General features: G+C 47.1%; 6 protein-coding genes across 15 annotated transcripts in view; 2 read left to right on the plus strand and 4 right to left on the minus strand.

Moving 5' to 3' along the window:
• Positions 1–27651: 27651 nt before the first annotated feature.
• Positions 27652–35612, minus strand: MRPS34 (mitochondrial ribosomal protein S34). The gene is made up of 4 exons (XM_084818658.1): positions 35537–35612; positions 30655–30978; positions 29847–29889; positions 27652–28358 (listed from the first exon to the last, which is right to left on the minus strand). Exons 2-4 carry the CDS (start codon positions 30970–30972, stop codon positions 28063–28065), a joined length of 657 nt encoding a protein of 218 aa, XP_084674784.1. The 5' UTR covers positions 30973–30978; positions 35537–35612; the 3' UTR covers positions 27652–28062.
• A 715-nt stretch (positions 35613–36327) lies between these two features.
• Positions 36328–46946, plus strand: EME2 (essential meiotic structure-specific endonuclease subunit 2). 2 transcript variants are annotated; one of them, XM_084818644.1, is made up of 8 exons: positions 36328–37762; positions 38523–38659; positions 39269–39361; positions 42329–42453; positions 42828–42948; positions 44122–44237; positions 45261–45447; positions 46632–46946. In XM_084818644.1, exons 1-8 carry the CDS (start codon positions 37285–37287, stop codon positions 46800–46802), a joined length of 1428 nt encoding a protein of 475 aa, XP_084674770.1. In that variant the 5' UTR covers positions 36328–37284; the 3' UTR covers positions 46803–46946. The 2 variants fall into 2 exon arrangements, with proteins under 2 accessions (XP_084674770.1, XP_084674771.1); XM_084818645.1 differs by having other exon boundaries at positions 46640–46946.
• A 2010-nt stretch (positions 46947–48956) lies between these two features.
• Positions 48957–77315, minus strand: SPSB3 (splA/ryanodine receptor domain and SOCS box containing 3). Of its 8 annotated transcripts, none has more exons than XM_084818650.1 (8): positions 70771–71003; positions 69810–69896; positions 65118–65266; positions 62591–62768; positions 56423–56610; positions 53874–53976; positions 51789–51914; positions 48957–50769 (listed from the first exon to the last, which is right to left on the minus strand). In XM_084818650.1, exons 3-8 carry the CDS (start codon positions 65244–65246, stop codon positions 50435–50437), a joined length of 1059 nt encoding a protein of 352 aa, XP_084674776.1. In that variant the 5' UTR covers positions 65247–65266; positions 69810–69896; positions 70771–71003; the 3' UTR covers positions 48957–50434. The 8 variants fall into 8 exon arrangements, with proteins under 8 accessions (XP_084674776.1, XP_084674778.1, XP_084674780.1 ...); XM_084818652.1 differs by lacking the exon at positions 70771–71003 and adding an exon at positions 70713–70740; XM_084818654.1 differs by lacking the exons at positions 69810–69896; positions 70771–71003 and adding an exon at positions 77183–77315.
• NUBP2 (NUBP iron-sulfur cluster assembly factor 2, cytosolic) lies at positions 71758–104041 on the plus strand. 2 transcript variants are annotated; one of them, XM_084818657.1, is made up of 7 exons: positions 71758–71784; positions 83433–83551; positions 93554–93752; positions 97749–97903; positions 99662–99772; positions 100336–100405; positions 103295–104041. In XM_084818657.1, the coding sequence occupies exons 1-7, from the start codon at positions 71766–71768 to the stop codon at positions 103438–103440; spliced, it is 819 nt and encodes a 272-aa protein (XP_084674783.1). In that variant the 5' UTR covers positions 71758–71765; the 3' UTR covers positions 103441–104041. The 2 variants fall into 2 exon arrangements, with proteins under 2 accessions (XP_084674783.1, XP_084674781.1); XM_084818655.1 differs by lacking the exon at positions 103295–104041 and having other exon boundaries at positions 100336–100895.
• A 2835-nt stretch (positions 104042–106876) lies between these two features.
• IGFALS (insulin like growth factor binding protein acid labile subunit) lies at positions 106877–116352 on the minus strand. The gene is made up of 2 exons (XM_084818659.1): positions 116217–116352; positions 106877–109265 (listed from the first exon to the last, which is right to left on the minus strand). Exons 1-2 carry the CDS (start codon positions 116296–116298, stop codon positions 107464–107466), a joined length of 1884 nt encoding a protein of 627 aa, XP_084674785.1. The 5' UTR covers positions 116299–116352; the 3' UTR covers positions 106877–107463.
• Positions 116353–137196: 20844 nt separating this feature from the next.
• LOC146336660 (uncharacterized) overlaps positions 137197–141952 on the minus strand; it is a 24075-nt gene continuing 19319 nt past the window's right edge. The window contains exons 5-7 of the mRNA XM_084817875.1: positions 138756–138911; positions 138377–138487; positions 137197–137270 (exon numbers count right to left, since the gene is read on the minus strand). Of these exons, the coding sequence (XP_084674001.1) occupies positions 137197–137270; positions 138377–138487; positions 138756–138911 (341 nt within the window). The remainder of the gene's footprint in view (positions 137271–138376; positions 138488–138755; positions 138912–141952) is intronic.

Below are 141952 nucleotides of genomic sequence, written 5' to 3' on the forward strand. Positions count from 1 at the left end.
GTATATCTTAGGTTGTGAAATGCATCCAAAATCTGTATGTTTTGGAATAAAATGTATCCAAAAAATGCATATTTCGTGAAAAACTACATTCAACAAAAAACAACAGGCTTATGCATGACACCTATGTTAAAAGAACTGCACTGGTTGCCTATTAGCTACCAAGCCATGTTCAAGGTTATGTTGTTGACATACGAAGCCCTAAACAACTTGGGACCAGAGTACCTAACAGACCACCTTCTTCTATATATACCCAGCTGAACTTTAAGTTCTTCAGAGGAGGCCTTACTGGTCATTCCATGACCAACAGAATGTCACCACAAAATATTTTGAAGGTGGGCCTTCTCGGTGGTGGCACCCACCCTCTGGAACAGTTTGGGACGCAGAAAATGTTGGGAATATTGCAACCTCATCTTCAAGTTACTGGAAGGGGGCAGTGTGGCAGTTAGTTAATTCGTGAGAATTTTCACCACAGCTAGCCTTAGGCTCTCTATAGCCTACAATGTGGTTTCCTGTGATTTCTTCCTTTTGCTCCTCCTCTTCCTCTCTCTCTCTCTCTCTTTCTAACTTCCACCATTCCTGGGAGAACATGTGTTTGCTTTCTTGTTCCTGCCGGTGTAATAGAACAAAAATGGACTGAACAGACTCTTTTGAAACGCTACAGTGTACCTGCATTTTATATGCAAGAATATTTGTGAGTAAAACTGTTTTCGTTCCTTCACTGCAGAAGTCTCCTTTATTGTGCAAGTAGAGCCCGGGTGCATGTGGGACTGGTAAACACTCATTCTGTTTTGCCTTTTTTGTTTTTCTGTGCTAATTGCCTTTCTAACAGGAGGCATCATTACTAAATAAACCCATCAGAAAACCTAGTATGTTTTAAATGCCTCCTGAAAATGCACATGTTCACCCAGGCATTCTCTGGCTTTTAATTAATTCCATTTAATCATATGCTGCTCCACCTTACTCTTCCCGGTATGTTATTACTTTTATTGTGCAGAACCTCTTGCAGCCCAAGGACCAAATTTCATTTTGGGGAACCTCTCAGTGGCCGCATGCCAGTGGCAGGTGGGACTGAAGACAAAAGGGGTGGGGCCAGGGAAAGGGGTGGGGCCTTTTAGGGAACCCCAGAGGGCTGGCTTTTGTCCCCTAGCATGCTGAATTTAGTCTCCAGGCCTGAGGTTCCCTGTGTTACACACTACCCTGTCAAACAAAGGAAAAATCCAATTGTGAGACTCCTTCTAATGGAAGTTACCTTCAATGATTAACGTGTTAAATAACTTATTGTATAAATAATCTCAGAAATGTTCCTTTGGTTGTAATACGGTACAACATGCACTCTAATTAGAAAAGTCAATCATACTGCACAATATTAATTCCATATTCATAGCTTTCCAATTAATATGAAAACGTTTTTAATTGTCCTGTTATTGAGTTTTCTTACAAAATTACTTTCTTGTTGGGGAAAATTAAATTTGATAATAAGCTGAGGGGCAAAGTTGACAGGATGCTAATGAGGCTTGGTAGAACAAGTGTTTTATGTGGAACGGTAAAGGAGTGGTGTGTTTAACGCTGACATAAACTCCAAAATATAGTCCCTTTCCTTCCCTTTTGCTTTAGCTGGAATATGCCTACAGTTGCGGTCCTGTTCACACTTCTCTGAGAGTCGTCGTCGTCGTGTCGTGTCCAGACCAAACTCCGCTCTGTCAAAATGTAGCCACCGCCACACCGCCGAGCTGAGGTTCGATCAGGTGGTAGAAGGATTAGCCGGCGCAATGCGCCGTTACCAGGGTACGCCCGATTGTACAACAGTCTTCGAGGAGGCTCCTTCCGTGTACCCCTTTTCTGAGAGTAAGCCTCATTGAACTCAGTGAGACTTAATTCTGAGTAAATATGCCGAGAATCAGACTGTTTCAAAAAAAATTCTCCCACCTTTCAGGACACACTGCCCTCACAAGGCGGCTTGCAATATTCCAAAAACATATACAAATTATAACTAAGCACACACAAAGCGGCAGCAGCTAATGATTTTAGGGTGCAATCCTGTGCATGTTTAGGCAGAAAAAAGTCCTATTCACAGCATTCCCCACCCACCATGGCTGGCTGGAGAATGTTGGAAGTTGTGGGACTTTTCTCTGACTAAACATGCACAGGGTTACACCCTTAAACTCCACATGCAGACTGGAATAAATGCGTTCATGGCTATTTTCTTTATAAAAAAAAAAAGCAGTGATGAGTCCATACATGTCTCCGTAAGAAGAGAGTTCCAAAGGTGTGAGGCAACCACTGAGAAAGCTCTGTCCCTGACACCCAACAGCCTAATAACTTTTGCTGGTGGGGCAGAGATTAGGACCTCTGATGCTGATCACTTAGGCAGGTGTAAATGGTCCTTCAGATAACGTGATCCCAAACTATTCAGATGGATTCATAGCAAGGATGGGAAACCTATGGCCTTCCAAATTTTATCAGACTCCAACTCTCATCTGGTAGTAGCTGATGGGAGTTGTAGTCCAACAACATGTAGAGCAGGGGTCCCAAGCTGGTGCCATGGGCACCCAAAACATATTTTTTTTTTAAAAATCCTTTTTTAATATACGTGCATGGATTTGTATGAAATGCATACAACTTTCTAGCAATCATGCATAGGCTTCAACAAAAGTGGATCCAATATCCAAATAGGTATCCATTTGAAGGTGGTGCCCATATGCCACCTGTTCAAATATTGAAAGCATCATAAGGTCCTCAATCCATTGCATTTTGGAGGTGAGTGTTTATCCTTCCCATGTTGTAATATCAGTTTTTTAGGGCGCAATCCTATGGGGATAGGCTGTCACCTCTGAACTTGGAGGTGACCGCCTATCCAATGCAAGGCAGGAGAAGCACAGAGGGGATAATTCCCTCTACACTTCTCCTTCCCTGCATTAGCAGCTAGACAGCCGATTTCGGCTGTCTAGCCGCGGGAGGGCGGAGCGGGGGAAGAGGCTGCCGGACGACACATAGGATGTGTCGGATCGGCATTTCCGCCCTCCCCGCCCCGGAAGGCCCCCAAACCCCCATTTTGGCTGCTCCGCGCTCCTCTTGTGAGCGCAGAGCATGAGGCTGATCCACGCTGCAAGGCAGTGTGGAAGAGAAGGTCAGTTCTACAGGATCCGACCTTGCAGCACGGGCTTTGCGGTTTGTTCCCGGAAAACCAGATATCCTATAGCCATCTAGCCACTGACTAGCGGCTATAGGCTTGCTCCCTTTGCTGTCAAAATGGCTCAGAGAATCCATTTACACTTGTTGTTGTTCAGTCGTGTCCGACTCTTCGTGACCCCATGGACCATAGCACGCCAGGCCTTCCTGTCCTGCGCACTCTCCCGGAGTGTGCTCAGGTTCATATTCATTGCATCGGTGATGCTATCTAGCCATCTCATCCTCTGCCGTCCCCTTCTCCTTTTGCCTTCAGTCTTTCCCAGCATCAGGGTCTTTTCCAGAGAGTTTTCTCTTCGCATTAGGTGGCCAAAATATTTCAGCTTCAGCTTCAGTATCTGTCCTTCCAATGAGCACTCAGGGTTGATTTCCTTTAGGATGGACTGATTTGACCTCCTTGCAGTCCAGGGGACTCATAAGAGTCTTCTCCAGCACCACAGTTCGAAAGCATCAATTCTTCGGCGCTCAGCCTTCCTTATAGTCCAGCTCTCACAGCCATACTTTGCTACTGGGAAAACCATAGCTTTGATTAGACGGACCTTTGTTGGCAAGGTGATGTCTCTGCTTCTTACTATGCTGTCTAGGTTTGCCATAGCTTTCCTCCCAAGGAGCAAGCGTCTTTTAATTTCATGGCTACAGTCACCGTCCATCCTAAAGGAAATCAACCCTGACTGCTCTTTGGAAGGACAGATAATGAAGCTGAAGCTCCAATATTTTGGCCACCTAATGCGAAGAGAAAACTCCCTGGAAAAGACCCTGATGCTGGGAAAGACTGAAGGCAAAAGGAGAAGGGGACGGCAGAGGATGAGATGGCTAGATAGCATCACCGATGCAATGAATATGGACTTGAGCACGCTCCGGGAGAGAGCGCAGGACAGGAAGGCCTGGCGTGCTATGGTCCATGGGGTCATGAAGAGTCGGACACGACTGAACGACTGAACAACAACAACAGTCACCGTCTGCGGTGATCTTGGAGCCCAAGAAAGTAAAATCTGTCACTGCTTCCAATTCTTCCCCTTCTATATGCCAGGAAGTGAAAGGGCCAGATGCCATGATCTTAGTTTTTTTAATGTTGAGTTTCAAACCAGCTTTTGCACTCTCCTCTTTCACCCTCAACAAGAGGCTCTTTAGATCCTCTTCACTTTCTGCCATTAGGGTGGTATCGTCTGCATATCGGAGGTTGTTGATAATTCTCCCAGCAATCTTAATTCCGACCTCTGATTCATCCAACCCAGCATTTCTCATGATGTACTCTGCATATAAGTTAAATAAGCAGGGTGACAATATGCAGCCTTGTCATACTCCTTTCCCAATTTTGAACCAATTGGTTGTTCCATGTCCGGTTCTTACTGTTGCTTCTTGACCCTCGTACAGGTTTCTCAGGAGACAGGTAAGGTGGTCTGGTACTCCCATCACTTTAAGAATTTGCCACAGTTTGTTGTGATCCACACAATCAAAGGCTTTAGCGTAGTCAATGAAGCAGAAATAGACGTTTTTCTGGAATTCTCTTGCTTTCTCCATGATCCAGCGAATGGTGGCGATTTGATCTCTAGTTCCTCTGCCTCTTCGAAACCCAGCTTGTACTTCCGGTAGTTCTCGGTTCGCATACTGCTGAAGCCTAGCTTGTAGGATTTTGAGCATCACCTTGCTGGCATGTGAAATGAGCGCAATTGTGCGGTAGTTTGAACACTCTTTGGCGTTGCCCTTCTTTGGAATTGGAATGTAAACTGACCTTTTCCAGTCTTGCGGCCATTGCTGAGTGTTCCAAATTTGTTGGCATATTGAATGCAGCACTTTAGCAGCAGCATCTTTTAGGATTTTAAATAGCTCAGCTGGAATACTGTCATCTCCACTAGCTTTGTTGTTACTAATGCTTCCTAAGCCCCACTTGACTTCACTCTCGAGGATGTCCGGCTCAAGTTCAGTGATCGCACTATCATGGCTATCAAGGACATTACTATCATGGCTATCAAGGACATTACTATCATGGCTACCAAGGACATTAAGATCTTTCCTGTATAGTTCTTCTGTGTATTCTTTCCACCTCTTCTTAATCTCATCTGCTTCTGTTAGGTCCCTGCCTTCTTTGTCCTTTATCATGCCCGTCTTTGCACAAAACGTTCCCTTCAGATCTCCAATTTCCTTGAAGAGATCTCTAGTCTTTCCCATTCTGTTGTTTTCCTCGATTTCCTTGCATTGTTCATTTAAGAAGGCCTTCTTGTCTCTCCTTGCTATTCTCTGGAACTCTGCATTCAGTTGGATATATCTTCCCCTTTCTCCCTTGCTTTTTGCTTCCCTTCTTTCCTCAGCTACTTGTAAAGCCTCATCAGACAGCCACTTTGCTTTCTTGCATTTCTTTTTCTTTGGGATGGATTGAGTTGCTGCCTCCTGAACAATGTTACGGACCTCTGTCCATAGTTCCTCAGGCACTCTGTCTATCAGGTCTAATCCCTGAAATCTATTCCTCACCTCCACTGTATATTCATCAGGGATATGATTTAGGTCATACCTGAATGGTTTAGTGGTTTTCCCTACGTTCTTCAATTTCAGCTGAAATTTTGCAAGAAGCAGCTCATGATCTGAGCCACAGTCAGCTCCAGGTCTTGTTTTTACTGACTGTATGGAGCTTCTCCATCTTTGGCTGCAAAGGACATAATCAATCTGATTTCGATATTGACCATCTGGTGATGTCCATGTGTAGAGTTGTCTCTTGTGCTGTTGGAAAAGAGTGTTTGCTATGATCAGCGTGTTCTCTTGGCAAAACTCTATTAGCTTTTGTCCTGCTTCATTTTGTACACCAAGGCCATGCCTGCCTGTTATCCCGGTGATTTCTTGACTTCCTACTTTAGCATTCCAGTCCCCTATGATGAAGAGGACATCTTTTTTTGGTGTTAGTTCTAGAAGGTGTTGGAGGTCTTCATAGAACTGATCAACCTCAGCTTCTTCGGCATCAGTGGTTGGGGCATAGACTTGAATTACTGTGATGTTGAATGGTTTGCCTTGGATTCGTACTGAGATCATTCTATCATTTTTAAGATTGTACCCCAGTACTGCTTTTCCCACCCTTTTGTTGACTATGAGTGCTACTCCATTTCTTCTAAGGGATTCTTGCCCACAGTAGTAGATATGATGGTCACCTGAATTAAATTCGCCCATTCCTGTCCATTTTAGTTCGCTGATTCCCAAGATGTCGATGTTCAATCTTGACATCTCATGTTTGACCACCTCCAGCTTACCTTGATTCATTGATCTAACATTCCAGGTTCCTAAACAATATTGTTCTTTACAGCATCGGATTTTCTTTTCACCACCAGACACATCCACAGCTGAGTGTCCTTTCGGCTTTGGCCCAGCCGCTTCACTCTTTCTGGCGCTACTTGGAAATACCCTCTGCTCTTCCCCAGTAGTATATTGGACACCTTCTGACCTGAGGGGCTCATCTTCCGGCATCATCTCTTTTAGCCTTGTGATACGTTCCATGGGGTTTTCTTGGCAAGAATACTGGAGTGGGTTGCCATTTCCTTCTCCAGTGGACCACATTTTGTCAGAACTCTCTGCCATGACCTGTCTGTCTTGGGTGGCCCTGCACGGCATAGCTTATGGCTTCACTGAGTTACGCAAGCCCCTTTGCCACAACATTTGTTAATTTCCATGAAGCAAGTAAATAAAGTAAATCATTTAAAAGAGTGTGTACATCACTAAAGATTAAAGACTGTTCCAGCACAAGACTTATCTGTGTAATACCCTCCCCCCACCCACAAAGAAGCAACTACTGGACATTGCTAAATCATAGGTTTAAAAGAAGCATTAGCTGTATTGCACCGCCAGCAATTAGCTGGATTGGACAATCCCTTATTAAAGAGATGTTTTGGTGTCCAGTAGAAATGAAACAAAAGCTTTTGCTAAGTAAGATGCAGCCTAAGATCCATAGATACAACAGGTGGATGTCAAAGTGGCGATCCACTGATTAGGCATTTTGTGGGGATGCCCACAGCAGTTTCTCACATTCCCAAATGTGCCCATGGATCCCAAAAGGTTTGGGACCCGTGATGTAGGTTCTAATTTATAGAACAGGGAGGGGAGGGGGATGTAGGATTCTCATATTAAATGCTACTTATCTCACTAACCTTTACCCATATTTTATTTCTCCTTCCCTGCCAACGATATTTTTGCAGCACGTTAAAACCACAGCTGTGCACAAACGGCCTCCTGAAATGCCACACCATATTTTTGGGAGAGAAATTGAGTGTGGGGGGAGCAATTTCAGTGACTTTCTCCAGGGAGAGGAGAAATTCTCGATAGCTTCTCACAGGTAGGGCTCACCATTGGGAAGGGTTGTAGCACAGCTTCTTTTTTCATAAGGGGTTTTGGTTTATTTGTGCTGCCACTGCAAGTGGCAACATCTGCAACTGTGTTGGCAGCCTGGCCCCCATTTCACAACCACCACAATGCAGGTGTGAAGTGGGGGCACCGTTCTGTACCGCTCCAGGGCAGAGGTGGTGCTAATGCTGAGCCAAAATCTGCTCTCCAATTTCCTGAAAGTTTTATTCCCCCATGAAAAAGATGTGTCTGCCTCATTCTTAGGATGATTTATAATTTAATGTTGTGGTGTTTTGGAACTTACCTAATAACTGCAAGGCAGATGGGGTTGCTGTATGTGTATTTTATCTTTCGATTACGTATCGCTCCATTGCTATGCAGCTTCCCAGGCTGCCTGTGCTTCCCGATCTGAAAAAACCTTAGGGGAGGAATTACCTCTTATGTCTACCTCTGGGCTTTAATTGAGGTGTAGGAAGCCGAGGAGACTACAGGCTGCCAGAAAGATGATTGCACAATGAAAGACAAGACATTCATGCACACTCCTCAGTCACCTCCTAAGTAAGTTAAGCACGAGAAAGCCAAACCCAACTCATGAGAATTTCTCCAAAATTTTCTTCACCATTGAATTTCTTTTCGAAGGCAATTCCTTTTCTGTCAGGTTGAATGAGAATGGTTGAAAGCAATGTGGGAGAAATTTTCGGCACGGCACTGGTTAAAACTGCCCATTTGATAGCCTGGCTTCCATTTAGGTCACATTCCGGATGTCCAATTTGGCTTTCAGTGCAACGATGCACCTTTCTGGCCTGACCTTTAATCACAGCCAATCTTTACCGTTGGCACAGAGGAGAAGTCATCACACTTTGTTAACTCCCTTGTAATGATTTGTCACTTGAATAGATAGCAATCCCCTAAGCTCCAAGAGGTCATTATTTCGACGGTAGTGGGAAGAGAGTAATTGGAAAGATGTAACCTTTGCTGTAATGATGGGAGATAATTATGACAGTATTGATTGTGGGCAAAAGCCGAGGTTGTTTGGTCTCCTCCTTAGCAAATACGTTGAGGAAACAATATATGCCGTCAGTCGGAGGGTAAGAAAAATTAGCCAATTAGATCATGAAAATATATTAAGAATTCAACAAGAACAAATAATGCAATGCTGAGCAAAGGATGCCCCCCATAATTAAAAGCAACCTCAAGGTTTCTTGAAGCTAAGCATAAAAGTTCAAATCTGCATAAAATCTACATATGCTAATTTAAATCTATATATGCAAATTTAGAAATAATTACTAGGATTCCTTTAAATTTCACAGGAGGCAAAGTCAGCCAATTAATTTCTCAACCAAATTGTCTAAATTGAATGCTTCAGTAAAGTTACACCCTGACCCAGATCTTCCCAAACCAATGGAAAAAAGTTGCTTGCTAAACTTAATTGCCACCCAAGGGAGGCTTTGGGGGAGGGTGTTGCAGCATGCGGGAAAGGGAGAATTAACCCTTCCCCCCACAACTGCAATCCCCCTTGAAAATTGCCCCTGCATGGCAATTAACCCGAGGAAAAAAACTTCTGCTGGCACCAGTGGACATTCAGGGCCCTGGGAAATAAATCTGGAACCCAGACCACATGGTCCCATACCTAACAAAGCCCCTTGCTTGTAGCAATCTAGTCACAAAAGAACTTCTGGGAAGAGGCTCAGGTGTCTCAATAGCCCAAGTTGTAGGATCCAGCGGAATCCAGACAGAATATTAATCCAGGGAGAAACTGGGAGGGACACGTCTGTAAATAAAATAGTGACGTCCAAGCCGCACAAGAGAATAAACAAAAGAAAAGAAAATGTATTTGTAAAAAGAAAGAGAGGGAAATCTAGCCAGCACCAATCCTGAGCAAGGCTCCACACAGGACAACTAGGCTCAAGGGAAAGGTACAAGGAGCAGCTACAATAATGTAGAAGGGCCATTTTAAATGCAACAAAATCCATTCCCCTCTCAGAAAGACGATGAAAGTTGGGAGCGGAAAATGTGCTGAGAAAAGACAAGCATCTGTGAGCCAATGCTGGACCTAGGCACAAAGGAAGGAAGGAAGGAAGGAAGGAAGGAAGGAAGGAAGGAAGGAAGATTGAGTTCAAGAACAAAAAGGTAGAGTGCCCCTTTATTAATCCTGCCCATCCTGGCAAGGCATAGCCAACAATTAGGAATTCAGGGAGGCACCAGGTTGGGATTAGCCTGAATTAAATTGTCTTCTTCTTGCAATATAGAGCTTTTTCAGAAGTGGCACTAATGTTTTTGAATGCCTTCTCTGATGACACCCAACTGGCCCACTCAATTGTGATTTATAAGGGGTCATTTAATTTATTTATTATTTGTTTAAAATATTTCTTGGCTGCCTTTCAGGGCAGGAGCCCTCCCAAGGAGGCATACAACAATAACGCACATAATAAAAACTGATGCGGCAATCAAAACAGTACAAACACAATAAAAACAGCACCAGTGGCAAACATTCTAAAAAAACTTAAAACTTACGGAACAGGCCATAGCTGAATGTTAGAGCACATGCTGACCATGCAAAAGGTCCTGGACTATCTGGAGACGCCAGGGACTGACCCTGAGTCCCTCTGCCTGCAAAGCATGTGCCAGGGCCAGCATCAAGGGTAGGCATGGTCGGGGCACCTGCTGAGGGCCCACACCCAAGCAGGGGCCCAGCGACAAGAGTCCACTGGACTTGCTCCTCCTCTTCACCATTTACAGCCTGCTTCTTGACCTGTGTCTTGCTCTGGCGTAGACAACAGTGGCGGTGTGAAGGAGAAGCAGGAGATGCCTCTGGCTACTTGCTCATTGGCTCTCTGCCTGTCAAGCAAGAAAGTGGTGGCAATGATGAGAAAGAGGATGAGGAGTAAGAGCAGCTGGGGACAATGGTGGTGAGAAGATCGAGTCACTGAAGGGGGAGATTCTTTGAGAGTATTGTGCCCATGGGCCCTCCAAAACCTGGAGGGATTGTTCAACTTGGAGAAAAGGATAGTAAGGGGAGACATGATAGAGGTGTACAAAATTAGGCATGGTGTGGAGAATGTGGATAGGGAGACATTTTTCTCCCTCTTTCACATTCCTAGAGCCCAGGGAAAAGAAAGACTTCTTCACACAGCACATAGCTAAACTATGCAACTCACTTCCACAAGATGTAGTGATGGTCACCAGTTTGGATAGCTTTAAGAAAGGGTTAGAGAAATTCCTGGAGGAAAAGACTATCGACAGCTACTAGTCCCAAAAGTTTGTTTATATGAGTTTAGGACTCAGTTGAGACTAGGCTTAGTACCTCCCACTGCAGGAGCTTAATTGGCAAAGCAACGCTAGGAAAAGGTGTTTTTTTTTTATCACCAGTTACTGCTATTGTGAGGGGTCATTGCGCTTGTCTTGTATATGCTAAGAGCTTTGGATAGGAATGTGACATCTTGCAACTCGTGGCCTTTTTGTTCCACTGTTTCCCTCTATATACGTGTTTGTGTACATGCACGCGCATGAGCGCACGGACCCCCCAACCAAGGGTAACACTGCGCGCATCTGACAAAGTTGGCTTTTGTTTATGAAAGCCGAGGCAACAATGAATCTCTTAGTTGTCAAGGGACCACAAGACATGTTGCCATGGTTACCAGGAAGCTAGCTTGTGTGGTTCCAGAGCTTGGAGAGGCCTCGTGTTCTCATCTCACTTCATCCCTGCCACCGACTTCAGTCGGAGTGCTGCAGATGTTGTCCCTGTGTAAATCTTTGCTGCTTTTCCTGCAGAATATACCTGCCATGACATGGCCTATCCCAAACTAATTCCAGACACTTTAAGAAGGATGCAGGCAAGCTGGAGAGGGTTCAGAGGAGGGCAACGAAGATGATCAGGGGACTAGAAACAAAGCCCTTCGAGGAGAGACTGAAAGAACTGGGCATGTTTAGCCTTGAGATGACTGAGGGGAGATAGGATAGCGCTATTCAAGTACTTGAAAGGCTGTCACAGAGAGGAAGGCCAGGATCTCTTCTCGATCATCCCAGATGGCAAGACACGGAATAACAGGCTCAAGAGACAGGAAGCCAGGTTCCGGCTGAACATCAGGAAAAACTTCCTGACTGTTAGAGCAATACGACAATGGAACCAATTGCCTAGGGAGGTGGTGGGCTCTCCCACACTGGAGGCATTCCAGATGAGGCTGGACAGCCATCTGTCAGGGATGCATTGCCTTCGATTCCTGCACTGAGCAGGGGGTTGGACTCGATGGTCTTTTTGTGAACCGCCCAGAGAGCTTCGGCTATTGGGCAGTACAGAAATTAAATAAATAAATATTTGACCATTTTAGTGACACTGTGTATTCACGAATTGTCAAATCATTGATCGTTATCTGACCTGTTACTGTAATTAAATTACTGGAACAGTTGTTTATGAGTTATTCAGTTGTTACGCCAATGAACCAAATTCTTATCCTAATTGAATTATTGTATATTCATATTATTTATGTATAAGTTATATTTGCACGTTATACTTTTTCACATTAAAAAAGAATCCAAAATCTCCCTTTGTATGACAACATGGGAGTAGGGTCCTGAAATGGAGTTCCCAGCAGTCTTTTTCTTTTTTTCAAAAAAGTGGTAAAACAGAGTAAACATACACAATAATGGCAGCCCTTTGGCACCAAAAGAGCTTACGACTTAAATCAGGGTTGCTGAACCTCTTTCAGCCGTATTCGGTTTTAGAGAAGCTCTCGGGGGCTGCATTCCAGCAGTGGGCTAGACCAAAGGCAAAAGAGAGCAGGGCCCGAAAAATAGCAGAAATACCCAAAATAGCAGCATATTTTATCTCAAAGCTCTACCTGTCAGTAATTAAGCTTTAGGAGAGGTATTTCAAACTTTTCAAATGGTGACAAAAAACTGCGCAAAAGCTGGGAAACCACAAAACCACTGGGAAACCAGACTATCAGCAGTTGATAGAAAGAGGTGGGGCCTACAGAAGTGGGTGTGGCCTTTGGGGAACCCTAGAGGGCTCGACTGCGACCCCAAGCAGGCCAGATTTGGCCCCACGGGCCGGAGATTCCACACCGCTGTTCTAAATCATTCTGGAAACCATTCGCAGCCAAGGGATTCTCCAAGCTTTAGCATTGGTTTCTCACGTAGGAACCCACCAGGTGCCAGATCTGAATTACCCCTTGCATGAACTCACACACTCGAGTGCCTTAAGTGATCCGCTTTATCTCAGCCTCCAAAATCTGGTTCTTTTGTGCATTCCAGTGAGCAAAGTGGCTGGACCCGAAAGGACCAGAGATGGCTTTAAAGTAAAATCAGTTTTATTTTAGCATGGTCAGAGGCTGTTGCTGCTTTTAAAATGTCCCCACCACCACCACCGCTCACAGATACATACGCACACTTGCTTGCTTTGAACAGTTTTTGCCACTGTTTTGGTATGTTAGCAGCTGCCTGAAGTCCTCCAACATGGACCATCTTCTTACTCCACAATGCATCTGAGGAAGGATGCTCCATGCAGGGGGAAGATGGGGAAAACTGGAGGGCAAGTTTGGGCAGGCCGGAGGTTCAACACCCCTGCAATACAGGAAGCAGCTGCAGCCTTCTCCCTCCAACTGTCTCACTTAAAAACAGTGAGCGGCCAGAAGGACATTATGTCCTCCCATAATTCCTCAGTTTATACAGGGCTACATCATGATGAAGCATCATTCCAGAAACATTGTTGAGGGGCAGGGAACAGAGGAATATTGGAAGCTGCCTTATCCTGAGTCAGACCCTTGATCCATCTAGCCTGGTATTGTCAACACTGACTGGCAGTGGCTCTCCAGGGTTTCAGGCAGGATTTTTTTGTAGCCCTACCTGGAGACGCTGGGGATTGAACCTGAGACCTTCTGCATGCAAAGCAGGTGCTCTACAACTGAGCTATGGCCCTATCAAGATGACGGCCACTACTGAACTTCATCTTCCCTCACTTAAAGAAAAAAGTTGTTCAGTCGTGTCCGACTCTTCGTGACCCCATGGACCATAGCACGCCAGGCCTTCCTGTCCTCTGCTCTCTCCCGGAGTGTGCTCAAGTTCATATTCATCACATCGGTGATGCTATCTAGCCATCTCATCCTCTACTGTCCCCTTCTCCTTTTGCCTTCAATCTTTCCCAGCTTCAGGGTCTTTTCCAGGGAGTTTTCTGCTCGCATTCGGTGGCCAAAATATTGGAGCTTCAGCTTCAGTATCTGTCCTTCCAATGAGCACTCAGGGTTGATTTCCTTTAGGATGGACTGATTTGACCTCCTTGCAGTCCAGGGGACTCGTAAGAGTCTTCTCCAGCACCACAGTTCGAAAGCATCAATTCTTTGGCGCTCAGCCTTCCTTATAGTCCAGCTCTCACAGCCATACTTTGCTACTGGGAAAACCATAGCTTTGATTAGACAGACCTTTGTCGGCAAGGTGATGTCTCTGCTTCTTACGATGCTGTCTAGGTTTGCCATAGCTTTCCTCCCAAGGAGCAAGCGTCTTTTAATTTCATGGCTACAGTCACCACCTGTGGTGATCTTGGAGCCCAAGAAAATAAAAACTGTCACTGCCTCCATTTCTTCCCCTTCTATATGCCAGGAAGTGATGGGGCCAGATGCCATGATCTTAATTTTCTTAATGTTGAGTTTCAGACCAGCTTTTGCACTCTCCTCTTTCACCCTCAACAAGAAGCCCTTTAGATTCTCTTCACTTTCTGCCATTAGGGTGGTATCGTCTGCACATCTGAGGTTGTTGATAATTCTCCCAGCAATCTTAATTCCGACCTGTGATTCATCCAACCCGACGTTTCTCATGATGTACTCTGCATATAAGTTAAATAAGCAGGGCGACAATATGCAGCCTTGTCATACTCCTTTCCCAATTTTGAACCAATTGGTTGTTCCATGTCTGGTTCTTACTGTTGCTTCTTGACCCTCGTACAGGTTTCTCAGGAGACAGGTAAGGTGGTCTGGTACTCCCATCTCTTTCAGAATTTGCCACAGTTTGTTGTGATCCACACAATCAAAGGCTTTAGCGTAGTCAATGAAGCAGAAATAGACGTTTTTCTGGCATTCTCTTGCTTTCTCCATGATCCAGCGAATGGTGGCGATTTGATCTGTAGTTTCTCTGCCTCTTCGAAACCCAGCTTGTACTTCCGGTAGTTCTCGGTTCACATACTGCTGAAGCCTAGCTTGTAGGATTTTGAGCATCACCTTGCTGGCATGTGAAATGAGCGCAATTGTACGGTAGTTTGAACACTCTTTGGCATTGCCTTTATATACTGGAATACTGTCATCTCCGCTAGCTTTGTTGTTAGTAATGCTTCCTAAGGCCCACTTGACTTCACTCTCTAGGATGTCCGGCTCAAGTCTATTGACCGCACTATCACGGCTATCAGGGACATTAGGATCTTTCCTGTATAGTTCTTCTGTGTATTCTTTCCACCTCTTCTTAATCTCATTTGCTTCTGTTAGGTCCCTGCCTTCTTTGTCTTTTATCATGCCAGTCTTTGCACAAAACGTTCCCTTCAGATCTCCAATTTTCTTGAAAAGATCTCTAGTCTTTCCCATTCTATTGTTTTCCTTGATTTCTTTGCATTGTTCATTTAAGAAGGCCTTCTTGTCTCTCCTTGCTGTTCTCTGGAACTCTGCATTCAGTTGGGTATATCTTCCCCTTTCTCCCTTGCTTTTCAGTTCCCTTCTTTCCTCAGCTACTTGTAAAGCCTCATCAGACAGCCACTTTGCTTTCTTGCATTTCTTTTTCTTTGGGATGGATTGAGTTGCTGCCTCCTGAACAATGTTACGGACCTCCATCCATAGTTCCTCAGGTGCTCTATCAGGTCTAATCCCTTAAATCTATTCCTCACCTCCACTGTATATTCATCAGGGGTATGATTTAGGTCATACCTGAATGGTTTAGTGGTTTTCCCTACGTTCTTCAATTTCAGCTGAAATTTTGCAATAAGAAGCTCATGATCTGAGCCACAGTCAGCTCCAGGTCTTGTTTTTACTGACTGTATGGAGCTTCTCCATCTTTGGCTGCAAAGGACATAATCAATCTGATTTCGATATTGACCATCTGGTGATGTCCATGTGTAGAGTCGCCTCTTGTGCTGTTGGAAAGCATTTTTGCTATGATCAGCATGTTCTCTTGGCAAACCTCTATTAGCCTTTGTCCTGCTTCATTTTGGACACCAAGGCCATGCTTGCCTGTTATCCCGGTGATTTCTTGACTTCCTACTTTAACATTCCAATCCCCTATGATGAAAAGGACATCTTTTTTTGGTGTTAGTTCTAGAAGGTGTTGTAGGTCTTCATAGAAACGATCAATCTCAGCTTCTTCGGCCTCAGTGATTGGGGCATAGACTTGAATTACTGTGATGTTGAATGGTTTGCCTTGGATTTGTACTGAGATCATTCTATCGTTTTTGAGATTGTACCCCAGTACTGCTTTTCCCACCCTTTTATTGACTATGAGTGCTACTCCATTTCTTCTAAGGGATTCTTGCCCACAGTAGTAGATATAATGGTCACCTGAATTAAATTCGCCCATGCTTGTCCATTTTAGTTCGCTGATTCCCAAGATGTCGATGTTCAATCTTGCCATCTCATGTTTGACCACCTCCAGCTTACCTTGATTCATTGACCTGACATTCCAGGTTCCTAAACAATATTGTTCTTTACAGCATCAGATTTTTTCACCACCAGACACATCCACAGCTGAGTGTCCTTTCGGCTTTGGCCCAGCTGCTTCACTCTTTCTGGCACTTCTTGGAAATACCCTCTGCTCTTCCCCAGTAGTATATTGGACACCTTCTGACCTGAGGGGCTCATCTTCTGGCATCATCTCTTTTAGCCTTGTGATACGTTCAATGGGGTTTTCGTGGCAAGAATACTGGAGTGGGTTGCCATTTCCTTCTCCAGTGGACCACATTTTGTCAGAACTCTGTGCCATGACCTGTCCGCCTTGGGTGGCCCTGCACGGCATAGCTTATGGCTTCACTGAGTTACGCAAGCCCCTTTGCCACAACAAAGCAGTGATCCATGAAGGGGAAAAAATACCTAGTCAATATTCATGTGAGAAATTGGGTATGAACAGCTAAGCGTGCAATTTTGTCTGAAACCCTGGGGAATGCTGGGAGTTGTAGAGCTTTTTCTGTCTAAACATGCATAGGATTGCACCCTAAATCCATCAAAACAACTTCATTCTCCACTTGGGTTCCCCTCTGTTGGGAATCACTGCAGAGATACAACCGCTGTGGGGAAAAACGTTAACAAAGAAAGATCACACACAGGAATCCTAATCCTTATCCTTGTGGTTTTGTGCACAGACTGGGGCGCCCTCTGCAGGATTTCAGCAGCTGGCGGTGATTCCAAGGAGGAATTTGGACAGTAAAAGTTAACTATAAAATCTGAAATTACATAGGAAGCAGGAAACCTTCAAAAGAGGCCCTAAAGTAGCCTTCCCCAAACTGGCACCCTCCAGATGTGTGGGACTGCAACTCCCATAGCTGCACTAAATGCTATTAGACAGCACCAGGGTGACCTGCAGTGCAGGGTGCTTCTGTCCAGGTTTCCAGCCAGCCATGCCCTACTACAGAATACTCCATTGCATTCCCGCTCACCCATTATCTATCTCCCAACCCCCAAATGCCCTGTCAGCATTCTGTGAATACTGAGCACACTCAGTCCTCAGCGTTGTTGGGTTTTCCTTCTTATTTTTTATTTTATTATTACATTTCTAACCCACCTTTTTTTTCCTCTTGCAAGGAACCCAAGGCGACTTACATGATCCCTCCTCCTCTCCATTTGACGCTCACAACAACCCTGTGAGGTAGGTTAGGCTGAGAGTCAGTGAGTGGCCCAAAGTCACCCAGTGAGCTTCATGGCCAAGTGGGGACTAGAACCCAGATCTCCCGAGTCCCAGTCCAACACTCTCACCACAACACCAAACTGGCTCTCTTAGAGATTTCCCCCCGCCCCCCAAGGTTATTATTCTTTCAGTGCCCCTGAAGAAGGTCTTCACCAAAATGCATTGGGCATTGTACCATTTTATAAAATTGCATATATTGGTTTGTTTGTTTCATTTTTATGCCGCCCGGTCGCCGAAGTGCTGTGGGTGGTTCACAAAATTAAAACCACAAAAATACGACAGAAAATACAATATAAAATATAATAGATTAAAACTATAAAATAAAAAAATGGTTTTCAGCACCATTTTGAGGCTTGGCCTCTTTTTTGCCTTCTGGGATTTACTGTATTGGCGTAACAGCCACGTTCTAACAGTGTTCTATGGGGCAACGCCAAAAAAGAGTTTTTTGGAGTTTTGCACGAGTGCTACATAGCATTATAGGGAGCTGCCTTATCACTGAAGTCAAACCGCTGGTCCAACTAGCCCAGTATTATCGACACTGGCTAGCAGTGACTTTCAACAGTTTCAGTGATCTATTTAAAATAGATTGTTGTTGGATCAATATAATTATACATACGAAAACAATATAAATACAATTGTACATATACTGGAAGATAACAGAAGCATCTGTGTCACAGATACATACAGAAGCATCTGTATCACAGTTATTATTTATCTGAAGAAGCAACTCATATGCAAAACAGGCTTATACCGGATTCCTGTAGACTTTTTGGATGGACTGTGAGATCCTTTGAACAAATTATAATATTTATATCTATCTGTGATACAGATGCTTCTGTTATCTTCCAATATATGTACAATTGTATTCATATTGTTTTCATATGTATAATTATATTGTTCCAACAACAATCTATTTTAAGTAGATCACTAACACCCACTACATTCATTGTGTGTTCATATTGTTATAACATTAAACTATTATTACCTGACCTATTCACAGTTGTGTGCTTGTTTGCTCATTTCTTATCAGTTTTTACAACTATGGCCCTTTGTGTACTCTGTATATTTTTCAAGGGTTTCAGACAGGATTCTTTCCTCGTTCTTCCTGAGATGCCGGGGATCGAACTTGGGACCTTTCTGCATGCAGAGCAGCGGTTCTGCCACTGAGCTACGGTCCCTCCCAGGGACCAATTCCTCCCTTCCTCTCTACTCAGCAGCTAAGGGCTCGAGGCAGCCGCCTCCGAACTCGGAGGCAGCTGCCTATCCAGTGCAGAGCACGAGAAGAATGGAGGGGATCGTTCCCTCTGCTCTTCTCCTGCCCTACATTTGCGGCTAGACAGCCACTTTCAGCTGTCTAGCCACAGGAAGGTGGAGCGGGAAAGGAGGCTGCTGGATGACACATTGGATGTGTTGTACCAGCATTTCCGCCCTCCCTGCCCCGGAACGCCCCGTTTTGACCACTCCAACCTCCTCTTCCAAGGGCGGAGCATGGCGCTGCAAGGCAGCGCAGAAGGTGGGGAAGGTCGGTTCCCAGAAAACCACATATCCTATGGCCATCTAGCCACTGACTAGCGGCCAAAGGATTACTCCCTCCAAGAGGCGTTAACGACTCTAATATTCCGGCGGACCTTCCCTTTTGAGAACTCTTGCTCTTTTTGCTGACTTTTGTATACTGTTTTTAAGCTGTCTTGTTTCAAGCTGTGTTGTTTCATTGTTGGATTTTTTTTTTAAAGTGCTTCATTCAAAGTTGTTTTTAGTTATATGTTGTTTGCAAATATTATCATAGAATCATAGAATAGTAGGGTTGGAAGTCCAACCCCCTGCTCGATGCAGGAATCCAGGTCAGAGCATCCCTGACAGATGGCTGTCCAGCCTCGTCTTGAATGCCTCCAGTGTGGGAGAGCCCACCACCTCCCTCGGGAATGGATTCCATTGTCATATTGCTCTAACAGTCAGGAAGTTTTTCCTGATGTTCAGCCGGAATCTGGCTCCTTGTAACACATTATTTAAAACTGTTTAAAAAAACCATCAACACCATGCTGCCTAAAACAGCCCTGAGGGAAACAAAGGTGCACCCAGCTAAGGAGAAGGAAGCACCTTCAGGTACCGATCTGCCAAGCCTCGGCTCCAACATTGGGAGAGTTTTCCTGCCCTGCCTGGAGATGGCAGGGATTGAACCTGGGACCTCTGGCATGCAAAGTGGGTGCTCTGCCAGTGGGCCCCTTGCACATGACGGTGACACTGCAGGGCAGCAAAAGCACACGAGCGTGGCAGCTCCAGACAGTGCAAGGCCGTGGGTGTGGCAGCGTTTCCCAAAGCAGCGCATGAATCAGACGCGAACAGAGAGGGCATGAACAGGACTGGCATAATCCCTTTCATGTCAACGCAGCCAAGGCACCCCACCGCCATGGGCTCGTGCTTCCTCGCAGTCGCAAAAAGACAAGCCACGCGCATAAAGGCGACATTACGTCAATCCGCTCCACTGTTGCGCATCTCTCGGATTTCCCCTCTTGCTGGTGGGGCTACGGAGCTGTCCAGCAGGGCAAGGAGCAGGTCTGTGGGAAGGTTGCGAACAGCAGGGGAGTCACAGTCAAAGTAGGAGCTGGACAGAGGGAGCTGTTGCACCAGGAAGAGCAAAGCAGCAAGGGAGGAGTTTTCCTACCTGCCCTGGCTTGCTCCTCTGCCCTTTCCTGGAGCATAACAAGGTCCCAGGTCCAAGTAGTTGCTTTGCAACGCTGACAGTGTTTGGTGTTGCGCATTCACATATGAACGTCCCCGTTCAATAGATTTCAGACATTCAGTGACGCTGCTTGTTCAAAAGCCATAGTAAATCTCAGGTGACAGTCCACAAAACACTGAGTCTAGCAGGCCCAGCTTTAAAAACAGCCCGATTCTATGAGTACCACCATGGCAGGCCAGACTGCAGGATGGGGTGAGTCCATATGGGTTGGGCTGGGTTGGGGTTTCAGGGGTGCTGCCTGAAAGTGCCATTTTGAGTGTCCTTTCTCCTGCTTGATACTGGAGTGGGGTGCTATCTGGGAGTCAGTTCGGCTGATTTCCATAGGACTTGCTTTTGAGTGGGCGTGCATAGGATTGTGCCGTGCTTTTCCTGAGTGGCAAATGTCCTTGAGCTGTGGTTGCTGCTGCCTGACGGAGATTTCAGCTTTGGGCCACCCCCACTTTGCATGTGCCCCTACCCATGCTGGAATGCAGTCCCTGAGACCTTTCCCAGATTGGAACTCAGCCCTTGGGCTGAAAAAGCTTCCCCACTCCCAAGGAAGCCATTTCAGCTTGGCATATTAATGTCACAGACTGGAACAATTTGATGTTCTGATTATTTTTGTCTCCGTTGCTCATCTCTCTCTCTCTCTCTGGATGGATGGATGGATGGATGGATGGACGGACGGACAGATGGACAGACAGGTAGGTATAATCTGCCAACTGAGGATAACCCTTCATGCCTCTGACATAGAGGGCTTTTAGACCATGAAAGCTTATGCCACAATATATTAGAAAGCAATCCTATGGCCCACAGGCAGCGTCCAGGGAGCCATGGGATAGATTGGATGCCTGGATCCGACGTTGGAGAAAGTGCTGTGTCCTGAGACCCAGGAATCCAAGCTCCCAACCCCCTCCCCCTTGCAGCTGGAGTGGAGAGAACCGTGCTGGCTGCCTCTCTCAGCTCACAGAAGCGACCTCAGAGAGGACAGAAAAGGGGAGGTTCTCTAGGCGGGGAGGGGACTGAGGAGTCTGGCTTACAAAAGATCCTTTGGCCTCCCCAGCCTCCTTCCCTCCCACTCCGCAGAGCCCCGCTGAACTGGCAAAAAAGCCCGTCCAGCAAAAATGCAGAGCAGGAGGAGCATGGAGGCGAACTTTGCTTCTCTTGCTCTGCACAGGATGCCCCATCAGCCTCCGAATTCAGAGGCTGACAGGCATCCCGATAGGATTGCGCCCATCGCCTTGAAGGTGCCACCAGGCCTTAAAGTAGGGATGTTGAACCTTGTGCAACCCCAGGCCAGAATTCCATTTCACAGAAGCACTCGTGGGTGGCGTGGGTGGGTGGAGCCAAAGGCAAAAGGGGCAGGGCCAAAAAAACCAACATAGCTTAAAGTTCCTGCTGCCAGTAACTAAGCCTGAGGAGAGACACTTCAACTTTTTAGAATGGGGGGCGGGGGAAGCCATGCTAAAGCTAGGAAACCACAAAACTATCAGTGGTCAGGGGGAAAGGATTGGGACCCAGGTTGCCAGACGGGGCCCACAGGGCTTAACAGACCATAATCTGTTGTTTCGGTTGCAACAGATATGGGTAGCCTTCTGGAATTTGTCTCCAAGAAACTCACGCTCAAAAGCTGCATCGCTGCAGTGACATAATGAGCTCTACCCAGACTCAAGAATACAGATGACACTGTCATTAACTTGACAAACAGCCTCTCACCCGGCTCTTCCTGCAAGAAGTGCTGCACTCGGATCGCTGCATTGTCCCCAGACAAGGATGCGGGAAGGAAAACAAGAGGAGTGTCTACTCTGGTTTTAAATGAAGATGAAGTAAGCTCTGCAAAGCTTGTTTGACTAAAGTAATGCTCTTCCCCCCAAGGGAATCTCTCAGCTGCTGTTCACAATTCAGTAACAAAAAGTTAATTGCGCACACATATCTATATATCTAGATATAGATATAGATAAAATCATTATCAGTTCTTTGGAATGACTGTCATCATTACACAGATGAGGAAGTTAATTGACTTTAGATCTTTTTCCCCCCTCATAAGATTAACGGCCTGTGAAAATTATATATATAATTTTCACAATTTACACACACACATAAGAACATAAGAAGAGCTTTATATTGCATCCAGCATCAGAGGCACCATTACCAGTCATCACCTGTCAGTGGGGAACAAAAGCAGGAGAAACTTCTGTGCTTCCCACGGGCATCTGGTGGGCATGTGCAGAACATAAGAACATAAAAACATAAGAAGAGCCATGCTGGATCAGACCAAGGGTCCATCTAGTCCAGCATCCTGTTCACACAGTGGCCAACTAGCTGTTGACCAGGAACCCACAAGCAGGACATGAGTGAAACAGCACCCTCCCACCCATGTTCCCCAGCAACTGGTGTACATAGGCTCACTGCCTCTGGTACTGGAGGTAGCACATGGCCATCAAGACTAGTAACCACTGATAGCCTTTCCTCCAGGAAAGGAGGAAGTCCACCCCCCTTTTAATGCCATCCAAATTGGTGGCCATCACTACATCCTGTCGTAGTGAGTGCCATAGTTTAACTATGCGCTGTGTGAAGAAATACTTCCTTTTATCTGTCCTGAATCTCCCACCAATCAGCTTCATAGGATGACCCCGGGTTCTAGTATTTTGAGGGAGGGAGAAAAATGTCTCCCTGTCCACATTCTCCACACCAGGCATAATTTTGTAGACCTCTATTATGTCTCCCCTCACCCTCCTTTTTTCCAAGCTAAACAATCCCAGCTGTTGCAACCTTCTCTCATAGGGGAGAGAAGGTTAGAACTAGTCTTCGTGTTTTTAAGACAAACGTTCATACATCTGATGTTATTAAAGTTTTCATTGGGTTCCACTGATAATAGCAAGCAATTTCCTGATAAGTCTACATTCATTTGACGACTAGGCTGGTAATCTTATTGTTAGAATATTATAATTCATTGGGCTATGGTTCAGTGATTTTGGTGCAGCACAGAGACTCCAGTCCACACATGATGCATGTTATATGATTTTGAGTGTGGCTGTTGTGGACTATCAACATCCTGTTCCATGAGCGGAAGAGGAAAAGAGCAAATAGTGTGTCCATACTCCTTTTTGCACTTCCCTTCCTGTGGCCTTAGGTTGAAATCACTAGGTTGAAATCTTGATTTCTTGAGCTGCCTCCACCAACCCAGCCTTAAAACTCTCTGGCTCTCAAATAGCTACTTTTAGTAGTGTAGGTTTTGGCTCTTTGAGGTGGGGTGGGTAACCCAAAAGAGAGACCACCACATTTCAAATAACATTTAAAGTTTGCTGAAGAAAAATATCAATAGGGAAAAAAATCTGAGCATTAAAATTTGAATTGATACATACACACAACACTCACACAAAAACCAGATGAGCAATAGGGTAATAAAATAACCAGGGATAAACATATCCAGCTAAACTAACTAGACTATGTCCCTATTTTATCCATGTCCCATAGCCAAGCAATGTCTTACTGTCATTGATCCAGCTTTCTCAATCGGTTCTTGAGTTCCAACAACAATAACTTTTTCTTTCCTCTAGGACCATGATCTGTTTTCCATCCATTTCACCCCCTCCCTCCAGCTCTTTTCTCTGCTCTTCCTCTCTAAAAATGTTTTTGTCTCCATCCAATAAGGAGGGTAGTTTTTTGTTCATTTCTGCAAATTAAGTTTCCATTTCCTGAGTTGAAACTTTTCTCTTGCTTCTGACCTTCTGTTGAACTTTATAATCTCCCAGCTACCTGAGCAAACCTCCTAACCTCTACATTCCAACTAAACATTTGACCTCTAACTTATTAACTTTTGGCTAAAACAAACTAGCAGCCACACAAAAAGATTTAACCCCGTAATATCCTAAAATCACAACACTGGTGCATGGTATCGGGACTATATTACACCTGTCTTGAAAGGCCTGCACTATTTGCCACTTGCTTTCTGGGCACAATTCAAGATGTTGGTTGTAACCTTTAACATCCTCAATGGGTTATGGACCTGGCTATCGAAGGGACCGCTTCTCTCATTATGAACATGCCCAGTTAATACAATCTACAGGATAGACACTCTTGATGACACCATTCTCAGCAGAGGCCCATTTGTTGAGCACAAGGGAAAGTGTTTTCTCCTGTGTTGTTCCCCAACTGTGAAATACACACACTCAAGTACTCCAACTGGCCCTTCACTCTCTTGGCTTTTAGAAAGGGGGCGAAGATGCATCTTTTTAATTTGACCTTTTAAATTATGTCGTTGTTTTGACGTTTTACTGTTTTTAGGTTTTATCATTTAAATTGTTTGTTACCTTGATAGCTTTTTAGCAAATAAGGAGGTATACAAATCTTAATAAATTAAAAAATAAATAAAACCAAACTAAATGCAAACATGGAAGGCAGTTCTTTTCCATCACAGGGGCCACATGCAGGGATGACTTCAAGATTTGGTATGGTTGGGGTTTTTTAAATGCCCTACAAATGCCTTCTGCACTAGCAGAGGAGAAATGAACCATAAACATTAAAATCCCCATAAAGCAGATTGGGCAGGGGAAAGGTAATTGCTGAAGGATATTATGTTCATACTCCAGAGACTGACACAGAATGGCTTATGACACTCCTGAAACATAGTTCAGTGTTATCTCCATACTGCAGGTCAAGGCTGAAAGATAGTGGCTTCCAACAGCCCCTGCAATGAATGTGTGGATGTTATTGTGTCCCTATTGCAAGCTGGTGGGGAAAGTGCTTTATGACAGCTCTGTAAGGTGGTCCAGTGTTACCCCGCCTCATACTGCAGGAAGGGGGAAGAGTCATCATAGGCAAAATGACCAGAACAACTCTCTTCCTCTTAGGAAATAATCGTAAACGCTCTTACTAGGAAGCAAGTCCCACTGAACTCAGCAAAACTGACTTCTGAGTAAACATGCACCGGTTCGAGCTGCATGGAATACCAATATTATTACTTTGATTTTATTTCTTTTATGTATTATTGCATTTATATGCCACCTTTTTTCCTCTTGCAAGGAACCCAAGGTGGTTTCCATGGTTGTCTTCCTCTCCATTTTGTCCACATAACAACCCTGTGAGGCTGGCTAGGCCGAGTCAGTGACTGGCCCAAAGTAACCCAGTGAACTTCATGGCTTCATGGCTGAGTAGGGACTAGAACCTGGGTCTCCTGAGTCTCAGTCCAACCACCACACCAGATCCAACACCTTTGCTAAGACACATACTGAGTTTGGAAATCCCACATTTCAGCTTGTAGACATTACAGCACATGGATCTCTGGCCCAGTTCAAGGACCGATGTTGCCTCGCCTGTAATTTAGCACTTTCTCTTCTCCCATAGTTAGAACTCATCTGCAGTACCCGCTCCAGTTCTGCGCACCCCATTTTAAGACGTAGGTATTGTAGGTATTGTAGGTAATGTATGGCTGTGAGAGCTGGACTATAAGGAAGGCTGAGCGCCGAAGAATTGATGCTTTCGAAGTGTGGTGCTGGAGAAGACTCTTACGAGTCCCCTGGACTGCAAGGAGGTCAAATCAGTCCATCCTAAAGGAAATCAACCCTGAGTGCTCATTGGAAGGACAGATAATGAAGCTGAAGCTCCAATATTTTGGCCACCTAATGCGAAGAGAAAACTCCCTGGAAAAGACCCTGATGCTGGGAAAGACTGAAGGCAAAAGGAGAAGGGGACGGCAGAGGATGAGATGGCTAGATAGCATCACGGATGCAATGAATATGAACTTGAGCACGCTCCGGGAGAGAGCGCAGGACAGGAAGGCCTGGCATGCTATGGTCCATGGGGTCACGAAGAGTCGGACACGACTGAACGACTGAACAACAACAACAACAACAAAATTGTACACAAGGGTGGGGAATTGATTTCAAGTGAAGGACCAGATGACCCCACTCCCACTCAGGCCTCTGCAGGCTGAATGTTGTCAGGGGGCATGGTTGGGGGGATGATCCAACAACATACACCACGGGTAGGCAACTTCAGGAAGTCCAGGGACCATTTTCGCCCCCGTACCCTGCCTCACAGACTGCACTCCCCCAACCCGCAGTGCTGAAAAAATCAAAATAACTCAAATAAAATGTTAAAATAGTGCCCCGAGGAGCTACGGAACACCAGAAGTTCAAAATTAGCTTGTCTTCAAGCCGATTTTGATCCTTTTGGCGTTCCATGCACAGCACTAAAAGGGTCAAAGGGGCTTCAAAATTACTGTTCCGTATGCCGTTTTGTTTCATTTTTAAAAAATATGTTTCCCATTTGAAGGGGGCAACAAGGGTTGCACCTTGCCCACCCCTGGTGTAGACAATCTGGAATGGGGTCCAGAGGAGGGCAACAAAGATGCTCAAAGGTATAGAAAACAAGTCCCATGAGGAAAGGTTGAAGGAACTGGAGAAAAGGAGGCAGAGGGGGAACGTGATAGCACCCTTCAAACCTCTGCTGGGCTGTCACACAACCGAGGACAAAGACTTGATCTCTGCAGCCCGAGAATCCAGGATTTGATTGAATGGGAGTTAAGTTACAGAAGGGTAGATTTCTGCTGAACATTAGGAGAAATTTTGTGACAGTAAGAGCAGCTTGACAATGGGACCAATTACCGAGAGGGGTGGTGGGTGGGCTCTCTCTTGCTGGAGGTCTTCAAGCCGAAGTTGGGCAGCCATCTCTTGGGGCTGCCCTAACTCTGGATTTCCTACACTGAGCAGAGGCGCTGGGCTACTTGGGCCACAAGCCCCCTCTAACCAGTGAAGGCTGGTGGCTCTGATGTCAGTGGGGCAGTGCATCCGGCCCGGGTTTCAGTCAGAACTCTAAAGGAGCTATCCAAGTTGTAGAGCACTTTTCGAGTCCTGACTACTTTTGACTGAAACCCAGAGCGGATTCACTGCCCCATTGACATCAGAATCACCAGCCTCCACTGTCTCCAGCTCTATGATGCAGCGCTCAATGCTAGAGGGTTCCCAGTAAAAGGTCCCAGGTTCCCTATCCAAAATCTCCAGTTATAGCACCTCAAAAGGCAGAGCTAGGAAAGCCTCTGAAGCTGGCTTCTGCCCTGAAAGGTGGCCAAGACATATTTTAAATAAAAATTAAACCCTGGTGAGGCCCCGCCAGCAGGGAGAGACAATAGTGGACAAAATGGAACATGGTCTGTCTTGTCAGAAGGTGGCTTCACCTGTTTGGCTCCAGGAGATCCATGTACAAATCCCCACAATGTGTGGGCTTGTGAAGATCAGATCCTGACTTAACAGCTTGGTTACTAAGCCAGTATTAAACTGACATTGCTCCTATGGACAGAGTAATATTGGCTATTGGGCTTCAAAATCCTCTCCTCTCAAGGCAAAAGAACAACCCACAATGAAATGGGAGGACTCTGGTTTAAACAAACCAGGATCTCTGCTATGAAGGTGGCAGACCGGGGGGGCGGGGGGGGAGGAAGCAGCACATACGCCCAACGTTCATTCCCCAGCTTCCTAAGCCACAGTTCATGAAGCCAGGAACATTACATCCAAACCAGTCCAGAGCATCACAGACACAACGAACCAGTAAAAACACATCCTCTGAACACCAGAATTTCTCAATCAAGGTTCCCAAAAAGAAGTTCAGGAACTGTTGCCAAGAAAAGAGCTGGAAGTAATTTTATTAGCACATTTGAAAGATGCAGCTAAAACAAATCCCCACCACTACCACATCTAAAAAACAAACCCATAATTAATTTTTACATGTGTTAGCTGCTGCAAAACTGCTGACCGTTAAATATGCTGGAAACAAAATTATGTCCCTTGAAATGTAGTTATTCCTGGTGAGGGATTAAGCCACTGAAGGGCTTAAAATATCAAAGAAAGTTTCTGCACTCTGAGATTTATCATAATACATTCTGTTACAGAGCTATCCAGTATTTTTAATCTTTAAGTGTAATTTTCCTGAAAATGGAAAATATAAAGGACTAAGAACACAAAAACAGGGTCCTACGGGCTTCGCACTGGTGTTCCTTCAGCTCGCTTCTCAGCACTTTCAAAGTATTCCTTTGGGAAGAAAGACCTTCGCTCCAGATCAATCATAGGTTCTTCTGTGCTCAGTTTACCTTCTTTCTGCCTCTGCGCAAGAATCATGGCCCGCAGCAATGGTGGATAGAGGACATACCGAACGGTTTCCACCTCCACAGGCGTAAATTTCTTAAAGGCCTCTTCCTCGTGCCTTGGTACCATGCGCCAGTCATGGTACATGGCCTTGTCGATTTCTTTCACTTCATTTTCTGTCTTGCCTAAGAAAAAATTGACAAGGCGAAGAGAGCTATGAACAAATTCCATGCTATGTGGGCACGTGTTTGTTCTGAACAGCATAAGGGGCAGAGCTGGGGATGTCACGACTGAACTGCTGTCTACCAAATACCTCTCCAGCCATCAGGTCATACAATAATACCTATGGCTTTCAGTGCAGTCTTCAGCACATCTGCTAAGACACACGTCCTACAAGGTTCTGTGGGGCTCACTCCCAGGTATGCCTGCACAGGATTGCACCGGGGTATGCTGCAATTCTACAGGAGCATTGGGAGAAATGCAGAATGTGGTATTAGCAACAACTCAAAAAAAAAGTTTCTAGCCCTCAGGGGTGTAAATATGTGCCTGAAATTGCACAGGAAACACTTGTTCATCTCAGAAACCAATGGGGGTTATCGAACACCATTTCGAATCACCATACATTTCTTGTGACAGCTGAAATGGACAAGTGAATGGACTCTGGGGAAGAAACAGGATATGTTCACCAGTTATATGGCCCAAGAAATTGATGCCGTTTATTATACTTTAGAATGTGCACTGTGATCTTCTCTCTTAGAAAAAGCCTCCTCTGTTCAAATTCCACTCTTCCTCCCCCTACCCCTGCCCCTCACTTCTGGAGCAAAATAAAATATTTTTTAAAAGCAGGGAGGGAAGAAAGCACAGTATGTTTGGTCAGACAAAAGAACAAAAAAAATGCAGGTGATGGCAGAGGAAAAACAGAGACCCCAGCACTGGGGTGGGGAACATGTGGCGTGGAAGGGGGCAGTGTAGAGCAGGGGTGGGTAACATGTGGCCCTCCAGATGTTGGTGGACTGCAAATGCCATCAGCCCCAGCCAGTGATGAGGAATTATAGGAATTGTAGTCCAGTATCTGGAGGGGCATATATTACCCACCCTGCTCTACAATGCCCCCTTACAGATTCAGTGGCCTACAGTCAACGTGTGTTGAGTATAAGGGTAGCTAGGTATACTGACGTTTCTGGCATAGTAGCAGTTTCGGAAGGGGAGGCAACATTTTTGGTCCGTGGGCGCTTTTGGCAATTTGGGACACTGTCCTGGGCACCACCACAAAATGGCTGCCATGGGAGGTGTGGCAAAAGACAAGTCACCTGCCCTGCATCTCTGGCTCAGAGATGCAGTCTGAGCCCAACACACTCAACAACTTCTTTGAACCCACAGTTTTCAGCGCTAAGCGAAAGCTATCCCACAGCAATCCAAGGCGCCGGTAAGAAAAAGTGTTCATTTTTTTGAAAAAGTGGGAGGGGTAGGTCAACTTAGCGGGTGCCAAGGTGTCCGTGGGCGCAGTGGTGCCCACAGGCACCCACTGCTTCCCCCTTGAGCCACGCACTAGTCTTGTCAAAACTGCAGCGAATTTAAGGGTGCAGCCCCACCACCACCACGCCAAGTATTAGGATTCACTGCAAAAGCCTTGGTCAGGAACTCCTCCCTCTTCAAAGCAAGCCTTCCCTCACCTCTGAACGTCAAGTATCCCCAGGCTTTTCCATGATCCATATTCTGAAACAGAGCACATATGCACGTGTACAGTCAGTTCGATGAAGAGAAAGAAAATATATCGTTCCCTGACTCACAGCAAGGCCAAAGTTACCTTCCTCGCAGGGGAGCTGCTTCTGATCTTGCATTCTCAGATCCAGTGCAGGGAAAGTGTGAGGAGGAGGAGAAGGAGCAGAGGAGGGGGCCTAGCTCAGCAGTGGAGTGCCGACTCTGCATGTAGAAGGTCCCAGTTCAGTTTCCAGCATCTCCAGTGGGGCTGGGAAAGGTTACTGTCTGAAACTCTAGAGAGTTGGGCAGTAAGAGCTCAAACAGGCTGGTATTTTTGGCCCCTTTTGCTTTCAGCCCACGGAATGCGGCCCCCGAGAAGTTCTCCACAATGGAATTTGGCCCTTGGACTGAAAGAGGTTCTGCACCCCTGCTCTACATGATGAAATTTTTATTATGCTCCCCTCTTTCTTCATCAGAGGTAGGGCATGCGTCAAGGCTAAGTCTCCTAAGCAGCTGAGGAATGGTAGTGGGCAGAAGAGCAGACCCTCACTGGATTTATCCATTCTTATATCTGTCCTGAATCTCCCACCCATTAGCTTCATGAGGTGACCCCACTGGGTTCTAGTATTATGAGAGAAGGAGAAAAAAGTTCTCCCTATCCACATTCTCCACACCTCTGGTCTGGGGAGCTGGGAAGCCACATTCAAACCAATTTGAACCATTACGCCAGGAAGCTCAATCCTGACTTCTCTCCACCACTTGCCAATGAGAGATGCTCACCTCAGCTGTGTAATCCACCTTCGCTTTGGTGATGACCCAATAACACGGCTCGTCATACTGCCACACCCAGGATTTGCGCGTGACCATGCGCCCCAGGCCAAAGTGCTGCAGCCGGCAGAGCAGACTGAAGAGCCGGTTCTCGTTTCTCACATCTTCCCAGGCCAACACAGGCAGACGCTTGCCTGTGAAGGGCCTGATCATCGTCTCATAGTCCACGGCGAAGCGCTGGGAGTCTCGAGGCTGGTTCTTCAGGGCCCGATACTCACGGATCTTCTTGGCCATAGCCGCAATCGGGCGGTGAAGTTTCTTGCGACCCATGGCTGCCTGGAGAACAGCGGCACAGCAGTTTAGCAGTTACAGTGTTGGGACTAGGATTAGGGAGACCCAGGTTCAAACCTCCACTCAGCCATGAAGCTCACTGGAGGATCCTGCCAGTCGCCCAGCCTACCCTCCCGCATAGGGGTGTTCTGGGGAGAAAATGAGCAGGGTGAGAACTCCACCCTGAGCTCTTTGAAGGAAGGGTGGAATACAAATCTCAAACAAACCAACAGCAAAAGCAAAACCAGTGTCAGAGAAATACTGTTGCCTCCAACTCCTTTCTCAGTGGACCTTCCCCCTCCACTCCAGTCTGTCCCTCTTTTCCTTCCTCTTGCGTCCCAAGCTCTAGGGTTATCAGATGTGAAGACTCTTTTATTTCAACACAGGGAATTCTAGCTGGTGCCACTTATCTCCCCCTGTATCATTACACTATGAGAAGCAGCACCTACCCCAAATTCTTTCTTCTACACAACTATTATAGGTAAAAAAAAAAAAACCTGGCAGGTATAGAACCTTGTGACTTTAGGACTGAAACCCCACTATACCATAGCGAGAGAGCCAGTACAGTGTAGTGGCTAGACTAGAGTGACTATGGCCCCAATCCCCACTCAGCCATATTGTACAGCTGGAGAACATGCAGGAAAGGGCAACCAAAATGATCAGGGGCTGGAGCAACTCCCCTACAAAGGGTTACAATATTTGGGGCTTTTTAGTTTAGGGGGAAAAAATGGGCAAGTAAAGGTGGAGGACATGACTGAGGCTCCGGGGTCATTCAATGAAGCTGATTGGCAGGAGATTAAGAACATATGAAGACCATGATGGATCAGAGCAAGGGTCCATCTAGTTCAGCATTCTGCTCACACAGTGGCCACCAGCTGCCCTTGGGAAACCTACAAGAAGAACATGAGCGCAACAGCACCTTCCTGCCCACATTCCCCAGCAACCAGTGTACATAAGCATACTGCCTCTGATACTGGTAGCCATCAATAGCCTTCTCCTCCAGGAATTCGTCCAATCCCCTTTTAAAGCCATCTAAATTGGCGGCCATCACTACAACATGCGGTAGCAAATTCCATGCGCTGCGTGAAGAAGTACTTCTTTTTATCTGTCCTGAATCTCCCCATTAAGCTGACTGGTGGACGACCCCAGATTCTAGTATTACGAGAGAGGGAGAAAAATGTCTCCCTATCCACATTCTCCCAAGCATGGTCTGGGAGAACAAAATGAAGCGGGACATAGGCTGATAGAATTTTGCCAAGACAACTCATTGTGCATAACAAACACTCTCTTCCAACAACCTAAGAGACAACTTTATACATGGACTTCACCAGACGGTCGACACCAAAATCAGATTGACTACATCCTTTGTAGCCAAAGGTGGTGGACATCTATGCAGTCGGTAAAAACAAGACCTGGAGCTGATGGTAGTTCAGATGACGAACTTTATTATTGCACAATTTATAATCAAACTAAAGAGAATAGGGAAGACCCACAGATCAGTTAGATATGAGCTCACGAATATTCCTCATGAATATGCAGTGGAGGTGAAAAATAGATTTAAGGGACTAGATTTAGTAGATAGGGTCCCGGAAGAACTATGGACAGAAGTTCGCAACATTGTTTGGCAACAAAAAACGTCCCAATGAAAAAGAAAACCAAGAAGGCAAGATGGCTGTCTGCTGAGACACTGGAAGCAGCCCAAGAAAGAAGGAAAGCAAAAGGCAACAGTGATAGGGGGAGATATGCCCAATTAAATGCAAAATTCCAGAGGTTAGCCCAAAGAGATAAGGAATTATTTTTAAACAAGCAATGCGCGGAAGCGGAAGAAGATAATAGAATAGGAAGGACAAGAGACCTCTTCCAGAAAATTAGAAACATTGGAGGTAAATTCCAGGCAAAAATGGGTATGATCAAAAACAAAGATGGCAAGGACCTCACAGAAGCAGAAGAGATCAAGAAAAGGTGGCAAAAATATAAGGAAGATCTGTATAGGAAGGATAATAATATCGGGAATAGATTTGACAGTGTGGTCAGTGAGCTAGAGCCAGACATCCTGAAGAGTGAGGTTGAATGGGCCTTAAGAAGTATTGCTAATAACAAGGCAGCAGGAGATGACGGTATCCCAGCTGAACTGTTTAAAATCTTGCAAGATGAATAAAAATCTTGCTGTCAAGATTTATGAATAAAAATCTTGCTGTCAAGGTGATGCATGCCATATGCCAGCAAATTTGGAAAACACAAGAATGACCACCAGATTGGAAAAAATCAACTTATATCCCCATACCAAAAAAGGGAAGCACCAAAGAATGTTCAAACTGTCGAACAGTGGCACTTATTTCACATGCCAGTAAGGTAATGCTCAAGATCTTGCAAGGTAGACTCCAGCAATTCATGGAACGAGAATTGCCAGATGTACAAGCTGGGTTTAGAAAAGGCAGAGGAACTAGAGACCAAATTGCCAATATCCGCTGGATAATGGAGAAAGCCAGGGAGTTGCAGAAAAACATCTATTTCTGTTTTATTGATTATTCTAAAGCCTTTGACTGTGTGGATCATAACAAACTGTGGCAAGTTCTTGGTGGCATGGGGATACTAAGTCATCTTGTCTGCCTCCTGAGGAATCTGTATAACGACCAAGTAGCAATGGTAAGAACAGACCACGGAACAACAGACTGGTTTAAGATTGGGAAAGGAGTACGGCAGGGTTGTATACTCTCACCCTACCTATTCAACCCGCATGCAGAACACATCATGCGACGTGCTGGGCTTGATGAAGCCAAGGCTGGAGTTAAAATCGCTGGAAGAAACATTAACAATCTCCGATATGCAGATGATACCACTTGGACGGCTGAAAGCGAGGAGGAGCTGAGGAACCTCATGACGAAGGTGAAAGAAGAAAGTGCAAAAGCTGGGTTGCAGTTAAACCTAAAAAAAAAACAAGATTATGGCAACCAGCTTGATTGATAACTGGCATATAGAGGGAGAAAACGTGGAGGCAGTGACAGACTTTGTCTTTCTAGGAGCAAAGATGACTGCAGACACTGACTGTAGCCAAGAAATCAGAGGACGTTTACTTCTTGGGAGGACAGCAATGACAAATCTTGATAAAATAGTGAAGAGCAGAGACATCACACTGATAAGAAAGGTCTGCATAGTTCAAGCAATGGTATTCCCAGTGGTAACCTATGGCTGCGAGAGCTGGACCATAAGGAAGGCTGAGCGAAGGAAGATAGATGCTTTTGAACTGTGGTGCTGGAGGAAAATTCTGAGAGTGCCTTGGACTGCAAGAAGATCAAACCAGTCCGTATTCCAGGAAATAAAGCTAGACTGCTCACTTGAGGGATTGATATTAAAGGCAAAACTGAAGTACTTTGGCCACATAATGAGAAGACAGGATACCCTGGAGAAGATGCTGATGCTAGGGAAAGTGGAAGGCAAAAGGAAGAGGGGCCGACCAAGGGCAAGATGGATGGATGATATTCTGGAGGTGACGGACTCGAGCTTCGGGGAGCTGATGGTGGCGACAGCCGACAGGAAGCTCTGGCGTGGGCTGGTCCATGAAGTCACAAAGAGTCGGAAGCGACTGACAGAATAAACAATCCACATTCTCCACACCATGCATGATGTTGTAATTTCAGGACAGACAAAGAGAAGTACTGTTTTATATAATGCAGAATTAACTTATACAATTTGCTGCCACAAGATGATGAGTACCAGCTTGGATGACTGTAAAATGGGGCTAGAGATCTTCATGGAGGATAAAGCTATCAATCACCATATACTACCCTCCAGGATCAGAGTCAGCATGGCTCTGAGTACCAAATGACAGAACATAACAGCAGGAGAAGGCTACTGCTCTGACATGCTGCTTTTGATCTTCTTCCCAGCGGACTCAGGTGGCCACTGTGGGTTCATTCATTTTCATGCATTCATTTCATTTCTATACCACCCAACAGCCAAAGCTCTCTGGGCAGTTCACAAAAATTGCAAGCCAAAAAATACAGCCTAATAAAAACATACTATAAAATCTTTAACATACAAAAATTTAAAAACAATTTTTAAAAGGTTAAAAACCGGTTTCAATAAAATACTGGGACCCTGATACAAAAAACAACTGACATTAAAAGCCCCCATCATATGCCATCAAGCATCTGGCAGTAAAGGACAGTCTTAACCTGGCGACAAAAAGAGGGCAATGTTGGCGCAGGTAGACCTCGCTGAGGGACGTGGCCACATCCAGAAGGATGCCAGACTAGGTAAGCCTTCGGTCTGATCCAGCCAGTCTCTTCTTCCGTCCTTACAGCCAGTTATGATCTCTTAGCCTAGCCTACCTCGCAGGGTTGTTGTAAGGAGGCAAATGGGGAGGGGGCTGCCACCAGCAGCTTTCCCTTCTTCCCTTTATCCTTCCACTCTCTTCCCCTTCTCTGCTTCGCCCCCCAAAAGATAAATCCATGCCCCCAAGGTTACCAAAACGTGCTATTTTCTTATGAGGCAGCCGTGAGCAGATGTTAACACGCTGCGAAGCCCACCCACGCAACCCTCCGTGTTGCCCCTCCCTCCTTACCCCTCGGCCATCCACGCCAAGCACTCCAGTCGCTCGTTCCTGCCGCTATACCAAGGGCGCTCCGACGCACTAAGTCGGCCGATAAGCAACACTTCCGCTCCCTCCTTAGCCAACATCTCTTGCTCCAACTCTATTGTCTATGTAGTAGACATAGTAGTCTATGTCCTACTCCATAGACATAAACAGGCCTTTCAGACGCTCTAGCAAGCAGCGTCCGTCCCAATAAGTTGTCCGGTGGGCAACACTTCCGCCCTGTTCTTGAGGGACCCTGCGGACGCGCTAAAAAGCGCGGCCCGTCCCAACAAATCCTCCGGTGGGCAACACTCCCGCTCCCTTCTTGGGGACCCCCGCAGACGCGCGAGCAAGCGCGGCCCGTCCCAAGAAATCCTCCGGTGGGCAACACTCCCGCTCCCTTCTTGGGGACCCCTGAAGATGCCCCAGCAAGCGTGGTCCGTCCCAACAAATCCTCCGGTGGGCAACACTCCCGCTCTCTTCTTGGGGACCCCCGCAGACGCGCGAGCAAGCGTGGTCCGTCCCAACAAATCCTCCGGCGGGCAACACTTCCGCTCCCTTCTTGGTGACCGCCGCAGACACCCTAGCAAGCGCGGCCCGTCCCAGTAAATAGTCCAGGGAGCAGAGCGTCTGCGCTTTCTTTACCCATATAGAGATTTGTATATTATTTTTAACGACCGTCCTGACGGCAGCCCCTGCAGTGTACTGCATTGCACTTCCTTCTTTCCCGCCCCCTGGAACATCCCTCTTCCCAGGTTGCTGTTTCTGCTCTGCCGGGTGGTTCCGGTTTTGCTCGGGTTGGCGAAGGGAAGGAAAAGCATCGAACGGAAAGCTCGAAGCGGCAGCCTGAGTTTCCGCAGGGGCCGTTTAGAAGAGTGGACCACAGAGACGCTTCTTCATTAGATCCCTGGAGAAGATGCTCCCCAACAACCCCGAATTTGCGGCTGAAATATCAGCAGGAATGTCTTCTCTTTTCTAGGCTTGGAGCTGCTGTAGTTGCCATGTATCAGGAGCGTTATAAACCTGTGGGGATCCTCCTCCCACGTTCTGAGGGCTTGACGGTCTCCCAGGACTGTTTTCCATCACTGCTCAGTTGACCCAGATAAAAATATATTGTTGGCTCATGCTGGTTTGCTAAGGCAGTGTGGACTGAGGAAAAAGAAAAAAGCTTGATTCAGCTATATCGTAAAACAAGATGGTCTCTCAAATGTGAAGGAAATTAAGTGGCGGAGGCTTTTACAGACAAGGTTCAGCTACTATACAGTGTCTGTACCCACAGAACAGCTATTGTGAGGCAGTGGGCTATGTGTTCTGCCATTTTGGAGTTGGAGAAATTGCATTTACCCATGAAAGAAGACCAGGATGGCTCTTGTCTTTTGGTCAGGACACTCAGCTTCTAGACAAGTTCATTTGTTCTCCTAGTTAACTGTGGCACAGAAAACCATTAAAAACTCCTAGAAATCTGTGGTTTTCATGTTGTTGCGATGCCTGTCTTTATAAGAAGCTTACGTATTAGGCAACTTGAATAGTCATTGATTTGGTAATGACACTACCATTCTAGTTATATTTAAACTTCCGCTTGCTTCTTATGACAAGAACATAGGTTCTGAACCTGTCAAATCAACATGGAAATTTCTCATGTAAGTTTCTCTGCCTGGCATTCCATGAAGACTTCTGGATTCCCAAACAAACTTTCTAAATAGGCAATGTAGACTTGAAAGAGAGTAAACTTAATCATGGAGGGAAGTAAAAAGGATGGTGCTCTTGATGGAACTGACGGGCTTGTCAGAAGAGCCATTACTTGGGAAATCTCTGATTCTGAAGGAGACAGCGACACCGAATCACAGGACTCAACTGCTGTTGCTAGTTACTTAGCTGCTGATGTTAAGGACCATGCAGAAAAAGAAAAGCTGCATTTATGCATGAGGCTGGGTAAGGCAGAAGAGGTGCCTTCACTTTCATCACTGCCACAAGAAGCATCTTGTTCTCCGAGTTCAGAGAAAAGGAAGAAAAAGCATTCTCTAGAAGAAACGGTGATGACACAAACAAAAGCCAAAGCCAGGATGCTTGAAAGAGAACTCAAGAAAGAGGAGAGAATGAAGCGGAAAGAGCAAGATGCACTAGAAAAAGAGAAGCGAAAGGAAGCTGCAGCTGCCTTGAAATCCCTTCGGCCAGATCAGTGCATGAAGCACATGACAGTGTGTGTGGATCCAGGTAGGATGTTTCTGTTGCAGTGTTGGTCCCATGTTTTATTCCAGGAGTGTTGAACCTTAGGCCTGCCTGGGGCCCCAATCTTGGTGGTTTTCCAGCTTTTACACATTTTTCCTCCATTCTAAAAAGGTTGAAATGCCTCTCCTAAGAGTAGTAAGAGTTTAAACTAAAATATGTTGCTATTTTTGGTATTTAAGCCGCACCTACCACCAGAATGCAGCCCCTAGGAGTGCCTCCAAAATTAAATTTAGCCCTATTTAGCTTAAAGAGGTTCAACACCCCTGTTTTATTCATTGCAAGTTTTTTTGGTTGAACGTCCTTTCCAGCACAATGGCTTTTTGATTTGGTTTTCAAATTAAGTTTAAAATGATATAAAGTAGCCAATAATAAGCAACCCGAAAACAAAATTTTAAAAGCAGCAGCTAAAAGCAGATCAGTGTCAAGAGCCAGTGTTGCACGGTGGGTAGAGTGATGGACTTAGGAAGGGCCGCAGAACGTGAGCGCTGCTGGGACCGTTCAGAAGAGCCACAACAACATCCAGTCTGGGAATAGGACGCCACAGGCCTGCAGCTTCTCGCTGTGGTCTGTTGTAGCTGCTAACACTGTTCACAGCAGTATTGCTAGCTGTTGCAGAGCAACTGGGCTGTGCAATCCCCTGACTTTGGGGGTATAGGAGGAGGGGGTTTGACTGGGTATGGTGCTGTGCAGCACAGTAAGATGTGGATCAGGCTAATACACCATTTGTATTCTCCTTCCTCATCAGGTCTCCTAGAGGATCTTGGTTCAGATGCTTTGCTGGAAGCTTTGGGTTCTTTGGAGTGTAACTATTACATTGAACCCCAGACAGTTCCACGCAGCATAACCTGGAAGAGAAATATCTCTGGTAGTATGTCTGGAACAGTGAGTATCTTGAATCTAAACTCTACTGTTAGCCAGGCAATAAGTTGTGGGTGGAGTGGAAGACATCTTCTACCGAAATCACTCACTTATTCTGCTCATCTGCTGTTGAGGAGTCCTTGTAGGCAGGCAGGAAAACAAGCACAAAGGTAGAGATGTGAAAGCCCAGGGAAAAAATGAGGGGAAAGCAAAAAAAAAAAAAAAAAGTTCAAACAAAACTGTTTTTTCCCAGGAAATATTTGAACATTTTGAGGAATACCATTTTTTCCTAAAAATTTCCTCCACCCCCACCCCCATTTTTTCTGTGTTTTTTCCAATCCTTCACATCTCTACACGAAGGTGATAAAAGAGAAACTAGAGCTGATAATCAGTGTGCATGGTCTCTTGCTGTTGATTCCCAGCAATGAATATTTGTACTGGCTCTCAATCTCTTTTTATCATAGCTATTGATAGACCTCTCCTCCATGAGTTTGGCTGACCTTTTAAGGCCATCTAAGTCAGTGGTCATCACAACCTCCTGTGGTAGCGAATTCCATAAGCTAATTCCATGTTCTATATGCTGAAGTACTTTCTTCTGTCTGTCCTGGCAAAAGGTTGACTTTCTTTCTGCAGGATGGCCTCCAGGAAAGGGCAGAATTGGAAAGAGAAGTCTTGCTGCTTCTGGAGCCTTGGGATTTCCTGCAGCGCCTCTTCTCCTTAATGCAGGTGCGGTAAATAGCTTGCTGTATTCTGGGACCACATTCAGCAAAACCCTAAAGACCATATCGGGGAATAGTTGAAAAGCGGGGGGCGGGGTGGAGTGGAAGAAGTAGTCTGCTGTAGATATGCCTTGAGAGAATTTAAGGGCAGCTTCTAAAATATGGCAAACTGAATTGTCCTCTGAATCCAGATGTTGCATTTGAACAATTTAGGGCATAATCCTATGCATATTTAGGCCTACAGCTTCCAGAATGCTGGGAGTTTTAGGACTTTTTTCTGTCCCAACATGCATGGGGTTGCGCCCTTACTGTGCAATCCTATGCATGTCTACTCAAAAGTAAATCCCACTGTTTTCAGTTTGCAGCCTTTGCTGTGTTTATTTCTACACTCACTGTCCTGAAGATAAGACAAAATAAACCTTGGAGGGACCATAATAAATTGAACACAAGTGGAACTTCCAACAAAATATTGCAGGATAACTTCCTCTCTTAGCAGGAGCCCTTCTGTTCAGAGTTCCTGCCAGCCAGCCATACTTTCTTCCAAGATGCTCCATCATCTTGCTTAGTGGCCCCATGTTGGCTCCATTGCTATTGGCACTCACCACCTGAGTTTGCTATTAGCAGGAGTTATTCTCAGTTCATTGTGCTTCATCTGGTATCACGGAGAAAGGAAGCACCAGGGTTTGGATAGGCTTCAGAGGCTTTTTGTCTTATTTACACACACCTAGGGAGGTGAAACCCTGGTGCGGAAGACCTAAGTAAGTGAGAGGAAACCCTAGAGAGCTAGATTGACAGCAGGCAGTGTCCAAGAGGAGATGAGTACTGGAAGCATTAAGGCAAAAGGTGAGCAAGGAAGAATGGGGAGCCAAGACTGGGCATATAGAGCAGGGGTCCCCAACACGGCACCTGTGGGCATCATGGCACCCCCTTGGCCTCTGTGGTCCCCATGAAGTTCTGCCCTCCCTGTCCCCTTCACAAAAATTGAAGAAAAGCCTTGGAAAATATTAGAGGAATCGTCTGTCTCTCTCTTTCTAGCCTTTAGCCTTGCTCTTTCTCTCCCCTCTACCTCTTTGCATTGCTGTTCCCCCCTCCCTCCCAGCCTCTAGCCTCACTATTCTCCTCTCCTCTTTAGCTTACTGTTCCCCCCACCCAGCTTCTAGCCTTGCTCTTTCTTTCCCCTCTACCCCATTGCCTTGTTATTTCCCCCTTCCTCCTAGCCTCCCTTATTTCTCTCCTTCGCCCCACCTTTAGGTCACTTTTGACTAGCCAGGCCCTCATGGCATTGCATGACTAGCCACATCCTCCATGGGAGCCATTTTGTGGTGGTGCCCACAGCAGTTTCGCAAGTTCCTAAATGTGTCCACAGGTCCAAAAAGGTTGGGGACCCTGCTATAGAACCTGTGATAGAAAAGAGGGTGATAAAAAAGCAGAGATCATAACTCCGCCCTGTGAAAACCATATTTTTTTTCACGTAGCCAAATTCTGCATCACATATGCTCAGTCCAGGGATTTAAAGCCACCCCCAGCCGCCAATGGCTGTATGTATTTATGATGTTTACACAATTACAAAGGCCAAGATGGTCATTTATGTTTGTGTTCTTAAATGTTCTACAGCACTTACACTTTTTAGAGTGGGATGGAATCCAAAGGGGCATACACAGATCAAACATTTTCAACCGTGTAAGAACAGTCATGAAAATTCAGTACAGAATACAGCAGCAGCAAATGTCATCAAATGGTGGACTCAAATGGTGGACTCAACTTGGAGAAAGTAGTATCTCGAGCCTCCCAAGGGAGGGAGCTCCAAAGTACTGGGGCTGCAGCAGGTGACCCTGCTTCTCCAGAAGGCCAAATTGGGCCTCTGCAAGAGTTGGGCTTCGGAGCTGGGCTTCACTTGCCAGTCTTAACTGTTGGGAGGGCTCATGTGGGAGTAGACATACAAGAGGACATCTGTAGCTAGGAGAGTGTACAATCCAAAATTCAACATAGGAATTTCTCCTACCATTTTGGTAGAGCTTGGGAAAGGAAGTAGAGGCAGGGACAAACAGGGAAAGAGCATGTGATTTCAGTTACGCGCCCTTAGGCTTGGTTACAGGCTTACAGTGGGGCCCTTCAGACAACACAGGAACCTACACTCAATGGTTGAGTGTGGATTGCTGTTGAACCATGGGTTATTTGAACCGTGGGTTAGTGTGTTGTCTGAATGTCTCCAAGGAAGCTTGTCAACCATGCAGTGTGGCTTATTAACCACCCTGAAGAACCCAACAACAAGCCATGGGTTCTCAAGGTGGCTTGTTTGAGAAAATAAGCCACACTGCATGGTTAACAAGCCACCCTGCAGGTGTTCAGACAACGCGCTAGCCCACGGTTCGACAAAAAAATCCATGGTTCAACAACCCACACTCAACCACTGAGTGTAGGTTAGTGTGTTGTCTGAACAGCCACAGTGTAATCCATGCCTACCCAGAAGTAAGTCCCATTGAGTTCAGTGGGGCTTGCTCCCATGTAAGTGGGTATAGGGCTGCAGCCTTACTGGCAGTGCGGCATGGGACCGTAAGTGTAGCATACTCGTAATATATACAGGTATGCCAACTCGAGCCCATCGATAGGCAAGTAGCAGGGTTTTGTACTAGCTGGAGTTTCCAAACTGTTTTCAAACGCAGCCTCACAGGCATCCAGCCTAGAAATCACCATAACGTGAATGACATACTTGTGCCATTGGGTTCCTTCAGCAAGACCGCCGGGAAATGGAAATGGCTCTACTGGTACTATAATGCTGTCCAAGCAGCCTGCATGTACTCTGCTTCCTCCACCCGTCTCATTCAGGAGAATAACATAAATTGCCTTGCGTTTTCTTGGGGGCTCTGCTAGCTGAACTTCTCTGTAGTTGGACCCAAGGCTGTTGTTAAGTTCTTGCAAAAAGGCTGCTTGTGAACTCTTTTCCCCTCTTGACCCTGGTTTACTCTTATTTCAGAGTATGGAACCCGGTGGCCAGTGGAGTATACCGGATCTCACCCAACTGTTGCCCTTTAACAGTCTGGAAGGTCCTTCTGCGCAATCCTACAGTGTGGTTGTCATTGGACTAGACACCTACCAATGGTACATATGTTGGGTGAGAGGTGACCTCTCTTCCAAGTAGTGAAGGGCAGAGCGCAGGTTTTGTATGCAGAAGTTCCTGATTTCAATTCTCAGCGTCTCCTAGTTTGCTTATGACAGCACTGGATTCCCTCCTCTATGGTAAAGCACACGTGCAGATAGATGTAAAGACAGAGCTGAGATGTTATGAAGAAAGCCTGGTATACCTTTATTCAGTGGACTTCACTGGGAAAGTGGAGATGAGGCAAAAGATCAGCCGTTTCTTACAGACAGACATATCCACGAGGTCACCAAATCGTGCAAGGCACTTTTGGATCGTCTTTTAAATCACAAGCACTTGAAAGCTAGTAATCGGTTCTTCTCCTCCGAATGCTTAGGTATAACCAGCATCACAGCCACAGGCAAGAAACGCTGAATCCTGAACAGGAAGAAAGGATGGAGGGTCTGAGATTGCAGCCTGGCCCAGAGTTGTCCATGACCCAGCATCAAATAGAGGAGGTGAGCACAATGGCTGGGAGTGTGTCAACCATGAGGGGAGCCCATTCTATTAAATTCTTGCAGACAAATTCAGTCTCAATGGCTACTAGACATGATGGCTACTACTTCCAGGATCAGAGGCAGCATGACCCTGAATATCAATTGCTGGGAAGCAGGAAGAAGTCCTATTTGTGGGCTGATTTCTTGCTTGTGGGCTTCCCATGGGCAGCTAGTTGGCCATTGTGGGCTCTTATGTTCTCATAGTTTGGTCAGGAAAAGAGGCCGCACACACACACACTCATTCATACACACCAGATGGATTATTGGAGGATAGTTCTATCCATACTATCAGCTTTGATAGCTAAATAGACCCTCCATGTTCAGAGGCAGTAGACCTGTGATTACCATTTACTAAGGATGATTAGAAGAATGCCATTGCCTTTATGCCCTGGTTGAGAGCAACAAAAGGCATCTGGCTGGCCACCGTTGACACAGAATGCTGGACTCAATGGACCTTAATTCAGGTTTAAGAGGCATCCTACATGGGTTCCCCCCGCTCCCCAAAGATTGTTAGGCTGGAGGAGATTTATCATGCAGCACAGCAGGACAGTAGGCTTTTTTCTTTTTTTGTAATGAGTGGAACAGCTCTGGGCAGTAGTCTCGCAGTGTATGCCTCTCTGTTTTCCCTACAACCCCCCCCCCCCCCGGACATTGCATCCATCCAAGACACTGTGGGGGAAATTACATGGCAGTCACCACAAAAACGTGGTCTCTCCCACTGGTAGGGTGACCAGATGACAAGCGACAGCTGCTGAAATCCCCTCTTCTGCACAGCTACTAAGGTGGAGGAGCCCCGTCCTACACAGCTATTAAAGGTCCCTGTCCTCTTTTGCATCTGGCCACACTACCATTCTTCCCCCATCCCCTGCCCCTCACAGTGCCCTGGGCTGATGTAGTGTTCGGTGCACTATAGGAAAAAATGAAATGGTAGCTACCAGTCAGATTGCGGCCATCAGATCTCAGTCCTCCTGGGGGAGGGGTGGGCGCCACACAAGCCAAGCACAGGCAGCCGTCCATGTTTTTGTCCTGCTAGAGCCCCCGCCCCCATGATGCTGATGACCGGCCACCTTGATACTCTTGCTTTGTGTGTCTGTTGTTCTCCCCATTTAGTCTCCCTGCCTCTTCCTCCTGCAGGCTCTGGTGGCGCTGCAGCTCTGGGGGGACACAGGGGTCTTGTTCCTGGAGACATGGCAGGAGTTTGCCCAGCACGTTTCCGCCATGACCAAAGCAATCGCACAGCGGCCGTATAAGTGAGTGTGTCTTTTGCCATTCTGCCTTTGAAAACAATCTTTGCAGCCTTGCTACGCTGAGTGAACCTGCTTCCAGTCGTACTGTCGCTCGATTTTAAAGCCACCTGAACCTACAGTTAGTAAGACTCTTGCCATTTGTGTTTTCCGCTTGCTTTCTTGGCATCTTGTTGGCCCATTGTCAGTTATATTTTGTGGGATACACATAGGCTGCTGTTGGCTTGGTTAGGTCAGGTTTACCCTTACGGATGTGTGTTATGTCACAGTTTGGCTATATTGTCGGCATAACCTCCTCAAGGGCACAGTCCTATTCATATTTAGACAGAAAAAAAGTCCTACAACTCCCATTGTTCCCTAGCCACCATTGCTGACTAGAGAATACTGGGAGTTGTAGGACTTTTTTCTGTCTAAACATGCATAGGACTGCTCCCAAAGGCCCCTAGTGGTACTTGCAGCAGAAAATGAACTTTGAATCTGGCCTCAATTCTTTGTGTCATTTGTTTATGCATAGGCACTTAAAAGAATTGGGGCTCAGGCTTGTAAGACACAAATCAGCATATGCTAATTTGTATCTCTATATGCAGATTAAAAAACTTACAGGATTTATTGAAATTTCTCAGGAGGCAAAGCCAGCCAGTTAATTGTTCATCTAAGTGCTCTGAAATAAAATGAAATTCTTCAGTTCATTTGCACTTGGGCCTAGATCATCACAAACTAATGAGGGTAGGGGGTTTCTAAGCTTAATTCCCATGCAGGAGAAGGGGTGTGTGTGTGTTGGGGGGGTGCTGCAGCAAGTGGGGAGGGGAGGGGAGAGTTAACCCTTCCCAACTGCAATCCCCCTTGAAAATTACCCCCTGCATAGCAATTAAGTTGAGAAATAAACACCTTCCATTGGCTGCAATGGGCACTAAGGGCTCTGTTGAATAGATCCAGATCTGTCTGGGCCCCTGGAAATAGATTCAGAGCCAGGGCCCAGACCTAGCGATGCCCCACCATTACCCATGGTGTTCCTCTCTGCAAACACAGGAAACTGGAAAACCAGACCTTCTCCTTCTGCACTGGAGGTGGATGGGCCAGTGGCGTGCGCGTGCACAAGGATGGGACAGGGCTCAGAGAAGCCTGGTTGAGGCAAATCCAGCAGTTCAACCGCGTCAGCCCTGCCATGGCAGCAGCTATCACCCAAGCGTATCCTTCGCCCAGCCTGTTGTTGCAGGTCAGCTCACATCTCTGATTGCTTTGCGGTTGGCTACGTTGCCCTCGCAGAGAGACTTGGGAAGGGCTGGATGAAGGCAGAGTTCTCAGCAAAGTAAAGGGCAAGATCAGGCACGCTTCGCAAAGGTCTGTCGCACAGAAGAGGGCAAAGAGTTTCCCTCCGCTTCCCCAGGGAGCAGGACTAGATCTAAGGGACTTGTGTTACAGGAGGGTAGACTTTAGTTAAATGTTGGCGGGCGGGGGGACAAGCATGATTGAGAACTGCCACAAAACGTTGGGGTTCAGGATGCCTACCAGCCAGCCTCTTCCAGGGTACTCCATTTCATTCCCCCTCTCCCATTTTTCTGGTTTCATTAAAAAAAGAACCCAGAGATCTGCTGCCAGTCAATGTAGACAACATTGAATTAGAGGGACCAGTGGTCCTACTCAGTATAAGGCAGCTTCTTATGTTCATATAGATCAGGGGAACTTTCCGGATGTCATTGGACTCCCAACTTCCATAGGTCCCAGCCAACCTGGCCAATGGTCAGAGAAGATGGAAGTTCTAGTCCAACATCAGGAGGGCCACAGATTCCCCCCAGCAGCTCTGTCTTCCTAGAAATTGCTTGTTTTTTTAAAATGCTAAATAACAAACAAATGGAAATGGCAGTGCTGATGCTGCTACCACTCCACTGATGTCAAGGCACAGCTCATTTGTAGGCCCCGCTCTACCAGTTGATGGCCAATGCGCTCAATCAGCCTTCCCCAACCTGTTGCCCTCCAGATGTTTTGGACTACAACTCCCAGAATTCATGACCATTAGCGGGGCTGATGGGAATGGATGTTTAAAACATCTGGAGGGCGACAGGTTGGGGGAGGTGGCACTGAACCATAGCATCCAGCCCCATATCGTAAGAGCCCGGTGGCTGTGCACTTAAGATGCAATACTCTAAAGTGGGTTGACGGCCAACACCACACAAGGAAATAGGATTCATTTGGTCAAAGCCAGGAACACTGAACTACTCCCGGTAGGGAACTGAGCCAACCACATAACCATCTCTATGCATGTGGAAGCAACAGCTTCCCAGTTATTAATACCTTTGTAATCCTGTGCATGTTAGGGCATGAGCCATATACAGCTCTGCCTTCTGTGACAGGGCAAATTGCTGGGATGGCCACAGCGATTTAGTATCTCTGCTTTTTAAGGCCTACAGGGAGTGCAGCACAGACAAAGAAAGACAACTCCTCCTAAGTGACATTCGGGTCAGGGCTGAGGAAAACGAGAGAGAGCGGCGGATTGGCCCAGACTTGTCCCGTCGGGTCTATGTCTTCATGGTATCTACCAATCCAGAGCTGGTTCTCGACTTAAGTGCCTAGGTGAGAAGCGGTGGGAGTCCAGGCATGCTCTTCAGCCCCACCCACTGCGCCTCAACTCCTTGTTCTAATTCTGTAGTGCTGGAGCTTCACGGTCAACTGCAGAATGGATCTTCTACAAACCAATAAACGTAGTCAGCACAAATACTGCCAAGTTTCTTGAATTCTTTCTTTCCCCTCTTGAAATTCTCCTTCGAGTGGAGGACGTTACTTTGCTGTGGCCTTATCGTAATGCCTCTGTACAAAGCAGTGGTGTGACCCTTCTTGGAATACTATGCATAGTTCTGGTCACCCCATCTCAAGGAGGAGTGTTGTGGAGCTGGAAAAAGCGGAGGAAAAGAGCGAGCAAAATTATCAAGGGGATGAAGCATCTCCCCTGTGAGGAAAGGTTGCAACGCTTGGGGCTTTTTAGATTAGAAACAACCAAAAGGATGATAGAGGGGGTGTAAAGTAAGTTTATAAAATTACGCATGGCACAGAGAAAGTGGAGCCACTTGAGGCAGTGAATTCCATTAGTCACACTGTGTGAAGGGCTACTTGTGTCTTAGTTTGTCCTGAATCTCTTGCCAGTCCGCTGAGTTTCCTAGAGCTACTTGGCTTTCTTCTCCCCACCTTCAATCTGCCCAGCACTCCTGTCTTCAGGTACAGGAGGTGGAAGACAGCTTGTCAAATTTAATCATCCTGAAAAAACCATTTTGAACCATGGCTGCCAGTGAACTGGTGATTTCACAGTTTGTCCACTCGGACATCACATCACAGTATAACATCCCTTACTATGGTTTGGTGTTGGATCATGGCTTCAGTAAGTCACAAAACCAAGTGTAGGGAAAAGCTCCCTCTCAGTGCTGCTCCATGGTCAGCTTGCCCACATTTGAGAGCCAATGTGGTGGCTTAGTGGTTAAGATGCTGAACTGCAGAGCGGAAGGTCGGCAGGACAGTTCGAAACCAGAGTGCCGCGTGACGGAGTGAGCTCCTGCCAACCTAGCAGTTCGAAAGCAAGAAATTGCAAGTAGATAAATAGGTACCACTTCAGCAGGAAAGGTTACAGCGTTCCGTGCACCTTGGTGATCAGTCACGCCGGCCACATGACCACGGAAGCATCTTTGGACAGCGCTGGCTCTTCACCTTAGAAATGGAGATGAGCACCACACCCTAGAGTTGGACACAACTGGTTGGGGACACCTTTTTGTGGTGTAGTGGCGAGAGTGTTGGACTGGGAGTCGGGAGAGCCAGGTTCTAGTCCCCACTCGGCCATGGAAGCTCACTGGGTGACTTTGGGCCAGTCACAGACTCTCAGCCCAACCTACCTCACAGGGTTGTTGTGAGGATAAAATGGAGAAGGACTATGTATGCTGCCTTATGTTCCTTAAGTAGGAAAAAAGGCAGGATATAAATATAATGAATAAACGTAATAAATTTGCTGACCACCTGGTCCTGCTTCCCAAGAGACAGATGCTTATCAGGCAGCAGGCCAAAACAGAAAAGCCAACCATGGAGCACAGCACCTAGAACCTCTAAAGATACTCTAGACACCATTACCCATGTCACAGGTGCATCTGCATGCCTCCCAGTTCCTCCAGAGAGAAACAGATGCGAGCTGAATGACGGGCTTCATTTCCTAGATGCACACAGAGAAGGGGAGTCTCCCCCCACCCCTTCAGCACACAGCAGGGAAGCAAAACAAGCTGCCCATGGAGGAAAAGAGTAATGTCCTCTTCCATGGGCAGCTAACTTTGCTGCCCACTGAATAGGGGTCACCTTTTCTCAGCACAGAAACAAAGAGAGCTGCAAGTGAGAATGTGGTACGCTCTTTGGCTCTGCCTGCTTTGGTACTACTCATGGCCAGTATGAAGATCCTGGTCACTTTTCCCTAGCAGAAGGTGGACCTTAAAGTAGGATTCCCCTTTCCTTGACTGTAGTAATAATTACAAATGTGGGTTCAGCAAACTGAACTAGCTGCTTCTTCCTCTGAGTGAAGTCCCGGTTTCCTTAATTGGTTAAGCAGACAATTGGGTTAGCTTTTAAAATTGGCACCAATGAATCCCTTAACTGCAGAAATTCACTGTGAAAAAGAAACTGGTGCAGACAGTCTCATAGCTGGTTCTAATCTCTTAATTCCTGTTAACCGATCAGCTCCATCCCACTTGCACCAGTTCCCAGTGTTCCTTGTAGTTTATTCGGGCCAAAGATATCATCCAGAGCGAGCAGGATTCTCTGCAGTGCTACACATCACACTGAGGCCAAGCTCAGATGTTTACACCATGATTTGGCATTACACAAACCAGCCTCAGGCTCATGTGCCGCCTACTCCCCATGTTACCTCCTCTCCCCTACCCCCCGTTTTGTTTGACCATAATTAAACCACAATTTCCAATTCTGCTTTGAAGGTTAACTTAGAAGTCCTTTGCAGGTTAGCATCAGGGTAGCTGAAGGGTCACCTGATGCCACGCGTGCCTGTCTGTACACTAACACCTTCAGCAGAAGCTGTTCTCTGCATCCCTATACCAGCTGAGATGTTCTTGCTGCACTGATGAGAACATCTCAGCATCAGGCAAAGACCTTTTTAATTTCCCCAAGCTTTTTAATCTGAACTGTTTCATCTCCATGAGGTTCTCAAACAGCTCTTTAGATTTTTGATTCTGCTGCTTTTATGCAGTGGTGTTTTTATTGTATCTTTCATGTTGTGTTGTAAGTCACTTGGGAATTTATTTAAAGGGTGGGATATGGATTTCTATAATAAGCAAATCAATGGTTCATATGTAATGGCAAACTATGGTTTGAAAGAGGAAATGCAGGAGGGCACCTAAGGACAAGAAGGGAGTATGCAAGTCTGAGGTTCATTCACATAATGCCAAACAGTGGCTGGGGTTATGTCTGACTCAAGTCATCAAGAACTAGGAAGCCTTCAAAACCACAAACAAATTGCAGGCTCCAACTGGGATCACAATAAGGCTCATGTATTCACCCTGCCATAATCAATGCAAGTTTGTATTTTAATTATCTTTTCATATAGCTCAATACAGGAGAAGCAGCAGTTAGACATGCAAAGCAATGAAAGAAGTTGCAAGGTTCACATGAGATCAGTTACAGTCTTAGCAAGTAACACTCCTTTCCCCAGAGGTGTCGGTGCCAAAGCATTGGGGGGGGGGGAACAGAAGAGCCCTTTTGTCTCTCAACACTGCTGTCCCTGTGCCTCAAAATATCAGAGGCACCATCGCAAACTGCAAACCAACACAGCACATGGGGTGGCTTCTCCATTTTCTTCTTATAAATTGGAACCGTTCATTTGCTTGCTGAAGGAAATGCTCATTGTCCTGTTTGCCTGATGAAAGTCTGGTTTCAAACAGCACGTTCCGACAAAGTTGGCAAACCGCTGTCGACAAGCAGGGGGCAAACTGCGAAAGTCAGGCTGCTGGAGTTACTTGCCTCCTGAAGGTAGCTCTGGTCTAAAGCAGGAAATGTTTGTAAGTTCCAAGACTTCAACGGAGTCTTGCACTTAAAAAAAATGGTTGTCATTCAAAAGAAATGCCGTCCTTGAGACAGACACCCGGCTTGAACCACCCTTATGAAGACGCTGGGGAAAAACCTCATCCTTCAAGACACTGTCATTTCTTCTTTCTTTTTATAAAGAAAAATTATGTCCTCCTGCATCTCTTCCGTTGGCAGGCCTCAGCGTCTGAGCTATCTGAATCGCTTCCTGAGGTAGAAGATGACGGCTGGAGTGAGCCGCAGTTCATGCTCAGCACCCAGCCTAGTTTGTTGTGCAGAATCTGCTTGAGTCCTGGGGGAAGCGGCAGCACCTCCAGCGTGTCTATGTAATCGGGAAGCAGCTGGCGGAGGCGGGAGCAGCAGAGGTACTGCAGGGAGGTGTGGGTGGCACAGGAGCGGATCACTTTCATGCTGCTCTTGGCGGCCGTTGAACACACCATGGGGTAGAATCTCTTGTTCTGCAGTTTGGTGGCAGCAACACCTGGATGAAAATACCAACAAGAAGGCTGGAGGTTAATGCATGATTATGGGGGGAACCCCTCCCACCACCACCACCTCCTCCTCCTCCTACACACCATCCAACCACTAGCCTGGGTGGAAATAGGAACAAGGAAACCGCAGGTTAACACATGGCTATAAAGATGGGGAGGAACTCTTCCCACCACCACCACCACCACACACACCCTCCAACCACTAGCTATCACTAGCTATGAGTGCAGCAGGAATGGGCAACTTGTAGCCGTCCAGCTGTTGGACTACAACTTCCATCTGCCTTCACCAGTCTAGCCAAGGGTGATTTACAGTCCAACAACTTCTGGAGAGCCACAGGTCACCCACCCCTGCGCTATCCCTTGGCATTTCTATGGTGAGAATTTCCACTTCAGACCTCAAGTGCCAATAAGGAGCAGTGTGAGACTCTACTCTTTCTCTTGCATGATGAGGAAAAGCTGCCCAGGCAGAGACCAGTTATGCTCTTCCAAGGTGTTCTACAATATATACCAAACAATATATGAGTGTGAAGGACAAATTCAACACCTGAGTAGCTGACGTCATTCAGCAGCAAGCCCTGGAGCATCCTCTTTCAGTGTTCACAAAAATGCACTCTTCTTCTGGCTTATGCTGCATTTTACTCTTTCAGGACAGCCTTCAACAGTCCGACAAATGCTTGGGCCACATGCAGCAGCAAAGGCCTTCCGTATCCTCTCTGTGTTCACATGAACAGTTTGTGGACGGGGGTGGCAGCAAAAGGACAACACATTTATTGACAACCTTTCGAGAGGCTTTCCCTTAAGGTTTACCTGTGTCTGTGTTTAATTAGCTTACAGTTGAAGATCGGTGGGAAGTTTGTATGAGTGAAGAAGACGAATACAACAGAGAATGCTCCCTCCCCTTAGTTGCATCCTCTTTCTTCCATATTCCCTTTCCTCTCAAAGCTGTGGATTAGAACCTTCAGCTGTGCCATGTCTGGCTAGTAGAGCCACCCCAGCCTCTTGCTCTTACCTATGCATTTCCTGTTTTTGTAGAAGGTCAGAGTCCCATGCCATGTGTCCAGGTGCATGCCAATAATGGAGCCTTGGCCAAACCTCGTCGAGAAGTTGATTCTGTCTCCCTTGTGATGGAGGAGCCCTTGAGAGCAATTGGCAGCCACAATTACAACACACACTGGAGACTCATCCCACCCTCTTGTGCCTTCCTGCTTATCTTTAGAATCAGAGCTAATTCTGATTCTAAAGGATCACCTTGGAGGACATCATTCTAATCCAATGCTCAATGCAGGATGCAGCTACAGCATCCAGGGCAGACAGCCGTCCAGGCTCTGCTTCGATGCCTCCAGTGAAGGAGAGCCCATCACTTCCCAAGGCAGTCTGTTCCACTGTCAAACAATTTGTACCATTAGGAAGTTTCTCCTAATGCTTAGCTGAAATCTGATTCCCTACAATTTCCATCCATTGGTTCTAGTCCTGTTCCATATTCTGCATGATACCCCTTCAGATATTTTAAGATTGCTATCATGTCTCCTAATTTTCTCTTCTCCAGGCTAAACACACCCAAGTTCTTTCAACTGTTTCATAAGGCTTGGTTTCCAGACGCCTCATATCCACCTTGACTCTTTAAGACACATTGTCGAGGCAGCATCCTCCCAGTTCTTTTGTCAATTACACATTCCTACCCCCTCCCCCGCTACTTGCGGAAGAGGTGAGTGAGTGCCCACATCCCTCTTGACCCACTAGTTCAGGTACAAGCCCAAACACCAGTAACAAAAAGCTGTCTTCTTAAAAAAAAGAAAGCTGAGCACAAGAACAGAATTGGTCCAGCTCTCAGGTTTCCTGCTCCCTCCAAACAACCCTGCCTTTTCTCCCTTGCTGCCCCTTACGCTTGGAACTGCCTTCCAAAACACCTGTGTAATGTCACCTCTTAGGTCTTCCAAATCCAGCCTCAGCATCTTTTCCAAGAAGCCTCTGGCACCATCTCTTAAGATGTTCCCCAGTTCACCCTTGCCTCCATTTCCTTTCCCCTCCTCTGTTGACACCCTAGATTACAAGCTTCTCAGAGCAGGGATCTGCCCTTTACAAAGTACACATGTAAAACAAGCACACAAATAGTCTCACAGGCCAAATAGGCAGACTCCCTATTTCTGGAATATACAGGCAGGAAGAGGGGGAGAGGGCATGCTTCTCACTCCCCAGACTTGAAATGTCAACAAAACATCAGTTTTTGTAAGATTATTCTCTACTCAATTTTTGACAAAGTAATTTTGTTTTTAATAGTTATTAATTCTACACATGCAGCAATCCATTACACGTGGGTAGTAATGTGACACTTGCAAGTTTAGACATTCCACGTGCTTGTACAAGTTCTCTTACACCTATGAAGTAAAGATGCACAGATTAAAAGGCAGCACAAACTTTGAATATCCTGAAGTTAACCTGCCATTTGGATCTCTGCCCTGTACTCAAAAGAGACGTGACATATATACCAGGTGTGAGCCACAAAGAAAACATGCACACACTCAGTCACATTTAAGTGCACCCCCCACAAGTGTTGGCCCACTCCCATATTAATGTTAGCACATTAGCAGCACACTCATTGAAACCATTGATTGCTGGCACAGGTTAGAGGCTTTTCTCACGGCCAACACCCTTGATAAATCAGGCCTGAATTACAGCAATTACCTCCCAAAGGCTCTGCTTGTACCAAAAAAAATTCCCCACGATAGTAATTTCTCTTTGTTTGCAGTTACAACAATAGAATCAGCATTGCCCATTTGGACAAGTTGTGCCTGTCTTCTGTGCCCACAGAACTTGCCCAAACTCCTTTAGTTCATCATGGGCTCACTCACCTCCTCAGAAAGGGAGAGCACACACATCCACTCAACACTGAGGACATGTGATGGCTCAATCATACTTCAAGTCAACTATCGCAAGTGGGCTGTGACTTCCACATGTTACTTTTCAAGGAACACAGCTCCTTCAGCTGCAAGTCACTGAGCAAGGAGCATTCATGTCCAAGTCACGAATCACCTCCAATCATAAGCAAGACTTTACATTCTTCCTTCATACTGGGGCTTTTCTCTGCTGCCATTACCTGTATACGAGAGGCCCCAGCTGTCTTCGTCTCTGCCCAACAGGCTACAAAACGTGTGGCGGTACTTGTCCAGATTCACATCTGACGTCCCAATTCCCACCATCTACATGGACAGCAAAAGGGGGGGGGGGATACACACACAGAAAGAAGATGACCACATATAATCATGGAGCCAAGTATGCAGTCACCTGAGCATTTACTAATGCAAGCCTTTGGTTTATCTTAACCATCCACTGAATACTGTTCCAGCGCTACAGAGCATGTTACCTGAAAATCAAAACTTTGGGCAAAGCCACAGGTTGAACAGTGACTTTAAGACCTTTTCTTTCACACCCCCACCTACTTTCTAAAGCAAGATGCATTCCTAGTGATGGACGTGAATAAAATGTGGATATGAAGCTAAGAAGCTAAATCTTCTTTCTTCCCAGCAATATACATTTTTATTATAGCTTAATAAAATTTGATGGCTTGGGTTTTCAGACTAGTTAATGCATCTAGAAAGTTCACACAAATACGTATTACATAATAGTATTTTTCTTACTGTAAAAAAATGCCCACCTTTTTCTGCACTCGTTATGGCCTATGTTCTGAGTTCTGCAACACTGCAGTCATGCTGACTGACATCACACCTAGTATCAGGATGTCAGTCTCACTTGTTGTGTTGAACTATGTGATTTTACTTCGTGAAGGGGTGCCATGTCATGTGCGTCACAGCATGCCATCCAATTTGCTATGCGGCACCTTACTGGCTGTGTAAACCCACACGACATCAGCAAGAGAGATCGCTACCAAAGATGGTAACAGATGCCAGGGGGATGGTAACCAGAGAGGGACACACAAAAGCTATCCCGAATCAATGTTTCAAGTAATTTGACAAATATACCACTCCCCTGAAAATATGATACAATCCTGAAACATGCTGCTGGTTTTCATACATAGCCTGCAGCAAGAGTCAAGTTGTTCCTTGGACAATCTTGAGCTGGAGGAGCTTACTCTGACAGGTATGGATGAACAAATAAGCTTAGGGTTGGCTCATACATAGAATCATAGAATAGTAGGGTTGGACGGGGCCTATAAGATCATCGAGTCCAACCCCCTGCTCAATGCAGGGATCCAAGTCAAAGCATCCCTGACAGGTGGCTGTCCAGCTTCATCTTGAAGGCCTCCAGTGTGGGAGAGCCCACCACCTCCCTAGGTAATTGGTTCCATTGTCGTATTGCTCTAGCAGTCAGGGAGTTTTTCCTGATGTTCAGCTGGAATCTGGCTTCCTGTAACATGAGCCCATTATTCCGTGTCCTGCACTCCGGGATGATGGAGAAGAGATCCTGGCCTTCCTCTCTGAGATAACCTTCCAGGTACTTGAAGAGCATGATCCTATCTCCCCTCAATCTTCCCTTCTCAAGGTTAAACATGCCCAGTTCTTTCAGCCTCTCCTCATAGGGCTTTGTCTCCAGTCCCCTGATCATCTTTGTTGCCCTCCTCTGAACCCTCTCCAGCTTGTCTGCATCCTTCTTAAAGTGTGGTGCCCAGATCTGGACACAGTACTCCAGATGAGGCCTAACCAGTGCTAAGGGAAACTAATACTTCACATGGTTTGGAAGCTATATTTCTCTTAATACAGCCCAAAATAGCATTCGCCTTTTTTGCAGCCACATTGCATTGTTGGCTCATATTCAGGAATCTGCCTTTATACCAGGGCAGACTATTTGTCCATCTAACTCAGTGCTGTCTACTCTGACTGGCAGTGGCCCTCCAGGGTCCCAGGCTGGCAGAAGTCTTTCCCGTCACCTGCTCCCTGATCCTTTTTAAACAGGAGATGCCAGAAACTGAACCCCAGACCTTCTGCATGCAAAGCAGGTGCCCTACCACTGAGCTAGGATCCTTCCTCAGCAGCCTCCATGCAATGGTCTTGGGACGGCATGAGGCACTCCAGGCTCAGGCAGGCAGCACTCACAGAGGGGCACCGTTTGGGAATAGCAGCATTTCTATGCAGGGGCTGTAGGCATTTCTACACATGTGCAACAGCCACCTGAGGATTACTGTGATTCTGCAGATCATGGCTGCCCATGTCTGCAATCCCCACAAACAGGTGCCAGTTCTCACAAACAGCATCCTGTTTATGAGTGCCGGCTAAGTGCAAAACCCAGCTAGAGCTGCCACATGCTTACGCCCAGGTGATGGAATTCCATGCCCCAGGAGAGCCACTAGGCTCCTACACTGCTAGTGTTTCGATGCCACCTGGAGACCTTTGCAGTCCAGCAGGCCTAAGGCCTAAGTGATGCTTGACCTGCCTATGTCCTCTACTTTTTGTTTTCCTTGGCTTTGGGATCATTTTATTGCTGTGCCATTTATTACTATGTATGGCTACTGTTATTTATTGTTTTTTATGCCAAGTTGAGAGCCATTTTGAACAAGGGAAGCAGGGAAAATGTACTTAAAACGAAAATAACTAGGAGCGTAAAGCCACTGAACTGTACAGCTGTTACCTAATCCTACCGTTCTGTGTTGTTAAAGTGCCTATAGCACCTATGCATCTTCATTCAACATACCATGTCAGTGCCATAGACGGGTGAGGTCATCTTGATTTCCCAGAAGTGTTGCCCCTCTGCTATCTCCTTGTTCCCCCGGATGGCAGCAGTGCCACAGCTGTAGTCCATGTGGAAATTCACCTTGCGGTTGTCACAGGTCAACAGTGTTGCGGTCGATTTGTTTAGGTCATCCCATACCCACTCGAAATCTGGGGAGAAGAGATCAAACATTTTCAAAGCATGACGATACTGGGAGCACTTCAGACACGCTGCTCAAGTTGCACCTATCAAGAAGCTCTCAACTTCATGCTCAAATGAAGAGCATTTGTCAACCTATGTACTACTGTACTACTTTAGCCTGCAACTGGAGACTCACAAGACCGAATTCTCCTCCATACCAAAAGCATGTTTATTTAGGCCATTTAATATCCCTCTTCTGCACTGAAGAGTGAGATATTACATATTCAGTAGCTAATTTTCAAAACTCTCTTCTTGTAGAAAACTAGCATGTCAAGGGAAAAGGGATCTAGGAAGCCTAGCCTTCTCTCCAACATGGTAATTTTCTATTTGCACAGATTTCTGCCCACTTTTCCCCACCCCACACTTGCAAAAATTTACAAGTACTTTAAGTTTATTAGGAATTTAAAATGAAACTGCCAATATCATACCCTTTATACAAACCTATGGTGTGAACAAGCATAGAATACTGTGTACTTTTGTGGTCACCACACCTCAAAATATATTGTAGAACTGGAAACGATGCAGAAAAAAGGGCAACCAAAATTATCAAGGCACTGGAGCAATTCCCCTACGAGGAAAAGTTACAACATTTGGGGCTTTTGCTTAGAAAAAAATGGGGAGCAAGGAAGGACAGGATAGAGGTGTATAGAATTACACATGGTTTGGAGTAAGTGAGCAGGGAGAAGTTTTTCTTCCTTTCTCATAATACTGGAACTCAGGGTCATCCAATGAAGGTGAATGGTGGGAGATTCAGGACAGACAAAAGGAAGGAGTTCTTCACAAAGTGCATAGTTAAAAAGATGAAATTTGCTTCCAGAAGATGTAGTAACACCCACCAACCTGGATGACTTTAAAAGGAGGTTAGATAAATTCATGGAGAATAGAGTGTCAATGGCTACTAATCATGAGCCAACAATGTGATGTGGCTGCAAAAAAGGCAAATGCTCTTTTGGGCTGCATTAATAGAAGCATAGCTTCCAAATGCCAGGAAGTACTAGTTCCCCTCTACTCAGCACTGGTTAGGCCTCATCTGGAGTACTGTGTCCAGTTCTGGGCACCACACTTTAAAAAAGGATGCAGACAAACTGGAGAGGGTTCAGAGGAGGACAACGAAGATGAACAGGGGACTGGAAACAAAGCCCTATGAAGAGATAGGATAGCGCTCTTCAAGTACTTGAAAGGCTGTCACAGATAGGAAGGCCAGGATCTCTTCTTGATCATCCCAGAGTGAAGGACACGGAATAATGGGCTCAAGTTACAGGAAGCCGGAAGCCGGCTGAACATCAGGAAAAACTCCCTGACTGCTAGAGCAATACGACAATGGAACCAATTCCCTAGGGAGGTGGTGGGCTCTCCCACACTGGAGGCATTCAAGACGAGTCTGGACAGCTATCTGTCAGGGATGCTCTGACTTGGATTCCTGCATTGAGCAGGGGGTTGGACTCGATGGCCTTGTAGGCCCCTTCCAACCCTACTATTCTATGATTCTATGTTTCTATGATGGCTATATATTACCACCAGTATTAGAGGTAGTATGCCTCTCAATACCAATTTCTGGGGAACACGAGCAGCAAGGTGCTATTGCATTATGTCCTACTTTGGAGCTTTCCAAAAGGATGCTGGACTGGAGAGGCCTTTGGTGTGAAGTTCTCCAACAGTACTATTCTAAGCATATCTACTGGAAAGGAAGTCCCATGGAGTTGAATGGAACTTACTCCCACGTCACTGTTACACAACTGCAGCCTAAGAGACTTTTGGAGAAACATTGGCCTTGGAGGATCCACTTCCTCTACCCACCTTCCTTCCAGAAATAAAATGACTTCACCACCAATCATGTAACTTTATCCACTTGCATCAGATCTACGAGCGCCATCCAGTTCTTATGCACTGGCAACATGGCACCACAATTAAGCCCAGTTTGCAGTTCTTCTCCAACCCTGACACATTGCTGGCTGCTTCCTCCTCCAAGCAGCAAATCCAAATGTGGGAAAAGGAGGATCAAATCTCTCTTCTGTTGTGATGCTCACCAAGTCATCTTGGGCTTAAAGTACTCTCAGCTTAATGTATCTCATAGCTAATGTGCAAATAAAAATAGCATAGCCGCATAAATGACAGCATGGGCTGGAGGGGGAGAAGAGCAGACAAAAACCAGAATAAAGACCTCTTTCTGCCCCATATCACCCCTACCAGCACATTCCTCCTTTTTGCACCCCAAATTATATACCTTTGGTACACTTGTAATAACATTTAGGGGAAAACTACTATCATGTATTTGATTAACTCTGAGAAGAGATGTACCAGCAAACTGCATGACCACACTCCCAAAATGTAGAGGTTGTGAAAAATACCCTCAGTCGTTTGGGATGGTAAGCTCCTATGTTTGAATCAACTGACAAGACCATAAAGGGGAGAGCTATTCTTTAACTTTAGCTTTTTATTTAAAAAAACAGAACATCTCTTATAAAATGTACTCAATATTAAAACAGAAATAAATCACAGAGCAAACCCCATGTTCCTTCCTCCCCAGTAAGTCTCACTCAGGGCCAAGCAGCCCATACAAAGAAGCAGGCATGATTCAATAAATGGCTCTCCCAGTCCTTTTCCAAGTCCCTGTTTTCAACTCTTTGATTCTGTCCCAGAGTTTATCATGGCCTTAGCCTCTCCTGGCAACAAGCGTTATCTCTGCACTCTGAGCCAGAAGATTCATGTTATGACTGCCAGTGTCTTTAAGGAGCAGTTAAGAAAAACACAACCTTGGCTATGCATATCTGAAAAACAGAGCAGGAGAAAGGGCAAATGGAAAAACACAATTCGTGGTTCCTCATGAGGGGTTCTCAGAAGATGGTGCTGGGGGACTTCTGCTCCACCCCATGGCCACAAGGTTCCATCTTATCCCACATTCTTTTAAACATCTACATGAAACCGCTGGGGAAAGTTATCCAGAGGTTTGGGCTGAAGTGTCATCAGTACGTGGATAATACACAGCTCTACCTCTCGTTTCCGTCTACACATCCCAGGGAGGCTGTAGAACTCTTGAACAGTCTGCAGGCTGTTTTGGGATGGATAACAGTGAACAAGCTGAAACTTAATCCAGACAAGATGGAGGTACTGTGGGTTGGGAAACCAACCACTCTGGATGGAGGTTTACAACTAGTCTTAGATGGGGTTTAATTCCCCCTAAAAGCGCATAGTCCCGAAGTCCTCCTGGACACTGCATTAACTGGGAAGCCCAGGTGGCTGCAGTGTCCAAGAGTGCATTTTATCAGGTTGAGCTGCTATGCCAGTTGCAACCCTATCTGGAGAAAATGGACCTGGCCTCAGTTATCCATGCACTAGTGACACCCAGACTATACTACTGTAATGCATTATATGTGGGGCTGCCTTTGAAGACCATCCAGAAACTTCAGCTGGTGCAGAATACAGCCACCCAAGTGTTAGTGGGGGTAAGACAATCAGATCATATAATGCCTAAACTGCACCAGCTGCAATCATTACCAGTGTGTTTCCAAGCCCAATTTAAAGTGCTGGTTTTGACCTTTAGAGCCTAAAATGGTTTGGGACCAAATTACTTGAAGGACCACCTTCACACTTATCAGCCTGCACACTCATTAAAATCAGCAAGAGAGGCCCTTCTCACTTGCCCACCTGTGAGGGCAATTCAGTGGGTGAGTATATGAGAGAGGGCCTTTCCTGCAGAGGCCCCACACCTCTGGAATAAGTTGCCATCAGGGGTCCGCCAGGTCCCATCATTGCAGGCTTTTAAGAAGGCCTTGAGGACATGCTTGTTTACTCTGGCCTTCCCCTGATTAAGTTTTGTCAGGCTGAGCAATAGCTGCAATTATGTTTTATGCTGGTGTTTGTTGTTTTCTGGAATTTTTGCCACTTTTATTATTGCAACGGTTTTTTATTATGAATTTTACTATATGCATTTTATTGTTGAATGCCACCTTGGGAGGGTTCCTGCCCTAAAATGGGGCCTATAAATATTTTAAGCAAATTAAATAAATCTGTATCACTTCCAGATAGACCAACTTCTGCTGGTAGGGCACAAAAATCAATTATCCTAAATGAAATCAGAGCAGAAATCAGAATGGCCATGAGACTACCAACCATGGCTCAGTGGATAAGCACATGCCTTGGGTGCAGGAGTTCCCAGGCTCAAACTCTAGTATCTCCAGTTAAAAGGATCAGGTAGCATGTAATGAGAAGAAACCTCTGCCCCGGGTAGCCGCTGCTAGTCAGAGTTGTTAAGAAGCATACTTTAATTTACATGGATGTGCATATCACATACATGTAAGCCAAATGCATACACAAGGGAACTTTGGGCATTGAACTCTGAACACTTAGGAAGACATGACATGCCCCAAACCTGAGAGAGTCAGAGGCCAAGTGGATGGAGAGGCATAAAGAGCAAACGCCAAGAGTTTTTGGAGTTCAGAATGGGGTGGATTATTAGGAAAAAGAGAATAACTGGAGTATGGACGACTTAGAAGGAAAATAGAAGACAATGCAAAGATTTGTTCTCAGACTTGTTCGCTGGAAAAGAAGGGGAGACAGAGAGGAGGAAGAGGTGGAGCTGTTGCTCTTCTGGGCAGAAAGTGTGAGGGGTCCTTTCTGGGTAGAAGGAATCTGCTTTCCCTCTGTGCAATCCATCGATTTGGGTTGCTCTTTTTATCTCTCCTCCCACGATTTAATAATCAAACTAAAACTCTTCCGAGATTGCTCACAGGATGCTAGAAAATGGTTTTTTAGGTGTCAGACATTAAGGGAAGAAAGAAGACAATGGCTTCCTTTTCCCTTTGTGATTTGGGGTGGGGGGAGTTGAGTATTTTTGCATAATTATCTCTGACTATCACAGGTCCAGGTGAGCAAGATAGCCAAGGGGATTTCAGTGATTGTTTTAAAGGTGACAGAAGAGCCATGTAGGTATGTCTGCTTACACAATATTGGGTTTTCAAGGCCTCATAGTTTTAAGAGGTGTTGAATCCTTAAGTTTTCCTTCCATTTGGCTTAAACAAGGTTAGAAATCAGCATAAAATATTTCATGGTGGGGGCTTGTCCTGAGGAAGAACTGAAATTTGCAGATGTTAACACTGAGGAATCAGGCAATCAGAGCACAATGGCTGACCAGAAAGTTCTTTACAAAAAGTCTGCAGCTTCACTTGGAACAGGAAAGGCCTCAACACCTAGTGGAACCTGCTTTTCTGCTCTTCTCCAAGACCAAAAAACCCTGGCCCCCTTCCAGATATATGCTCCTTCTTCCCAAAACAGCAGAATTTGGGGGTGCTTCGTAACAGAGTAGACAATCCTGGGCTAGACAGACAAAACAAGACAATCTGACCTGGAATAAAGCTCTGGAATAAAGGTCATGTATATTCTACCTTTCCAAACTTTTCAAATTTGTCAGGGTTTTTTTTTAATGTACATTTTTAGGTGGCATTTTAAACGCACTCCCATTTCTATGCCATCTGAACTCCTAAAATTATTGAGAGCAGCAGCATTCAAGCTCATCAGTAACTCCGACTAGCCAAGAACAATCCTGCTCTCTCCACCTTGGCTGGCCTCACCTAATGACCTCACTGACAACTCTTGTACCAGAGCCAAGATCAGAATCAATTAGGGACTAGATCAAAACTGGGAAGTTCCATTTCACTTGTCAGATAAGCTGGATTTGACTCCAGCTCTCCAGAGGTGAGATCCGCTAATGACACATTCAACCCTCAGCCTTTTAATTACAAGGTATTTCTCTCACACCGTTGACATTCTTTCAAGATAAAATGCCAAACCAGAGTGGACTGTCTGTGGGAAAAGTGGGACCTTCCCCACAATTAGTCCAGTCTCTTCCCCCTACACATCTACATCACCTTCCAAAGAGATATCAAGACATCCATAGCTCATCTAATTAAAAATCAAACACACATAAGAGCAGGAATTCGGGTGCTTCCTTACATTCATCTTCCTCTCCACACTGACAGTCTTTAATCCGGTGGACAGCATGGAGACTAGACCAGTACGGAGTTTCATTCTGGTTTTCACAGTTGCAGTAGGACTCTCCTGTCACCGGGATTGCTGTGGGTATGGAAGGCAACAGAGAAGGAAATTCTGGCTCTGAGTCGGAGTCGCTGTGCTGCCAGAGGTAAGGGAGGGGGGAAACTGTTAGTGCCCGCTCTTTCTAATGCTCTTTCCAGTTTTTCCATTCCTAGGGATTTCTCTACCCAATAGAGGTGTTATTTCGAAGTCTACATGATTCACACATGTCTGAATTGTATCAATCACATCCTGCCAGATCCAAGGGATTACTGGGTTCAGCGAACCCCAGAATTAGCCATGAAGGGTGGCATCAGCAGCAGAAAAGTTGTGGCTTTGTGTAACCTGCACTGTACAGAGAAGCTACATTTATTGTATTTAAAAAATTTCTTGGATGCCTTTCAGGGCAGATGCCCTTCCAAGGAAGCTCACAGCAATAAAATACATAAAAACACTTAAAATATTAAAAGCAATAAAAACATAAACACAATAAAACAGCAATAAAAGCCGACAATAAAACCAAAATGTGCATGACCTTGGCTGATAAGGATGATGAGAGAGGTGCTGCTTGGCAGCCTAGCAGGCAAAGCAGCCATAACAAAGCTGGGAGACATGCAGACAAGATAGCTATCTATATCAGTAGTGCAGGCTTTTCCCCCCATCTTTTTCTCTCCTCACTCCCCACAAAGTGCTTTCACACTTTGCGTCTCTGGGGAACTGATAAAGGAGAAAGAACCAATTGACAGTGGCAGCCCCTGATAGCTATAAGCTGCTTTGAAACTTAAGATGAGTCAGAATAATTTAGCTCTTAAGTAGAAGGAGGGAGTATAGGAAGATGCTGCAACATAATACAGAGTAGCACCGGTATCTCTACTGACGCTTTAGCTGTTTTATTTTCCTTACCCATTGTCCTTGCATTGAGTTGTATGCCTTAACAAGCTGCTTAATTTGTTTCAGTTACAACACTGAGTTGATGGATCCCTCTAACTCAACATTTCTCAAACAGTGGGCCAGGACCTGCCAGCATCCCAGCCCACTTTCAGGTGGGTCTCAGTGCTTCAAGCTGCCTAGTGCCTCTTTGCTTGACCACCTTGTGTCATGGGCTGGCAGCACCAGAAACACTGCATAGGCATGTGTGTCAGCAGTTAGTAAACAGCAAGGCTAATATTTTTAATAATGAGACCTTTTAAAACTTGGGAATAGAATGAGATAAGAGATGGAAGCTGTTGTAGGAGGACGGAAGTGAATGTAAGAGCAGTAGGCGGGAGGGATGAAAGAAACTGGCAGTTGGAGATAGGGTACAAGTTAAATGTGAAAGAGGAAGGTGAGATGAAATGACAGGAGATCAGTAGAAGAGTACTTTGAGAGGCATGTGGTGGCACAGGTTGGAGGAAAGCAATATAAAATAAAATGTCTTCTCTACTTAGAGCCTCTAGATCAGCAAATTCTGCCTGATTCAGGGAGGCTGAGTAACGATACCTCCAGAGCCAATGTCTATACTTCACTGGAAGAAAACTGAATGATGAAACTCCCTGCTAAAAGGAAATAGCTGTAGCAAAGAATTTCACAATGTTCAAAGCAAGATTAAGTTCAAAGCAGGATTTTACACAATGTAAAAGTGTATCAATTATTGCTACCTGATAATGCTGAACTCCACCTCCATCCTGCTTGTGTGTTTCCCATGGGTAGCTAGTTGGCCACTGGGTGAACAGAATGCTAGATCAGATGCAAGGACGATGGGTAATGCACCCTTCTTCTGATCCAGCGTGGCTCTTATGTTCATCCAACCCTGTAATACCATTTTGTGATTGGTGGGCCTCAGTCATTTTCATCCCTCTCAAGGGGGTCTCAGGATAGAAAGTTTGAGAACTCCTGCTCTAACTGATTCAGTCTACCCACTGGGGTACAATTTCAAACCTTGATTTTCATCTAGCAGCTACTCTCCTGGGTCTCAGGCCAAGATCTTTCTCTGCTATCCAAGAACCTTTCAACTGGAGATGCCATGGATTTAAGTTGTGACCCTGTGTATATAAAGCATGCGCACTACAATGGGTGTACACACACACACACACACACACAACTGAATGTCTACACTAATGGATGGGAGTGAACAGACTTCATTCACCCAGTATAAAACATATATTCATTTGGTTTAAACTTGCAAGTTTAATTCACACCTGCAAGTTTAATTCAGTTCTTAGGTTAAAAAACAGTTCCCAAGTTAGTTCTCTCACTCCCTACACCCAGATGAGGAAATATAGAACAGAATAACCCACTAGGTCAATATGCTCAACACTCGTGAGAGTTTAGCTCACTGGGTAAGCCTTTAGCCCTCCTGGTCAACAGTCCCAGAAGATTATATGCCTGCAGTTTATTTCCTCAACAAGACAAACAGTCTCAAGTATCCAGATGATGGTTTTGCAGAGGATATAGCTGTGTGCTGTCCTACCTGCCCATCAGAGTCATATGACCAGCCACGGGGTCCCGAGGCCAACGCTACATCCCGCGAGTCTGCATCACGGCGTACCCCACTCAGGACATAGTGCCAGGCTCTGCTGTTGCGCATACGCCGTGCCATGGTGTCTTTGGTGAGGTAATCTGGAAGGCAAAGCAAAGTGTGACTCAGAGCAGCGACAAGTGTGTCCTCTTAAAGATTTATCAGTCAGCCTTCCCTTCCCACTACACCATTAACGGTACAACAGGAATAAGAATCTTTCCTTCAGGCAAACATGTATTATTTATCACATGTAACATTGTAAAGGCCCTACCTGTAGGCTTATTATCTAATGTGACAAAAGGAACAGGGAGAGAGGGAAGACAGGCTACATGTATAGGCTATATGCAGTGTAGAGGAAAGATAAATGACCAAATCCCCGCTCATCCATAAAGCTTACTGGGTGATCCTGGGCCAGTCACTGTCTTGCAGATTGAATTTCATCACAGGATTATTATGAGCACAAGGGCAGGAGCACCACCTCGAGCTCCTTGGAGGAAGATGGGGAAAATGTAGCAACAATCAGTAACACTGGACCAAGAAGAATAAAATTAGAAAGAAATAGAAACAAGAGCTATCTGGTGTACCGATAGTTGCAGGGTTTGCCCAAGGTAACATGTGATGTCTTACAACCAATTCTCCATTGGAATTAATAAGACAGACCATCTTAGAGCAAACTGCCAGAGAGAGAACCTATAAAGAGAGCACAGAAGGCAGAAGACAACGCTATTGGACAACCGCTCCTCAATCAGCCAAAATGACCCACTTACCCACCACAGTAGCCATGTTTTTTTCCCCTTTGTTGAGTTCAACCTTTGGAAAAGCTACTTCAGTCTCTTACTCTCTCCCCTTCCCTCAAATCCATTTGACTTAGGCTTTTAATTTGTTTTAATTGTAAGGTTCCACAACGGAACTATTACGCAGCATAGGAGTTAGAGAAGGGCTGGGAACTTGTGGCCCTCCAGATGCTTTGGCCTACAAGTTCCCCACCCTACCCCCGTGTTAGATTGTTTTACTACAACCAGGGAGACCCAAGCTCAAATCCCCACTCAAGCATGAACCCTAACTGGGTGGCCCTGGCCAAGGCAGTCGGTCTGACCTACCCTAAAGGGTTGTTGAGAAGATAAAGGGAAAGGAATGCCCAGGTCTGCCTCTCAGAGTTCCTTGATTAAGTTGTTCCATAAAACAAAACTTTTTAGAAGTATTGTGAGCCAGTTTGGGAGCAGGGTGGGGGCTCTAATCAAGAAGCAGGATACGATTTTTAAAAACAGGAAAATGTTTCAACAGGGAGCTTCAGGAACAGACGTTAACAGGAACTTGGCCTTATGTTTTGTTACTTAAACACCCAGCATTTTTAGAGGAGACATGTCGATCATGCTGAAGCCAGTTCCCAATCATTCTGCAAAGAGAACTTACCAGCCCCAAGCTCGCCACTACTAGATTTTGCTGGCAGGCAATTCTTTCTTACTATGGTTGAAGAGATGAAGCCTACCTGCCCAGGTTACAGCAATTTATGAAAATCAGGCACCCCAAAGGGAAATGGGTAAGTAAGAGAAACCATTGACTCAGAACTGTAATTGAAATGAAGTCTGCAATCCGATACTCACTTACCTAGGAGTAAACCCCATTGAACACAATGAGCCTTACTTCTGAGTAAACATGTACTAGACTGCACTGTAAATGGTTTATTGTACTCAATACCCAAATACAGGGCAGTGCATGAAGATTTGTATAAAGCAATAAGCTACAAATAATAAAGCTACTAAGGCTGGCTGGGGAATACTGAGAATTGTAGGACTTTTTTTTTATCTAAACATGCATAGCATTGCACCGTAAGACATGTTACCTAGGAATAAGTCCCATTGAAAACAATGGTACTTTAGAATAGACATGCAAAGGATCATACTGTGAAGGACAGATAAAGCTTAGCCTTACTTCACCTTTATAGCACCCTCCTAGCCCAACTACTTAAGAGCTATATTACCCTAGTTTCATAGCAGTTTTTGATAAGATTTCTGAACCCTTGTTCTTTCTCGTTTTGCTTTCAGGCCATACGAGCAATGATGTGTGGGGCAGGTAAAAGACTAACAAGGCCGTTTCCATCCCTTACCTATTTTAACATATTCAGTAGGTCTCTTCTAACTCAAATGGTTTGCAATGACTTGGCAGGATGAGGTCATGAATGGTGCCCAAGCTGACAGCATTCTGTTTGGCTGCTTGCCAGCAGCCATTTTGAATATTCAAGCAGCAATCACTACTTGTTGTGTGGTACAAACCCTAGAATAGGCCACAGGTTCAGCAAAAGTTAGTTAACCCTTACACAACTCCCCCGGGGCAGGTTCAGAGGACACAGGCCATGGCTTGAAATTTCAGGATGGCAGCCTTGGGCACCGCAGCTCACCTTGGCTTAGAAGTCATGACAACCCACACCAATCGTAGTATCTAGCAGGCCCAGCTTCAGAGTTGCCCAACATGGGCATCACATAAAGAACACCAGGATAATGTGATTAAGGCTATTCAGCTTGATGATCAAATAAACCACTCTAGGCAGCCCAGCTACTGAGCTGCCCTGAGAAGAGAGATTACTGCAAGTGGACTTTGGGGGGGGGGGAGTTAAGAGTATGCTGTAACTAAGTCAGCATGGGATAAGGCAAACCACGAACAGAAAACAGACTAAACACAGTAATACATGGTTGGCAATCACTAGTGCACTGAAGCAGAGTCTCTATGGCAGAGACAAAATATGCTTTAACTAGTTCAAGGAAAGAGGATTGTTTCCCTTCATTGCAGAATGAGCCCTATAACACCACAAGGAAAGCGCTCCAGTGCACAGTCTCTGGGGAAAGGGAATGGCGCATCACCAGCATGAGTAAGATGCTCTGCTTCAAGAGCAAGGATGGTTTCATATATTCTATACAGATTTACAATCTACACCATCTGGAAAATACCAGGGATGAAAAGGGGAAGTCAGGACATCTGTAGCCAGAGTGACTCTGGTACGTCACAGAGGGCTGGTTTGAAGAGTCCCAGATAGCTAAAGGAAATGCTCTACCTCTCAGTAAGAGCACCTACAAGGCACAGTACCTTGTAATGTAACCACAGAACTAAGACGGAATTAATAATAGATTATCCATGGCCATTTTCTGCTCAGGGCATGGAGAAAAAAATCCCCTATAACTTTACCACCACTTACCTGAGGTCAAAGAAGCAAAGCCTTTAGTGATCAGGTGGAAAGAAGGGATGTAATGATAACCTGCCACCACTTGAAGATGCCAACTGCATCTTCAAGTCACTGCAGTAGTGACTTTACATCACCTACCTTCTGACAAACACACTCATGTCGAATTTAGCAGTGTTTGCATCATGTACTCTCACCAGCAATTAAATTCAGAGCTTCTCTATATATTGGCACATAAAGGAGGAAGGTCACACCAAAGCCTCCCAGGAAGCCGGTGTGGTGTAGTGGCAAGAGTGTTGGACTAGGAACTGGGAGATCCGGGTTCTAGTCCCCACTCGGCCAGGGAAGCTCACTGGGTGACTTTGGGCCAGTCACAGACTCTCAGCCCAACCCACCTCACAGGGTTGTTGTTGTGAGGATAAAATGGAGAGGAGGATGATAATGTAAGCCGCCTTGGGATCCTTGCAAGAGGAAAAAAGGCGGGGTATAAATGCAATCAATCAATCAAGCCCACGAGCCATGACTAAGTAGAGATTTAGAACAACCTCTCAAATCTCAACCCAATACTATACACAAGTGTGCCACACTGCCTCAATACAGAATGCTGAAATTACAGAGTTGGGAGGGGACAACCCACACACACAGCCCAATACACCCCTGAGCTGTGGGGTCCATTAGAAAAAGAGCTGGTATTCTATTTAAAAAAGCCTGCTTCAAAGATCACCGTTTGCCATGGATTCATTGTGCAACTTTGGACAACTAGGCTTTCTTACAACAGGTTTACATTTATACAACAAACATATTCATCTTAAGTACTCTAGTTTTCGGAACAGGAAACAATAAAGTGCAAAAAGATGCACATCCCTCAGCACCCATGTTCATGCTTCAAGGAGTCCCAACTGAACTGTAATTCCCAGACCCACACAAAACATTTAAGGAATGTATGAACTTGACATATTTGCTGCAGGAAATACAGATACAATCACTGTCAACACAACTGCTACCGTGGGGTACCGTGTTACTCTGTCTCCATCTGTGAAGCAGGGTAGCAGCGTAAACCTGAGTGTGAGGCTGTACAGCAGTACCTTGTAGATTAAAAATAAAGTGGAATAATAGTAATACCTTTACCAACAGAAATGTGATCACAGAGTAAGAATCAAACCTGTGTCCATTCCCAAAGCTGCCCATTTACACCACTTCCCAGTCCCTTTCCCTTCCACATTCTCCAAATTTGTGGGGAGAGGGGACAGAGACAAATCATCACATCCACAAACCCCAGACAGCTTTCTTTCCCCATGTACCCAAGAAAACTCCTTTTTCTCCTATCAACAGCTTTTTTCCACTCCACTCATACTTTCATTTCCACCTCAAAGCCCCCCACCCCTTAAACATATACACTTAACTGGCAGATGTTCTCCCTCAGTGTACATGTAGTATGGAAACTCTCCCCACAACACAAACACACTCACCTATCTAACTATATAAGGCCAGGGCAAGGCTGACTTCATCTTGTGCAGTCAACTTTTTATTGAAAGCCACGTGGTCCACTGACGGGTCTTGAAAAGTATGAACAACAACACATTGGGTTCTTTTCAGTTCAGTCCCAACTAAATTGCCTTTTTATTTATTTCATTTAGAATAGTTCTATGCACCTTTCCCAAAGCAGTTTACAGAAACCAGTAAAGACAGATTAAGGAACAATACAAAATCAAACACACTGCTCTTTGTCAGGATTGTGTTTGTGTGTCCTAGATTGCTGCTTTTTAAAGCTGTAATTTTGAAGGGTTTGGCTCTGGGGGTCTTTTTCTTCATACGAAACTACTCTGTAAGGTATGAATAATAAAATGACTTCTTTACACGAAATAGAGACAGCAATCCAGGAAAAACAGACTAGCCAGGAAGGACTGGCCAGCCAGAAAAGGGGCACCTTGTAGCTGTTCCTAAAAGCTAGTAAGGTTGGGTGGGGTTGGGAGGGAAACGATCATCGCACAGGATTGGGTTTTAAGTGAGCTTAAGTACTCTTTCCAGTACTTAAGGATACAATCCTACGCATATTTAGACCAAAAAAAAAAAAAGCCCTACAATTCCTAACTAGTTACGCTGTAGGGCTTTTTTTCTGTCTAAACATGCATTGGATTGCGCCCTAAAATATGGAGGGCGGGAAGTAAGGAGGCCCTTGCTAAAACCCACAAGCCTCACCCCTGGATCTTTAGCAAAACCATACCTCCCATAAAAGCTAACGGGGGAGACATAAGGGGAGGCCCACCTATGGCCTCCCCCCAAATTTAGCCAAATCATTCCCCTCATAAGGGGGGCACAGCATAAAGTACCCCCCCCCCGCCCCGCTGTAAGGCGAGCACGACATTCGCTACCTCTCGTACTCTCGGTCAAACCCGCGTCACAAGAGAATCAGGCCAATGCCCAGCTTACCCAGAAGCCTTCGCGAGAACTCCCAGCAGGCACCAGAAACAGGCCAACGGTCCACTCGCGGGTCAGCGGGAGCTGCTCCCCACCCGGGCTGTAGGCCGCAGGCCGGATTTACCTCACACACAGGCACGACGCTCCCCCGGCCGTTCCCCTCACCTCCGCAGCCGCCGTCACCCACGGCCCGTCCGGCCACGGAGACGCTGTTCCCGGCGCTGCCGGACGAACCGCCCCGCCTCCTTCCGCGCCGGCACGCGCCGCCCTCCTTCCCTCCCTTCCCACAGGCGAGATATAAACAACCCAGGCCGCGCGCACCCGCCTCGGCCGCGCCCATTGGCAGCTCCGCTCCCTTCCCCCCTCCCCCGTCTGTCCTCTTACCTGCGTCACTCCTACCCCTTGCTCCGCCCCCACAGCGCGGGAGAGACGGGGCCGCCATCTCCCTCTCCTCTGATTGGGCGCTTCCGCTCACGGGACTCCCGCTCCCTTTCCCCCTCCTCGGCTCAAACTCAGCGGCGCAGTCAAGCTGACGTCGTGACGCCACCGACGCCTTAAGCCTCATTGGCTGACGGGGTGAGCCTGGTCCCGTGAAGGAGGAGGGGCGTCGCGCGCGGTCACGCGGGCTGAAGCTCCTCCTTCGCCGTGAAATACATAATTAAATCAGCCTTACCCACGAAGGCGTTATCTGATTGGCTGGGAAGGGAAGGCGGGGAAAGAAGGTCGCTACCTCATAGGGCGGAAGGCGGGCAAAGCGCCCCCAGTTGCCTTCTTATTGGTCAAGTTTGTTTGGCCGCTCGCTTGAGGACGGGCCGAGAGGCGGGCAAAGCGGCGCCCCGTCTCCATTTCTCTCTGTTCTCATTCGTTGGGATTTTTGTCGCTAGCCCGCGGCTGGGTCGGGAGGCGGGCAAAGTGGTCCGCCATGTGCCTGCTTATTGGTGAAGGGTTTTGTCACTCACCGGAGGGAGGTGCAAGGGAAGGCGGAAGTGCGGGCGGATTGAAGCGACATGGAGAAGGCAGCGGAGGGTGAGTGGCAGAGAGAGGCGCAGATATAATGACGGACGGGGCTTTACCTGGGCAGGCGCCTTTATTGCGGGTGGGGCTTCTGTGCCTCGCCTCGGCGAGCGCCAGGAAGAAGGTCAACAGGGGAAGTTTTTCCAGGAAGAAATTCAACAGGGGAAGTTTTTCCAGGAAGAAATTCAACAGGGGAAGTTTTTCCAGGAAGAAATTCAACAGGGGAAGTTTTTCCAGGAAGAAATTCAACAGGGGAAGTTTTTCCAGGAAGAAATTCAACAGGGGAAGTTTCCCCATGAACGTATTTTCACGGTTGGAAAATGCCCACCTGTTGAATTTGGCCCTGATGCGGCAACTTTCCCTCCTATGCGTCCCCTGTTTTCTGTCCAGGGCTGCGTTTCCTCCGGGCTTGTTTTAGTGGGGTGGGGGGAGAGACACCTGCCACTGGTGGGTGGGGCCGAAGCCAGTGGTGGGCGGGCCTCGCTGTAGCCAAAGTGGCTTTCTTTCTTCTCTTTCTTTCCATGTCTGTATTCGTTTTTTCTGTGCCCCCTTCTTCCCCACCTGGCTGCCAGCCAGTGGAGGGATAAGTTGCGTTTGCCAAGCCACTCGGCTTGCAAAGGGCTTTTAATCAAATTCTTTATTCATTGCATTTATATTCTGCTGGGGGGGGGGGTTCTTCTGCAAGAAACCCAAGGTGGCTCACGTGATCCTCCTCCTCTCCATTTTATCCTCACAACAACCCTGTGAGGTAGCTTAGGCTGAGAGTCAGGGACTGGCCCAAAATCACCTGGTGAGCTTCATGGCTGAGTGGGGACTAGAACCCAGATCTTCCAAGCCCCAGTTCAACACTTTAACCACTACACCATGCTGACTCTCTTGAAATTAGGTTGAGGGTGGAATCTGTAGTTCTCTTTCCAACCCCGTCTTATCCTCGCAAACATCTTGTGAGGTAGGCTAGCCTGAGAGAGATGGTGATTTTGTCTTCATGGCTGAGTGGGGATTTGAACCCAGTTCTCCCTGGTCCTAGTCTACCAGTGTAGCCACAGCACCACACTGGCTGTCTGAGAGTAGCTTTTAAAGGCACAAGAGGCCTGTCAAGGGGAAAATGTGGCAACCCTAGAAGCTGATAAGTGAGAACTTGACATGTTCTGCCCACTTTGTGCCTTTCATGGATCTTTTAAAGTTCATTTTCCACCCAGGTAGGTTTTCTGTGGTTTCAAAATCTTAATAAGAAGCAGATAAGAATGTAAAACGCGTCATGTTGGATCAGACCAAAGATCCATTCAGTCCAGCATTCTGGTCACAAAGTGACCAAAAGCTGCCTGTAGGAAACCCACAAGTAGGATATAAGGGCAATAGCACCCTCACAGTCCTATTCCCGAGTAACTAGTATACAGGGGCATACTGCCTCTGACTCTTGAACTGTTACACATTCCACCTCCTGTTGATTTCATCTACAAGATTAGAATCGGTCTCAGCTTATTTCGCCACTTCTCACCTGCTCCCAGACCTTTTGCAGCCCTATTATTTATTTATCTATCTATCTATCTGCAATATTTATATACTGCTTCTCACTTGAAATCCCAAATTGGTTTTCAGAAGAATCAAAATCAAACAAACAAACAAGACTGCATACATTCACAATAGTATCATGAGGCTGGTACAAAGCTTATGGCAGGGGGAAAAACAAAGCAAACAGATGCATTTTCAATAAAGAAGATTATTCCTCAGGGTGGACACCACGGCAAAGAAAGCCCTGTTGGGTGCAATCCAGTGGGGATAGTTAGCCGCCTCCTAACTCAGAGGTGACTGACTATCCAATGCAGGGTGGGTGAAGCACAGAGAGGATCTTCTCCTCTGCGTTCTGGCTGCCCTGTATTAGTGGCTAGCCGGCTGATTTTGGCTGTCTTGCCGGAGTGGCAGGGGGAGGCCAGACAGTGCCTAAGAAGCATCGTAAAAATGCTTCCGCCATCCCCTCCCTGCCCCCAGGAATGCCCCTTTTTCCCCCGCTCTGTGCTGCTCTTACAAGCGCAGAGCTGGGGACGAACTGCTCCTCTTATGAGAGGGTGGGGAGGCGGTTTTCTGGAAACCAACCTTGGAGCACAGACTCCTAGGTCAGTTCCCGAAAACTGAATAATCCTATGGCTGTCTAACAGCCATAGGATTGCACCCTTAGCATAATTATACCAATACCAACTTTCCTCCAGCACTGTGCTTCCATCTCCTTTATCATGTGGTTTATTCAACCGAGATACCTTAGCATAATTATACCAGTACCAACTTTCCTCCAGCACTGTGCTTCCATCTCCTTTATCATGTGGTTTATTCAACCGAGATGTGGTTTATTCAACCGAGTTGGCCTGTATTTCACCTCTGTATGGGTGTGAGGATGAACTTGAGCACACTCCGGGAGAGAGCGGAGGACAGGAAGGACTGGCGTGCTATGGTCCATGGGGTCACGAAGTGTCGGACACGACTTAGCGACTGAACAACAAATGTGTGTGAGGATCTGCTTGTAACCCACCCCCTGACTCTCAATTTGCCTTGGTCTCCATTGCCTACAGGTGATTAGCAACCAATGCATTCAGCCATGTGGCACATCAGGTCACTTGTGTTTTTAAAGTACCTGGGTGTTTGCTAGTTAAACATGGAGCTGCAGCAGCATAACTCGCTTGTGCTTTGTGAGAAGGGGAATCTCTGTCTGCATGGAACAATGCAGATTATCTCCAGCAGAGGGATGTGGGCTGGGAAATCTTCTGAAATGGAACATGTTCCCCTGCTATATTATTCCATACCAAATCTTTCATTTTTAGACACGCATTGTTTCATAAAACTGAATTAGGGTGCAATCCTATCCAGATGCCCGTCAGCCTCCAAACTCAGAGGGTAACGAGCATCCTATGAGGAGTAGGAGGAGCGCGGAGGCAATCTTTGCCTCCGCGCTTCTGCCACTCTGCATTTTTGCTAGACGGGCATTTTTGCCCATCTAGCTGGGGTTCTGCAGAGGGTGAGGGAAGGAGGATGGGGGTAGCTCATATCCCCACTTCTCCCCTCCCCATCCACAGAACCACCTCCTTTCCCTCCTCCCCGAGGCTGCTTTTGCAACCTCAGAAAGGAAGCTGACGCAGTTCTCTCTGTGCCGGCTGTCGGGAGGGGGGCATGGACTACTTGGTCTGAGATCAGAGCACAGTCTCTGACCTCGGATCCAGGAATCCAAACTATTTATCCCCCCCCCCCAACTCTGTCTAGGGGGCACAGGATTGCTCTTCCCATAACATAATGAACAAATACCAGTGCAAATCCATTTGGCCCACTGGAATGAATACAATATCAGTCAAACCTAAAATCAAAATTGTAATAAACACTTCAGTCAACTACCCGTAAGCAGCATATATACTTCTGTGACCCGTTGTTCAGGCATGCTAGAATTAATACGTTAATCGTGTTCAGCCTGAGTGGGGGTGCTATTGATTTGTCATTTTTTAAAATCAAGTTAATTTCCAAATAAAGCTTCAGGGTTTTTTTTAATACTGGCTGGTTGGGGGATGCTGGGAGTTGTAGTCCTAGCACATCTGGAGGGTACTAGGTTGGGGCAGGCTGATGTAGGAGAGAGGATTCCATATCATATGGTTACGCTACTGCACTGTGCCAAGTAATTTCAGTGCAGTCCTATGCATATTTACTCAGAAGTAAGTTCCTCTGTGTTCAGTGGTATGTACTGCCAGGAAGGTATGGCACAGGACTGCACCCTTAGAGACTGAGGGATGGACCAGGAAGTTCCAAACTTCCTGGCCATTAACTCTCTAAGTGGCCTAAGGCAAACTTTTGTTTCTCAGCCTTTGAATCTGCAGTAGGAGTTTAATAATACTGAGCTTCTTTAAAGGGATTATTGCAATATATATTATACAAAGGCAAATTCGTATTATGACTAAAATATAAAGTTGAGAGCTGAAATGTAAAAATATGTAATCCTTGCTGTAGGGAGCAAAGATTAATTCATTTTTACATTTCAGGTCTCCTAACGTTATGCCTTAATGTATGTATGTACATATTATGTGTATATTTATTAGTATTATCTCAGTAATTCATATAAACAGCCCTGTAAGGATAGCTTTAATGGTCAAAGATTCTCTTTCATGAACAGTTGATTAGCATAAGACCATAATTAAGGCTCGCAAATGTTTACATAAAATCGATGGTTTAAAAGCTTTATATACAACCTGTTTTTACTCCTTTACCCACCCCTGCTGCTACAGCCACTACCATCCTTAGCCCAAATTAATGGGTTTCAGCTGAATTAAGTATTCACACCTTGAGTACATCATTGTCAGGCAAAAACAGTGTGGTGCAGTGGTTAGAGTGTTGAGGTTTCAACCGGGGAGACTCAGGTTCGAATCTCCACTCAGCCACAGAGCTTACTCCACTCGCTCACAGGCCTGCTTTGAGAGAAAAGGGAAGGGATAACATATACTACACTCATCATCTGAGGCCCTCTTCCGAGGGAGGTCCAGAGGATGGCAACAAGGGAGAAGGCCTTTTCAGTGGTGGCCCCCCAATTTTGAACACTGTCCCCAATGAGGCCTGCCTGGCGCCAACATTGCCATCTTTTCGTTGCTTCTACAAGCAGGCATTTGACAGCATATGATAAGGATATTAATGGGTTCTGGCATTTACTGTTGATTTTTTTTTAATGTTATATTTTTGTACGTCGGTTTTTTATTAAATATGTTTAGGCTTTATAAATTGCCCAAAGGGCTTTCGGCTGTTGGGTGGTATGGAAATGCAAGAAAAGAAATAACATGTATGCCACCCTAAGCTCCTTGAAGGAAAGTTGGAATAAAAACATGTTGTGGATGGAGGCCCTCTTCATTTGATGGTGGTAGTCCTTTTACTACCACAGATGTTCTAACGGTGCAATCCTATGCATGTTTAGACAGAAGAAAGTCCCACAACTCCCAGCATTCCCCAGCCAGCTGGGGAATGCTGGGAGTTGTAGGACTTTCTTCTGTCTAAACATGCATAGGATTGCGCCCTAAGTGCCCTTACTTTATTCGGTCACTAGCATAGTGCCGTTCTATTTCTCCCATCTTTTCCCCCTTGTCTTTGCACTAGGGGTGAGCAATGTTGGGCCTTTTGGATTTTGTTGGCCTCCAACTTCCATCATCCCTCACTATTGGCTATCCTGGTTAAGAGAGCTGCCGTCTGTTGACAACATCCAGCAGTTGCCCCAAGTTGCCTACCCCTGCTTTACACCAGTAAGAAAGCCAATGGCCGTCCAGGACGTTCTCTCTGTGGACGGTGAGCTTCAAAAAGAGAACAGGCCTATAATTACGCTGAAGCCTCTCTCCAGAAATCTTTGGTTCGAACACTTTTAGCAGTAGAAAGGAGAAGAGGTCACCCCCAGTGTTACCTTTCGTGGACTTCCTGATGACTTCTGCCAAGGTCATGGGCTGGTCCATCTCCAATAGGACTTGCTGGCTTCTCCCACTCATCTTGTTTTGTTCTCCAGTAGCGTTCCAAAAGGCCTGTTCCCCCAAATCCATCATTCAATATCCTTTAGGTGTTCAAAATTCTCTGCTGAGCAGATGGTATATCCTCTGCTTCTAATACAGCTGAGGAACCTATTAAGATGTTCCCTCAACCTGGCTGTGTAAAGCTGCAGGAAATTCCTGGGTGACTCAAGTTGCCAATAGTTATTCACCTTTTCCTTCTGAGTTTATGATCACTTAATAGTTGTGTTTACATTTTACAAAGCAAGACATCCTGCATGTCTTTATTGCAAGAGCCAATGACTGAGGCACCATGGAATTCTAATCACTATGTTGCCTTCAAATTTGGCTTCCACCAGGTATAGCAGAAATGCCACGGTTGCTAGTGCAAGTGGAGCTGTTCATTGTAAGAACTGCTAATATGAATGGCAGGCGTGTTGGGCGCTTGTATAAATTTGCAATTCATGGCATGTTGGCTTCAAATGTTGTAGGAACCCGTACACTTAGTGAAGGCAGAAATAATTAGATGACTTTTAACTTTCACACCAAAACCTTTCTATGCAATACATTCTGCTGAAATGAATACATTTTATTCAAAGCAAATAATGGGTTAGATCCAGACTATGGGCATCTCTACACCAGCCTAAAATCCTGCATTTAAAATGGGGTTTTCTGCTTCCGTTTTAAATGCAGGATCACAATGACTCCCCTGTCTCCCTTTTTCACCCACTTTTTCCTCTCGCCTTTCCCTCTCCTTCTCCCTGTCAGGGTTGGATCAGAGCCCAGAGAGCCCCAAAGCAGTTCTCATTCTGAGGAAGGAATAGAAACTGTGGGAGAGGAACCCGTGCGCTGTTCTGAGGCGCAGCCGGAGGGAGATCCCCTCCCTGCTCCCATTCCTGAGAGTGACAGTGACCCTGGCAGGGAGAGGGAGGGACAACTGGAGCTTTGGGACATGAGGTGCCGGTGCAGGGACAAGCGGGAGATAGCGGGCACCGAGAGGAGGCGCTCAGCCTGCTTGGCGCGACAGCAGCAGCTGTGCCCCGATGCCCCACGGGAAAGGGGTGGACTCTCTCCTCCTAGACCTTAAGTTCAGAGGCTTCCCGCCCTTTTCCTCCAAACGGAGACCAACTGATTCCCTAAGGCTAGAACCCCCTAGTAGTCAGCTCTCTTAAGTTTCCCTCTTAGGCTCATGCAATTAGCATCTGTAAGTGTCATTAGGCTGAATGGAAATAAAGCCTTGGAAAAGAGCCCTATTGTCTACGTGTTGATTCTGGCTACCCGAGGATTTCAGAAGGCGGCAAGGGCATTCCTGACACTCCCCGTATCTGAATCTTCCATTGTCTTTCATTGATCTCGCTCCTCTTCTTGCTGCTTTTCATCTTTTCACAGAGGGAACTCAAGCAAAACACGACAGTAATTTGATAGCTCATTACCTGCAATCTATTTAAAAACGGAACAAAGGGCATTTAGTGCAGAAGACTCTTTGGTGGTTCATGGTGTCATGTAAAGAACCCATAAACTTCCATGAAGGAGCGATCTCAATCACAGGATAAAAGCTCTGTGTGAAGAAAGCCTAAGTTAGGTGAATTTGGGTCCCACTGAAATCAATGGGACATGTTAAGCAGGCCTTAAATCCCATTGATTAATGGGAAGAAAGTTCAACTAACTTAGTCTGGATATTACCCAGTATGTTTAGGATTGGGGTGCTTATCATCTTGCTCTTTATTTACTTACCTTTTGGTTGGTTCTTTTTAGAAATTGTTCCATGATTATCATTTAAAAAAGGAGCTCAGAGCTTACATTTCTAAGCAGATTCTAGAAATACGAAAAACTCTAAAACAGGGATAGGCAACCAGCAACCTTCAGCCTAATTTCAAAAGCCCTATGCAAGCAATCAGTTCAGAGAATGCCGTCTTCTTATCTGCGAGGTATGCAACCCTTCTCATATTTCAACATCTTTGTATATGTGGGGCCCCATAAATGCAGAATATTATACATGATGTATGTTTTTGTGATTTCCATCCTGGTCCCAGGAACAGATTTCTTGTACTTACGTTGGAATGAATGTCGAATAGCTCAGAGGTAGAACACATGCTTTGCATGCAAATGGTCCCAGCTTTGAACCCTGGCAACTCCAGGTAGGGCAGGAAAGACTCCTCCCCAAACCCTAGAGAGCTGTTGCCAGCCAGTGGGAACAAAACAGGGCTAGATGGACCAAGGATCTGACTCAGTGACTGAGTTTGCATGATCACCGCAGCCCACCGTGGCTTAATTAAGCCATGGTGGGTTGCAGTGCATGCTGGCAGCCATTTTGAATATTCAACCCCCAGCCGGGGGAAAGAGTTCCATGGTTTGCTGTTGTCCAAACCTGGGCGACAGGGTTCAGATGACATGACAAACCGTGGCAACCCCACCCCCTGGAGTTGAATATTCAAAAGGGGCGGTGGGCTGCAGTAATCATGTGAACCAGCCCATCGTAAAGAAGCTTCATATGTTCCTAAACTTGCTAAAGCAAATGTGCAAATTAACTGCGGATATGGATCGATATGTAACAAATCAAGTCGCTTTATTTGCCGTTGCTGCCAAAAACATTAGAGCAAAGGTTTTAAAAGCTTCTGTTGCAAGACGTTCAGATGATGAATTGATTTGATCAGTCTGGTTCCCCCCCTCCCCTTAATAAAATTGTAAGAACCTTTGATTATGTTTGTTCAAATGAGAAGCGGTATAGTAAAGGGCTGGATGCACCTGATCTCGGAAGCTAAGCAGGGTCAGCCCTGGTTAGTACTTGGATGGGAGACCGCCTGGGAATCAGGCTTCCTGCACTGAGCAGGGGGTTGGACTCGATGGCCTTGTAGGCCCCTTCCAGCTCTATGAATCTAAGATTCTATATAAATATTGCTAATAAATACATAAGCGCTGACGGATAGACTGATTTATCCCTTCCCCAGCAGCCCTCTAGGCAAGGAGGCGTAGGGAGAGAGACAGGGATGATGGAGAGGCGGTGGGGGGCATCCACTTTTGGCTCTAGCACAGCCCACTGCCAGCATGTGGCCCCTGGCAAATTACCTCCGAGGTAGTGTGTCCCTCAACAGAAAAATGGTTGCCCACTCCAGTTCTAACATTTTAAAAATAAAATCCAGTTCTGTTTTTTGTGGTGTGCAGGTAATAAGGTCCTACCCCAGCCTTCCCAACCTGGTGTCTTCCAGATGTGTTGGACTGTAGCTCCCATCATGCTCAACCAGCATGGCCAATGGCAGGAATTATGGGAGTTGTAATCCAACACATCTGGAGGGCACCAGGTTGGAGAAGGCTGACCTACCCTATAATCTATTGTATTGTTCCCTCTGTTCCTGGGTAAGGTTTTTTGTTTATCTGACCCCTCCCCCCCCCCGATGATACAACCAAAGTATACTCATCTTGGTGGTTCAGTAGAAAGCACAGGGCAGTATCCAACGGTGGCTGTCCGCAACCAGCCAGCCCCGTCGATTCCGCTCCATGAGCAGCGCCCACTGCTTGCACAATAGAGATTTAGCACTTCTGTGAGCAAGCCCTAAAATGCACAGAAATGCCTGTTTCTGGAATAGGGCAGGTCAGCGGAGCTCCCCTTTCCCAGCTCCGCCAACCTGCCCCATTCCAGAAATGAGTGTTTCCACTTGTTTCAGCTTGCCCCCAGAAATGCTAAATCTCCATTGCGCGAGTGGTGGGAGCTGCTTGCGGAATGGAATCAGTGGGGCTGGTCACCCACAGGCAGTCACCATTGGATACCGCCCATACCCCATACAAAGCATATCTCATTAAAAGGTAGATACCTTTGAAGCCAGAGAAATTAGAGAGGTTTTTCTGACACGGAGGGAGCAATCCTATCGCCGCTAGACAGCTGCTAGATGGCCATAGGATATGCGTGTTTCCGGGAACTGACTTTTTCCCACATTTGTGCTGCCTCCGAGGCAGTGCAGAGAAACCCCGTCCTCGGTGCTCGGAAGAGGAGCGCGGAGTGGCTGAAAGGGGGCAGGGCTGGGGGCATTTTGGGGCAGGGAGAACAGATCTGCCTGTATGACACATCTTATGTGTTGTACCACAGCCTCCTCTCCCGCTCGGCCCCCCCGCGGCTAGACAGCCAAAAATGGCTGTCTAGCATGAAAAGCAGGGCAGGAGAGCCGCAGAGGCAACGATCCCCCCCCCCCATGCTTCTCCTGCCTTGCTTTGGCTAGGCGGGTCACCTCCAAGTTCAGAGGCGGCTACCTATCAAGATAGGATTGCGCCCTTAATGGTTTGTTTTGATGAAGACGGTCTTATCTAAAATGTTTGATCAATGAAGACCTTGTTGGTTTGCAACTCTGTACTTGGATTTGTGCAATCAGCCTATATTTAATATTGTTTGTGATGTCTTCAGCTTTGTTACAAGTTATGGCTTTAAAGAAAAGACTGAATTCGAAAAAAGAGTTGAGAATAATACTTGCGGGAACCCCACAGAATACCCTCCAGTGAAATCCCACCAAATGCCTGTACAGGTAGAAGTGTTTTGCTGGCCTTTCAAAGGTCTTATTGGATTGGACTATGGCAAGGTGTATTGGATGTGGTTTTGAAAGAATGGTGAGCTGTCAGGTGTGCATTTACACAGAGTCATATTGAAGGGTCTAGTGTGCACAAATTTGTTAGAGCAGTTGGCAATTTTTTTGAAGTTAGAATTGGTTCTCATAGTGGTATTCACATACAGCAAAGGTCAGCACTTCTCATTGTTACTTAGAAGTTTGATCATGCACAGTGGCTGCTTTGTACGGTGTGTACCTTCTAGCTGATAAGAATGCTCCTTCTTTGCTATGAGAAACTGTTTTCCTGCCAAGAACAAGAGGTCCCCCTTTTCTCTTTCTAGGCAGAGGGAGGGAGGGGTGGGTGTGTCTTCTGACAGTCTGATGAAACAGGCCCTATAAAATCCTAAGAAGATTAGCCTGCTGTCTGTTCTCACCTGAGAGGATGAGGCACTCCAACAGCCCCTTCGGACTACATCTTGTCACTTTATGGGACCCGGGGTGACTGTGGACTGCAAGTTGAGGGGCATGTGTGTAAGTTTCTCTTTGCTCATATTCTCTGCTTCCGTTTCCCATCAATAAACTATGATTCTTTCACACAAGTGGACTTGAGTCATATTGGCACCTTCGAAACTGGTTAGTATGGGTCCTGGCCGGACCAGGCCCCATATTTAAGACACAAGGCTTTCCTAAGAAGCAGTTCTACAAAGTCAGAGCCACCATTAAGAAGGCTCTGTGCATCCCTACCAATCTTCCCTTATACAAAGAAGTCTGAGTGACCCCTTTTCGCATCCATTTTTAAGGGATTGGTGCCGGTTCATATTGGGAATGGCTTTGCTTCCATCTGATGCAAAGGGATAGACAGTTAAAGAAAGATGCCTCTTAAAATTGGAATGATAATACATGAAATATTGTATGGAATATTGTCGCATATGAATAAAAGCATTGAGATTGGCCCTAAGATTGCCTCAGCTGCTGCCAATTACATACGGTTGTCCAACTCTGTTTAAATAAATAAATTCAATGGTGCGCAATGGCTGCATTTTATTGTTGTCTGGAATTTGAAATAACTTTCTGGCCCCATCCATGGAAGAGCGTTCCCATCATGTGAGTCCCCACGTGGAGTTCAACGTTGTGTAACCCAGATGCAAGTTTATCATCTCCAGCAAGGTCAGAGCCTCAGAAAATGTGATATCATCAGCGGGATGGGCAGTGTGCCTTGAGCATGTGCAGACTGCCTTCTCACCGCCGTGCAGAAGGGCAAATGGATCATACCATATCTGGAACTGGGACGAGGACTTGGAGTGTGACAGCTGAGCAGGCTTAGTGGGGAGATGCCATAGCTCAGTGGGAGAGCACCTGCTTTGCATGCAGAAGCTCCCAGTTTTGGTCCGTTGCTTCTCCGGGTAGGGCTGGGAAAGTCTCCTGCCTGAAACCCTGGAGAGCCACTGCCAGTGAGTGTCGACAATACTGAGCTAGATAGACCAAGCGTCTGACTCAGTATAAGGCAGTTTCCTATGCTTGGGGCCCAGTTCCTCTTATTTTAGACATTAAGGCTTAGTCCCGTCTCATTCCTTTCATGCTGATTCCCATTCTATGATGCATCAGGTTATCTCACTTTGGTCCTCTTGTCCCTTAACAGAGAGGGGCAACCTGGCCGGGGTCCAGCACGTCGTCCTGGTCTTATCGGGGAAGGGAGGAGTGGGGAAGAGCACCATCTCTACTGAGCTGGCTTTGGCCTTGCGTCACGCTGGGAAAAAGGTACGTTCCGTTTCATCACGGTGCGGCATAGCAGTTCAACGTAGCGGTTAGACTTAGACCGCGGAGGCCAGCTTCACCTCCCTGCTCAATAAATAAATAAAATACAGCAGTTATAACGGTCTGTTTCTCCCCTGCCCACATTTATTATTTATTTGTGTATAATTCTGTAGTTGAAACGTTTCATCTTTTTGACTTTATGTTTTTCTTGCTTTATCTATTGAAATTATTTTTATCCCACTCTGTAGCCCAAAAGGCTCCCGAAGTGGCTTACGTTTATTCAGTAAAACAAGGCAGTCCCTTGGCTTGCAGTCTGCAGAAGACACGACACACAAGGAAAAAGGGATTGGGAGGGAAGAGGAAAGAAGTTAAGTTTCTCAGCGGGGCTGGTCTCCTTTCATCTCCCTCAGCAAAACTTAAAAATGTGGCATGCCTAGTTTTATGCACTGAACAAATAATCTCAAACGTGTGTTTTGTTTCCAGCAGCCAAAAGTATTTGAAACGGTATTTGATCGAAGAGGGAGGGGATCAGTAAAGTGCATGAATATGATTTAAATGTTATATTGGGACAAATTCAAAGCTTTACTTGGAGATGATTTTTACTGGAGTCATGTCTTAAGATCTTTACAATGACAACTCAGTATCAAGCATTTCCTTACATTATTTACATGTTTTAAAGAGAAAATGGAAGGATCTGAAAATGACTATATTTTAACATGCCCCACCCACTCCCAAAAAACAAAGAGATTAAGGGTGCAATCTTATGCATGTTTAAACAGAAAAAAGTCCTACGATTCCCAGCATTCCCCAACCAGCCAAGTATCCTTCCATACTTCCTGAGGAGAGTCACCCAAAAACAAAAAAAGCAGCTGATTACACGATTGAAACTGCCCAACTTCCCTTGTCTTGTATCTATTCATTCTGTCCATGTTTGGAGGGGAGGAGATGTTGGAGGGAGCATGGAATCACAGCTGGTGGTGGAATTTGGTCAGTTGGGTGAGGAAGAGGGTGGGAGCATAGAAGGGAGTTGCTGGGTGGGAATGGATTTAGGAGATCTTTGGACCTAACCGCTTTCATCCCAGATTTCAGTTGCCTGAATCTGTTTTCATTGTTTCTCAAATAAACACTCTGTCAGTTGTTAACTCTGGGTAATTTCTCTGCAGAACCCAACTTAAGAGATTTGAACACCTACCCTGATATTTATGCCCACACAGTGCTGTTTAACGTTCATTATTAATATGCACACCACCCCAACAAAGCTAAGCTGCTAAGAGCACAATCCTATGCATGTTTAGACAGAAAGAAGTCCTACAACTCCTAGCATTCCCCAGCCAGCCATGATGGCTGGGGAATTCTGGGAGTTGCAGGACATTTTTCTGTCTAAACATACATGGGGTTGCACCCTAAATTTACTATGTAGACCTGCATGCTTTCTAGGGAGAGTCATTTGGAGAGAAGAAGGAAAAAGAAACTACTCCAGAGTCCACATTTGGGCAACACCTTCATCACGACCAACCAAAATGTCACAACCCAGTGAGGAAGCTTTCGAGTTCACCAGAACTCTTCATCAGACTACCCTAACCTTCCCCAAGCTGGCATCCTCCAGAGGGGTTGAACTACAGCTCCCATCATCCTTTGGCCATGCTGGCTTTTGTTGATGGGAATTGTAGTCCAGTACACCTGGAGAGCGCCAGGTTTGGACAACACCAGGAGTGCTGTCCCAGGAGGCTGTTCCAAGTGGTCTGGAGCCTGGTTGACCCAGTTGCTCCAGAAATGCTGGAGCATTCTAAGGCCTTCTGTGTGGCCTTGGCAAGGCACATTGCAGATAAAATGGATCGGATTAGGAGTGTTATTCCGTGCTCTGTGGATACAGTTAGTGAGCAGGAGGCCGTCTGTGGCAAACCAGTTTTGTGGGATCGGTTCTAGCTTCTTCCTTCTGATGAAGTGGACAAGGTGCTTTCATCTGTAAGGCCAACCGCCTGCTTACTTGATCCAAGCCCATCTTGGCTCATTATGAGCTGCAGAGAGAGGCTGGGTGAGGGGATCAAGGCAGTGGTGAACGCCTTCCTTGAGGAGGGAATGATGCCATCAGCCCTCAAGGAGGCAGTGATAAGACCGCTTTTAAAGAAGCCCGCCTTGGATCCCCAAGTTCTGAACAACTTTTGCCCAGTCTCGAATCTGCCATTTTTGGGCAGGTGGTGGCGATGCAGTTGAAGGCACACTTGGGAGAAGCCGATTATCGGGCTTCAGGCCTGGGCATGGGACAGAAACGGCCTTGGTTGCCTTGGTGGGTGATATGAGGACGGCTCTGAATAGGGGCGAATGCTCCTTCCTTGTTCTCCTCGACCTCTCAGCAGCTTTTGATATCGTTGACCGTATCCTCCTGGACCACCTGGAGGGGTTGGGCATTGGAGACACCATATTCCGGTGGTTCCGGTCCTTCCTCTCCAGCAGGTACCAGAGAGTAGCACTGGGAGAGGAGGTTTCGGACCCGTGGCCACTCACTTGTGGGATGCCACAGGATTCCATTCTCTCCCCGATGCTATTTAACATCTATGTGAAGCCGCTGGGGGCTATCATCAGGAGGTTTGGGGTGCGGTGTCATTAGTATGCGGATGACACACAGCTCTACCTCTCGTTGAAATCTTCACCAAGGTTGGCCGTAGAATCTCTGTCTAAATGTCTGGAGACAGTGAGTGGCTGGATGGGGAGGAACAAGCTGAAGTTGAACCTTGACAAGACTGAGGTACTTTTGGCGGGAGACAAGAGGAGGTTGGGGGATGTTGACCTGGTGTTGAATGGGGTATGCTTACCCTTGAAAGACCAGGTCCGCAGCTTGGGGGTCATCTTAGACTCCCAGCTGTCCATGGAGACTCAGGTGTCAGCTGTGAGCCGCACAGCGCTGTACCAACTCCATCTGATACGGTGGCTGCACCCCTGCCTTCCTGACCATCTGCTCCCATCGGTAGTACATGCCCTGGTCGCCTCTCATTTAGACTACTGTAATGCGCTCTACATGGGGTTACCCTTGAAGACGGTTTGGAAACTGCAGCTGGTACAGAACGTGGCGGCTCGCCTGATTAAAGGCAGCCGCCGGCGAGATCACATCACTCCAGTGCTGAAGGAGCTGCACTGGCTACCAGTTGTTTTCCAGGCCAAATTCAAGGCACTGGTTTTGACCTTTAAAACCCTATACGGTTCCAGCCCAGCCTATCTCAAGGAGCTGCCTCCAGCAACACCAGATAGGCCACTCAACAAGATCAGCCTCGGATGGCCTTCTCTCTGTCCCATCAGCCAGGACAGCTAGGCTGGTGAGGACGAGGGAGAGGGCCTTTTCTGTGGTGGCCCCCACTCTGTGGAACTCCCTCTCTAGGGAACTCTGCCATGCCCCCTCTTTAATAAGCTTCCGCCACGTATTAAAAACGTGGTTGTTCAGGCAGGCATTTGGGGTGGGCTAGGGTAATTTTAGAAATGTGGTGTTTTTAATGTTGAATTTTATTGTATAAACTGTTTTTATTGTTGTACATCGCCCAGAGTGGCTGGGTGACTAGGGAAAGGGTGGGCTAGATGGCACAAAAAGTAAGGGGGGGTTGACAAAAAAAGAATACAAAAATTGGGCCACATGTTGTACCCATGATTTAGTCCCAATTCTCAAGATGGAGATTGCAGACGGAATGAACTAGTCACTGCTGGGAGCTGTAGTTATTAGATAGTGTCACCAAGTGTGGGACAAAGAACCAAAGGCCATTTTTTAATTTTTTCAAAACATAAAGTCTGGTTAATTACACCATCGAAACTGACCATTGGAGAAAATTTCCATCCCACATCAGCGGCTGCTACTGCCCCTCTTCTCTCCCCACCCCTCCCATGCCCAGTCCGACTCATTCCCTGCCCAGAGGCCTGCGTGGTTTGGCTGTGGCGTGACATGATTGACAGTGAACTTGCGCTGGACCATGAGGGCAGACCTGAGACTGGTACATGGGACTGAGGAGACATTCCCGGGTATGGACAGGAAAGGGCTCCACGTAGGACCGTTGCCCAGCGGAACATCACAGACTAATGGCTGCACTCATAGAAGCATAGCTTCCAAATCCCGGGAAGTACTAGCTGCCCTCTACTCAGCCCTGGTTAGGCCTCATCTGGAGTACTGTGTCCAGTTCTGGGCACCACACTTTAAGAAGGATGCAAACAAACTGGAGAGAGTTCAGAGGAGGGCAACGGAGATGATCTGGGTGCTCGAAACAAAGCCCTATGAGGAGAGACTGAAAGAACTGGGCATGTTTAGCCTTGAGAAGAGAAGACTGGGGGGAGATAGGATAGCACTGTTCAAGTATTTGAAAGGCTGTCACAGAGAGGCAGGCCAGGATCTCTTCTCGATTATCCCAGAGTGCAGGACACGGAATAATGGGCTCAAGTTAATTCAGTCAAATCCCAGCAATGACAATGCAACCAATTGCCTAGGGAGGTGGCGGGCTCTCCCACACTGGAGGCCTTCAAGATGAAGCTGGAGAGCTATCTGTCGGGGATGCTCTGACTTGGATTCCTGCATTGAGCAGGGGGTTGGACTCGATGGTCTTGTGGGCCCCCTCCAACCTTACTGTTCTATGATTCTATGACTAAGTCCATAAGAGGCTGCCGATTCAAAGCCCTGCCCATCAGTGATGCAGTTTGGTAACTCTGCTCTATATGTGGTGGGACTGTCCCTGGTTCGATACTTCTGTTCTGGAGCATTTGGGGTGATTTCAGATCTTGTTGGTTGCATCCTTGTGCCAGAGCCCCTCTTAGCACTTCTATTTCTAATGGATAATTTCAGAGGCAATTTGCCACACTGCAAGGGAGTCCTGTTTTTGTTGCTAGCGGCACGCCGAGAAATAGCGCAGCATTGAAGAATGGGTGCCAGCGGAACAATGCAGGGCTGGTTCACCAATATCTGGAAAATTGCACTTTCAGAGAGACTAACCCACCGCAGCAGAGTTCTGACAGGGGTTGCCAAACATGACCACTTCATGGAAAGCTGGTTTCCCTTCATGGCATTTGTCAACAATGGGACGGTGACCTGCAAGCCTCCAAGACCCCCCAGCATCATTTAGAATGGATCTAATTAAATGAGGGGTGCTCTAAGAACACTCTGCAGTTAATGTAACTCAGACAAGAATGGGAACACCGTTTCTTTTTATTTCATTTGAATAGTTGACCGTTACAGCATTTGTTGACAGTAAGCTCACTGTACTATGCAAAGTCATTGAATGAAACTAAGTTTTTTAACACAGTGATGCTGTTTGGTACTTTTAGACACTGGATTCCAGACGCCGTTTTTGGGGCCTTCCTGCTCATTTTGCTGAGTGGCGCCCCAGCCACCTGCCCCGAGGTCCTGCCATGAGGGCGCCGCCGCTGCCCATGGTCCCATATGGGAAAAGGGCTTGGTAGATAATGCACGGACTCAGGTGAGGCCTGTGCAGTGCCACAAACCAAAGCAGGAGTAGCACACGGACCAACAGCCGAATTCGGGGAAGGTGCAACCCAATCGTGTGCAGCTCTGCCATGGCCACAGAAAAGCTGACCTGCCAGAAAGGAGGAGCTGGAACGGGAGATGCGGGGGGGATTTCTGGTGGCTGACCAGGGGAGTCGCTAGGGATGTCAGAGAATTTCTCCACGAATCTCGGGGAGGCCGAATGCCAGCACATTCGGTCCCCCGAAATTGGTGGAGAAACGGTCTGCCACTCCCCCACCCCCCCCCGGGACGGGACTTAACTTGTGCGAATGTCCCTGGTGGCGGCGGCTCCGGTAGCGGTTCGGCGGCGGCGGCCGGTCTTCCGACCGGCTCCCACCGCCGCCATTTCCAAGTTAAAAAAAAAAAAAGTGATAGGCTGTGTAAAGATTTACGTAGCCTATCACGGCTAGATTTTTAAAAAACACCGTGATAGGCTACGTAAATGTTTACATAGCCTATCACAGCTGAGTGAAGAAAAAAAACCCGCGCATACGCAAATGGTGGCGCCCATGGGCGCCGCCATTTGCGTACGCGCGGGGGGGGGGTTCACTCAGCCGTGATAGGCTACGTAAACATTTACGTAGCCTATCACAGCTGACTGCAGGGACGCAAACGGCGGTGGCTATGGCCGCCGCCATTTGCATCCTGGCAAGACAGGATTCGCAGCGGGGGGGACGGGGCGCCTCCCCCCCGGCCAGAATTTGGGGGGGAGGGGCGGGGCACCTGCCCCCCAGCCAGAATTTCGGGGGGGAGGGATGGGGTGCCTCCCCCCTGGCCAGAATTTCGGGGGGAGGGACGGAGCACCTCCCCCCCACCGCGAATCTACTTTCGGGTTCAGGTAGGTGACTTTTGCACATCCCTAGGAGTCGCTTCCAGGGAGCTGCATTTCTTGCCAGGCTTGAGAGCAATGGGCTTGGGAGAAAGTGTGGCACCCGTAGCATACGTGCGCCTATGTTGTGCTCTTTCCGGCGCCCGGTGAAGACCTTTTTATTTCCCCAGGCATTTTAACATTTTAGCATCTTAGTCTTTTAGCTCTGTTTTTTTTTTTATCTGCTATTTTAAATCTTTGCATTGCTACTAGGCTTTATTCTGGTTGTACTTTTATATTGTTTTCCGATTTAATTTTTTAAATTGTACTTTATTTCGTATTTTGTGGTTTTAATTTTTGCAAACTGCCCAGAAAGCTTCAGCTGTTGGGCGGTATAGAAATGCAATAAATAAATAAAAGAGGGCTTGCCTTAAAGCAGGCAGCCAGCTCGGTGTAAGAAAAAGCCGGGAGCTTTGTAGAAGGAGGACTGTGGCCTCCCCATGATTTTGCCCCACAGGGCAACTGGAGGAGGGCTACGCTCCGGCCACCTTGGATGCAATTAAGAGGTCAGCGTGTGCTTACTTGTTTCTTGCCTGGCTCGTTTGCTCTTTGCCTTTAGGCACACGGCCCCTGGTGTGCACTCTTCTTTTCTCACACCAACTGACACCAGGGTTTTGCAGTCAGGCTATAGCAATACCCAGCAGCGAGGCTGCAAGCGTTTGTCAGAGCACGGAAGTGGGTTGACACAATGAGTGTGAGTCAATGGAGCTGGAAGAAGGAGCGCCGTCTAATCATAGCCTGTCTCGCGTTGACCAAGCCAAACATCTTGCGGGGCTTTGTGTTGCTGGCTGTTCTGAGCCCTGGTACCAGATGGCTTGGCGCTCTCTGGTGCACTCTTGGCTCTTACCTGATAAGCATGTGCAAGCCAAAGAACAGGGTTTGGAGAGGGCGGATTGAATCCCAAACACATATTTTGCTTCGTCCATCTGCAGTACCACAGATACATTTGCCTTTCCTGCTTTCAAGAGAGCCTTACATGAGCTGTACAGAGTTGGGAGAAAGGAAGACGGATGGGCTTGCAGAGTTGTGTTTCTCGCCTCCCCCCAGCACATCTGTATCAGATGCAAGTCTGGTCAATGACTTGCCCAGTTCCAGAGGAGTTAGCCTGTTGAACGTTGTTGGTTGAACCATAGGTTAGCGTGTTGTCTGAATGCAGCCAGTGTGGCTTGTTAACCATGCAGCATGGCTTATTTTCTCAAACAAACCACCGTGAGAACCCACAGTTTGTTGCGGGGTTGTTCAGGGTGGTTCACAAGCCACCCTGGCTGCATTCGGATAACATGCTAACCCAACCTGGGGAAAGTGTGCTGCATTCAGACCACGCACCAACCCACAACAGTTCAACAAACAACCCACGGTTCAAAACAACCCACACTCAACCACTGAGTGTGGGTTAGCATGTTGTGTGAACAGCCCCTTAGTGCTGAAGGTTCTGGAAGATTATTTTTGTCTTTTCCCATTCACTTGGCCATGTAGAGTCTTTACCCAGCCTGAGAAAGCCCTAATTACAAGGTTGGCCTCAAAATGGGCTCTGATTGCCAACATGCCCTAGAGGGCAGTGTTCAACCTGGGTCCGGAAATTTGGATTTCTGCTTAGCCACAGCAAGCTCTCTGGGTGTTCCCATGCAATGATAGGGATGTGCTTCCCATGTTGGCTGTTGGGATGAATGAAATCCTTAATGCAAAGCTGTTTGTACCCTCGAAAGTGCTAAAGAGGTGACCATGTCTTGTAGCAGCAAGTGCTAACTGTTCCATTCTGTCAAAAGGCCGTGATCTATTTCTCAGACCTGTTTTGGTAAGGTGTCGTTTGAAAGCACGTGGCATACTGCCATAGGTTGGGGGGCAGGGGAATAATATTGCATAGGATGCTGACAGACCTTGGAATTTGGGTTCAGAGGTCTAAATGGCACCCTCTTCCCCAAATGCAGTGCCTGGACCCTAGGAATCCAACCAGCAAAAAAAAGCCTCGTTGTTGTTATTCAGCTTCATTAGATAAAAAGCCATCAAGGCGCCATACAACATTTTATTGAAAACAATAAAACCTTAACACAATTTTTAAAAAACCGAGAATATTGGAAACAGTAAAACATGAAAATGACATAATTTTAAAGACTAAATTAAAAAGATGCATCTTCACACCCTGTTCACAAGTGGGGCTCGGTCATTATAAAAGTTGCCCCTTGGAGTCCTGTCTCTCGGCATGGACAAAGTGGTCTAAAGCAGGGGAGGGCAGATGTCTGGTAGATCTCTCAGTTTTATTTTTTTATTAGAACCCCAAAGTCTACTAGTTGCAGCCATGTGTGATTTATTGTGCGGGGCAGGACAGCAGCAGTGGAGTTGATCACCTTTTCCACCACACCATGAGGCATGCACTGCATATACCAGGGTTAAGAAACCTGGTGCCTCCAAATGTTTTGGACTACAGCTTCCATAATCCCTGACCATTGGCCATTTTGGCCGGGGCTGATGAGGATTGTGGTCCAAAACGTCTGGAGGGCACCTGATTGACTCCCTCTGATTGTACACAAGCGTATGGCTGAGTTGCTGTTCTGACGCAAAACTCCCAAAGATCTTAGGATATAGTTCGTTACTCTGCAGGCCCCCTGCTGAATGCTGTACTTCAAAGCCCCTGTCTTTGCAACACGGCAGAAGACGAGCAGCAATGGGGCTGTGCAGGCGTCTTCTGGGAGTGGCTTCTAGTCTGTGTGGGGCTGTGATTGAAAATGTCCCCTCTTGTGTATGCCGGGGCTCAGATGCCATGCCGGAGAATGCAGCGAAAAGGCCTAATAGGTGTACCGGTTAGAGCTGATCCACGCATCCTATATACGAGATGCGAAATCTTTCTTGTGATGTAGCCCTAACAGCGCCATCTGCACGCAAGAAGGTGGTATCAACAGGCTCAGGGGAGCCCCAAGATTTGCAAAAGCATTAAAAAAAAAAAACTTTAGGGGGAACCCCCTAACATGGGTGGTCGACCTGTGGCCTTCTGGCAACAGCGATCTGTCCCTTCTCTGGCAGCCCACTGCATTGAAGGCAGAGGGAGGGAGAGAGACAAGGGGGTGGAGGAAAGGGAGTGGCATAATGAGAAAAAAGGGTGACCCACCCACCTCTGGCTCTGGCCACCAGTGGCTTTGGGCCCTTGGCATGGACATGTGGCCCCTGACAGATTACTCCTGAGGAGATGCAGCTCAAGACACTGTGAGAGCCAGTGTGATGTAGTGGCTAGAGTGTTGGACTGGGAGACAGGAGATCTGGGTTCTAGTCCCCACTCGACCATGGAAGCTCATTGGGTGACTTTGAGCCAGTCACTGGCTCTCAGCCCAACCTACCTCATAGGGTTGTTGTTGTGAGGATAAAATGGAGGAGGAGGGAGTATTATGTACGCCACCTTGGGTTCCTTAAGGAGGGAAAAAAGCGGGATATAAATGTAATAAATAAATAAAATAAGACAGATAGGGGTGGGAACCCTTTTTTCTAAAAGTTCAGTCCTGATTGGTCGGGGGGGGTGGCATGGAGTGTCCCGGAAGAGTCCATGGCTTGCTGCAACACTTCAGCAGGAGTGCACACTGCACCATTTTGTTGCAGTTCCCAGTTGTTACACTCTACACTTCTCTGAAGAGGGACTCCGATTTGTATTCTGATGCAGGTCGGGATCCTGGACGTGGACCTCTGTGGCCCCAGCATCCCTCGCATGCTCAACGCGCAGGACCAAGACGTTCACCAGTGTGACAGTGGCTGGGTGCCGGTCTTTGTGGACCAAGACAAAAGCATCGCCCTCATGTCCATCGGCTTCCTTCTGGAGAAGCCGGATGATGCTGTGATATGGAGAGGACCAAAGAAAAACGGTATGGAGTGCATTGGCTTTTGCTGCCTGAACCGTGTGATGAAACTTGCTGATTTGCTGGCAAATCTGTACAGGGGCAGCGGAACAGTAAATAGATGTGGGGGGGGGATTGAGGAGTTGGGTACCAGTGTAGATTACTGGGAATCTGCCACACCACTGCCCTCCCCCAGCCTCAGAGTTGTGGTCCTTCACACCTTGTTTTGTAGCTGTAACAGTGAGGGCTAGAAGCATGAATTCATCAGAAATGAAATCATAGGATTCTAGGGGGAAAGCAAGAGGACAGATACTGTGCCGCAGTCCTCCCCAGAGAGACTGCTAGGCCTCTGCTTCGTTTAGGCAGTTGAACTGTATGAAGAACTGGAGAATGATAGCGCAGTCCTACACCTGTCTGCTCAGAAGTGGATCCCACTGATTTCAGTTGCCTACACCAATACATATAGGATTGCAGCCTAAATCACCAGTTGGCCCAGGTGTTAATGCCACCACAGTTCTTCCAGAGGGTCCCAACAGGGCTGGCCTCAAGAGTAGGCATGGCTGTGCACCTGCTGAGGGCCCCACACCCTGATGGGCCCACTGACAAGGGCTCCTTGGAGTTGCTCCTCCTCTTCACCATGGCGTCCTGCTTGATCGCCTGCCTCTCGCTCTGGCCCAGACGATGGTGGCGGTGAGGAGGAGGAGCAGGAGATGCCACGGACAACTCGCTCCCTGGCTCTCTGCCTGTGAAGCCAGCAAGTGGGAGCAATGATGAGGAAGAGGATGAGAAGCAAGAGCAGCTGGGGACCATGGCGGTGGGAAGGTAGACTCACGGAGGGAGGGGGCCCATGGAGGGTGTCTTGCCCAAGGGCCCACCAAAACCTGGAGCCAACGTGGGGTCCCGACGAAGGTGGTCAGCCTTCTCGGCCAAATGAAGGATGGGCGCTTTCTGTGATTATCCGAGCACTGCCGCTCTTTTACGTTTGTGATGAGGATCCTGTTGTTAAGAACATCCCTGCTTAATCAGACCAAAGGTCCATCTAGTCCCACATTCAGTTTCTCACAGTGACCGCCCAGATGCCCGGGGGAGCCCACAAGCTGCACATGAAGGGCTGTCGCCCCCCCAGCAACTGGCATTAAGGAGTGTGCTGTCCCTCAGCATGGAGGCCCCATTGATCTATCAGGGCCAATACTCCATTGATAGAATTAATCCTCCATGAGTTTGTCGAAGCCTTTTTCAGTTTTTAAGCCCTTCGGTGCCAGTGGGCATTGCCACATCTTGTGGCAGTGAGTTCCGTGCATTAATGACATGTGGTTGAAGAAGCACTTTCTTAGAAAGAAGACCTTCCTCTTGTTCTGCTTTAGTACTGCCCTTTTTTTTTTTTTAAGCTCCAGGCAGCTCACAGGAGCCCATAGATTCTGTGTGGTTCCCAGCTGGGCTCCCATCCCAGCAGTGCCCAGAGCAGGACCTCGGCCTTTAGCATCAGCAGTTGAACTGGATCAGGCTTCCTCCCAAAAGTGGGTCCCCAGACATTGTTGGACCAGAACTCCCGGCCACATTGACAATCATCAGGGATGATGGGAGTTGCAGTGCAACGTTACCTGAGGACCCGCAGTTGGGACAGACTGGCGACTTTGCAGCCCTTTTGTTCCGGATGGGGCGGCGCTCCCGCTGAAGGATCAAGTTCACAGCTTGGGGACTCCGCGTTTCTCCCAGAGGGTATGGTAACTGCCGCAGCAAAGGGGCACCTTTGCCCAGCTTTGACTGGTGTATCTTCCTGGAGAAGGTAGGTACGGCCGCAGTGATCCATGCCTCAATCAGCTCCTGCTTCGATTGTTGTAACGCTCTCTAAGCGGGGCTGCCCTCGAAGGGTATTTGGGAAGTGCAGTTGGTGCAAAACGCAGTGGCCGGATTGCTTTCTGGTGCACACTTTCTTGACCACATTGCACCAGTCCTGCCGTGGTATCAGCTGCACTGGCTGCCAGTCATTTTTCAGGCACCATTCAGATATACCCTGTACATTACGCTCAGCATCTAAGGTCCTCCTCTGGGCGCCTATTCCAAGGGAGGCTCAAAAGACAGCAACAAGGGAAAGGGCCTTCTCGGTCTCCCAGGGCGGCTTACATGCAATCAGGAAGACGAGACAGTCCCTGCCCGCAGGTGTGCAATCTAAAAAGGCACAACACGCAAGGCAAAAGCAATGGGGAGGGAAGAGCGAAAAAATTAAGCGTCTTGCAGCAGGTCTGGTAAAAGGGCCCTGCTGTCAAGTGAGATAGTATGTATGTGTATGGAGATAGGTAGCAGTTCAGATTCAGAATGGGAACAGCCAGAGCTGGGGGAGGCATCTTCCCAAGCGAGTTCAGATATGGATAGGCGTGCTTCTCAGGATGCTACCACACAGATGGCTGGGCCTGAAGCCCCCCCCCCCTTTCCCTCCTCCGTGAGAACCGAGGAGGAGGAGAGCGCGGGGTGTGAACTGATAGATGCTAGGCTGTGGCACAGAGCGAAGAGGGAAAAGTTAGAGGCGGAGCTCAGACGGTCGACCTGATTGGCGATGCGTGAGGGTCGATGTAGGGGAGCATCGCTGGAAGGGAGGGGCCTCCCTCCCTAAGTTATTCTAGGCAACAAGTTCTTGTTTCAAACTGCTGGCAACGTCGTAGCTCCCATTTGGATCCCCTGTTGCCATTCCTTTGTAGCCAGAGAATCTTCAAGGAATTGCATCTGTAATGAACCTGTTGATAGTGAATTAAAGGCATGAGACCAAAGCCTCTCTTCTTGTGTGTCTGCAAGAGGAAGGAGGAGGCCAAGGGAACGTGACAGCTGCTTCCCCCTCTCATCACCCTCTGGACAGCTTGCTGAAACGGGGCTGCTTATGTACTCTCTCCCACCTGAGCAAAGAACTGGCACAGATTCTTCACGGACTTCATGCGACACATGGGCCTCCGGGGCACCGAAATGAGCATCACAACCCATTGCTACCCCTAACACCCTGTGTAGGGGAAAAACAGATGTTGCTGCTTAGATTTATAGCTCACCATTCTGCACGTTGCCCAAGGCGGCTAACAACAACAATAATAAAATCAGTTGCATTAAAATAACCACGTACAAACAAAACAAGAGCAAATATAAATTACAAAGTAAAAACAGCAGCCAATTAAAATGTACTAAAAATAAGTGGCCACAAAGATTGGATTGAGTTGCACTGCAGGCCAAAGGCCTATCTAAATAAATGGACTTTATCTGTCAGCGGAAGGTTACCAGAGACGGGCCTTGGCAGGTCTCCCTCAGAAGGGAGTTCCAGAGTCTGGGTGCCACCACTGAGAAGGCCCTCTCTCGAGTCAACCCACCACCCCTCCCCCATGAGCATCTGCTATTGGTGGGACAGAGAGAAGGACCACTTCCAAAGGTCTTAAGACTTGGGCCGGTTCATCTGGGTGACATCTACAGTTGGAACATAAGAAGAGCCATACTGGTTCAGACCAGCGTTCCATCCAATCCAGCATTCTGTTCACACAGTGGCCAATCAGCTGTCCACGGGAAACCCACAAGCAGGACACGAGTGCAACAGCACCCTCCCGCCCATGTTCCCCAGCAACTGGTGAGCATAGGCATACCGCCTCTGATCCTGGAGGTAGCATATAGCCATCAGGATTAGTAGCCATTGATAGCCTTCTCCTCCAGGAATTTGTACAATCCCCTTTTAAAGCCATCCAAATTGGTGGCCATCATGACATTTTGTGGAAGCGAGTTCCATAGTCTACGCGCTGTGTGAAGGAGACCGCCCTTTCATCTCTCCTGAATCTCCCACCCATCAGCTTCATAGGATGACCCCAGGTTCTAGTATTTTGAGAGAGGGAGAAAAATGTCTCCCTATCCACATTCTCCACACCAGGCATCCTTTTGTACACCTCTATCGTGTCTCCCCTTACTCTTACCGATGCGACATCAGTGGCTGCTAGATTCTCCATCGTTCTTGTCCAAAGTAATACATCTTCCATTCTATGGTGTGTGTGTGTTTTACAGCTTTGATAAAACAGTTCGTCACTGACGTCACTTGGGGGGAACTCGACTTCTTGATCGTGGATACACCCCCCGGGACATCCGATGAGCACATCTCCACCGTCGAATCCCTTCGACCCTACAAGCCTCTCGGGGCAGTTCTGGTTACAACACCGCAGGTACACACCGATTCCTTGCCTTGCAGGTTACCCCTTTCACCGTTGCCCTCGGGCATTTTGCTGGGCATGTTGCATTGCTCTTGAAATGAAGACAAACCAGCATCCTGCAACTGCAGGCTGCCGAAAGCTTCATCTGAGCAACCAGAAGTTGGCCCTAGAAATCTTGGCTTGAATCCCACCCACCACCACACACACACACACACACACACACACTTTAAAAAAAAAGTTCAATTGTGGATCTAAACAGTGGGGGAGAAAAACCTCTGCGCACCCAAAACTGTAGCAGCAGAGAGAGCCCAGGGGTTGCTCTTCCGGCCACACACATGCCTAATCCAAGCTTCCCGCTCGCACTACCTTCTGGGCTTGCCAGTCCAGGTTGTCTGGTCCAACCTGCAGGTGGCACATGGTTGCCTGAAGCTGCTAGAAGGGGCTGGGCGGTAACGGGGGAGCAGCAGGGAGTGAGCCACCCTGCAACTCTAATGCGTTCTGCAAAATCTGGGGGGACGCCTACCCAGCCAAGTGATGTTCAGCCTGTTCTGGAGGGGTCCGCACTTCCCCTAAAGGATCAGATTCGTAGTTTGGGGATGCGCTTGGATCCAGCATTGTCACTGGAGGCACAGGTGGCCTCAATGGCACGGAGCACCTTTTCCCAGCTTGGGCTGATATATCAGCTACCTCCTTCCCTGGACAGAGAGAGCCTAGCTACAGTTATCTGTGCCCTGGTGACATCTCGTCTGGTTGCTGCAATGCATTATATGTGGGTCTGCCTTTGAAAATGGTGGAGAAACTTCAGAATAGGGCAGCAGAGCTGTTAACGGGTGCTGGCTGATGAACAGTGATGGCACCAGTGCTTTGTGATCCGTGCTGGCTGCCGGTCCATTTCCAGGCCCAATTCAAAGTGCAGGGATTGAGTTTCAAAGCCCTCAATGGGTCGGGGACAGGTTACCTCAAGGACTGTCTCCTTCCATATCTACCTGCCCAAACCCGAAGATGGTCTTCAGGGGCCCTTGTCACGGTGCCCCCAGCAAGTGAAGTGAAGCATGTGGCTGCTAAGGAGAGGGCCTTTTCAGTGGTGGTACCCCAGGTTGGAGAATGCCCTCCCCAGAGAGGCCCCGTTGCAGAATCAGAGGCCCGGTTGCGGAATGCCCTCCCCAGAGAGGCTCGCCTAGTGCCTATGTTGTATTCTTTTCGGTGCCAGGTGAGGACCTTCGTATTCTCCCAGACCTTTTCATCCTTCTGTTTTTATTGTTTTAAACCTGTTGTTATATTTGTAGAACTTTACCCTGCTGGTGGTTTTTACTTTGGGTTTATACTGCAGTTTTAAACTTCTGAGCGTTTTATATTGTGCTTTGTCATAGAAATCATAGAATCCTAGGGTTGGAAGGGGCCTACAAGACCATCGAGTCCAACGCCCTGCTCTATGCAGGAAGCCTGATTCCCAGGTGGTCTCCCATCCAACTACTAACCAGCGCTGACCCTGCTTAGCTTCCGAGATCAGATGAGATCGGGTGCATCATGTTGTTGTGTTTTATGGTTTTCACTCTTGTGAACCACCCAAAGAGCTTTGACTCTTGAGCCATATAGAAATGTAATAAACAATCAATCGATCACGCTCAATGAGGGCAACTTGCCTGCCAAACATTATCGCATGAAACAACTGGGTTTGGCTGGCCAGCTCTACTATTTCCGACCAGAAAAGGTCCCACCTCTGGCGCCTTCCCCCTAATGCTGTGACGCCCGGTTCTGTTCCTCCTGTAGGCGGTCTCTGTGGGGGACGTGAGGCGAGAGCTGACGTTCTGCAAGAAGACGGGCTTGCGGGTCCTTGGGATCGTGGAGAACATGAGCGGCTTTGTCTGCCCACACTGCTCGGTGAGAGCCAGAGGCCAAGTAAAGCTCGGCACAGGCAGATTTAGCTTATGCTGACATGGGGGCAGCTGCAAGGGTCTTTCAGCCCAGTGGCAGGAGGGAGGGCAGCATTGCCTGGCCTGGAGATCCAGTGCAGTTTACCACTCTTCTGCTGCCACGCCCACTTATTTTTTTTTAATTAACGCGTTTTTTTGCTGGCAGCTGGGGTTGCTGTGAAGTAGGTTTCTGTTGATGCTGGAAACGGTGGGTTCAAAGGAGTTGTTCAGCGTGTTGGGACTCAGACCCCACCTCTGTCTTGTACTCAGTCTCTCGGGCTAGTGACTTGTCCTTTGCCACATCTCCCATAGCAGCCATTTTGTGATGGTGCCCAGGACAGTTTGTCCAATTGCCAAATGTGCCCACGGCCCAAAAAAGGTTGCCTACCCCTGCTAGTGGAGAAATACCTTTGGGGCATTGGTGGAATCAGCAGCTGCAGAAGAATGAGGTTTTGACTATGGGTCTGCCTGCTAAACATGAGGTTTCTCTCTCCCCCCACCCCCGCAATTCGGCTTCCTCTCTTATTCCAGGAATGCACAAATCTCTTTTCCAAAGGGGGCGGACAGGAGCTGGCCAAGCACGCCGGGGTCCCATTCCTTGGTGAGTACTTCAGTGAATCCAGAGCGCCCTCTAGGAGAGGATTCCGTCGTAGCAGATATTGCTGTTGTGATATGGATGTACACGGATGGCGTGAAGGAGACCCACTGTTCCAGCATCGGCCCTTTAGTGTAGCTCGCTGGCAACGTGCCCACCAGCTTTTTACTCTCTTCTTGCCAGCCCTCACTCCTGGTTAACCAAAGTTGGAGGTGAGTGAGGGTCCCCCCGACTGACAGGGTGCTCATTCAGGGGGAAGGAGACAGCCAGCTAAGCCCTGGTCTCCGCTGGCCAGGCCGTTAGCCCTTCCCCCCTCCCCTAATTCAAGCCTTAAAGCATAGTCCAGACAGTCTAGACAGCATGAGTCGGCAGGAAGGGGTGTGTGGCCTGACCTTTGAAAGTGGAATGAAGAATCCAGCCCAGCCCAGAAGTCTGACTGAGTAAAGTTGATTAAAGGAAGCGTAAAACAGGAGAGCAGAAGAAAAGCGGCGAGTATGCACGGAAACAAAAAGAAAAAAAAATAGAATCCCATACCAAGAGGACTGATCTGCCTGAATTTAAACTTGTCATCTACCACAACATATAGTTAAACTTCGGAATTCGCTGCCATAGGATGTAGTGATGGCCGCCAATTTGGATGGCTTTAAAAGGGGGTTGGACAAATTCCTGGAGGAGAAGGCTATCAACAGCTACTAGTCTTATGCTACCTCCAGTGCCAGAGGCAGTGAGCCGGTGTACACCAGTTGCTGGGGAGTATGGGCGGGAGGGTGCTGTTGCACTCGTGTCCTGCTTGTGGGCTTCCCATGGGCAGCTGGTTGGCCACTGTGTGAACAGAATGCTGGACTAGACAGACCCTTGATCGGATCCAGCAGGGCTCTTCTTAGGTTCTTACCAGAGCCTATTATCATCATCATTATTATTATACAATATTAGTGTATCGCTTACATTAAAAGATATTTCTAAGCAATGTCCAAAACAATACAGTGTAACGGCCAGGCAACTCGGCCTACAGATGTTTTGGCCTACAACTCCCATGATCCCTTGCTGTTGGGTATGCTGGCTAGTGGGGAGTGGTAGGCCAAAACATCTGAAGGCCCACGAGTTGCCCACCCCTGCAGTATAAGATCATAATTAAATCCCATATGTTATTACTGTATACAGAAGACAAGATAACCGACCTGGGAATGCTTGTTGGAGAAAGTATATTTTTGGTAGGCACTGAAAACCCAGAAGCATAGGCACCTGTCTGATTTGTAGTTGCAGGGACTGGGTGATCCCTACTAAAGGCCAGACCTGCGAAACGTTGGGCACCACCCGAGGGGCTATCTCGTGATGAGTGCAGGGACCAAACAGGGTAGGTGGTCTGGCAGTCTCTTAAGTATCCTGCTCCCGAGTTGTTCAGGGTTTTGTCAACAAGCAAATAAACCTAAGTAAACACCAGGGTCCCTTTGACATCCGAAGGAGCCTCTGGCTAGGTTCACACAACACAACAACGAACGCTCGAGGTTGAGTATGGGTTGAGTTCAGGTTATCATTGAAACGTAGGTCATGGCTGAAACGTGGGTTCTTGTGTTGTGTGAACCCAGCCACGCTCACAAACCGTGGTTTGTGAACCACAAACAACCCACAAAGAGAACCCACGGCTTGTTGGGCTGTGAACCATGGGCTATTCATGGTTCACAAACCATGGTCTGTGAGCATGGCTGGGTTCACATAACACAACAACCCACGTTTCAACCATGACCTACATTTCAGTGATAACCTGCACTCAATCCATACTCAACCTCGAGTGTTGGTTGTTGTGTTGTGTGAACCTAGTCAGAGGCCACGCAACACAACAGCCCGTGGTTCAACAAGAACCCACACTTGGCCCATTCTTGGTCTTGAGCAGGGGCTGTCATGTTGTGTGAACCCAGCCTCTCTCTCGATCATCAAAGATGGGACGAAAGGGGACAGAATGTGGAGACCGTCATGCCACGTGATGTGCTGTTTAATCAGGGTGACAACAGCCGACAGGTAAAAGGCGAATGGCCCCGGTGGGGAGGCCCACGTAGGCAGGGGATGCTCAAGGAAAGGCCCCCCTCCCCAGAGTTTGCCTTAAGGAGGTCAGAATTGGATGCAGGCAGCCTCTTTCATTGTCATCCAGCCTTGCGAATGTAAAAGGGGAGTGCTGGTTGGGACCCAGTGGAGGCTGGTGGCTCCAATGTCAGTGGGGCAGTGAATCCTCTCTGGGATTCTGTCAGAGCTCTAAAAGAGCTATCCAAGGTGTGGAAGCTGGCGCTGACTGAAACTTGGAGCGGATTCGCCCCCTCACTGATATCAGAGCCGCCAGCCTGCACTGTTGGGACCTGACTTGGAGGGATAGATGAAATAGGGGTTCCACTTCCAGCCACTGTAGGGAAGATTGAAAATGTCAGGCTTTTCAGGGCTTTTCAGAACTCATGACACCCTAGCAGCCTTCCCTGACTTGGTGCCCTCTAGATGCGTTGAAGTGCAACTCCCATGATCCCCATGCTGGCTTGGAATGATGGGAGCTGCAGTCCCACAGATCTGGAGGGGACCCGGATGGGAAAGGCTGCCAAACACCTACATTTATTTTTAATTGCTACATTTATAGCCCACCTTTTCCTCCAAGGAGCCCAAGGCCATGTACACGATCCTCCTCTCCATTTTATCTTCACAACAACCCTGTGAGGTAGGTTAGGCTGGGAGTCAGGGACTGGCCCAAAGTCACCCAGTGAGCTGAGTGGGGACTAGAACCTGTGTCTCCCAAGTTTCAGTCCAATGCTTCAACTGCTACACCACAGCAGCTCTCTAAAGAGGGGCAATTTTCACCGTACCTCTTTCCGCCCTTTAAATCTCTCCCACCTTTTGCGATTCTGCCTTCTTGGACAGGTTGTGTGCCACTCGACCCACAGCTCAGCCAGAGCCTGGAAGAAGGGCGAGACTTCCTGCGGGAATTTCCCAAGAGTTTGGCCTTCCCTGCGCTAGTCAGCATCGCCCAGCAGATCCTGGCGGGGGCATCCACTCGCAGCCCCTGAGGCCGGAGCAAGAGCTGGAATCTACATCCAGCAGGGCCTCCTCATCACACAAAGAGAAGCAAGCGGAGCCGTCCAGGAAATGGGGTCAGCAACGCAGGGAGAGCATCTTTGGGAAGCAAAGGACTTGAAGGGACTCCGCTTGCTTGAGCAGAACATGGCCCCTCAAGCAGGGCGTCAGCAGCACCCTTCCCCTTTTGGATGTGCAGTTTGCAGCATCTGCCTTGCATCTGCCCAGCCCATGGTGGTTGCTTTGAACCTTGCATTCAGCATTGCAGCCCCCAAGAGCTCAGGGCAATGATGGAACTGCTCACCTCACTCACCCATCCCCAGCAAAGCTGCCAGCAGGACTGTGGCATTTGGTACTTTCGATCCTGTGCTCTTTTGAAGCACGGTACTTGTGAAGCCCCTCATTGAGTCAGTACAGCATACGCCCCGTGAGGCACATCCCCTTTGTGATACAGGAGCCCTCGCGAAAGCCTTGATAATCAGCGTCTCTTGAAAATTTAGCTCCACTGCTGCTCTGCGGAGTGAATCATGACTCAGGAATTTGTATCTGCATGACACCCATTAAACACTGTGTTTTGTTGCAATCAAGGGGCGGTGTGTGTGTTACATCTTGTCATTCTTTCTCAGCTATTAGTAGCCTATACCAGTGCTCAATTACAGGGTGGCCAGAGGGGTAAGATAAGGTGCTGTCCTTACCTTTTGTACCCTTCCCCCTAGCTACTGGCTGCAGAAGCCTACCGGGTTCACAGTTTGGCTCCAATTACCAGTAGTCAGATGGCTTGTGGTTTCCATTGAGGACCCCCCCCACACCTTTTCTCCATCATTTGAGCACGGGGCTACACCTTTCTCACCTCCCAGAGCTAGCATCTTTGTAGGTCTCATCTGAGGAGGCTTTGCGGTGTCTGTTCATTCAGACTTGGGGATCAAAGTGTCTAGGAAGCTCGTTTACCTGTGGGTTGCAAAAAGGAAACCCCCCAAATGCGTAGCTTGTTCACTACTTAACTTTCACCCATGACAAAGTACTAGAACAGGAGTGGGGAACATGTGACCCTCCAGAAGATGTTGGAGTGCAACTCCGGTTAGCCCTAGCCAATGTACCCGGTGGTGCAGGATGGGAGTTGCAGTCTCATGACATCTAGTGGGTCATATGTTCCTCATCTCTGGCGGAGACAGACGCAAAGAATTCAGGCAGCTTCCCGTCCTTCTTTGGCATAGCATTCGCTCTCTTCTTATCTGATGATCCAACCACCTCCTGTCTGGTTTCTTGGTTTTGATATATTTAGGGCACAATCCTATGGGGATAGGCAGCCGCCTCCAAACACGCCCACCTATCCAGTGCAGGGCAGGAGAAGCACGGAGGGGATCATCCCCTCCGCGCTTCTCCTGCCCTGCATTTGCAGCTAGATGGTGGATTTCGGCTGTCTAGCCGCGGAAAGGCGGAGCGATGGAGGAGGCTGCCAGACGACACATAGGCTGTGTCATATCGGCATTTCCGCCTTCCCCGCCCTGGAACGCCCCCCGGAATGCCCCGTCTTGGCCGCTCCACACTCCTGAGCAGGGAGCGCTGGGCCGTTCAGTGCTGCCTGCAAGGCAGCACAGAAGGGAGGAAGGTCAGTTCTCCAGGAACCGACCTCAGAGCGAGGGCTCTGAGATCATTTCCCAGAAAACCACATATCCTGTGGCCATCTAGCCGCTGACCAGCAGCCATAGGATTGCTCCCTTAAGCTACGTTTTTATTGTTGGTGTTAATTGTGACCATTTTTGTTAGAGATACGCTCCTCAAATTCTTTTTCACTTGCCTTATTTTTAATGTACGTCTGTTTTGCCGTCGTTTGTGCTCCTTTTTCTCCTCATTTGCTCAAGACTTCCCATTTTGCGCAAGATGAAATCTTGACTTTTTATAGCATCTTTGACTCTGCTCGATAACCACAGTGGCAACCCTGGCTATTTACTGTGCTGCTCTTGATAGAGGGGAGAGTATGAGTATTCTGGACATGAGGAGCAACATAGCAAAAAACAGATTTTTGGAGAAGGAGACAAGCCAAAAGCTTTCCTCCCAAAGGTTTAAGACTCTAGAGAGGGCTTCTGGTGAGTTAGGCCGTTACCCATCTGCTTTCAACCCTAACCACAACCCATGAGGGCTAGAACCTTGCTTTCAAAAAATAATAAAATCCTGAGATGAAAACCATGACTTTTAGCCTGCTGAATTCTGTGCACAGTACAAGTCATGTTATACACAAAGCAATGATTAGAGGGAAGTAGTATGATAATGTTTAATTGGACTGAATGGTGATATTTTCAGCATAACTGACGGGCTTTCTCTGTAGCCCCAGTAGCTCTGTAGCCTCTGTAGCTCTGTAGTCCATCCTCCTGGCCGCTTACCCTACCACCCAAGTCAAAACCCTCCTTCCATCGTGCCAAAATATGAGAATGCAAGTGAGGCCTGCAACAAAACATTGCAAAGAATCCTCACCCACCCACCCCAAAAAGTGCTGTTCAAGAGTCAAGCTAGCCATCCCCTCTAAGCAGGGAATGCCAGTCTTTCCTCCCTCTCCCCTTCTGTTGTATTTCTGCAAAGCTCAGGGTTTCCCCTGCTGATACCTCCCTCTTGTAACTCAGTGGCCTCATCTGGGCACCATTTCTATCTTCACATACCACGTGAGGTCACTATGGGAAGGAGTATGGTAATTCCAATTTCTTAATAAGCCCAGCCAGCAATTGGCACCTGATGGAATCAATCTGTTTGAATAATGTATGATTGCACAGTTGGGGATTCTTGCAAAACAAGAGTTCCATGTCCCTCACCTTCTTGAACTGCCTGGATTGGCATAATATGAGGAATTAGAAGGGCAGGTCAAAGAGCTGTATATAAAACATGTCTTCATTTTGATTGACAGTTCCTGGGTGCTAAACCTTTTTATTGCATCTGCCCAGTGCAATTTAGGTGACAGCATGTCTGCCAGGAGATGTGCGTCCTAGGGTCAATGCCTGTCTGAGGCCACCGTTTTTCTGGTGCTAAAGGCTGTTGCAAAATTCTGGCTGAGCTGATGGAGGGGACGTTTCAAGCTCTGCCTCTCCGGGCACAATCCAGAGGGCCATTCCCCTACACAGTCCTAACTGAAATGACTGGGAGTTGCACAAGAGTATTTCAATGGGGCTTGCATAGAATGTCCCATTGGAATGGATCCTCTGATCCTTAAGAAGGTATCTGTCAGTGGTACACTTGATGAGCCCAAGAATATAGGTGAAGAATATATAAGTGAAAGAATATATCTTTCACTTTCCATCCATCTTTCTAGGTGAAGTGGGGGAATGAAATGGAATAGGTCTCTGTTTGCATTTTTTTTTTTACAACGTTATGCACAGACCAGTGGTGTAGTGGAACTAGGACTCACAGGGATGCAGCCCTGGTATTTTTTTGTCAGCAGGGGCTGCGTTCCAGTAGTGGGTGAGACTGAAGGCAAAGAGGCGGGCCAGGTTTGGCCCATGAGGTGGAGGTTCAAGACCTCTGTTCTAGTAGTTGGGTCTCCGGCCACTGAGGAATGGAAAGGAAGAGGTGGAGGCTGGTGGATCTGATTTCGGTGGGGCTATGAATCCATTCTGGGTTTCAGTCAGAACCAGCCAGAACTCTAAAGGAGCTATCCAAGGTGCTGAACCTATTTTGGGGATAGAGTTTAGCACCTTGGATAGCTCCTTTAGAGTCCTGGCTGGTTCTGACTGAAACCCAGAATAGATTCGCAGCCCCACCGAAATCGGAACCGCCAGCCTCCACTGGGTGTAGGGGTGGTAGAGGAGGCTGAAAACCCAAAGAGATGGTTTGGAGAAAAAAAACACACTCGAAGATATCTGTTTAAATGGAAATCTTATCAAAAGGTTTTGTTTGGTTTTTCTTCAGGGGACAGGTCAAAAAAGTAAGGGAAAGAAGGAGAGCTGGAATTCCACAGCAGTAGAGGGACTTGGTCCATAAGATTTGGGAGAGTGTCCCAGTTTTTTGGGAAGCAAGCAGAAGACCAATAGTTAGCAGTTGGCAAAATGGCCTCCGTCGATATCCCGCAGGTCAAGTCCTGCCACCTCTCCAGGGCTAAGGCAAGTGACGTTGTTGTACGTATATACAGGAGCATCCCCTTCTGTGATGGACTGGGTGTATCGAGGAACCACACTGGGGTGCTGCAAGGCAAAGTCCCTCAGTCCTTTCAGGGAGCAATTGCATTGCCACGGGTTCCCTTCCAGCCATAGCTGGACAAGCATGGGAGATGGGCCGAGCCAACCCACCGAGAAGGTCCTCAGCGAATTGTTCCTGAGGTTCAGATATTCCAGTCTGGAAAAGGAGGCGAAGACGTCGCCGTCCAGCATCTCCAGGCGGTTGCTGGAGAGGTCAAGCCAGGAGAGGCGCAGAAGTGGGGCAAAGGCTTCGGGAGAGATGTCCAGTAGCTGGTTGGAGGACAGGAGAAGATACTCGAGGTTCCTGAGGCCTGCAAACTGATTCGGAGAGAGCCTGCTCAGCTGATTGTACTTGAGGTCCAGGTCCAGGAGCTCGTGAAGGTCGCTCAGGCTGTGCTCCTCGATTTCGGAGATTGCGTTGCGCTGCAAGAAGAGCCTCCGCAGGCTGGAAAGATCGGAGAACATTTGCAGCCTGATCCGGCTGAGGCAGCTGTTTTCCAGGTGGAGGCTGTGCAGCTGGCTCAGGCCCCGAAACGTGAAATCCGGAACGGTCTTGAGGCAATTCCCAGAGAGGTTCATCACGGCTACGTTAGAAAGCCCAAAGAACGCCCCAGCCCTGATCTCGTGAATCTGGTTTTCGTTAAGAGTCAGGAACTCCAGCTGGCTCAGCTTGTCAAACCCCTTTTCTGGCAAGCTTCGGATCCTGTTGTTTCCTAGCTGCAGCTCCTCCAAGAACTGGAGGTCCTTGAAGGTTCTCGGCCTCAGGCTCGCAATCAAATTGCTGGAGAGGCGCAACACGTGGAGGCTGGAAAGACCCAGGAACGTGTCTTCAAACAGGGTGGTTAAGCGGTTGTGGGACAGGTCCAACCATCTCAAGGACTTCATGCCCACAAAGGCCCGCGGGGCAACAGCGTTGATTTGGTTGTGGCTTAGGTAGAGCTTCTGCAGCTTTTGAAGCTTTGTGAAGATGTTCCCTTTAATGCCCTTGAGGGAATTCCCACTCAAGTCCAGTTCTCTCAGCTCACTGAGGCTATAGAACAGCTGATGCTGGAGATAGTGCAGCTTGTTCCCTGCCAGGACCAAGTCCCTCAGGTTGGGTAGGTCATGAAACACTTTGTCCGGTAGGACCACCAAGGAGTTCCATCCAAGGTTCAAGTACCAGAGATTGGAAAGCCCAGCAAAAACGCCTTCTTCAAGCTTGCTAAACTGGTTGTTGTTGAGACGTAGGGAAGCCAAGTTCTGCAAGTGGAGGAATATGTTAGGCGTCAATGACTTCAGCCGGTTCCGTTCGAGGAGCAAAATGTCCAACCCCTCCAAGCCGTGGAAGGCATGCTGTTCGATACTTGACAGCTGGCTGGCTTCAAGGTTGAGGAACTCCAAGCTGGAGAGGTTTCTGAAGGCAAGAGCTGGCAAGGCAGTGAAATTGTTTCCATCCAGCCACAACATCCTCACACCCCTGGGCACCTCTTCAGGCAGGCTCGTCAGATTCCGTGTGCTGCAGTAGACGTTCAGCTCCCCGTTGCAGTCGTCGCAACTGCAAGCACACAGGCTGGGACATTTCTGGCTTTCGGGATTGGCATGTTCTTTGGCGGCGGCTGCTTCAAGGTGCTGAGATCTTGCTGCCAACACCCAGATGAGCGTCAACACCAGCACTGCTTCTGTTGGGCAGATAATAAAACAAAAGCCATCAGGCGGGGACAAACAAGCAGCGGTGGTGGCGTAACGGTGCAAGGTACTCTGGAGCAAAGTTTCGGGGCCAGGGCTGGCACCCAAGTTCGACATGCTTGGGCACCTGCCGAGGCTTGCATCCCAGAAGGGGCCCGCTGCCAGTGCCCAGTTGTCCCTGGCCCTTGCTCTCTCTGCCTGTTCACCTGCCCTCTGATCGCAACCATGCGAGCAGTGATGGGCGGGGGGAGGAAGAGCCTCGCCCTCTGCTCCTGAGTGCAGAGGGAAAGGGCAATGAAATGTAGTGACGCCAGCAAGGAGGTGGAGCCCGCTCGGGGTTATGTCAGGGTTCCACTATTGACCTAGACCCCCTGAGCAACTCCTTAAGGATCTCTTACCTCCTTAAGAGTCCCACCTTCCTTCTTTTACCTTCCCCTTCCCAATAACGTGGGGTTTAGGCTGTAGGCGTTGGGTGATTGACACTCTAGACACAGGGTTTATCCACAACAGTTTACTGGTAAATTAAAGCAAGCAAATCACAATCAAAGGTATTTACACAATAGAGCTGAGTGCTACAAAAGGCCTTAAGAGAAAACGCAAGTTGCAAAACGCAAGTTCCTTTACCCCTAGCTGCATTTAGACTTTTCCAGGCCGCTTCTTCCTGCTCCCTCTTCAGGCTCTGGTCTCCCCAGTTCTGACTCTTGCTGGCTCTTTCACTCTCTTTATATACCCTCCTCCCTCAAAACCGAAAGTACTGCTTCAAACCTGAAGAAATGAAACTTAACTGGGGAAATGAAACTGAACTTTAACCGGGGAAATGAAACTGCTCTTCTCAATGATACCCCCTCCCAACAAAAAACTACAGGCCTCTAGGCCTGACCTTTTGCTTTTCCTTGCTCTATAGGCCTCAAATCTTCACAGGGCGTTGTTGTTGTTGTTGTTTATTTATATTTCTATACTGCCCCATAGCCGAAGCTCTCTGGGCAGTTTACAAAAGTTCCTCTGGCATAATACAAAAGTATTATGCCCAAGTAACCCACAAAACCCAGAGCTGGAACTCTTCAATAAATGTGCCTGGTTGGGTAGCAGTGCAGAATTTCATAGAATCTCAGCTTTGCAAAAAAAATAGTTTCTAGACCTCATGATTGTGGAAGACTGTTGTAGTATGGGTGAGTTGTCCACCTGGAGACTCCCAGTAACATCAGAGGCAGATAAATGAGCACATAGGGTTAGCATCACAGGCTTTTAACACAGGTGGCACTCCTGGTAGTTCTGTACGGACCTGAGGTCCGTTCAGAGTCCTCTCAGAGTAGAGCCTTTAGTGTATTGGCTCCCTCTCTATGGAACTCCCTGCCTGTTGATATCAGGCAGGCACCAACATTGTTTCGTTTTCGGTGCCCGCTAAATATATTTTTATTATAAAAAAGCATTCCCTGGCTAACCAGCCATGTCTGTATTGGCATAAGTTGATGTTAAAGATTTGAACCCTTTTTTTCTTCCTTCTTTTTTATTGTTCACCACTTGGGTTTTTCATTGGATGTAGAGCAGTGTATACATCTTGTAAATAAATAAATAAAAATAGGTGGCTTTGTTGCTTCCCAAACCAGAGTGTCCCATGAACAAGCCACCACCCCCGACCTGCCCCCACCCGGACTTTCTTGCCATCTTGTCCCCATTTGCTGAAGCACTAAATATCTTTCCGCCCACCCTAACTGTCATGGCATAGGTCTCTTGACATATGGAGGAACACGGTGATCCCTTCACCCATTTAGAGTGACTTTCCCAAAGGCCAGCAGGCAAAAACATGGCTCCCTAGTTAATAGTTGATTTTGTTATACTGTTTTTTTAGGTTAAGCGAGGAAAAGTGGACTATTTTTAGAAGCTACAGTAACCAGTAAGCGCGGATACAAGATAAGAAGTTTCACTGTCAGCCACATTTAATCACTCTGAGTAGACCCTTTATTTATTTATTTATTTATTTATTTATTTATTTATGGACTCAAGCTGAAAGACAGAACTTGGGGGGGGCTGTGCTTTGTTTTATTGTTTTGGTGATTAGTGAATTGTTATGCATGTAAAATTATTACGTGTGCATTATTATTGTTTTTAGTTAAGAAAGTAAAATGATATATGTTAATTGTCCCTGTACGAGGCCTTTGCTGTGAGTTCCTTTAGAGACCCTGAAGAAAAAGTTACATGTGGGCAGTAGTTATAATTTTAAAATGCACATTTTAAATCTGTGATGCTTTAAACCAGGGGTGTTGAACCTTGGGCCCGTAGGCCGAATCTGCCTCCCCCTTCTTGAGGGCCCTATCTGGCCTTCCAGGCCATGCCCTTTTCTCCATGCCCCACCTCCTTTCCCCTGACTGCCTAGTTTTTCATGCTTTCCCAGCTTTTGTTCAAAATTTTCCCCATTCTAAAAGGTTGAAATGTCTCTCCTAAGGATTATTCGCTGGCAGGAAGAGCTTTACCTGAAAATATGCTGGTATTTGGGGTGTTTTGACCCTGTTCCTTTTGCCTTCAGCCCTGCCCACTACTGAAATGGAGCACACCAGACCTTCTCCAAAGTGGAATTCAGCCCCCAGGCTGAGTTTCCCCCCAGATGTTGTAGACTTCATCTCCCATAAGCCCCAGTCATCATGACAAATGGGTCAGGAATGCTGGGAGTTGTGGTCAAAAACATTTGGAGGGCACCAAGTTGAGGAAGGTTGTTTTAAGGTCTAATTGAGGGGTTCCTTGTAAATTATAAATGGCAGGTTCTCATCAATTGCTTGCAAACAGTGAATTCCTTGTAGGCAGCATTTTTATGGTAATAGTTACCATCCCCTGCATACCATACATAGCTTGAGAAATGAGCCACAGTGTTTGTATACACACACACACACACACACACACACATGATACTCAACCGAGTACAAGAGCAGCCATTTATAAAATTTGAGTGCCCCCTCCCGTCCCCACAGCTATGAAATATTTAAAGAATAATAAATAAGGCATCCTTGTTGTCTTCTGTTTTCTGTGGGGAGGAGAGTTTTGCTTTTAAAGCTCCCCCTCCCATTAATGAGGACAGGAAACTTGGAATGCTTTCAGACAAGGCTTTTATCATATCATCGCCCTGCTTCGTTCATGGAATTTTACGAGAGGTCCAGATGACGACATCTCCCACTTGTGACCCTCCCGCATTTCCCCACCAAGACTTCTGTCTTTTTTCTTTACACACATGCACGCACACACAAACACAGATCAGTTACGGAGGACAAGATGGCGTAGTTCCACAGTGTCCGTTGAATGGTAGAGCTGGGAGCCCTCTACTTACAAGCACCATTTTAAGAAGTAGTGAACAGCTTTTCTAACTTTATAGAGGCTTTTATGAATGACTGGGGGGACCCTTTGGAACAGTGTGGGGAAGTCTTGCAGGGGCGGCAGGAGAATGGGGAAATTTGCAGAAATCTTCTCCATCTATCTTCTGCTAGATCAAAGAGCTTCCCATGAACAGAAGAATAGCATTGGATCCAACCAAATGCATTGTATTTTTTTTTTTATTCTTAGAACTGATAGGAAAGTAAACATTGCATATATTTCACTTTCCACCCAAATTTCTGTTTGTTTCCAGAAAAGTGGCTAGTGGGTGGAGGTGGGGGAGAAAGAATTTCAGACATTTTACGTTCTAGGAAACAATGTAAATCTGAAATAAGAGATCATGAGTCACTTGCAACTTGCCACTCACACAGCGGGTTTTGTTCCATGTACTTGGGGTCTACATAGGAACTTAGGAAGCGGCCTTATATTGAGTGAGACCCTTGGTCCATCTAGCCCACTATTGTCAACGCTGACTGGCAGCAGCTCTCCAAGGTTTCAAGCAGGCGTTTTTTCAGCCCCACCTGGAGATACCAGGGATCAAACCTGAGACCTTATGCAGGAGCTCTACCACTGAACCATGGCCCTTCCTATGTCAGCCTTCCCCAGCCTAGTGCCCCCCAGATATTTTGGACTACAGTTCCCATCATTCTTCACTGTTGGCCATGCTGACTACAGTAGGTGAGAGCTGAAGTCCAAAACATCTGGAGGGCGCCTATGCAGTGGAGGCAGTGGCCACTTCCCAACATATTTCCAATAGAGGAACATCGAGCCTGTGTGGGTTGTCATCCTAGTGCAGAGCTGGGGAGCTGGCGGTCCTACAGATGTTGGATTCCAACTCGGATCTGCCCCAGCCAGATGGGCCAATGGCCAGCGGTGACAGGAGTTGTAGCCCAAAGACATAGAATCATAGGATAGTAGGGTTGGAAGGGGCCTATGAGCCCATCCAGTCCAACCCCCTGCTCAATGCAGGAATCTAAGTCAGGGCATCCCCGACAGATGGCTGTCCAGCCTCGTCTTGAATGCCTCCAGTGTGGGAGAGCCCACCACCTCCCTAGGTAGTTGGTTCCATTGTCAGGACGTTTTCCCTGATGTTCAGCCGGAATCTGGCTTCCTATAACTTGAGCCCCTTCTTCCATGTCCTGCACTCTGGGATGACCAAGAAGAGATCCTGGCCTTCCTCTCTGTGACAAACTTTCAGGTAATTGAACAGCGCTACCCTATCAGTCTTCTCAAGACTAAATAGGGCTTTGAGCTCCTCATAGGCATTTGTTTCCATCTGCAAGGCCTAAAATTTCCCCACCACTGTCATGGCGGATGAAGATCCATATTATTTCTCTGATTTTTATAAAATATGAAGGAGTCCCCAGCTACACGTTTGACGTAAGGTGAGGAGAAAGTGGGTGCATCTTTTATAAAATTATTGGTAATATTTTAATTGAATGTATTCCAATATTGCATTAAGGAAATAAGACACAGATTTCTAGGACAGCATCTTAGAGCATGTTTGTTGTTGGCTTGGAGCAGGGGGCGGGGCTGGTCAAATCAACAACAAATTGAATTTCTGTTAATCCACAACAATATATTGGCACCATCTCTGTACATGGTGCATTTGTGTTCATGGTGCGTCACAAAGAATGGCAGGACAGACCCTGGTCCTGAGAGACTTACAAGCTAAAAGTAGGCAGAATAATAAACAATAAGGGGATGAGGACATAGGGTTAAACAGAAAAAGACTATACCATTATTTCAATGGGAAGTTGTTATTATAACTTTTGTTTATTTATTTGAATGTATTTATTTAGCCAGAATAAAGTTGTAATTACAACTACAAAGTGATCAACGTAAGGATGTACTTACAGCTATTAGGCAAACGATTATACAATTATTTCAGTTGCATAGAAGATTGTAATTACACCGTTATTTCAGTTGCATGTAAGGGGGGTTTAAATGGGAGTCGTAGGACAGGAGTTGTAGCCTGACACATCTGGAGAATGTTGCAACAGTAGATACATAACTGAAAAGGTGTTTTATGTGCCTTCTCAGCTGGTCATGGACACCAAAGGGTGTGTTGCATTTTTCCTGCACTCCTGCAGTAGAGTGTTTTAATGACCGACTGTCTAGATTTTGACGTCCAAACAGATCTATATATGTTTTACCTGAGCGTTGTCTTTGCATCTGGTTTTGTGTCAATCTTTTCGTGTCGTCATGCGGCCTTTCACCAAACAAATGTGTTTACTTCTGTATGTGCCATTGCACACTTTTGCTTTACAGCCTGTAAGTCTGCATTTCCCACCACCACCACACACACACACACACACACACACACGCTCCCCCCACCACCACCACCTTGGAACAATACTAACTGTTACGGTGAGCCTACTTTTATAGAAAATGGTATGCATCCCATGCACAGACCACAGTGGCATTCCTTGCCACAGTGGTATTCCTCGCCACAGTGGTGTTCAAACAAGGAAGACCAGCCACCTGGACAAACTTGTAATATGTTTATCTTCTTAACAGGAACACAACAACATAAAAAGCTGAATGGCCATGGCTAGAGGAAACCTGAGCCCACATGGCCTTAGCCACAAATCCGTTTTCCAGAGCCATGGGTCGTTTTCACAGAATCCCAAGTATCCATTGATGCCAATGGAAGTTTTTATGTTTTCCTGGCAGGGGGCAATTTTCAAAGGAGCTCACAGCTGGGGAGGGAAGGGTTAACCCTCTGCTGCAACACCCCCCAAATTCCCCCTCACCCACCCGCATGGCTATTAAGCTTAGGGCAGAAAAACCTTCCATTGCTGCCAATGGAAGTTTTTTTTTCCTAAGCTGTTAAGTGAATGTGGGTGCGTTAAAGCGTTCATGAAAACTCTTACCAGCCAGCTCTCCTTTTGTGCACTTTTTCCACACTTGTTCACAGCCATTGTAAATTAATTGTAAATGAAGAGGAATTACTGATTTAGGATGATCTGGAGGGGGTGTGTGCAGATTAATTAAAGAGTTTATTTTATTTGATGTGTTTTGGATGGGGAATTAATGGGATGCCTTTCCCTGCTGTGAGATTTTAATTAAATCCTAGTCATTCTTTCTACATTTGCATCTATAGATATAAATTATCATATATACATTTTTGGCAGATTACAGCTCCAAATCTTTTAAATGTCTAGCAAGGCTCCTGATACAGTCTCCCCACACACTCCGGCAACAAGAGATCCTGATTTGACTTAATTAATTTTTAACTGGAGACACGAGAGACCAAATCTGGGACCTTCCACGTGCAAATGATCTGCTCCACCCCTGATCTAATTAATTGCCCCCCCAGAGTTATTTGCTCTAATGCAATACATTCATATATTTTTTTGTTTGCCCACAGAAGCCTTACGGAGCAAGGGAAAACCTCTGCAGAAGCAAAGGGACAGAAGCTTCCAAATCTTTTGCCCAGCTTCTCAAAACAGCCCACCTCCTTTTCCAAGTTTTGGGGAAGGGGAGATTTGACTGATGCCCCAGGTACAGGCCTGTATTGCACAGCACTAAAGAGATACATCGAAAGGAACGGCTAGAAATGTCTCTCTTCCCCCACTTACCTTTCCTCATTCTTGCGCTGGCTGGCCGAAGCGTGGAAAGCCAAAGTTCTGCAGTGCAACTCCAAGCAAGTCCTGCCTGCATCCCACCCCCTGCTGCTAATGTAGCAATACAGCGTCAGGCAACCACCTTGACGCTGGCCAGGCTGCCTGAGAGACGCTGCTTTTAACCTGTCACTTACTGGTTAGGAATGTCCCCACTGGCTCAGGGTTATCCACACAGGATGTATTTGCCGGTGGCTGGCAAACAAGAGCGGGAGAGGGCCACCGCCTTCATCTCCTGCGTGGGGGCCTCCCAGAGGCGTCATCTGGTTGGCCACTGTGGAGCACAGGATCCTGGACTCAGGGCAGCCACTGCCAAAAAAGAGAAATGCATCACCAAAAAAAAGGATACCTTTTGCATATGCATATTTACACTTATAGGTCAGGGGTAGCCAACCTGGTGTCCGCCGGATGTGTTGGACCACAACTCCCACCATCCCTGACCATTGGCCACGCTGCCTGGGGCTGATGGGAGTTGTAGTCCAAAACATCTGGAGGGTGTCAGGTTGTCTACCCCTGGTATAGGTGCTAATTTAGAAATAATAACAATAACTATAGAAATACCATGGAACTGACCATAGCGGACATGACCGACCAGGTGGCCTGTGTTCTTGCTGCTCAGTCTGCTGTCCAGGCGCTGACTGTGGATGGGCAACTTCATGGCTCCTGTCCTGCTCTCTGTCCTGATGGTTCTTTGACTTTAAACCAGGCCTGGACTCTTCAAATAGAGGACTGTCTTCTGTAAAGTAGGACAGCTGGCCACCCTAGCTGGACCAGACCAGGAGTGAGCAGAAAGTAAACAGGGATCTACCAGTAGATCTCTGGGTGATTTGCAGTAGACCGCCAAGGGACCCTGACTAGCAACGGTCTAGAAATGGCAACCATTAAGAAGCTTTCCCCCACTAAACTGGGCTGCTGAAGAAGAACGTTTGGGGGAAAACCAGGAGTGGATTTTGTATGAAATTACTTCTGAGCTTGGCTCCAGTACTGACCAGAGATTCCTGGGCTGAGCATTTATTTATTTATTGCATTTATATCCTGCCTTTTTTCCTCCAAGGAACTCAAGGCAGCATACATAATCCTCCTCGTCTCCATTTTATCCTCACAATGACAACCCTGTGAGGCAGGTTGGGCTGAGAGTCTGTGACTGGCCCAAAGTCACCCAGTGAGTTTCCATGGCTGAGTGGGGACTAGAACCCGGGTCTCCCGACTCCCAGTCCAACACTCCCACCGCTACACCACACCGACATGTGCTCAAAGGCAACTTGTTCATTCTCAGTGTATGCCCGCCCACCTGGCTTACCATTTTGCACCTGGCTCTGGTTGAGGGACCGCAGGACTCTAGTCAAAAAAGCAAAGTAGATCGTGCAAACCTGACGTCTGCCCACCCCTGAACTAGTCAGGCCTTTGGTCTGATCCAGCAGAGCTCTTAGAACCGTGAGTCCCGATCAAGCTAGGGTGGCCATGGGTGTCCTATTTTACAGAGAACAGTCCTCTTTTTGAAGGGCTGACATAGGACATCTCTCTACTTGAAGGCATGCTCAATGTCATGGCTGGAGGGAAGAACCCAGCGATGTAGTTTGAAATTGCCCACCAACAGTTCTCACTTGGACAGCTGACTGAGCAAGTATGCAGGTCGCCCAGCCGCAGTCTTCCCCACCATGGTGAGATGCATTTTATTTCAATTTCAACTATAGTCATCACGTTTGAGTTTGCATCTATATGTATAAATTAGCCTGTGCAAATGTTCTGAAAACCAGTGTCCATTTCTGTCCTCTCTTTTGGGTGATGCGGAAGTGGCATCAGCCCACATCCAGCACAGAGGGATCACCCCTAATGAGCAAATATATAGCGAGGGTATATCTTTTACCCGGGGTGCAGAACCTCAAGCGTGGGGGCCCAATGCAGCCCTCTGGGGCTCCCCAGAAGGCCACGCCCTTCCCCCCCTGACCACCAATCGTGTGGTGGTTTCTCAGCTTTTGTGCAGTTTTTCCCCCCATTCGAAAGGGTTGAAATAAGTCTCCTAAGACTTAAGTCTCCTAAGACTTAATTACTGGCATGAAGAGCTTTAGGTTAGGATATACTGGCATTTTGTCCATTTTTGGCCCCACCCCTTTTGCCTTTGGCCCCGCCCACCACTGGAAGGTGGCCCCCAAGAGCTTCTCCAAAATGGAATTCAGCCCTCGAGCGGAAAGAAGTTCTGCACCATTGCCTTACATTGAGTCAGTCCATTTGCCCATCTAAACCAGTGCTATCTGAGTGGTAACATCTCCAAGGCTTCAGACAGAGCTCTTCCCCAGTTCAGCAACTTCATAGCCCTTAACTGGAGAGTCTGGGACTTGAACCTGGCTGTCCACCTTCCCTTATATATACACACCGTTGAGCCCTCAGGTTTTCTGAGGAGGCCTTACTGGTCATTCCGTGACCAATGGAACGTCACCAGGTAGCAGTATGTAAGTGAGCCTTCTCCGTGGTGGCACCCATCCTTTGGAACACTCTCCCGCCTGTGGTTTGAGAGGCAGAAATGATGGCAAGCTTTAAATGTGTGTCTTGAAGCACACGCTTGTTCACACAGGCTTTCCCTGGCCTGCAAGGGATTCTGTGACCACCCTGATTTATTATTTTGTTGCAATGTTTTTAATTATTATTTTTAGCTTGCTTTTATCTTGGGATATCGTATTTTTAATGTGAACCACTTAGGGATCTTAGTATATTAAAAAAAATAAACCTGGGACCTCCTGCTAACAAAGCCCCAGAAATGGCCTTCTTCAGAAAAGGTGCTGATGTCATGGAGATATTAGAGGCAAAGGCTGAATGATGATTCAAGCGTCCTGTAGGCAAATCCTACAAGGAAAACCCTTTAGGAACTGGGTATGTTCCTAGGTATGTAAGCCTGGTGAGAACTCAACCCCTGAACTGTATTTTGCCAGGCTGCTGTGGACCCCTGCTTGGTAATAAGACCAGCATTAGTAGTGTGCATTATTTTATTTGACTTTATTTTGGGCGGCCTGTTAATTTTGCTTTGCGCTTGTTTAACTGTAACACTGACTGTCTTTTACATGAACTGAATTCTTTTTAAATTTGAGATTTTGCATCGCTATGTTTTGTAACTAATTGTGTTCTTTCGGATGTTGCCTTTTGATTAAGTTCGTGTCTCTTCTGAGCTGCTTCAGCTGCCCTTGCCTGTAGAAAAGCGCCACAGAAATATACTCAATAAATACGCTAAGGAGCTGAGATACATTCAGATGGAGGCTGGGGTAGGGTGGCCATGTGGCCTTTTTTACAGAGCCCTCTATTTGAAGGGCTGCCAGAGGACTGTCTGCTATTTTGAACTGTCCAGGCCAAGTCCTGTTTGAAGATAAAATACCATCAGAAGGAAGAGCTGGGCCTTGAAGGCGCCCACCAACAGCTCCTGGACAGCAGACTGAGCAAGGCGCACCGGTCACCTGGTCACACTATGGTGAGATGTACTGTCCTGTATTTCTATTATAATAATTATTTCTACTTTTGCAGATAGATGATAGATAGATAGATGATAGATAGATAGATAGATAGATAGATAGATAGATAGATAGATAGATAGATAGATAGATAAGCAAAGGCTAATTTAAAATAGTTGTTGCCTTTAGTCCTCTATTTGGGGGTGATTCCTAAGTGGCCACCATAAAGCTGAGGTGCGGTGGGGAAAGTACACAACCGTCATCCAAGACGTTGTGAGGAAGCCGCCCCTCCCATTAGGCCAAGTGAGGTGACTGCTGCGGTGGGAGCACCACGAGCAGCCCCCCGGCCCGTCCTCCTGAAGGCCCTGGCTGTTCTCTTCCGCAGGAGGGCAGAGCTATAGATGCCACACAACCTGTCCTGGGCCCCCTGAAGAAGCCTGCCGCCTCAGGCATTGAAAGATGCGATCTCATGGCGTGGAGCAGGGAGGAGGTGCCATCTAGCCCTTCGCCCCAGACAGGCAAAGGTCTTTGGCCTGCCTTGGAGGGAGCTCTCCTCTCTCAGAGGATAGGACCGTAAGCAGTGCTTTCAAGCAAGCCACCATGAGTTCACTTTAGGGTCAGGGCTGGCTCCAGGTTTGGGAGGAACTGTGGCGGCAAAGTGCCCTCCGGTGGGCCTTATCCTGCTTCAGTGCCCCCTCCCTCACAGGCTTCAACTGCTGACTGTGAACTGTGTTGGGCACTTGTGAGCATTTTCCGCACCGCATCCAACATAGGACTGCTCTGCGGCATTATGGGTAATTGAAATGGTGGGTGTCCCATAGACCCAGCTGCCCAGTGTGAGGGACAAGAGCCAACTGCTCTGGCAGCAGCTACAGTGACCAGTTGGTGGCTTGGAACCACCATTTTAGTACACACATGCACGCACACACACACACACTTCTCTGTAGCTACACTAAACCGGGGGACGTTGGGTAGAATCCAGTGTTAGTCCTATGTAAACCCATTAAAATGAATGTGACTTGTTAGTCGTGACTAACGCAAGTTCCATTCATTTCAATAGGTCTACTGTGCATAGGACTACCATTGGATACTACCCATTCTTTTATTATTTAGGACGCATGTTTAGACAGAAAAAAAAAAATCTACAATTTCCAGCATGCCCCAGCCAGCCATGGGGGTTCTAGGACTTTTTTCTGTCTAAACATGCATAGGATTGCACCCTTGTTTATTTACTTACTCACTCACACACTCACTTACAATATTTATATAGTGCTCCATATCTAAACAGATTCCGGAGTGGTGAACAATAAAAGATAAAAATAATAAAACACCATATTAAAAAAAAAAAAGTTTGTAAAAACAGAATACCAATAAAAACTGTGGCTGGTCAATCAAGGGAGGCTTCTTGAAATAAGGATGTTTTCAGGAGGTGCTGAAAACAACACAATGTTGGCGCCTGCCTGACCTCCAGAGGCAGGGAGTTCCATTGGAAGGGAGCCACCACACGGAAGGCTGTTCTCTGGGTAGACTCCAATCAGCCCATGGGTCCATGCGGAGCCACAGGAGCATGCCACCTGTTGACCCCAGCTGATAAGAGAGAAGGTGCTCTCTCAAGTATGAGAAATCTGAAATGGTGGGCAGCTCCCAGACCCAGCCACCTGCTGCAGGGCCCATGCTCCTCCACCCCCAGGGCTGGAGAGCAGCAGGGTGTGCTGGGATGGTGCCACAGCCCGCTACCCAAGGATGCTGCTCTCCTCAAAGAATGCTGGGAATTGTAGTTTTGGGGGGGGGGAGAATTCTATGTTAAAGATGGCTAGACTCCCTTCCCCCTTGAAGAACTACAATTCCTAGGTTTCCCTGGAAAGACCAAGAACGGTTAAACCAACATAAGTATGTAGCATAGTAGTAGATGATGTAAAGATATGTATAGAGCTCTGGCACCTTTGCTAAACTGCATTGTGGGTGGAGGGTGACCTTTTTCTGTCTTCAAAGTCATTTCCCCACTAGCCCTTTCCCAACATGATATGAAAACATTTTCAGCAGTTTCTGGGAAGAGGTTACTGTTGTGTAGGGTGAAGGCCAGTGGGGAACACTGGTGTAGAACATACTGAGGTAGACAGGCCAGTGATCTGGCATAAGGCAGCTTCCCATGTCTCTGTAGAAGGGAATGGAGTGGCAAGGTGGCCGTGTCCTGTTATACAGAGGAGAGCCCTCTGTTTTGAAGGTGCCCTCTCTTTGAAGGGCTGTCCAGTTTGAAGATCATCAAACCATCAGAAGGGAGAGCAGCAGACACCTTGCAGTTGCCCATCCACAGTTAGCAACAGAACAGCAGACTGAGCAAGGCACTCTGGTCATAGTCTTCCACGCTATAGTGAGATGAAATGTATTTCTGTTTAAATTATAACGACATATAATGCAGGGGTCCCCAAAGTGCACCAGTGGGCACCTCCAGTGGTACCCACAAAGCTCTCCATTCACCTTCAAAAAAAATGTTTTCATAAAAACCTTGGAAAACATTAGTCTTCTTTCTCTCCCTTTCTAGCCTATAGCCTTGCTCTTTCTCTCTGCGCTTCACTCCCAGCCTCTAGCTTCGCTCTTTCTCTCCCCGCCTTTTTACCTTGCTCTTTCTCCCCACTCCCAGGTTCTAGCCTTGCTCTTTCTCTCCCCTCTACCTGCCTATTTCCCCACACACACCCAGCCTTTGGCCTCGCTATTTTCCCCACCTCTTTAGCTTACTTTTTCTCCTCCCAGCCTCTACCCTTGCTCTTCTCTACCCCTTTGCCTTACTGTTTCCTCCTCCCTCCCAGCCTCTAGCTTTGCCATTTCTCTCCCCACCTCTTTATCTTGCTGTTTCTCCCCACTCCTAGCCTATAGCTTTGTTCTTTCTCTCCCCTCTACCTTGCTATTTCCCCCTCCCAGCCAGCCTCCAGCCTCACTATTCCCCCTCCTTAGCTCACTTTTGACAAGACAAGCCCCACAGCAGCCATTACGTAGCCACATCCTCCATGGGAGCCATTTTGTGGCAGTGCCCACAGCAATTTCTCGAACTCCCAAATGTGCCCACGGGTCCAAAAAGGTTGGGGATCCCTGGCATAATGTATGCTGCTGCTTGACAAAGGAGCACTGGCTTGCTGAAGAAGGGCAAAGCCCAGTCACCCTAGTAATATCCCAGAGTCCTTTATTTGCTTGGACAGAGCTTTTCAAACATTGACCTGACTGGAGAAAAATGCACACACACATTTGGGAGAGGATGGAGTCACAGGAGAAATGGGGGGCAGGGGGAAGAGGAGGGCTATGCTGCACCTTTGTTCTGTATGCTGAGATTTTCACCCCCTGCCCTCACCCCAAATTTCCCCTCTATTTAATTTAGATTCCGCCCCTCTCTATTTTAGCGTTCTGTTCTTGGAAATTATAGATCAAAGGGGAGAAATGAGAAAGACACACAATCTCACAGGCGATAAGTACATATTGACACACGCCGTAATCAACTGAAGCCCTAAAAAAAGGCCTGAGTCAGCAGAGACCTTCGAGCCAAGAAATGCATAACTTGTCATTTCATTAGGAATTGAACAAGGAAGACATGTGTATTTATATTAAGATGATACGTACACAGTTGCGTGCGTGCGTGCACGCGCGCACACATGCTTCTTGTTGTGAAGTGTTCCTGAAATGGTTAGCAGGCATAGGCCCAAGCCGGTTTTCCACATACTTGGTCAAAGTGTGTCCTGACTGCACTTTACATATTCCAACACAGCACAAGACCCAAATTACATGTAAAATGCTTTTATTTAGTTATTCATTTACAGCATTTCTATACTGCTCCATATCTGAACGGATTCCGGAGCGGTGAACAATAAAATGATAAAAGAAATAAAACGCCATGTTAAAAAATTGTTAATTTAAGAACAGAGTACTGATAAAAACCGTGGCTGGTCAGTCATGGAAGGCTTCCTGGAATAAAAATGTTTTCAGGAGGTGCCTGAAACAACACAATGTTGGCGCCTGCTTGACCTCCAGAGGCAGGGAGTTCTAGAGGAAGGGAGCCACCACACAGAAGGCTCTTCTCTGAGTGGACTCCAATTGGGCCACAGGTACACGTGGAACCACCAGGAGCATGACTTCTGATGACCTCAGTGACCGGGCAGGGTGATAGGGGAGAAGGTGCCATCTCAGGTATCCTGATCCCAAGTTGTTTAGGGCTTTGTACACTAGTACCAAAACCTTCAATGTGTCCTAGCAGCACAGTTCCCTCAGCAAAGGAGTTGCATGCTGAAAAGGGGCAGCTCCTAGCAAGAGCTGAGCTGCTATGTAGAGGACATGACTCCATCTCCTCCTTGGGAAGGCTCCGATCCATGTACTCTCTGTTTGAGATTTAGGAACCATGGATGCTTAGTGCAGGGTCCCATTCAGGGGGCAAATGAGCTGTGATGACATCTGCCACTAGCACATTTCAGGCCTGTGCCAGCTGCACTCATAGATAATGTATCTGTCTGTGTCTTTGGTAGCCTAAACATGGTCAGAAGTGCTCTGTTCTTATGAATTCATGTCTTCAAGGGCTGAGCATGATCAGAGCCCGTTCCAGGTATCCTGATCCCAAGTTGTTTAGGGTTTTGTACACTAGTACTAATGCCTTAAACCTGGCCTGGTAGCGAATAGGCAGCCGGTGCAGAGGAGCTGCATGCTGAAAAGGGGCAGCTCCCAACAACAGCCAAGCTGCCACATTCTGCCGTAGCTCCAGCTTCTGGACCAGCCTCAAGGGCAGCCCAGCATAATCCGTAATCCAGTCTTGAGGTTACCAGCACCTGTACCACTGTGGCCACGCATGTTCTCAAACATGTATCTCAAACATGCTCACAATGATACACTTCATATGCTATGTATTAAACCACCATATTAAACCACATGTATTAAATCATTGCTATGTATTAACCACATGTATTAAACCACTGTATTAATCCACTGTTTGAAACCACATCCTATTTATGTATTAAACCAATGCTATGTATTAAACCACCTGTACCACTGTGGCCACACATTGTCAGGAGCGCCCTTGCTGCCTTCTGAAACCCTCAAGTAGCCAGAATCAACACAGAGACAATAGGGCTCTTTTCCAAGGCTTTATTTCCATTCAACCTAATGACACTTACAGATGCTCATTGCATGAGCCTAATGAGGGAAACTTAAGAGAGCTGACTACTAGGGGTTTCTAGCCTTAGTGAATCAGTTGATCTCCGTTTGGAGGGTAAAGGCGGGAAGCCTCTGAACTTAAGGGCTAGGAGGAGGGAGTCTACCCCTATCCCGTGGGGCATCGGGGTGCAGCTGCTGCTGTCGCACCAAGTGGGCTGAACACCTCCTCTCGGTGCTCGCCATCTCCTGCTTTTCCCTGCACCGGCATCTCATGTCCCAAAGCTCCAGTTGTCCCTCCCTCTCCCTGCCAGGGTCACTGCCACTCTCAGGAATGTGAGCAGGGAGGGCCTCTCCCTCCGGTGGCGCCTCCGAATTGCGCATGGGCTCCTCTCCCACGGTTTCTATCTCTTCCCCAGAATCAGAACTGCTTTTGGGGCTCTATGGGCTCCGATCCAACCCTGACACGCATGTTCTCAAACATGTATCTCAAACATGCTCACAAAGATGCACATCATATGCTGTGTATTAAACACATAACAGTATAATCAGCAGAGAATGCAACATTCTTAACAACTGAGCAAAAGGTAAGTTGTTTCTTAAATGGACTAGGGTGAAAACTGTTATAATGTAACACGGTTTTCTTATCTCTGGGATTTCTGTAATTTTTTTAGATAAGATTTCTCCTTTCAATTTTGCATCCAAGGAAGATATTTTAAAATGACAGATGATTATCCTTTTAAAAAGGATAACAATGGAGCAGAGGAGGACTATGTAAGCTGCCTTGCATTCCTCGCAAGAGGAAAAAAAGGCAGGATGTAAATGAAAGAATAAACAAAATAAATAACATTTCTTGTAGATGCTTGTTTGTTTGTTTGTTTATTTATTTTCTATACCACCCAATAGCTGAAGCTCTCTGGGTGGTTCACAAAAATTAAAACCAAGAAGCACACAGTAAAACAATATAAAATCTAAAAACATTAAAACCACAATATAATGCTTATAGCATATGAACTTAATACTGGGATCCATGGCATTCATCCATTCCATGAAGTCATCCACATCCATTCCATGTTGCTGTAATATCTTTATTAGGCCGACCGAAAGATCACCAAAAAAAAATTGTGCAAGCTTTTGTGATGTCATCAATATATCCACCATGATTTATAAATCCCCCCTCCCCCATTCAACTGGGTCTCCTGACTCTTTGACCAGGTGATCACCGCAGCCCACTGTGGTTTATTTAAGCCATGGCTGGTTGTGTGGCACGCCAGCTACCTTTTTGAATATTCAAGGCGTTCTCCGTGGCTTATCGTGTCATGCAAACCCAGCAAGGGTGGCTTATGTGGAGGTTAAACAACCCTCGCATAACCCATTGACTGTTTTAAGGTTATGTGAGGGTTGTTCAGCCCTTGCATAAGCCACCCTCGCCAGGTTCGTACGACATGCTAATCTACCTGCTGCAGCTTGAACATGAAAAAGGGTGGCTGGCACACACCGCAACCGACCATGGCTTAAATAAGCCACGGTGGGCTGCAGTGATCATGCAAACCAGCCCACTGTGTAGCATTTTCAGGGGTTGGGGGGCCTGCTGTGGGAAGGAGGGGGCAGGGAAGTCCACTTCCACAAGCACAGTTGATTCAGCATAAAACTGGATCCAGCCTCTTATCTTTCTCATCAAAAGTAAACATGTGTTTCCACATAGCCATAATCCAAGGATACTGTATAATCCTAAAAAAACAGCTTACCTTTTGCTGACCTTATATTGTTAAGAATGTTGGGTTCTGTTTATTGATTGTGCTGATGTATGTTTCCTGTGAATGATGTTATGTGTATCCTTGTATACAGGGTTGGCACTTTTTTATTAGAAGGACTCTGATGTTGTCTGGCACCCTCCCCCCCAGACTTCCCTGACCCCTCTGAGCTTAGCTGCAGTCCTCACAATAGCTGGGGGGTGAGATGAATTTCCCCAGCAACATTACCTTGTTGTGAGCTATCCCTGTTTTAATGCAAAGTATTTTGGGGTGACCTGGTCTTGAATGGGTAATGAAGACCTATTAGCGTTACAAAAGCCCGCCTCCTGGTGGAGATGATGAAAACTGCTGGCACTGGTTTGTTGATATGGATCAACACAGCTGCCTTCATATTTGCATTCTCCTTGGGGGCGTGGCTATGGGGACTGTCATGATGAATGGCTGCACGTCAAAGTTTACCACTGGGAAAGACTGCTGTCTGAGACCATGGAGAGCTGTCTATCAGTACGGGGCAGGGGTGGGCAGACTTCAGGCTTGCAGGATGTACTTTGCTTTTTACTAGAACTCCAAGATCACAAGATCAAACAAGCCACTGTGGTTTGCTTAAATCAGTGGCGCATAGGGATTTACAGACTGTGTAAAATCCACTCTGTCTGTGTTTTGTGGATTGTCAGGTGCCTTTCGTTCTGTCATCTGCCCGCAGACGAATGCGAATATTGTTTTTCGTCATGCGGAAAAATACGGAAACAATTACGTAAATATTTACGTAAGTATTTACATAATTTGCCTCAGTACATAACATTTAGCTTGTTGTCCCCCCATTCCATTCAACGTTTCCTCAGCAGAAACGTATGCATTTTTCTATGGATTTATATGCATAAATTTCAGGAAAGTAAAAAAATCATCCGAAAGTCCACAGACTCTGTGCGGCCTGAAGAGGGTGCTCCGCAGTAGATTCCACAGGTCGGATTCTTAGAAATCCAAGCTCATTTTAATTCATCTCGAATTTCTCCAGCATCCCTACTGGTGCATGCCAGGTGCCATTTGCCTAATGACCTGCCCTGAACCTGTGTGCCATGGCTTGTTTGAGGGGGAAACAACCCTGACATAATCCAACAACAGGCCATGGGTTATTTGAGGTTAATGGCACACATCACTGACTGAAACACAGCAACAAGCCAGGGTGGCATGTTTAAATCGGCTGATTTAAATCAGTGGTGTGTGCCGGGTACCATTAACCCTCAAAGAACCCATGGCCTGTTGATGGGTTATTTGAGGGTTGTTAAATAAGCCACCGTGGGTTGTTTTGATCGTGCAAACCAGGTCTACCCCAGTGCACTTGGAATTAAACCAGGGCACTTGGAATTAAAGACTTCTAAACCCAGGAATCTGTTTTGAGTACCAGAACTAATTGGAGCTCACAGTCTTTTCACACAAAAATATCCCCACCTTTTTTTGTTTCAGCGGTGCGATTTAGGGTGGGGTGGAGCGGCATATTGTTGCTGCTGCTGTTAAACAATTGGGAGTCAGAAATCCTTAGCTTATCTACCGCAAATTGCTAAGAGATCTGCCCAGCACAGTACAGACAATACTGAGTCAGATGGGCCTATGGCTTCATTTAGTCTGAAGTAGCTTCCCATATTTGGGGTAAGGGCCGTAGCTCAGCGGTAGAGCCCCTGCTTTGAATGCAGGAGGCCCCAGGTTCAACCCCCAGCATGTCCAGGTAGGGCTAGGAAAGTTTCCTGCCTTAAACCCTGGAGAGCTGCTGCCAGTCAGGGTTGCCAATACGGGGCTAGATGAACTAATGATCTAATGTGGTATCAGAAAGCTTTCTACGTTTCTGTTAGCCCACCTTTCAAAGCCTAGAGCAGTCTTCCCCAAACAGCACCCTCCAGGTGCATAGTCAATGGCTGGGGATGATGGAAGCTGTAGTACAACCCATCTGGAGGGTGCCAGTTGCAGAAGGCTGCTCTAGAGAAAGTGACAGCATCAGTGGGCATGGAGAAAGGACTTAAATCGCCCCCCTAGAATGAGGTGCAAGGGAGGCAATGAAAACAGCAGGTGTGTGGTCTGGGGTGGGGAAGAAAATACTCGCAGCATTTCTCATACGCCAGTAATCAATTTTCATTTTAATAGCCCATAAACATAAATGACCCCCATTTCCACAGCATCTGGAAAATAAAAGAAAAAACAAAGGTATGGTGAGCTTAAATAGGTGGCACAAATTACAAACAGCTAGAAAGCGAAGAGGATCTAAAGAGCCTCTTGTTGAGGGTGAAAGAGGAGAGTGCAAAAGCTGGTTTGAAACTCAACATTAAAAAAAACTAAAATCATGGCATCTGGCCCCATCACTTCCTGGCATATAGAAGGGGAAGAAATGGAAGCAGTGACAGATTTTACTTTCTTGGGCTCCAAGATCACCGCAGACGGTGACTGTAGCCATGAAATTAAAAGACGCTTGCTCCTTGGGAGGAAAGCTATGGCAAACCTAGACAGCATAGTCAGAAGCAGAGACATCACCTTGCCGACAAAGGTCCGTCTAATCAAAGCTATGGTTTTCCCAGTAGTAACGTATGGCTGTGAGAGCTGGACTATAAAGAAGGCTGAGCGCCGAAGAATTGATGCTTTCGAACTGTGGTGCTGGAGAAGACTCTTACGAGTCCCCTGGACTGCAAGGAGGTCAAATCAGTCCATCCTAAAGGAAATCAACCCTGAGTGCTCATTGGAAGGACAGATACTGAAGTTGAAGCTCAAATATTTTGGCCACCTAATGCGAAGAGAAAACTCTCTGGAAAAGACCCTGATGCTGGGAAAGACTGAAGGCAAAGGGAGAAGGGGACGGCAGAGGATGAGATGGCTAGATAGCATCACCGATGCAATGAATATGAACTTGAGCACACTCCGGGAGAGAGCACAGGACAGGAAGGCCTGGCGTGCTATGGTCCAGGGGGTCACGAAGAGTCGGACATGACTGAATGACTGAACAACAACAACAACAAAAATGATGCTAGCAGGATTATCAACACTTTAAGCTACTTAAACATTTAAACATGTTAAACATTTAACATGACTAAACATTTAGTCACCTGTATGGCTCAGTTCCTCAGCTGAACAGCATCTACTGGCTGGGTTCATATAACACGCAAACCCACACTCAGTGTTGAGTGTGGGTTATGGCTGAACCGTGGGTTGTTGTACCGTGGGGTATCATGTTATCTGAACACAGCATGTTTTCCACAGGGTGGTTTGTGTTGTCTGAAGGTAGCACACGTGCTGCATTCAGACAACATAATAACCCACGGTACAACAACCCACACTCAACAACTGAGTGTGGGTTAGCATGTTGTGTGAACCCGGTCAATAGCACCTGAGATTTTGTTCTGAACTGCCTTTGGTTGTTTTCTTGGTTTTGGTTTTAGCTTCAGCGTTGGATACAAGAAATGTCCCACAAACTATCCTCTTGGTCTTAGAACTTTTTTTCTGAAAACAAAAGCAAGGTCACCTGGTCTTGGCAAGCTGGCCACAACAGCCCTCTTCAGATGTTCCAAGCCAGGCATCAGAACCCAACACCTTCCTGTAACTACCGGAGGCCCAAATCTATAGTTGATGCAGTGCAGCTGGTGGTTCTGAGCCGCCATTTTACATTTCTGACAATGCCCCCCACAGAATGATGCTACATCAGCCATGCTGGGGGATTATGGGAGATTTTTAAATGGCAGCTTGTAAGCCACCTGCCACGGCTGCCAGGTAAGCCCATGATGCAGGAGGGGTCTTATACAAATCAATGATGTGACTTAGAATACTGCAAACAGTTCTGGTTACCACACCTAAAACACGGCATTGCAACTAAAGCGATCAAGGGGCTCGAGCAACTCCCCTATGAAGAAAGGTTACAGCATTTGGGATTGTTTAGCTTAGAAAAATGGCGAGTAAGGGGAGACATGATAGAGGCATGCAAAATTGTGCCTGGTGTGGAGAAAGTGGACAGGGAGACATTTTTCCCCCTTCCTCATAATACTAGAACCCAGTGGAGTCATCCCATGATGCTGATTGGTGGGCGATTCAGGACGGATCAGAGGAAGGACTTCTTCACACAGCATATAGTTAAACTATGGAACTCACTTCCACAGGATGTAGTGATGACCACCAATTTGGATGGCTTTAAAAGGGGGTTAGACTAATTCCTAGAGGAGAAGGCTGTCAGTGGCTACTAGTCCTGATGGCTATATGCTACCCACAGTACCAGAGGCAGTATGCCTACATGAGTTGCTGGGGAACATGGGTGGGATGGTGCTGTTGCACTCATGTCCTACATGCAGGTTTCCTGTGGGCAGCTGGTTGGCCACTGTGTGAGCAGTATGCTGGACTAAACGGACCCCTGGTCTGATCCAGCAGAGCTCTTATGTTCTTATGACTTATGGATGAAAGAGGCCCCAGGTTCAGTCCCCAGCATCTCCAGTTTAGGCTGGGAAAGATTCCTGCCTTAAACCCTGGAGAGCCATTGCCAGCCAGTGTCAACAGAACTGAGCTTGGTGGACCAAGGGTCTAACTCGGTATAAGAAAGCTTTCTAGAGCAGCCTCCCCCACCATGGCACCCTGCAGATGTGTGGGACTGCAAACTCCCATCATCTCCAGCCAGCCTTGACCAAGGGCTGGCCTGAGATGTTCATTTGATTACTTAGATAGGTAGCTTATTTAAAATTAGTCTGCGGACCATGGACATTTCTTTACAAATAAAAGGAAAATGCACACGCAAACAAAAAGATATGATAAAAATATATACAAATATATGCCAATTTTGGCATCCTCTCCTAGTCGTTCAGATGTGGTGCTATTTCTAATAGGGCTGGAGGGGCGTAACGTCAACATTGCCCAGAAGCTTGCAACGTTTTTCGATACAGTTTTAAAACTTAGACCAAAGATGTTTGCAACTGGTGACCCTTGTCTTAACATTAAGTGCATGCAGCTGTTGTCCTTCATAACAGTGTAAGGACAACAGCCGCATGCCCTTAATGTTAAGACAAAGGTCACCAGTTGCAAACATCTTTGGTCTAAGTTTTAAAACCGTATCGAAAAATGTTGCAAGCTTCTGGGCAATGTTGATGTTACGCCCCTCCAGCCCTATTAGAAATAGCACCACATCTGAACGACTAGGAGAGGATGCCGAAACTGGCTGGATCTATTTCTCTCCAGAACTGATTAGAAACGGCAGTAAAAGATTGCACGTATCAATGTTTCCGTATCCCCAGAATCACAAGGGCAGAGTTTTAAAGCAAAGGGTGTTCGTCCATATAGGCCTTCTGACAGCACTCTAGGATAGTCAAATGATCTAAATCCTGAACACTTTGCAACATGCTAGAAAACGTCAGCTGATGAACAAACGGTGAACAAACTAAAGGTGGTTACTTACAAATGAATGTATAGAAGGGGCTGATTGCATCCATGCCCCCACCCCGCCCAGCTCAATCCCTGTCAGTGGAAGCTGGTGGCCCCGATGTCAGTGGGGCGGTGAAGCTGCTCCGGGTTCCAACCAGAACTCTAAAGGGGATCTCCAAGGTGCTTCTGCCCTACTGACATAGGAGCCATCAGCTTCCACTGAAGGGCCCCCCCCCCTACATATGCAACTGGGACCCTCAATTTTGAAGAGCAGAGTCTGCGTACATCGAGGTCCACGCAGCTGGGCTTCCTGAAAATGGCCCACACTCGAACATGTGGGCCCATTTCGCACATAACCCCAATCAAGCCCTTCCACACACTCATCTGCAGCCCAAGTTACCGCCTGCATAGGGCCGAGGCAGTCCTGTAGTTGAGAGACACCGTCTCGGCCATCTTTCCCTGCCTGCTCATAGAGGAATCGATCGAAGCTGCTCCAAGTTTTTGACCCGATGGACAAAATATTCTCGACAGCAGTCGGCCTTGCTACATTTTGATGGCGCGCTTTTCTGGGAAAAAAAGATGCTGAACCCTTTGCAGCTCCGCAGATTTGGCACCGATGGCTCACACAACCCACTGGGGTCAAAATCCTTCTGTTTGCTCAGAGAGCAGTCAATGCCAAGCACTGCCCCCTCACGCTCTTCCTTTGTACACTCAGCAGTCCACATTTAGCCAGAGGCCTTGGACATTCTGGGTGAGTGGTTGCGCCTGGCTAATCGGGAATTATTTATTGTTCATTACCATGGCTTATTTGCTATGCTTGTAACCCACTCTTATTCCTCCAAAAGCTCATAGTGACTTCCACGTGGTTTTCAACTTGGCCTCCCATGCCTATGTGGCACTCAGGGCCAGATTTGCTTTGTTTCCACCGTTAGAACTGTCTGGTGTGCCTTCAGTCCATTAAGCTAGGAAGTTGTTTTCTTCTAGCTTACCAACCGGGGATGGAGTCAGCGCCTGGCATCGTTGGGCAGCTGTCAGGGCCCCAGAGCTCTGGCAGGGTCCACTCCTGATCCCTGCCCTGGGTCAGCAACAGGTGGCTGGATCTAGCCATGGTTTAAATTTCCCACAATGCCCCTGACCTAGCATCACTCTGGGGGACTGTGGGAATTTTAAAGGGTGGTTACATCCAGCCACCCAGCCAGTGTGGCCAAGTGTCTTACTTTACAGAGGACAGTCCTCTATTTGAAGGGCTGTCCAGTCCAAGGCCATTTTAAAGATGAAGAAGAACCACAAGGAGCTGGGACAACAGAGGCTTGGAAGCTGCCCATCCACAGTTACCATCTGAACAACAGGCCACCCAGGCAGGACACAGGTGAGATATTGACCTGGTTTGCACATTATAGCAACACACGGTTTGTTAAATGAAGCTGGAGCAAGTGAGCACGCTACTTCTCGCTGCCCGATCATGCCCGCTGCAGACAGGTGGAGCTAAACAACCTACGGATGCTCCATCCCTGGGCTGTTTATTGTGACATCTGAACCTGGAATTGTGGGTTGATGGTAGAGAGACAACTCAGACTTGGAACCCAAGAACAAACCATGGGCTTATGCCAGAAGAGATCCTATGTACTAATAGCAAATTCAGTTCTCTGGGTGTGGCTCCTTATGTAACCAAAACAGCACCATCCATGCAGAAGGGTCAAGTATCAGGAGATCTGGGGAAACCTTCCTTTGCCTCTCTCCCTCCTTGTGGTTCTTTACCTTTCAACAGGCTTTGGACTGGACAGCCCTTCAAATGGAGGACACCTGCGCATGGAGGAGTGTCCTCTGTAAGGTAGGACACATGCCCCCCCCAAGCCATCGATAGTCTTATCCGCCATAAATTTGTGCAACCCCCCTTTGCAGCCATCCGAGTTGATGGCCATCTGATGTGAGGTGATGCATATGGCTTGCTAGGTGTGTATATGACGCTTGTCTTCACTTCTGCTCTACTTGTACAGTTGTAAAGAAGCGCAGATATTACTCCCAAAAGCTGTATGTCTCCAGCAAGCGACCTCTCCTCCCAAGGACCCAAACCCAGGCAGTGCCACCCCCTGGAACTTCTCACTGCTCAGAGAAGTGGGGGAGCGTGTAACAATATTTGACTTTAGATGGCACCCAATTGCTGCAGTTGCCCATACTGCAGCCTGGGGCTACAGTTCCTTCTAGGCATTTGTTTATAGGAACGGGATGTGTTGCCCAAGCAGATTAGATAAGCACCATCCAAGATTAAATTTACCTTGGCGTGGGGAGAGGCCAAACTTTTGTTGAGAGCAGGAGTCCTTGTGGCCATCTGAACCTTCTGGGCAGGGCTAGCTTAGACATGGAAAAGCCAACTCTCCAAACATTCACACAGGATACAGGAAGCTCAGCACTACAGCACCTGCTTTGCATTGCAAGAGATTGAACCTGGGACCTTTTGCATGCCCTTATTTGCTCCAACAGCTCCACGTGACTTGAGGAACATAGGAAACTGCCTTATAAACCAAGTCAGATCCTTGATCCATCTAGACCAACATTGTAAACAATATTGCAGTACTGTAAACCTTGGAGTGCTGCTTCCTGCCAATGTCATTCAGGATATACCAGACTTTCCTCATTAGAAAAAAACCTGCTATAATGGTTGCAAAGCACGGGAGAGGCCCTGGAGGAGGAGGATGTCGTGTAAAGCACCTGCAGCTGTCGTGGGTGAGGAATCATGAGAGCACAATAAATGCCTCATGTAGGAAGATTCAATGTTTAGGGCTACTTAGTTTAGAAAAAGGGTAAGGGGGAACATCATAGAGGTGTATAAAACGATGTATGGTGTGGAGAAAGTGGACAGGGAGACATTTCATCCCTCTCTCAAAATACTTGAAACTGGGGCCATCCCATGAAGCGGGATGGTGGGAGATTCAGGAGAGACATGCAGTGCACAGTTAAACTAGGTAAATTGCTGCTACAGGTGATTGGCACCAACTCTGTGTAGTGTAGTGGTGAGAGTGACGGACTGGGAGCCGGGAGATCCGGGTTCTAGTCCCCACTTGGCCATGGAAGCTCACTGGGTGACTTTGGGCCAGTCACAGACTCTCAGCCCAACCTACCTCACAGGGTTGTTGTTGTGAGGATACAACGGTGAGGAGGAGGATAATGTAAGCTGCCTTGAGTTCCTTGCGAGAGGGAGAAAGGCGGGGTATAAATGCAATAAATAAATAAATAAATAAACTCTGATGGCTTTAAAAGGGGATTAGACAAATTTATGGAGGATAAGGCTATCTATGGCTATTAGTCACAATGGCTTTATATTGTATCCAACGTCAGAGGCACCATTATCTGTCATCACCTGTCAGTGGGAAACAAAAGCAGGAGAGACTTCTATGCTTCCCATAGGCATCTGGTGGGCCAGTGTGTGGAACATAAGAAGAGCCATGCTGGATCAGACCAAGGGTCCATGTCATCCAGAATTCTGTTCACACAATGGCCAACCAGCTGCCGACCGGGAACCCATAAGCAGGGCATAAGCGCAACAGCACCCTCCCACCCATGTTCCCCAGCATCTGGTGTACATAGGCTCACTGTCTCTGGTTCTGGAGGTAGCACATAGCCATCAAGACTAGTAGCCATTTCCTCCAGGAAATTTGTCCAACCCCCTTTTAAAGCCATCCAAACTGGTGGCCATCACTACATCCTGTGGTAGCGAATTCCATCGTTTAACTCCGCGCTGTGTGAAGAAGTCCGTCCTTTGATCTGTCCTGAATCTCCCACCAATCAGCTTCATAGGATGTCCCCAATGGGTTCTAGTATTTTGAGAGAGGGAGAAAAATGTCTCCCTATCCACATTCTCCACACCATGCCTAATTCTGTAGACCTCTGTCATGTCTCCCTTCACCCTCCTTTTTTCCAAGCTAAACAATCCCAGCTGTTGTAACCTTCTCTCATAGGGCAGATGCATGAGCCCCTTGATCATTTTAGTTGCCCTTTTCTGCACTTTTTCCAGCTCTACAGTATCTTTTTTTAGATATGGTGACCAGAACTGTACACAGTATTCCAAGTGTGGCTGCACCATAGATTTGTATAGGGTGCTGGATAGATATGTACCTATCTTATGCCAGCCCTCCTTTCTAGTATTCATATTTATGGGCTTCAAACCTTTACAGCAGGGGTACTGAAGCACAGACCTACAGGCCAAATCTGCCCCCACATGGTCCCATAATCCCACCCTCCTGGGTTTCCCCAAATTATAAATGCCCCACCACCCCCTTTCCCCTGGTTCCCTAGCTTTTGCGCGCACACCCCCACCATCATTCTGCAAGGTTGAAATGCCTCTCCTAGGGATTAGTTATTGGCAGGAAGAGATTTAAACTAAAATACGCTGGTGTTTTTGGCCTTGCTCTCTTTGCCTTTGGCCTCACCCGCCCCTGGAATGTGGCTCTCAAGAGCTTGTCTGAAAATGAATCCAGCCCTTGGGTTGAAAGAGGTTCAAGCTCCCTGCATTTGTTAGAAATTCAGTCATGAAAAACAAAAGCTTTGGCACTGAAGCCCAATTCTGCCATTTTATGCTTCTCCTTTACACAATGTCATCATCCTCTGCCATTTTATGCTTCTCCTTTACACAATGTCATCATCCTCTGCCATTTTATGCTTCTCCTTTACACAATGTCATCATCCTCTCCCATTTTATGCTTCTCCTTTACACAATGTCATCGTCCTCTCCCATTTTATGCTTCTCCTTTACACAATGTCATCGTCCTCTCCCATTTTATGCTTCTCCTTTACACAATGTCATCATCCTCTCCCATGCTTTGTAGCCATTATTGTGTTGTTCTTTTTTTTCTAATGAGGGAATATATATATCCTGAATGGCACCATGAAACCCTCTGTGTAATTGTGCAATTCTGCTATACCGCAGCACCATCTAGTGGCTGTATAATGAAACATATAAAAAGGCAGAGAAAGACCCCCTCCCCCCCGCCAGAAAAACCATGTGTAAAGGAGTTGAACTTAATCCTGCAAAGAATTCGGAAGCAGAAGGCCTGGTAAAGATGCGGGAGACAAGCCTCATGTAGAAATGCCTTTTGTGATGCAGTTGTGGCTACTGCTATCAAACTCTTGGTGGTTGCCCAACTGGGATGCTGCCCTACCAGGAGAAATTGAGGAGGGAAGGAAAGAAAAAGTTTTAAAAAAACCAAAACCTGGCTACCATTTTAGAAAAGTACATTTGTGCCCCAGTCTTCAGTTCTGGCTGTTAACTTGGTCTTGGATCCTCTGTCCTCTGCAACGGCAGCAGCGCTCTTGGATCTCTGCTGCTAAGCGAAAAGAAAGAGAGCAAAGATAGCATCAACGTTGGCTCTTTCTCCAATTTTTCCCTCCAACCCCTGCTTTTCGTGGGCACAGCACTTCCTGTGGGTTCAGTGCAGCTTACAGCGGTTTTTTGAAAGACCCAAATTCCAAAATCCATATTAATGTAATACCTTCATCAGGCCAACCATTCACCAGTGGCCGGGGAACAAGGACAGGAGGGTGCTTTAGCACTCATGTCCTGTTTTTGGGTTTCCTGTGTGCAGCTGGTTGGCCACTGTGGGCCTTTTTACACGAGGCATTTATTCTGCGCTCATGGTTCCTCAGTCACAGTAGTTTGCAGGTGCTTTACATGACTTTGTCATCCTCCAGGGCCTCCCCTGTTCTTTGCAAACATTATAGTGTTTCTTTTTCTAACAAGGAAAGTCTAGTATTTCCTTGAATGGCAGCATGAAACCCTGGGGTATTTGTGTAATTCTGCTATACCACAGCACCACCTAGTGGTTGTGTAATGGAACATATAGAAAAGCAGAGAAAGAAAAACACTGGAAAAAAACATGCGTAAAGGAGCCAATCTTAATCCCACAAAGAATCCGGAAGCAGAAGCCTCAGTAAGGTGGTGGGTTAAAAGCCTCATGTAGAAAAGCCCTGTGTGAACAGAACGGTGGACTAGATGGACCCTTGGTTGATCCAGCATGGCTCTTCTTATGTTCAAAAGATCACAAAGGGGTGCACATTTTTGGTGATCTTTTAGTTGGCCTAATGAAGCAAAACACAAAATGCTAAATTCTGAAATCCATATTAGTGTAGTAATTATGGATTTTGGAAGACCCCTGTTTTAGATGGTCACTTGTATAACTTCACTTACTTCAACGTGTGGCAAGCCAGCCCTGCTGTGTTTGGGAGCCCCCTTGCTCAGTCTACTGAGGGGCCCCCTGAACTCCTGCCCTGACAGCATCACTGCATGTGAAACTGACACAACTCAGAAGTTGGCCGATTCGTCCTTCCTTACCTCCAGCACCCAAAATGGCTTGACATTTCATCAAAAAACCCTGATCATTTGAAGTTGTTGGTTTGGGTCCTACCAACCTGAACATGCAACATGCTGATTTACCTGAACCCCTGCTTTCTCTTGGAGACATTGCTTCCACTTCAGAATAAGGAGGGGGGAGATCTGGAGGGCCAGGGTAAGGGGGCGGCCACAGTGGCAGCATGCTGGGAGACCCTGGGGGGAGAAGAGCAGACACCTCTGAGAACTGGGACAAGAGCACGCAAGAAAGCTAGGGCAGGTAAGCTGGTGCTCTCCAGTTATTTTGGACTACAACTCCCCAAGCTGGTGCTCTCCAGTTATTTTGGACTACAACTCCCATAAGCCCCAGACAGCACGGCCTATGGCAAGGGGTTATAGGAAGTGTAGTCCAAACCATCGGGAAGGCGTACAGGTTGCCTACTCCTACAATAAGGAATGAACTAGAGAAGGGGGGCGGGAATACCAACGTGCTGTACTGGGGATCTCTTTGTTGTACTGCGTGAAGAAGTGGGGGAATACGGGGTGTTTAACTTCTTCCAGTTCAAGCGCCAGATTTCCCAGAAGCTCTCAGGGGGCTGCATTCCAGTGGTGGACAGGGCCGAAGGGAAAAAGGGTAGGTCTGTAGGCAAAATGGACAGAGGCAAAATACTAAAATGACCAGCATATTTTAGTGACCAGCATATTTGGCTGCCAGCAACGAAGCCGGGGGGGGGGGGGGGCATTTCAAGCTTTTAGAATGGGGGAGAAATTGCGCAAAAGCCAGGAAGCCACCAGATAATCACTGGTCAGGGGAAAAGGGCGTGGCCTTCTGAGCCAGATTTGGCCCCTGGGAGTGAGATTTTGCAGCCCTGCTTTATTCCTTCCCCATCCCAAAATATCCTCATTCTTTGGAAACCTAACTCCTCGAAACAGAATCAGTGCTGCAAAAGAGGAAACAAACAGCTCCCGTGATCTCTTGTCATGGTGGAGCATGACCACGGCTTTGGATTCGAGCTCTGTGGGTAGATGTTTGGTAAATGCATGGAGAGGGGAGGATTTGGGATCATTGCACCCCCCACCCCTGCCTTCCATGCCGTCACCCAAAGGTCTGGGCAGAGCCTGTGTGTGTTCAATGTTATGTATGCATGCTCTGCCTGTGTGATTGGGGGCCCTGCCTTTTACAGAGAAAGCCCAGGGATGTACAACTTGAGCAACTCTACTCAGAACCTGCGATGAATCCATGCTTCTCTCCACCCCCACCCTGGTTATGCATCCACTACACAGCTGCACCGGGAATGGGCAACCTTGCTGTCTCTGAGGGCCGCATGTGGCAATGGGTGGCAAGTCAGGGCCGCACCTGCATACGCACATGGACCTGCACACACATTCTCAAGCACACACTCTCTCTCTCCCTCTCTTGCTCAAACACACTCTCAAGCACATACACTCTCTCCCTTCCTCTCTCAAACACACGCTCTCAAGCACACATACACTCTTTCTCTCTCTCTACCACACACTCTCAAGTACTCTTTCCCTCTCTCTCTCAAACACACAGTCAAGCTCTCTTTCTCTTTCAAATACACTCAAATATACACACACTCAAGTACTCTCTCTCACTGAAACACTCTCGAGCACTCTCGCTTTCTCTCGCTCCCAAACACACTCAAGCACATACACTCTCAACACTCTCTCTTCCTGAAACACACATTCTCATGTACACTGTCTCCTTTGTCTCTCAAACACACACACTCAAGTACGCATGCACACACTCTCACATACACATTCTTCAGTAGGATCGCTGGAGGGAGGGGTGACGTCCCCCATCCCTCCTGACCACCAATTCTCATCAAGATTGTTGCTTCTTCACTGCTATTAGAGCCTACACTGTGCTTTTTGTCCTGCCCCTTTTGCCTTTGGTCCCGTCCACCACTGGAATGCCACCACCAAGACCTTCTTGAAAATGGAATTTGGCCCTCCAGCTGAAAGAGGTTCTGCATGCCTGCTCTAGCCCTATGAAAGCCAGGTGCTTATTTAAATAAAAATGTTGAAATCAGTACAGAGTCGTGAAGTCAGTTGCAAGAATATCTGTTCAGCTGCAAATTCAGAGGCTGGCATTCTGAGCTTCCCCAGCGAAAAAGTAAGCCAAGTGGGACCCAGTAACCAGAGCAGACCATTGTTGCTCTTCCTAGGGATGTCTGTCACTGGGAGGTCCAGTTCCTTTTTTACTTGACAGAGTTTGGCTGCGTGTATGACTCATTTTGCCTTTGCGAGCCGAGCTGTGGTCTTTTCCTTGAACCCTGGGAATGTTTTTTTCCTCATTTCTTTTCCACGGGTTCTGCAACTTGTGCAAATTTCTGAGCAATTTGTGCAAATTGTGACCAAATTAGCGCAAATTGCAGAACCTACGAAAAATGTGCAAAATGCCCAGAACATCTATGAACTGGCTCAACTCACTGCAGACTGATTCGGGGGAGGGGCAAACCTAAGAAAACTAATCAAATTCCACATCCCAAATATATTTCCCCAACACCCCCAGTTCTTACAAGCTGTCCTGGGTGCAGCAGGATGAGCATAGGTATAAATGGAGGCTGTGGGGTATTCCTGGAGGTTTGTCCTTTCTCTCAGTATATCTGTTAAATTAACAAGTGGTGCCAGGGTGGGGGGAGGAGAGGGAAAAGCAGGTCCATTAAAAAAAACACAATAGCACAATCCTATGCATGTTAAGACAGAACAAAGTCATGCAAAAAGTATGCCTGTTTAGACCGCCAGAAGTCCTACAAAACATTATGCATGTTTAGACAGAGAAAGTCCTACAAAAAGTTATGCATGTTTAGACAGAAAGAATCATAGAATCATGGAATAGTAAGGTTGGAAGGGGCCTATAAGACCATTGAGTCCAACCCCCTGCTCAATGCAGGAATCTAAATCAAAGCTTCCCTGACAGATGGCTGTCCACCTTCAACTTGAATGCCTCCAGAGTGGGAGAGCCCACCACCTCCCTAGGTTATGGGTTCCACTGTCGTATTGCTCTAACAGTCAGGAATTCTTTCCTGATGTTCAGCCGGAATCTGGCTTCCCGTAACTTGAGCCCATTATTCTGTGTCCTCACTCTGGGATGATTGAGAAGAGATTCTGACCTTCCTCTCTGTGGCAACCTTTTACCATGCATGTATCTGAAGAAAGCCTTTTTGTTGCTTTTAGCATCCCTCGCTAACCTCAGCTCGTTCTCAGCTTTAGCCTTCCTGACGCCATCCCTGCTATTCTGTGCTACCTGCCTGTACTTCCTTTGTAGCTTGGTCTTCCTTCCACTTCCTATATGTGTCCTTTTTTGTTTTCAAGTCATTTCTAAGCTTTTTGTGAAGCCACATTGGCTTCTTCTGTTGTCTTCCACCTTTTTTCTTGTTGGAATTGTTTGTAACTGTTCCTTTAGAATTTCCTTTTTTTTAAACTCCCACCCATCTTGGACTCCTTTTCTAATTAGAGTCGCATTGGGACCTTACTTATCATTGTTACGAGTTTATTAAAATTGGCTTTCCTAAAATCCAGGGTATGTGTTTGGCTACACTCGGCTTTTGCTTCCTTTAGAACCAAGAACTCAAGTATAACATGGTCACTTTCCACCAGAGTTCCCGTAACTGCTACTTTATCCACTAAGTCATCTCTGTTGGTTAGGATCAAGTC

The sequence above is a fragment of the Heloderma suspectum genome, chromosome 12, assembly GCF_057233095.1.
Source record: "Heloderma suspectum isolate Gila_16-S chromosome 12, 16-S_ref, whole genome shotgun sequence".
NCBI lineage: Eukaryota > Metazoa > Chordata > Lepidosauria > Squamata > Helodermatidae > Heloderma > Heloderma suspectum.

Bases quoted from the DNA above. Each gene is read 5' to 3' on its own strand.
- MRPS34 (XM_084818658.1), bottom strand. From the start codon at position 30,972: ATGGGTCGCAAGAAACTTCACCGCCCGATTGCGGCTATGGCCAAGAAG. The intron at 29,890-30,654 runs GTGAGCATCTCT...GCTCTGTTTCAG, and splicing joins AGGTGGATTACACAGCTGAG to AATATGGATCATGGAAAAGC. The intron at 28,359-29,846 runs GTGAGGGAAGGC...ATTTTTTCTTAG, and splicing joins GGGATACTTGACGTTCAGAG to GCAAGACAGAAAATGAAGTG.
- EME2 (XM_084818644.1), top strand. From the start codon at position 37,285: ATGGAGGGAAGTAAAAAGGATGGTGCTCTTGATGGAACTGACGGGCTT. The intron at 37,763-38,522 runs GTAGGATGTTTC...CTTCCTCATCAG, and splicing joins GACAGTGTGTGTGGATCCAG to GTCTCCTAGAGGATCTTGGT. The intron at 42,949-44,121 runs GTGAGCACAATG...TTCCTCCTGCAG, and splicing joins CCCAGCATCAAATAGAGGAG to GCTCTGGTGGCGCTGCAGCT.
- NUBP2 (XM_084818655.1), top strand. The intron at 83,552-93,553 runs GTACGTTCCGTT...ATTCTGATGCAG, and splicing joins TGCGTCACGCTGGGAAAAAG to GTCGGGATCCTGGACGTGGA. The intron at 97,904-99,661 runs GTACACACCGAT...TTCCTCCTGTAG, and splicing joins TTCTGGTTACAACACCGCAG to GCGGTCTCTGTGGGGGACGT.
- SPSB3 (XM_084818654.1), bottom strand. From the start codon at position 77,315: ATGGATTTGGGGGAACAGGCCTTTTGGAACGCTACTGGAGAACAAAAC. The intron at 62,769-65,117 runs GTAGGACAGCAC...TACCTCTGGCAG, and splicing joins CATATGACTCTGATGGGCAG to CACAGCGACTCCGACTCAGA. The intron at 50,770-51,788 runs GTAAGAGCAAGA...ATTTTCATCCAG, and splicing joins CAAAAACAGGAAATGCATAG to GTGTTGCTGCCACCAAACTG.
- IGFALS (XM_084818659.1), bottom strand. From the start codon at position 116,298: ATGCAGGCAGGACTTGCTTGGAGTTGCACTGCAGAACTTTGGCTTTCC. The intron at 109,266-116,216 runs GTAAGTGGGGGA...TCTGCCCAACAG, and splicing joins CAGCGCAAGAATGAGGAAAG to AAGCAGTGCTGGTGTTGACG.